This window comes from Lepidochelys olivacea (assembly GCF_965140295.1).
Source record: "Lepidochelys olivacea isolate rLepOli2 genome assembly, chromosome: 1".
Taxonomy (NCBI): domain Eukaryota; kingdom Metazoa; phylum Chordata; order Testudines; family Cheloniidae; genus Lepidochelys; species Lepidochelys olivacea.
In genome coordinates, this window is record NC_140411.1 from 217248528 (window position 1) to 217392706 (window position 144179).

Sequence of the window (144179 nt, forward strand, 5' to 3'; positions counted from 1 at the left end):
AAGACAAATCATGCCTTACAAACCTAATTTATTTCTTTGACAGTGTTACTGTCCTAGTGGATGGGGGGAAGTAATAGATCTGAGATATCTTTATTTTAGTTAGGCTTTTGATATAGTTCCACATGACATTCTCGTAAGCAAACTGGAGAAATGTGCTCTAGATTAAATTACTATAAGGTTAGTGTATAATTGGTTGAAAGACCATAGTCTAAGACCAGTCATCAATGGTTTGCTATCAAACTGGGAATATGTATCTAGTATGGTCCCAAAGGGGTCAGTCCTGGGTATGGTACTATTCAATATTTTCATTAATGATTTGGATAATGGGGTAGAGAATATTTTTATTAGATTTGTAGATGACACCCAGCTGGTAAGGGTTGCAAGCACTTGGAGGACATGATTAGAGTTCAAAATGACCTTGCCAAGTTGGAGAACTGGTTTGAAAACAAGATGAAATTCAATAAAGACAAGTGCAAAGTACTACACTTAGGAACGAAAAATCCAATACACATCTACACAATGGGGAATAACTGCTGAAAAGGATCTAGGGGTAACAGTGAATCACAAATTGAACATGAGTCAATAGTGTTATGCAATTGTAGAAAAGGCTAATATCATTCTGAGGTGTATTAACATGAGTGTGATATGTAAGACATGGAACATAATTGTCCTGCTTAACTTGGCACTGGTGAGGCCTCAGCTGAAGTACTATGTTTAGTTGTGGGTGACATACTTTAGAAAAGATGTGGACAAATTGGAGAGAGTCCAGAGGAGAGCAACAAAACTGATAAAAGGTTCAGAAAACCTGACCTATGAGGAGAAGTTAAACAAAACTAGGTATGTTAAGTCTAGAGAAAAGAAGATGGGGGTGGGGTATGTGATAACAGTCTTCAAATACATTAAGGGCTGTTCTAAAGAGGACCAGGATGAATTGTTCTCCCTGTCCACTGAAGGTAGGACACAAAGTAATGGGCTTACTCTGCAGCAAGGGAGATTTAGGTTAGATATTAGGGAAAACATTATAACTATAAGTGTAGATAAATTCTGGAATAGGCTGCCAAGGGAGATTGGGGAATTCACATCACTGGAGGTTTTTAAGAACAGGTTAGGCAAACATCTGTCTAGGTTTAACTGGTCTTGCCACAGTGCAGGGGGCTGGACTTGATAACCGCATGAGGACTTTTCCAGCCCCACATTTCTATGATTCTTTTCAGCTACTTCACCATTCTCTGCCTCAGTTTCCCATCTGTAAATTGGGGATAATGAGGTACATTCTTCGAGAGCTATTGATGAAAAGCACTAAATAAAAGCTAGTTCTTTTTGTTATTACCTTGTCACAGTAGCATACTAGCTGCAAGCCTAGGTGAGAACTACAACTGTTTATATAAACATTAACTCCTACCAACAAACATTTCTCTTTCCATTTAAAAAAACTGGTAAATTAAATGGCAAAGATCTTTGTTAATGCAGAGTTAAGGTTGCCTGTTGATACCTCATGCGCTTCCAGAACTTTGACTTCAGCAAAACTCAAACTTCTGAGAGCTAGAAAATACAGAGTTCATATAAATGCCCATGCAATGTTAACTCTGCCCTCTTCAAGCAATGCCTCACAAAACCCATAACACACACATTCCCACTTTGCTTTTCAGTGTTATGGACAGGCACTACCAGGTGAATTTGATTTAAATCACTAGTCAGGAAGACTCACAACTCAGAGATAGATGTCTGTTTCATTTTTAGAAGGTACACACGATACATTTTTAAACCTTGATTTATTTTGAAAACTTATCAGATTAGTTTTACAGCTATATCACAAAATGAATGAGTGTTTGGTTATTTCATTTCCCAAAGGTAACTGAAGCAGATATTCATAAAGTCATTGGGAGATGAACTATCTGCAATTCAACAGGTTAATCATTAATATCTGGAGAATTTTCTTGCCAGGCTGTATTAGGAGGAGAACATCACCAGACAGACATTTAAATTGTTTGATTTAACTAAAAAAACAACGTTATGTATTCTGGATTTTTTTTCTTCAATAGCAAACATATAATATTTTAACAAAACAAGCATATATATTTTTTAATTTAGTTAAACGTTCAAGTTTTTTTTAAAATCAGGTTTGTTTTTGTTAAAATTGTTTTTAACGACAATAGTTAAATGAAATATTAAAAAAAATAATAAATAGACTGTGTCAGCCAGTTCAACATGAGAAACTTAAAGTAGCTAACTACAGTCATCTTCACCTTCATTTTCCTGTTTGTTCATAATCTGGAAAAGAAAAACAAGCTTTCCTGCTTTTTCAGGTCCCAAACAATTTCTCAGTTTGGAATGAATTAGTCCAAAGGAAGAAAATATTCTTTCTACTCCGGCAGAAGAAACTACTGCTGTTAAAAGTGAGATTATCACTTCAACAGTCTCTGAATCCAAGTGCTTACTCCAAGTTCACTGGTGTGACTTTCTTGAAAACGTCACCCTTAGCTCTGAAGTTTATTATAGTTGGTATTATGGAGGAATGATTGCTGGATGTCCATGCTGTAGCCAGCTCCTCTTCTTCAGCAGTTAAGGTTTGACCCTGGTACCAAGTATTGAAAATATTTGCAAGAAAATGAGCTGGAAATAGAGCTTGTCCCATTCGTTTTTTTAGTCTTTGTAATTTAACTCTGTCATTGAATATTTCTCTTTTTAAGATCTCACTCAGTTCCTTCCAAATTTCAATAGCATCAGCAATAAAACAGCTATTTCCCTGCATTTTGTTCAAGGCTACAGAAATAGACTTCAGGTTACTCAGCATGTGTTCAACATTTCTCTTAAGCCCAATGTTGAGAACTTTGGCTATGACAGTGCCATCTATTTTTTCACGATTTTGTTCACAAACTGTCATCATATTAGGCCAGTTCTTGATATAGTGCTCAAAACAGTCCAAAACAAAATAGTCCCACACATCTTGTGGGAGAGTTAGCTTGGTTCCTCCCACTTTTTTCAGAGCAGCTGCTGCAAAGTGGTTGTTACGGAAGTATTTTGCAATTTCAACAACATTAGCCTTTATTTCTGGAACACTGAAATCTTTGGCTAGGAGGTGCATCAAATGAGCACTGCAACTGTATGTTATTAGCTTGGGATGCTCTTCACTCTCTTCTAAATTTCTTCTCATCTTGGATACATTTGCAGCATTGTCTGTGACCAAGCTGCGTACTAGACATTTGATTTTTTTTTTCACCTTTTGTCATAACTTTTACTGCTACTTCTTGTAAGTATTCCACTGTTTTTGCATTTCCGGATGTATCAATTGTTTCTGTAAGGAAGACATTCTCTTCTTCTGTCGTCACACAAGCACATACAACAGGATCATTGTGGACATTGATCCACCCATCAAGACTCAGGTTAACAATTTCACCCTCTAGACCGTTTGCACATTGAGCAATTTCTCTTTCATACACTGTATCCAGCAATTTGCCTGTGACATCTGCTCTGTTGGGTGGACTGTGCCCTGGTCTTAATGTTAATGAAGTGTGGGTTCTCAATCATACGGAAAGGAGAGTTTGTTGCATAAACAAACCGGGCAATTTTTTCATCAATTACCTCTTTTTGTAATCTGCTGGTTCTTATCACAAACTTATCTATGGTTGTTTCTGGATAATGGAGATTTTTTTTTTTTTGCTACAAGTGATATACTGTGGCTATGTGACATACATGATGTGACTGAAACACTATCATTGGCAGATAACTCTGAAACTATAGAAAATGATGGTGATCTTGAAGGTGGATAGTCTTCAGAATCCTGTATGTTGAGGATGGATTCTCCTAAACAAAATAAGTCAATGCAGTTATTTAATTATTATTACCACACTGCTCATTTAGTATCACTCATTACATTCACTGACAGACAGTAGAACTTTAAAGGTGAAATTGTAAAAGGAAGATCTGCCTATTTCAGCTATTTATTTTTTATCACAACTGCATCTAAAATGATAGTACCATAGAGTAACAATGATATTTTTTTGCTCAAACATGAGAATTCAACAATAGTCCAGAAGGAAGACAGGCAGTCCTTAAGAAAAAAATATGAAATAAAAAAGTTTACCAACCTGAAGATCCTGCATGTTCAAACATGTTCCTTTCATCATCTTCAATGCAGCTTCCTCCTGAGAAGGAACACTTCTCATGATGTTGTTTCATTTGGGGAACCAGGCCTTGCATTTCTTTGTTGCACTGTTTGGATTTTGCACACATGCCTGTCTTACCGACAGGTAGAGGAACTTCATTAAAATATTCCTAAACTGTGTCTCTTTTACGGCCTCCTGCCATTATAGGTTTTCCCTTCTAGTGAGAGAATGGTATGGTAGATCTCAAATCAATGAGGGCTACACTCAGAAAGACCTCAAGACTTCTGGAATATGCTGCTCAAACAGTTTCAGTTTTGTTTCTACTGCCTGTCCCTCCCTTCTCACATTTATCTCCAGATTTCTTCTCCTTGTCCAGACTTATTCCACCCCCAACAAACTTCTGTTCATTGAACTTTTTGAAACTTTGCACTTTTAGAGAGAGGTAAGGGATTGACTCTGTGTACACAAATTTGCAGAGGGACAATAGGGTTGAGGTCTGTTATTTCCCACCTCTATATATTATTCATTTAAAAACATTTTTGCTGTTAATAAGTATGTTATCTCTGGAGACACAAATCTACAGTTTGAGAACTGCAAAATTAAGGATCTCTGATGGTATCTTCTAGACTGAGCACTGAGTCCCATTGGGTAGATAGAAAAATTAACCTAAATAATCTATACAGAAGCTCCTGGAACCCCATCAGATTGGGTCCCTAATCCATGAACTATTGGAACTCATTTACAAAACTTTTCTTAAGCATTACATGAATATATTGTCTCATACTATAGAATTAGAATGTGTAATCTCTATTCCATGATGAGATATCTTTGAGCTATAATGCATCTTAATTAAAACTATCTTTAGATAGGTTTTTTCCACAAAAAAAACATTTTATCAAAATAATCTAATTTAAATTAAAAAAATCATTGATTTTTATCCATCCTGGGCACTACCTGCACTTGCCCTGTGCTCAAACAGTGAGCCTATGCCCTGAGAGCACACCACACTTGCAAAATTTAACAACCACTTCATACGTTTTATAGCCCCTTAACTCATCAACACAAGATACCACCTAAACATATACTTTCCCCCACCCATCATTAAATCCACAGACAGCTCTCATGTCCCAACTCACTACTGACAATACCCATGGCAAGATGAACCCCGGGCCCTGCTCCTGACACAGCCTACACAAATGATGCCAACTGCAACCTCAAGGTCCATATGCACATCTTTCCTTTGATAACACACATGGGGGCATTCAGGCCCAGATCTCATATCACAGCTCTCAGATGCTCCTCAAACTAATCCCCAGATCTCCTCATATTACAACCACAGCTCTCCCAAGCTGCTCCAGTATATGCCTTCACCATTCAGTACAGCTATACTTAATTCAGTGAATGTAGCTGGTGAGCAGATAAGCCCTAGTGGTTATTGGCAGCTCCAGGGGGATCATTTCCTTTAGTGAAGAGCTGCTTCAGGCTTCAGTAGATGTCAGTGGAACAGTAGCTCCAAGAGTTGTGAACTGCCTCAGTCAATCCAACAGTGCTTAATCTGGGGCTTTCTGATGACAATTAAAAAGCAAATGCTGATGACTATTTCCCTGCCCCAAGTTGTAGCACTGTTTTGAGATTTTGGGTAAAATCAGAATATCAGGGTTGGAAGGGACCTCAGGAGGTCATCTAGTCCAACTCCCTGCTCAAAGCAGGACCAGTGCCAACTAAATCATCCCAGCCAAGGCTTCATCAGAGCAGACTTTCAGTAGAATTAAATGGCAAAAAACCCCATCATTAATAAAGAGTTCAGGTTGCCTGCAAATAGTCTGGGCCTTTCCAGAACATTGAGTTCAGCAAGGGAGGGTCTCCCAAATAAAGGGCACAATCCCCCAAAGCATTGAGAGGAGCCTGTGAGGGCCTGAGCGCCCTCAACTGCCACTGCTAGATTGGGACCAAAATGAGTCAAACACACCAGCTGCACTTCCCCTAGGACTTGGCCCTGCACATGGCCTCGCCAGAAGTGTGCCCTTTCTCCAGTCTTGGCCTCCTCTCTTCAGGACTTTACCTTTTAGGAAGAAGACCCTTCTTTTTCCAATTTCCCCTGCTCATCCTCATACCAACCTGGCAGCATAACCATGGCTCGCCAGTCCGGATCCTAATTCACAAAGCAACAGGCTAAATAGCTGGCTGCAATGGATTGAGCTTTTGTGATGGGGTACAAACCCATACTGGTACGGAAGGGGTGAAAGGACTATACTGGGCCCAGCTAGGCCCACCCCTCCAATTCTGCACAACATGCTCAAAATGGAGACAGAGTGAAAAAGGGAGCAACCCAGCTCAGAAGGGAGAGACTGGGGAGGAGTGCATCTAGCACCAAAAGGAGCTGGAGAAGCCTCCCAGAGGGGACAAAATTGTATGCAGAGCCCAGACGGGGCCAGCAAGTTGGGGTTACCTTCTTTAATTTTTTTTTCATATGTGAATCCAGAAGAAGTGATAGGAAGTGACCCAGGGAAAGTAGCTCAGAGGACCTCGCCACCCCCTAGAGGCCAAATGCTGCTGACCTTTGTAAGGCTCTTGGTTGGGGAAAGTTTACCCCTGTCCCTAATTGGGCAAGACAGCCCTGAAATGTACATTTCCAGTCCTAGGCTGAATGACTCTGGGACAGCAATTGTCCCGGGGGGGTGGGGACATGGGCTGGGGCTGCTCTTGGGCAACCTGGCACCCCGCCCAGGGTAGGTGGAGCGTTCAGGGCCTCCACACTGGCTCAGGCTCCCTGGGTGGCACTTTACAATAACCCAGCTCTAGCTTCCAGCTTGACCAGGGGTCAGGGTCTTGGGAGAAAGAGGAGGAAGCAGCTCCACAGAGTGGGTGGGGCTCCTGAAAATGTCCTGTTTTTGCATTTTGAAAAGGTGGTGCAAAACCATGCTCTGAAATGTTCCTAGTCTCTATTTACCAGCAGCTGGGAATGAGCGACAGGGGAAGGATCACTTGATGATTACCTGTTCTGTTCATTCCCTCTGAATCACCTGGCATTGGCCACTGTCAGAATACAGGATACCGGGCTAGATGGACCTTTGATCTGACCCAGTATGGCTGTCCTTACGTTTTTATGTGATCACCCTAGGTCAGAGCCTGATGGAGTGGGTGGGCTCGGGCTCCCCTACCATTGCCCCAAGAGTGAACAGACATTAACCACTAGGAAGCTTTGCCCTCCAAGGACCCCCATTATGGGTGAGTTCCTCAGTGGGCAGTGCAGATCCTTTGCAAACTCTGTCGTTAGTGGTGATGTTGGGAAAGGCACCTCGCTAGCTGGCCCCGCCCTCATTTTATCTCCTCCATTTAGATTTGTGTCCTGACAAGACCCTGGCCTTGAAAAGAAGGCAACCTTTGTTACCCAAATAAGAAGATCCCAGGAATGTCACTCTGTGAGTCACTCTGAAGCCTAGGATGTGTGCTGAGTCAGCGTGAAATGCTGCGACAAGCTACAAGCCTGGCTGAGAGTTCCTCTGGTTCAAAATATCACTAGGTTCAGTCATCACTGGGATTTGTGGACACTTACCACCCAACTTTTAAGTTATAAGCCACTTCCAACTCTTAGAGTTTCCCTTATTCCAAATTGCGCCATCTCCTGTCACTGTCACTGGGGCTGAAGCCAGTGAGATGCCGCCATCTCCCTACAGTCTGTCGGCATGTGGGAGTGAGGCCGCCCTGAGTAAAGTTGGCTGCCCCACTGTTTTCAAGGAGACTGAAGCCCACAGGGAACATGGCTGTTCCTGTATGGCTCAGGGGGCTGGAGAGGACCCAGGGAGTCTGAGTGGCAGCAGAGTCCCTGTGAAAGGATGATGGGGAGAGTGCGGTGAGCAGGATACTGGGGGCAAGAGGCAGATTTAGGAATTACAGGGGAATGAGGTGTAGGAGGATATGGGGTCCAAACAGGAGGCTGAAGGGGGTGCAGAGCACAGTGATGGGGGTGGGCGAGATATGGAATTAGGTGGCATCTCCCCAACCTGGAAGTGATGGTGGGAGATGGAGGTCCCCTCCAAGCAGCACAAAAAGTCAGTGTTCCAGTGTTTCCAGTTGTTGCAAGCTGATCACATGTCATGGGATTTTGGTAGATTTTGGAAGAGCAGGTGTGATGACACGAGAAGCTCCTCTGATCCTCCAGTTTTCAGGGCTGGACTGAGCTCTGTGCAGGATCCTTGGGACTGAGGACACAGACCTTCCCTGACACTGAGCCCTGCCTTCATGTATGTCCCTAGAGCAGAGAGAGGGTCCCGGGGCAGCAAGAGGCAAGGGAGGATGAAGTTGGGAAAGTGTTCCTGCTGGGAACCAGGCAGAGGACAAGCCGCTGGCTCCAGGAGGCGGGGGAGTGGGGAGTCAGGGAAGTGATGTAGCTGGGTTCTAGGTGGTGTCCCAGGGCAGCAGGAGGCAGGGAAGTCTTGCGATGGGTGAAGAGGGAATGAAGGGCAGTTCCCTCTTCTCAGGGGTGAGAGGAGGGAAAGTGCAGTCTCCAGCTGAGCAGCCAGGGAGAGGGGTGTTTTGTGTGTGCATTACAGGGTTGACTTTCCAACCTGCAATTATCACACACTCACACTGGCAGGGGAATAGAGGGCAGTTAAAAATTCCAAGACAGAGTAGGGTGAAAACATACTTTAGCAATAAATACAGTATTGGTACAGTGATAGACTCAGCATGATTAAAGGCACCTTCATAATAAGTAAGTTTCACATTCAAATAAAACAAGTTGTCAACCATTTGTCTTTCAACATTAATGAAACGTGTGGTTCCAAATTTTGTGAAAACATCGACAAAGTAATTCAAAAAACAACTGGGAGGGAGGTGGGTATATCTGAGTTAGATGATATGAGCAAAAGCTGTCATATACATACACTAGACTTTGACAATGTACATGTTTTGCATTCATATTCTTTCTGGTTCTTTTGCTTAATATTTTCTTCCAGCAATCACTGTTGCTTCACAGGACTTTACAAATTACACCCATGCAATAGCATGAGCTTCCAGCTAGTCTGTAATAATCAGATCCCTAATAATGGGTGGCACAAAGCCAACCCCCACTGCAGGGCAATAACGTAAAAGTAGCCACAACTGCTACAATTCTTTCAAGTATGTTTTAAAATAACACCACCTGGCCCCTACATAGCACTATGCATTTAAGTGCCTGAAAGCACTTTACACTAATGAAGTTAAGCCTCACACCCACTCGCTGAGGTAGCAGTTTATTGTTATCTCCATTTTACAGATGGGAAACTGAGGCACAAGGCATTATTGAATACAGAACCAGACCTGGAAATAAAACCCATGCCTCCTGGTTTATGGTTCTGTGCTCTGATCACTAAACCCTGCCTCTTCCCCTTACAGATGTATCTGAGTGGGGAGGAGAGTGCTCAGCACTGGAGAACATGGATCCCTAGTGGAGGATAAGGGAAATCAGAGCTCTGCTGCGACCCTATCCTTATAGCAGGAGAAAGGTAAATAGAACTATCCCCATTTATTGGAGATACTTGAAATAGAGTAAGGAATATGAGACAGATAATGGGATTCACACCATCTCTTCTTGGTTCCCCCTGGGTGGTAGGAAAGTGGAGCCACCCTTTGCAGCAGACAGGAATCCTTTGGAGCAACTTGGAAACATGTAAAGTTTTCTGGGACATGGGTTCACGTGAGGGATATGTGGATGTGGGAGAAAAGAGACTGAGAGGCCCAGCTGTAGGGTCTATGGTAGTGGTTCATCAGTTTGAATTCTTACCTGACCACAATACGCCAATCATTAGCGTGGGAGCATGTGTCGTTGGGACGGGACATCCTGGGACATTTCTGAAGGAGAGACTCATTCCCCACACAGTGGAACTCTTCCTTCCAGATCAGATCATGTCCTTTTCCAAAGTGAGCTGTTCCCAAGGTGGCTACAGCCTGTCCACACCCTAATTCATTGCAGATAACAGAAGCGGTGTTGAAATCCAAGTGTGAATCACAGACAGTCTCCCATGTATTTCCATGTTTAACTTCAATACGTCCTGATCAGGCAGTGTCCCCTCCAACCAGATCAATGAGACCGAGAGAGTCAATACATCCATCAGAGAGTGTTGGCTGTGCTCCTAACAGTAAAGACTGTTAAATAAGCAGCAGCCCTTTACCCCGTATGCCAGTTCCTGTGTTCCAGTGGTGAGAGAAAGTTTGAATAAAAGGGCAAAGTGTGACACTGCTGGGGCGTGGGGGTGGCCAACAACATAATTCTCAGGAGTGAACAGGTTGACACAAAGCAGAGTGTGTGACTGTGTCTGCAAGTGGGACTGAATAGGACTGATGAGTGTTTACATGGTCTTAGTACATCCTCCGCTGGAATATTGTATTTCTGTCCCTTTAGTATAGGAAGACTATTGAAAAACTGGAGAAAGGTCAAAGAAAGGAAACTATTCAATGATGAGGCCTGGAGGCTTGAACATGAGACTGGGGAGTAAAGGAGAATAAGGGGCAAGGGATGGCAAAGGCAGGTGTCTCCACAGGGGTGAGAACCAGGAGGGTAGGTGCTTATTCATATAATCTGAAAATACAAAAATAATGGCTGAGAGTTCAGAAGGGAAAAGCAAATGGCAGAGAGGAGGAATAATTCCCCAGCAGTGGAAAGAGTAGAGCGTGGGATAGACACAAATGGGAAGTAACCGAGTCACTGTGATTGAAGATAGTCTAGAACAGACCAGATACAATACTAGTGGGAATGAAGCAGGGGAATGTGCTGTACAGTGCCAGAGACCAGAGCTGCTCTGACTGCTTGGAATTAGGATCTCGTGTGTTGGCCTCATGCCAACAGAGCCTGATACCTGGAACACCAGTTCCAGTGTGAAGCCCTTCTCAATTACCCTTATGGCTTGTCTACAGGGGTTGTTACATCACATTAACTGTAATTAGCTCGCCTTAAATTCTTTGTGTCACATGAACCCTGTTCTCAGAGCAATTTATTTGGTGTCTTAGGTTGCCGTAACCATAACTAACCTTCATTGGAGAAGGAATAGCTCCACTTCACAATCAGTTTGCCCACTGTAAGATTCCTGTGAAATAATTCCTAATGCTAATGCTGCTGACAGTCCTCCAGCTAGTGTCCCACCCTGCATTGCTCCATACCTGCATGAATCTGCTTGTGTGTGCTCTACTGCTCTGAGGTCATCTTGACCAGAGATACCCTCTCTGGTTAAATGCTGGCAGGCAGCCAAGAGAGGTCTTCTCATTACCAGGTAGTGGTGAGTTCACATACCCATAGCAAACATGGCCCCTCTGCTTCCACCTGGACCCATGTAGAGGCCCTGGACTTGATTGGCCTGTCTGGAGACAAGCATGTCCAGTTCCCTCTAGATAAGAGTCGCCAGAATGCAGATGTCTACAGGGCACTGTCAGAGAAAATGAAGGTGAGGGGGCGCTGGATTCAGTGCCAAGTCAGCGAAGGCGCTCCAGCAGGTTAGTAACTGCACATGCATGTCTGCAAGCTCTCCCAAGTACAGCTGAGTTTATTACTAAAATTTCTCCTGGCCCTGCCCCAAATTGGTTCTTTCTGAAATGTCTTTTCAAAAATCACATTTCAAATCCTTCATTAGAGGACAAAGAATTTTTTAAATATTTTGTTTCTACAAGAAACAAAAACATGCAGTTCTGGCCCTAAATGAATCAGTTCTTTTTCAGATTTTGTTGGTTTGGCCACTGAACTGAAAAATCAAGTATTCACTGAGCTGTAGTCAGAAAAGCCTGCAGAAGGGCACATGTAGTCACTAACCTGCTCCTGCCACTCCTCCACCCACCCTAGAAAAGAAAAGAGTCATCCATCCACCCTCCTACAGCTCCAAACCAGACAAATTTTAAAAACACTCAGACACCCATAAAACCCACACCAAGGGAATAAAATACAGAGGATCTGTAGCATAGGTGTAAGGAGTTGAGATCTAGGACCCAAGTCTGCAGAACCTGGGTGTGACGGGTTGGATCACAGAAACCCCCTTGGGGCTGCCAACTGATGTGGCAAGACTACTTCTGCCCCTGCCTTCCTTGCCAGCTTGGGACTCCAGCACCTTGCCTGATTGTGCCAGACACACTTGCCGGCCACAAACACAGACCCAGGCCTGAACCATGTCCCACAAACTGCAAGCTTAACTGAAAGCAGCTTAAGAAGTGTTCCTGTCTTTAACACTCAGATGCCCAACTCCCAGTGGGGTCCAAACCCCAAATAAATCCATTTTACCCTGTATAAAGTTTATACAGGGTAAACTCATAAATTGTTGGCCCTCTATAACACTGATAGAGAGATATGCACAGCTGGTTCCCCCCCGCAGATATTAATGCATACTCTGGGTTAAATAATAAGTAAAAAGTGATTTTATTAAATGCAGAAAGTAGGATTTAAGTGGTTCCAAGTAGTAACAGACAGAACAAAGTGAATTACCAAGCAAAATAAAATAGAACATGCAAGTCTATGTCTAATACAGTAAGAAAACTGAATACAGATAAAACCTCACCCTCAGAGGTGTTCCAGTAAGCTTCCTTTTACAGACTAGTCTCCTTCTAGTCTGGGTCTAGCAATCACTCACACCCCCTGTAGTAACGGTCCTTTGTCCCAGTTTCTTTCAGGTATCCTTTGGGGGTGGAGAGGCTATCTCTTGAGCCAGCTGAAGACAAAATGGAGGGGTCTGCCAGGGGGTTAAATAGACTCTCTCTTGTGGGTGGATACCCCTCCCTCCCCCTGTGTAGAATCCCAGCTACAAGATGGAGTTTTGGAGTCACATGGGCAAGTCACATGTCCATGCATGACTCAGAACTTACAGGTAGCAGCCATGGTTCACATGCTACCTTGAATGTCCTCAAGTAGACTTCTTATATGGACTGGAGCCTTCCAAGATCCATTGTCTGTTAAGTGTTTCTTGACTGGGCACTTAATTTGCACATTCCTTTCTCAAGAAGCTGACCAAATGCTTTACTAAGGTTACTTAAAATCAAGAAAGTACACAGCCAATATTCCTAATTTCGAGTACAAAAATGGCATATGCATACAAATAGGATGAATAAATTCAGTAGATCATAACCTTTACAGAGATATGTTACATGGCACATGTAGCATAAAACACATTCCAGTTATGTCATATATACAGTCATAAGCATATTTCCACAAGGCATTATGGGATGCAACATCATACCAGGACAGTTGATATTCCTACAGTACTGTAAGGAGGCCATTCACTGGGATATCCAGGGAGCACTATGGAGAGCAGGCACCATAGGAACTGCAGCCCAAGAGACCAAGAGTAACAGTACCCTGTGGGCCTCTGATTGTCAAAGTCCCCTATTTAATCCCCCAGGGTTTCCTCAGGAAGTTGTCTGGGCAGCCATGCAGACTCCTGCCTGCTGCAGTGCTAGACTCTACTTGATTGCCAGCCCCTGATTCTGACCCTGATTCCTGCCTTTGATTCTAACCTGGTATTGCCTCTGACCGCTGGTCTTTGACCCTGGCTTGACTCTGACTCTTGGTTCTAGAACCTGATTCTTGCAATTCCTTCATTCCTGCCCAGTGACCACCTTTCCCTGCTGGGCAGACCTCAGCCTAGGTGTGACTGGTAGGCAAGACTGCCTATGCCTTGGTCCATTACAATGGGAAAATGAACTGTGTAACATATTACTGTCACAAAGGAAACCACAGAGTGGTAAGAGAAGATGGGAATGACATTCTGAAATTGTGGGAAAAGGAACATTTTATCATTGTTGGCATGGATACTACGAGGAGTGGGACAATAAATTATTTCTTTTTTTTATTTCCCTGCACATGTGTAACTGTGTGAAGAAGGGAGTTTTAGCCTGCCGAGAGGCTGTCAGATCTCAAGCCAAAAAGAAAAGCTAAAGATGATCTGTTTCATGGAGTACACAGTTAATCCCCAGAGAGGGCCCTGAAGGCAGACATGTGGAGGGAAGTTTTCCTGAATGCATAAAAGGTCGAAATGGAGTGAAAGGCCCTTGGGAGGGGCTTTATGCAGACAATGCAGAGACAAACAGCTATGATAAAGCACCTTTTGCTGCAAAAGCACCTGGGAGCCCTTCTTATAGTCCAGGACTCCATTGTGCTAGGCGCTGTATAAACACAGAAGAGAAAGACAGTTACTGCCCCAAGGAACTTACAATCTAAGGGTAGGTCTTCACTACCCACCGGATCAGCAGGTAGTGATCGATCTATCAGGGATCGATTTATTGCATCTCATCTAGACGCGATAAAATTGATCCCTGAACGCACTCCCCGTCGACTCTGGAACTCCAGCTCGCGAGAGGCAGAAGCGGAGTCGATCGGGGACCAGCAGTGGTCAACTTGCTGCCGTCCTCATGGCCAGGTAAGTTGACCTAAGATATGCCGACTTCAGCTATGCATATCTTAGGTCGACCCTCCCCACCCAAGTGTAGACCAGAGCTAAGTAGAAGACAAGAAACAACAGATGGATACAAACAGACAGAGGAGTACATGGTCAGCATGGCAGATTGTGGTCTCAGCACATCAGCAACCTAACCATTGTCAAGTTTTCACCTGGGTCAAATTTCAACTGTTGTCACCTCTGATGACATTTGTCCCAACCCTGACCCTCCCTTCATCCCCACTGTGATGAATTGGGGGTGCAATCCAAACCAGTGAGAGGTTGTGTCTGTTTGCCCTGCAACCCTGGGTGACTTACAATTCTTTGCTGCTGTAGCTCCCAGCCTGGGACTCTCCTGCCAGCCCACAAGCATATAGGTCACATCCTGAGTGTCTGTGCACTTGACAGCCCTGGTTCAGCAGCTCTGACCCTAGCAGTTCTGTGTACAACCCCACCACCCCACTCTAGCTTCCACCAGAATTGGTTACAACCAGCAAGGTGACCCCAACACACTCCCAGGCTCAGATTTCTACAAAACTGTCTCCCCTGAAATGTCCAGCTCTCCCCTGGAACATTCAGAGATGTATAAAGGTTTGTTGCTCCCATAAAGAGTGGAGTCAGCAGTCACTTCAAGTCAAACACAGCACTGAGTTGGTTTATAGTAAAAATAAAGCACATTTATTAACAGGACATAAGTGATGCCAAGTAAAAGGAATAATGTTAGAAAAGGTTACATGCAAATAAATGTGAAAACACACACCTAAAAGTCTAAACCTTAATTTAGCAAGGTACAGGCTTTGTTCAAGATGGTTTCTTGAACTTATATTCAGTTCCCAGAGACTTCAACTACCCCTTGGTTTGAAGGACCCGTCTTTATCAGCTTGCAAGAGCTCTGGCCTCTTGTGTCTCTCTAGTGATGAATGCCAAATATGGCTTCTGCCCTTGCTTATAAGTTCCAAAGTTCAATGACCTTGTTTCCAGAGGCAGGATGACCTTATGCTGTTCTTCCCTTCCTGTGGATTTTCAATCCCTCTGCTGATTTTCATGTAAATGGGGCTTCCATTGTTTTGATCACAACTTGCTTAATTTAATTGGGGACAGGTAGATAGCTGCCTTCCCTCCTGTCTGGAAGAGAGCTGTTTCTCCGTGTGTTTGGACAAACACTTTAAACCATGTTACCAATGAGAATCTACAATTCCTTATAGTGTTAATACAGACATTTCATTATTATATTAATCACCAGCATGTCATAGACTTTCATAAAATATTTCACTCAATACACTTTCAGAATATAGTAATATTGTGTAGACTCAGTTCATTCAATTGCTTATTGCTTGAGATTCAGCTCCCCTATCTTTATAGTCCAGTAAACCTTTTCAATGTACTCTTTGAGAAGTAAAACCCAAACCAAGCTTCTCTCACCTGCTGGGTGTAAATGCCATTCTATCTCCTCCTTCACTTGTTAGATTAATAGTTTTGTTTACCTAATATGTAAATGGACTTTTGTTGTCTCTGCCTCAGGACCTGGCTAGTCAGAGAGGCAAACAAATTCCTTTGTGTGGGGTAGACTCTAACTTTAACTCTCTATTTCATGCCTGGTTTAAACACATTTTAGTCATAATTCCAGCCTATTATGTACACACTTCACACATGCAAGAATATCAATGATCAGTGAATTATTAGTTTTCCAATATTGTGCATACCACCTAGCAGAGAAAGGTTATGACAGCTGTAAATTGGGGTACACTGAACTGGTCAGGGCAGCTGAAACATTACTTGTGAGCCTCCTGCCCTTTGGTATTGGGATTCTCTTAGTGTCACACAACCCTCTCCACCTCCACACCCATCCTCACCACCGCCTCTGTCCCTCTCGTGTCACCACTCCTAGCTACAGCCAGGCCAGTAATTGTTGTTTCGGTTCAGACAACAAACTGAGAAATCAGAAAAAAAAATTGGTTCGGCCCTGAAACTGTTTGAGACTTGTCAGCAAATCAGAAGTGTCCATTGTGGGTCATACAGAAACAGTGTGTGCTCCCCCTTGTAACCGTTAGCCCCGTGATTAGGACACTTGTCTGGGGCATGGGAGATCCTGGTTTGAGTCCCTGCTCAGAAGCAGGGGCTTGAATTCAGGTAATCCATCCCTGTGCCACAGGCAAGTGCACTAATCACCAGACCGTGAACTATTCCAGGTGGGAATGCTCTCAGTGTCTCCTGTTGAAGCTGTTCCACTTTACATGTTCCAATTCTGAAATCATGGAAATGACTAGTGAAGGTACATGCCACTATTGGGTGGGGGGTGGGGGGCAGCAGTTTGTAGGGGGATGGACTGAGTTGACCTGGGGCATGGCTGGGGAAGCGTGGCTGAAGCAGGGGCAGGAGTCCCAACTGGGAGTGGGTAGTGGGAGTGAGGGGCCAAGCTCAGTGTGCAGCTTGAGTTTCATAACCAAGGTACGGTGCAGCCCTCCAGTGATATTTATGCAGCAGCATAGGGTAGGAGACAGCAAGGAGCAACTTCTTACATGCTCGAGTCTGAACATTTCTCCATCTATGATGGCTATGCCCTCCTCAGAGACACTTCAGAAGGAATCCTCCCTTTGCTGTTTGACCTGCAAGTTGGATGACCCCCAATAGCTTCCCCACACCTGTCAGCTCTTGTTTGGAGTCCTAGGGGTACATGTCTCAGCAGGGTCATTCGCTTTACATAGGCAACAATCCTGACTCCCCCCACCCCTATGTAAGTCTCATCTCCCGTGTCCCATTTCTCTACGATAAGAACAGACCTTCATCCTCAAAAAGAAAGAGGTCCTGTCATAAATATAAAGGGAAGGCTAACCATCTTTAAATCCCTCCTGGCCAGAGGAAAAAAAACCCTTTCACCTGTAAAGGGTTAAGAAGCTAGGAGAACTTCACTGGCACCTGACCAAAATGACCAATGAGGAGACAAGATATTTTCAAAAGCTGGGAAGAGGGAGAACATCAAAGGGTGTGTGTCTGTCTGGGTGAGGCTTTTGCCAGGGACAGAACAGGAATGGAGTCTTAGAACTTAGTGATTAATCTAGCTAGATATGCGTTAGATTATGATTTATTTAAATGGCTGAGAAAATAAGTTGTGCTGAATAGAATGAATATTCCTGTCTGTGTGTCTTTTTGTAACCTAAGGTTTTGCCTAGAGGGATTCTCTATGTTTTGAATCTAATTACCCTGTAAGGTATTTACCATCCTGATCTTACAGAGGCAATCCTTTTCTTTTTATTATATCTTCTATTAAAATGTTTCTTTTCAAGAACTGAACGCTTTTTTTCATTGTTCTAAGATCCAAGGGCTTGGGTCTGTGGTCACCTATGCAAATTGGTGAGGATTTTTACCAAACCTTCCCCAAGAAGTAGGGTGAAAGGGTTGCGAGGATTTTGGGGGGGAAAGATGTTTCCAAACAACGCTTTCTCAGGAACCCAGAGAAACGTTTGGTGGTGGCAGTGGAAAACCAAGGGCAAAGGGTAAAATAGTTTGTGCCTTGGGGAAATTTTAACCTAAGCTGGTAAAAGTAAGCTTAGGAGGTTTTCATGCAGGTCCCCACATTTGTACCCTAGAGTTAAAAGTGGGGAAGGAACCTTGACAGGTCCCCTAGGGTCTGTTCAGCTCCTCTAGTTGCCTCGATTTGGCCCTTCAACAGGGCCTTCAGCAGTGTCTTAAAGTGGGGACAGGCCAGCTATAACAGAACTGGATACGGCAATTTACATGCTAGATGTACTGTGATGTGGTCTGTTGGTCCACCTGCTGTCAGACAGACCTTCACAAAGGGATAGCCCTTCACATCCCCATGGAGGCACGTCAGGGGCATGGTGCCTTACAAATGAACCTTTGCCTCCCTCAGCAGGTCTTCTCTCACTAGGGTCTGCTCGCATCCTGAGTCCACCAAGGCTGGCTCCTCCTGGTCATTGATGTGCACCACGGTGGTCAATTTGGGTTGTCTGGCATTTTAATTGAGTCTGGGGAAGGTCAAGCTGCCCCCATAATTACACTTTATGGTCTCACAATCCCTCCTGATATGTTCTTCTTGCCCACATACGAAACAGATCACTCTCACCAGTGGGCCCAGTAATGGTGTATTATTCAGGGTTTTGGCCTTCCCGGATTTTCTTGTCTTGGCCTTCAGAGAATGGGATGGGTAGTAAGTTGGGTCCAATCTCTGGCATGAGGACTTATCTCCTGGAGGTGAGGCTGCCATCCACCCTGTGGCCTCAGAATGACTGTTCCCTCTCTCTCCTACTCTACTTGACTTCGGGGAGGCAAGCTCTGCCCTCCCAGGTCGAATCAGTGGGATGTCAGCTTGAGATAGGTCTTTGCTAGTCTCACTGCTTCTTCCAGCGCCTCTGGATGGTGCTCTGTACCCATTCATGCATGGGCTTGGGCAGGGCGCCGGGGGCAGTGCAGAGGAACTAGGTCAGCTACTTGCCTGCTTGTCCTGGCCTCAGGCCTTAACCACTTGCAGCTGACATCCTTGAGCCTCAGCAACAGGGTGTGAGGCCACATAGACAGGCTTAATCATTCTCGAAATGGTGGTGGTAAGTCTCTTCAATTAATTGCAGTCTGTTGAATATGGCTGCCTTCACCGTTGGCTAGTTCAGGGCAGATGGGTGGTTGAAGGCCCTATAATGGGCTTGCACCTACCCAGTCAAGACAGGCATGAGGTGGATGTCCAGCATTCACTAGCCCGATTGTTGAGTTGTGGCCTGGACCTCCTGCTGTTGCTGCTGGGTGGCTGCTGGCAGCTCATTTTGCTGTTGCTGGGCCTGCAACAGCTGTAGTGTCTAGGCTTATGTCAGGGTTCCCTCCCCACTCTGAACGCTAGGGTACTAACATGGGGACCCGCATGAAAGACCCCCTAAGCTTATTTTTACCAGCTTAGGTTAAAAACTCCCCAGGAACAAATTTTCCCTTGTACCTTGGGTTTAAGTAACGCTGCCATCACCAAGTGATTTAACAAAGAACTATGGAAAAGGACCACTTGGAGTTCCTTTTCCCACAGCAATCCCCCCAAGCCCTTACACCCCCTTTCCTGGGGAGGCTTGAGAATAATATCCTAACCAATTGGTTACAAAATGATCAAAGACCCAAACCCCTGGGTCTTGGAACAATGGAAAAAATCAGTCAGCTTCTTAAAAGAAGGATTTTATTTAAAGGAAAGGTAAAAGAATCACCTCTGTAAAATCAGGATGGTAAATACTTTACAGAGTCATCAGATTCAAAACACAGAGGATTCCCCTCTGGGCAAAACCTTGAAGTTACGGAAAACAGGAATAAACCTCCCTCTTAGCACAGGGAAAATTCACAAGCAAAACAAAAGATAAACTAATCCGCCTTGCCTGGCTTACCTATACTGGTTGCGATATTGGAGACTTGGATGAGAATGGGTTGGAGAAGATGGATTTCTGTCTAGCCCGTCTCAGTCCCAAGAGAGAACACACACACAAATAAAAAGCACAAAAAAACCCTTTCTCCCCCCCCGCCAAGATTTGAAAGTATCTTCTTTCCCCATTGGTCCTGTTGGTCAGGTGCTAACCCGGTTATCTGAGCTACTTAACCCCTTACAGGTAAGGAGGAATTCTAGGCTACCCTTAGCTGTATGTTTATGACAGCTTTTATCTGCTGCAGCTGATCATGGGCAATGGGTTGCTGGTCTAAGACAGTGGCCTGCTGCTGGCCAAGTAACCATACAGCCTCCTCCATCTTGGGCCCTATTGGGTTTCAATATATATGTTTCAGTTCTGTGGGGCTGGGATACAGTGAGAAATCCCACTTCTTATATCACATGTGAGTCGGTGCACCAGTCCAACAGTGCCCCTCCTGGCCAAGCAGGGCATGGCACTAGCTCCCTCAGCTCAGCAGGGCCATCAATCTATTCCTGCTACCCAGAAATCTGAAAAACCCTCTCTGATCTCAGGTCTGTAAGGGGGTTGGTAGGGAAACCCAGACCCACTCACTCCACTGGGTCCCAGCTCAGGACCCTCAAGCTAGACATGCCGGATGTGGATTTGCCGACTCTGACAGTGCCCTGAGCACCTTCCTACCTTCCCCAAGGCCTCTGCAGGCTCATCAGTCTGTTGGTCCTTTTGTCCCTTGCTGGGGTGTTGTCCCTGGGCTGCTCTTTAGCAGTTTGCTGACAGGAATTACTTTCTCCAGTCTGCTCACTCCTCTGGTAGCCTGCCCACCCCTCTGCTTGCCAGCCCTTTTATCCTACCAGCTGCTGTGAGACTGCCTTTTGGTTGCTGGGTGAGTGTGGAGTACATACACCTGATGACAGGCACCTAGGATTCTACTGGAGTCCATTTGGATGTGCCCACTCTTCCAAAGACTGCAAAACGTAACCAGCCCCCATGGGGTTCAGAGAACCTGGTCTCGCTGCTTCTGAACATGAGCTTGAAAAGATGAACTCAGACTGCCCATGGGGCAAACTGAACTGGGCTAAGGGCACCCCAAACTGTGCCCCTGAGGCTCCAGAATTTTCCCTAGACAAGGGAGCCCCAAATGACACCTAAATTTAGCTCATGCCATGTGAACAAGATAGACATGCCTAGGCCCACTGGCCTCTTCATGGATCCAGTGGTAGTCAGGAGCCAAGGCTCCATGGGAATCTCAGCCTCCAGATGGGATCCTGTGTTTACAGCAGATCACATCAGATTGGTCAGAAACCTGATTGAAAGTTGTTGGGACAGGGACTTAGAAAGTGCTCTGACACTTATTGCTCTGCCCAGGATTTCAGCTGAGTTATGGATGTCTGAGCTCTTAGCTCTGCCTTAAAGCTTGTTTATTGCCCATGAAATGTTGGTCATCCCTGATTAGGATGTCACGGTCACTGAGTTTTGTGTCCATTCTCATTACTTGACTCTGGCCTATTAACTGTCCTCTGTTCCTGGTGACTAAAAATCACATTAAAAAGGGAAAGAAAATGTGTTTGGTGAATGTGACACATGTCAGACAAAGAAAAAGTTATTTAATAAATTGATTCAAACAAGAATATTGAATGGGTGGGGAAATGCCATATTTCCTCCCTTGCTCAGAGTCGCTGTGTGCAGTTGATTGTTCCTTCCTAAATGGAGCACTTTGCATTTGTCCTTCTTGAATTCAAATTTTAACAAAAATAACAAAAATAACAAAAATTGAAAACTTTAAAATTTCCCCCTGCCCTATCTTCCTGGACACTTGGGGATCTCTGTGGAAGAAGAGAATGGAGCCATTTCAAGGCAGCACCCTGCACCCCAGCCATAGCATGTAGACCAGCCACAAAACAAATGTCAAGGATGACAGAAGCTGATGGCAGATCTAAGAGAGCCAGCACAGCTAGGAGGAGATCATCAACAAATGAAATCAGATCAGTTTCCGTGCCATGCCCAGGATTTGTCCTGACCAAGACAACTCAGGTACAGCAGGAGACCTCAGGTGACATCAGAGTAGCTTCCTTGCAACCTGCTCAATGAAATTATCAGAACATGGAGAGTAAAGGCAGGGCAATGAGAACTTGAAGTCATGGCTTCTTGTGCATTGACCTAACAATGGATCATTTGAGTGAGGATGGCTCTGTGCTCTTCCATACCAAGGCGTTAATGGTCTCAGCCAGTAGTGGACACAATGACCCCACCCTTGCATAATAGGTTTTGGTCTAACATGGAAGTTGCAGGCTATAGATCCCCATAACAGCCAGTGCCATCATGAGCTGTAGTAATCAAAACCCATGGGGATCTGTGCCATGTCAGGGGCTTTTGCCCCCTGCTGACATGGCATAGATCCCCATGGATTCAGCCAAACAAGTCTGGAGCCCATCAGCCATGTCTCTGAAGTACTAGGTGGATGTTTCTCATTATGAGAACCATCCAAATCTGCTGCTGAGGGCAAATAGTCTGGGTTCACGTGGATCCACCACCCCGAGCAATTCCTCAGGCAAGGATATCTCAGAAATGGTGGTGGAAAAAATTACAGATTTTGTCTCCTTAGTCCCAGCCTTGGCATAACAGGGTATCAAATGCTCCTCACTTCCCTACAGCCACAGAAGACTGTACAACTCTCAGTTGGGAAAGATAAGAGGTTTTCTTCCCACGGCTATGGGGAATGTAGGTCAGTGCCTAATTTGTAGAGTGCAGTCATTGATTAGACATGCTCGTAGGTGCCACACTTGGTTTTGTCTTGCTTGGGGCAACCAAGTCTCCTCCTCAACGCTTAGCCAGACCGTCAGCAGTTGTGATCATTTACCATTTGGAAAAACAAGAGCAAATGATTATCCCAGGAACTACCTCTTCCCACTGGGACGAGACGGAGGCGCAGTAATGCGACCCTTTCCCTGGTCTACCAGTAATGGCTTCATGCTGTGCGACCTGAGCCATTGAGTCTTTCTCGGCGACTTCCTTTGCCTTGGGTAGCGAGGTGCAGCTGCTGCCCTGCATCTTCATCACCTGTGTCAGCCATCATTGGATTTGCCCACCTCGCATAATGCCCAAGGTGATATTTCAGACAAGCCTTCATTGCTGATGGCATAGCTCCAACGAGCAGTCCCTTACTTCAGATTTTACACGCGCTCCACCACAATGAGGTACATGTCAGACTCGGTCTGCTCTAAGATATTAGGTATTTGGGACCAAGCAGGCTGGCTGGGAGTGCTAACAAGCCTTTCTACCAAAGCAGCAGCTGGTGTGCATTGTGGGCAGCATTTCTAACCATCACACGGAAATGTGGTCTGATTCCATTTACAGCAGAAGCTTTGCTCTCTCCACCCAAAATCCACTTGAAGTCTGGAGGGTATGTGTCACTGGCCATTGGGATTGTGCAAATCCTGTTTGGTGGCTACCTTCCTACCATTATCTGTTGTGCAGCAGTGGATTCTATTGCAGCACTGATTGACAAGTGATCTCCTACACACAGGGAGAGGTTACTTGGCTTCAATCTGCTTTTGAAACTGTCTGTTGTTAGCAGGAATGAATTGGAGAGATCTTTGGCTCTAGGGTCAATCACATGGAGAAGGTGCTGATAGGGCTGTGTCGTCACCCACAGATACTTGGTTTATTTGATTTTTCTATCCTTCACACAGTCACGCGTATGCTAAAGTCTGTGTTAGTCTCATTGGTCCTTCAACATACATACCCTGGGACATCTCACTTGCTATAGTGCAGTGCCTATACCTAGACTAGAAGCACGCAATTACCCATGTGCTTACAAAACTGCATCAGGTACATTAAACCACGTGCTTGTGAAGCCTTTGAATATTATTGCAAGTCTGCAGTGATTTGGCTGGATTTCATCTGCAAAGCACAGGATCCAGGTAAAAGCTGATCAGTCAGAGCAGTCTCAGCCATTCTACAGAGACACATGACCTCCACAGCTGCCTTTTTGAAAGTGCCTCCAGTGATGTGGGTCACGTTGGGATATTGTACCTGGCAGGACAGAATAGGAGTGTTTGGGATGAACCCCAGTTACATCCTAGGCACGATGCAGGCCCCTGTCGTGTGTCTGCTGGGCTCCTGCAAACAGAACTCTAGGGTGGGTTCCAAGAATATGTTGTGTCTGTTCATTACCGGTGTCCTCACTGCTGTGTGGGGGAATCTTGGGGTGTTTGTCTGCTAGCGGACTTCGGCCATGTCTTCTCTTTCTGCCCTCCCCACCCCCAACAGATTCTGTGCCAATGCCTCAGACACCCCTGGGGAAATGTGCTTGCAGTTATATGGGGTGACACACAGGCCCCTTGGTGGTTCACATCTCTGTTTTAACAACTCTTGTCAGGTCTGACACACTCACTACACCTGACACACTGTTATAATTTGGATCTGAAGGTGTCATGTAAGATATCATATACAAGCTGGTAACATTCTGGTTCCAAAAATAATTGTGTGATATATGTATGGGCTGCGTATACAGAGTTATGGATATGTGCTAGTGATCTAGTCTTTTGTTCTTAACGTGTTTGGCAAGCAATACATAAGCCCAGTCTGCCCTAGACAAAGGAATGTGTATTTGCTTGTCTGACAAGCCTGGTTGTCAGGCTGAGACAATGGAGGTACATTTCATAGAATATCAGGGTTGGAAGGGACCTCGGGAGGTCATCTAGTCCAACCCCCTGCTCAAAGCAGGACCAATCCCCAACTGAATCATCCCAGCCAGGGCTTTGTCAAGCCTGACCTTAAAAACCTCTAAGGAAGGAGATTCCACCACCTCCCTAGGTAACCTATTCCAGTGCTTCACCACCCTCCTAGTGGAAAAAGTTTTTCCTAATATCCAACCTAAACCTCCCCCACTGCAACTTGAGACCATTACTCCTCGTTCTGTCATCTGCTACCACTGAGAACAGTCTAGATCCATCCTCTTTGGAACCCCCTTTCAGGTAATTGAAAGCAGCTATCAAATCCCCCCTCATTCTTCTCTTCCGTAGACTAAACATCCCCAGTTCCCTCAACCTCTCCTCATAAGTCATGTGTTCCAGTCCCCTAATCATTTTTGTTGCCCTCCGCTGGACTCTCTCCAATTTATCCACATCCTTCTTGTAGTGCGGGGCTCAAAACTGGACACAGTACTGCAGATGAGGCCTCACCAATGTCGAATAGAGGGGAATGATCATGTCCCTTGATCTGCTGGCAATGCCCCTACTTATACATCCCAAAATGCCATTGGCCTTCTTGGCAACAAGGGCACACTGTTGACTCATATCCAGCTTCTTGTCCACTGTAACCCCTAGGTCCTTTTCTGCAGAACTGCTGCCAAGCCATTCGGTCCCTAATCTGTAGTGGTGCATGGGATTCTTCCATCCTAAGTGCAGGACTCTGCACTTGTCCTTGTTGAACCTCATCAGATTTCTTTTGGCCCAATCCTCCAATTTGTCTAGGTCCCTCTGTATCCTATCCCTACCCTCCAGCATATCTACCTCTCCTCCCAGTTTAGTGTCATCTGCAAACTTGCTGAGGGTGCAATCCACACCATCCTCCAGATCATTTATAAGATATTGAACAAAACCGGCCCCAGGACCGACCCTTGGGGCACTCCACTTGATACCGGCTGCCAACTAGACATGGAGCCATTGATCACTACCCGTTGAGCCTGATAATCTAGCTAGCTTTCTATCCACCTTAGAGTCCATTCATCCAGCCCATACTTCTTTAACTTGCTGGCAAGAATACTGTGGGAGACCGTGTCAAAAGCTTTGCTAAAGTCAAGGAACAACACGTCCACTGCTTTCTCTTCATCGACAGAACCAGTTATCTCGTCATAGAAGGCAATTAGATTAGTCAGGCATGACTTGCCCTTGGTGAATCCATCTAAATCCATTTACATGTAAGATAAACAAAGCTAGAAGTAAGGATCAGCATGACTTGAAGTCTGGGCGGTAGGGCTAGCAGGCAACCAACATCCCATGCTCCCACCCAGCAGCAGCAGCTGTAATTGGGCTACTTCCTGTGATCCACAATCTGCAGAGGCTGAACACCACAGGAAATTCCACCTTAAGTGATCTGACTGACGGTGGTTTTAGCAATCCCTTATTAGGGCATTGATCCTATATAAACCCCTGGGATAGAGAATAAGACGGAGAATATCTTATTGCCCTATATAAATCCATGGTACGCCCACATCTTGAATACTGCGTATAGATGTGGTCTCCTCATCGAAAAAAAGATATACTGGCATTAGAAGAGGTTCAGAGATGGGCAACTAAAATGATTAGGGGTTTGGAATAGGTCCCATATGAGGAGAGATTAAAGAGGCGAGGACTTTTCAGCTTGGAAAAGAGGAGACTAAGGGGGGATATGATAGAGGTATATAAAATCATGAGTGGTGTGGAGAAAGGGAATAAGGAAAAGTTATTTACTTGTTCCCATAATATAAGAACTAGGGGCCACCAAATGAAATTAATGGGCAGCAGGTTTAGAACAAATAAAAGGAAGTTCTTCTTCACACAGCGCACAGTCAACCTGTGGAACTCCTTGCCTGAGGAGGTTGTGAAGGCTAGAACTTTAACAGGGTTTAAAAGAGAACTAGATAATTTCATAGAGGTTAAGTCCATTAATGGCTATTAGCCAGGATAGGTAAGGAATGGTGTCCCTAGCATCTGTTTGTCAGAGGATGGAGATGGATGGCAGGAGAGAGATCACTTGATCATTACCTGTTAGGTTCACTCCCTCTGAGGCACCTGGCATTGGCCACTGTCAGCAGACAGAATACTGGGCTGGATGGACCTTTGGTCTGACCCAGTATGGCCATTCTTACGTTCTTGTGTTCTTATGGCATACCAGGAAGTGTCCAGGCAGGAAGGTGGAGATTTAGCTAGCTGTCATAACTTGCTTCTCTGTTCCTCAACCCGTGGAACTGACCTTGACTCTGAATTGGATTCTGACTCCTAATTGACCCATGGGTTCCCAACCTGGGCCCTGATACCTGGTATTGACCCTCAGCATGATTCCTGACTCTGACTCCAGTTTGACTCTTGACACCGATACTGGCTCTGACCCCTGGCTTCAGTTCTGAGATCCCAAGCTCCTGTCATTAGTCCTGTCTATCTTTGCCCAGGATCCTGAGACTATCAAGCTAACCAGTATATCGTCTACAACCAGCAGGGGAAATGAACTCTATTTGGGGATATACTTCAGATGAATACATATCAAAGGCTTATTAGACTATAAAGAGAAGAGGAGAGAACCCCTAAGTTATTCGAGAGTGCTCATCCGAGAGTGCTGAAGGAATTGGCGGCTGTGATTGCAGAGCCACTGGCCATTATCTTTGAAAACTCGTGGCGAACCGGGGAAGTCCCGGATGACTGGAAAAAGGCTAATGTAGTGCCAATCTTTAAAAAAGGGAAGAAGGAAGATCCTGGGAACTACAGGCCAGTCAGCCTCACCTCAGTCCCTGGAAAAATCATGGAGCAGGTCCTCAAAGAATCAATCCTGAAGCACTTGCATGAGAGGAAAGTGATCAGGAACAGCCAGCATGGATTCACCAAGGGAAGGTCATGCCTGACTAATCTAATCACCTTTTATGATGAGATTACTGGTTCTGTGGATGAAGGGAAAGCAGTGGATGTATTGTTTCTTGACTTTAGCAAAGCTTTTGACATGGTCTCCCATAGTATTCTTGTCAGCAAGTTAAGGAAGTATGGGCTGGATGAATGCACTATAAGGTGGGTAGAAAGCTGGCTAGATTGTCGGGCTCAACGGGTAGTGATCAATGGCTCCATGTCTAGTTGGCAGCCGGTATCAAGTGGAGTGCCCCAAGGGTTGGTCCTGGGGCCGGTTTTATTCAATATCTTCATAAATGATCTGGAGGATGGTGTGGATTGCACTCTCAGCAAATTTGCGGATGATACTAAACTGGGAGGAGTGGTAGATACGCTGGAGGGGAGGGATAGGATACAGAAGGACCTAGACCAATTGGAAGATTGGGCCAAAAGGAATCTGATGAGGTTCAATAAGGATAAGTGCAGGGTCCTGCACTTAGGACGGAAGAACCCAATGCACAGCTACAGACTAGGGACCGAATGGCTAGGCAGCAGTTCTGCGGAAAAGGACCTAGGGGTGACAGTGGACGAGAAGCTGGATATGAGTCAGCAGTGTGCCCTTGTTGCCAAGAAGGCCAATGGCATTTTGGGATGTATAAGTAGGGGCATAGCGAGCAGATCGAGGGACGTGATCGTTCCCCTCTATTCGACATTGGTGAGGCCTCATCTGGAGTACTGTGTCCAGTTTTGGGCCCCACACTTCAAGAAGGATGTGGATAAATTGGAGAGAGTCCAGCGAAGGGCAACAAAAATGATTAGGGGACTGGAACACATGAGTTATGAGGAGAGGCTGAGGGAGCTGGGATTGTTTAGCCTGCAGAAGAGAAGAATGAGGGGGGATTTGATAGCTGCTTTCAACTACCTGAAAGGGGGTTCCAAAGAGGATGGCTCTAGACTGTTCTCAATGGTAGCAGATGACAGAATGAGGAGTAATGGTCTCAAGTTGCAGTGGGGGAGTTTTAGATTGGATATTAGGAAAAACTTTTTCACTAAGAGGGTGGTGAAACACTGGAATGCGTTACCTAGGGAGGTGGTAGAATCTCCTTCCTTAGAGGTTTTTAAGGTCAGGCTTGACAAAGCCCTGGCTGGGATGATTTAACTGGGAATTGGTCCTGCTTTGAGCAGGGGGTTGGACTAGATGACCTTCTGGGGTCCCTTCCAACCCTGATATTCTTATGATTCTATGATTCTATGATTCTATTCCTCACCTGAACAGTCAAAGAAACCAAGCACTTTCAGCTCTGTGTGTTGGACCCTGGCTAAAGAATGAGTCAGTCATACTGGAGGAGTGTGGTGAGAAAAACTTCTTTGAACAAGACACTCAAGTTTCTTAAGATAAGTTTTAGTCTTCGAAGTGTCTTTCTACTTTCATTTGCTTGTAACTGTTTCTCTCCTTATTCCTTATACTTGGTATCACTTAAACCTATGTCGTTTTGTTATTTTACTCTGCCCATAAACCATCTCAGTGCTTTGATTGAAGGGGAGAGTTTGTCAAGCCCAGTTAACTTGATAAGCTCTTGTGTACTGTCTCTTTAAAAGGAACAGCAAACCTGACAAGGTTTTGTAGGTGCTCCAGTAAGAGGGGCTGAGCAGTACATAGAGAAAGGTTTTATGGGGAGAACTGGGGGCTGGGAGCATTGTTGAGGTCACCCTGCAAAGAGTAACTGGGTGGAGCAAGGCAGGGTGTGAACTTCAGGCTTGTCTGCTGGCTGTTGGTTTCAGGGCTGTGAGCCAAAGCAGCAAACATTTAAGGAACCCAGAGATGCAAGGCAGGTGTTGATTGAACCCCTTACTGGCCTGGGTGAACCCTGAAGCATCACATATGGCTAAGTTACCCATTTCTCTGTGGCTCAGCTCGTCACCTGTACACTGGGGATAGTGACATTTATGTGACTCACAGGGTTGTTGTGAGGGAAAACTGATGAATGTCTGGGAGGTGCTCAGATATTACAGTGACGGTGGCCATAAGAGTACCTAGATAGTTCAGTTGCTTGATATTTTAAAATGTAGCCAGGATGCTTATTTACTTGTGTATATTTCTGTTGAGGGTGTGTGTACCTTGATGGGTTATCTCACAAGAGAGATTCATATTTGACTTTCAAGGCTTAGAAAGGACGATTATGATCATCTAGTCTGACCTCCTGAATAGCACAGATTTCACCCAGTAATTCTGACATCAAGCCCATCATTTCTGGCCCAGCTAAAGCGTATCTTTTAGAAAGAGAACCAGGAAAGCTAGTTGCATTTTTTTCCAATGGAATGGTTTTTTTTCCCCATCAGAAAATTGAAACACTTTGAAGGAAGTATTGATTTTGTGAACATTTCTGAGAGGAAATTATTAAAATGTTTCATTTTACATTTTTTACTTTTAAATTGCACCACACAACATATCATATCCACAGTCACACATAGACACCCAACACAATCCTTTACCACACATCATCCACATCACACCAAACACATACACAACATACAAACACCTCACCATCAGACACATGCACCATCACATGCAACACCCCACCATCACAGATCCCATACAAAACACATAACACACCACCACCACGCAGATACCAACACACACCACCACGATGTGCCACACCCACAATGCACCATGCAACATAAGAGTGAAAATGGTACAAAGATGCCTTCTTTAAACAAAGGTGAGAAAATCTAACCTTATCTAAAACAAAGCATTTCAAACTTCTCTTAGAATATCACGTCTCAGTCCTTAACTTCAAGGCACTTAGGCCCAGGTCTGCAGAGGTATTTAAGTTCCATTGAAATCAATGGACGTTAGGGCGCCTAAATGCCTCTGAAGATCTGAGCCTTTAGGATTTGGGCCTGTGACAAAGGAAAGAAAGATTGTCCCTCAGGCATAGTGGAGCTGTCTCCTGCCAGAGGAAGCTCATTTGTTCAGGAGACAGTTTTCTCAGTGGTTGATCCGAGACTCTGGACCCAACTCCGACAGGATCACAAAATCACCTGAACCCTCTTTCTGTTCCACGTGAAAATGACCTTCTAAAACCTGCCTTCACTAATGTAAGCTCATAGCAGGTCATAAAATAAAACCACAAATAACCCTCCATAAAAATCCATATGCACATTTTTCCCAGGGGGAGGGATGGAGAACGAACCACATGTGATGGAAGAAAATTATGCCACTTAATGCATCTCTTTAAGACGCTCTGGTGCCACAGTGATGGGTATAGTATCAGAATTTGTAGGGCAGAGAAGAGGTTAGGAGCTCTTTTCACTAATCGTGCGTACTTGTGTGTGTGTGCGCGTGCACGTGCATTAAGGTACCTGTAAATAACCTCCCATTTATCCTCCTGGATTTCAGAGGAAAGTCTGGAGTCTGGATTGGGGGTTAGGGCCCTCTCTGGAGTTAGGAATATTTTGTTGCTGGGTTTCTCACTGTTACCGCACCCCTGACAGAACATTCACTCTCAGTGCAGTGCCCCATCCTAGAGCCCGCGATACCTGAGAAGTGACATTTTAACATTATTACGTTTTGGTGATTCAGTCTCCATCCTCTCTCCCTGCTGGTCCCCATGGAGCCACCCAACAGATCTCACGAGAGAAACATCAGCCCTGGAACAGATCTTCAAAAAGGGTTTAATAAGAAAAAGCAAAAATTCACAATGAAGAAATGTTAGGAACAAAAAAGCAGGGAAGTTCCAGACTGACTGATCAATGGGAAGTTACAGGGGAAATCACAGCCCCTGTCTCAGTCACACTTACATGTCTTGCATCTAAACCAAATGCAATAAAAAAAGCTGATTGAAGTAGTTCCCAGGCAGGGATTTTCTCTGATACCCCCCATGGGTGAATGAACATTTGGGACAGAAAGAGTCTAACCATACAGCATTTACATCCTCACAGGATATTTGATCTGAACTCAGCCATTCTTATATTCATGTCCCAGAGGTGCCAATATCAACGTCATCATAACCCAGGTCATGAGGAGGTGGGGACAGAGCGTCCCTCTCAGCCCCAGAGGCCCCTTCACTTCTTAGCGAGTGCAGACTCCAGCCTGAAAATAGCAAAGAGGTCACATTATAGTCAATGTATCCATTCTCCACCCATGTGCATTCACATAATGGGTGGGCAACGTACAGTATGGGCTGTGAATCAGCCCCTGCCCCCAGTTCCTCTGAGTGGGCCTCTGACAAGTTTAATCCATTATCTCTCTCTCTGTTCTTCAAAGAAAACACGTGGGAACAGATTCTCTCTGTGCTGAGACCTCCCCGGTGCAGGAGAAGTGTGGGGATGGCAGTGAGCTGGTGACAACTCCCTGATAGACCAGTAGGTGCTGCTGTAACTGCTGACAGCTGATATAGTCCCTAAGGGACCACACGCCAGCAGAGACCTCGTGGCTGGAGTAGGTTGGGGGCCCTATCCCAAAGGACATGCCTGGACCTCATAGATCTCATCTTCCCACACAATGCTTGTTTGCATGTTATTGCCATCAAGACCAAATAAATGCACATTTCATCCCTGGGCCCCAGGTCTGATCCTATCCTAAAAGGAATATTTACATATAGAAGAAAGTGATTTCAAACCTGAAGCTGGGCCAGTAACCAACCCCACAGCAGGGCCCTGCTCTTCCCATTTCTATCCAGGGCACTGGTACCTGGTTTGGGGAAAGGAACTTTGGTTGTGATCCTGCCAGTGGTCACATGTAACTCTGCTGATTTGGACAGTCCCACTAAAGTCAGTGAGACTATTCATATGAGTAGAGTAACAGATGGGATCTAGTATTTGTAGGATTAGGGACCTTATCTAGGAAATCTTCTCTCTTTCTTGGTTTAAGTCCATTTAACTCTGCTTAGTAAAGGTCAGGGTGGGGATACACCTGGGAGTTTACCAATAACTGTATTTCAGTGCAGTGACAGTGACCTCTAGTGGCCAGTAGAGGCTCTTCCAGGTGAGTAACCACAACAGAGATCCCAATACACAGGCCCAACAATCCCATCTGGAATTTCTATCTCAAACGTGTCTGCTTACAGAGACAGGGAGAAGAGACTCCTCACAACCATCGCTTTGGCCAGGGTCGCTTCCTTGCTGCATAACACACATTCCCACCTGGAGATTGTTCCTGTGGATCAATCACTGGGAAACATAGACCTTTCCAGCATTGCCAACCCCAAGTGTTCAGAAATGAGTGGTCAGGCCTCAAATATCTTGAGTTTGGCTTACAAATAATGAGATTTAAACAATTTTTTGGTTCGTTTCTCAGTTTTGTCTTGTGGTTTCTGAGTCTTTAAGTTAAACTCTAGAAACTGAAACTTTTAGAAAAACAAACATCATGGGGCTAATGAAAAAAATTGTGACAATTGGCAACATTGCATTTCCCCACTCACCAGTCTGATCATCTCTGTTCCTGTCACTGTCCTCATGGGCCCCAGTGACTTCCTGGGCACTCGGTCCAGAAGCAGGGTCATCTTCAGTGTTAGAAACTTCTCTGGCTTCATCATAACCGTCCCATGGGGCACCTCCAGGCAGGGCAGGGACCTCTAAAATAAAGATGGTAATTAATCATAATGAAAAGGGGCTTTCCACTGAATAGAGAAATAAACTAGATGCGAGGTGTGGAGAACAAGGGATTTATGTATATTATTTCTTATGAATGTAATATACACCTCAGTTTACCTGTTTGATATTATCCTGCCAGACTGCTTAGAGTTAAAAGAGTGCAAGGGACTATTTCATCAGGCCCTGGTGACTGGAAGACATCTAACTTGTCTAAGCAATTTTTTACTTGTACTTTCCCTATTTTAGCCTCTCATCCTACCTCATTTTCACTGGCATTTACTATGTTAGATGTCCATTTGGAACTAAACTTTTTGGTGAAAACTGAAACAAAAAAGTCATTTAGCACTTCAGCCATTTCCACATTTTCTATTATTGTCCCCCCCCCCGCCCCCATTGAGTAATGGGCCTACCCTGTCCTTGGTCTTCCTCTTGTTCCTAATATATTTGTATAACATTGTCTTGTTACCCTTTATGTCTCTAGTTAATTTAATCTCATTTTGTGCCTTGGGCTCTCTAATTTTGCCCCTACATACTTGTGTTATTTGAGGGGAGCTGTTAATTGTGGAATGCCCATCTCTGGCTCCAGCCAGGCTAGTCTGGTTAATTCTTCCCAGCCCTGAGCTCAGGATCAAAGAGCAGACTAGAAAATGAAGGGGGGTGGAGCAGCAGTAGCCATGGAGTAATGTTTTCAGGAGCTGGATTCACTGCTCACCTTGACCGTCTGGAGTCCGGGGAATGTCGCTTAATGCAGGTTCCTCCACATTATCGTAATCCAACTGAGAACCACCAGGGAAAGCTCCCTCTGGAACAGCAAACAGCACACTCAGCATCTCCTGAACACACCCATTTCCCCAGTAGGTTTTTAGTTCCCCATTAAAGACCTCTTGCCTTGGAGTTTGGGCTGTTTATCATGGAGTTTGTAGGAGAAGTCACAGGGTGAGCCAGGGTCAAAGTCATGGACAGTGTATGAAACAGGAATTTTGCCACCTTTAGTTCCTCATAAATAAGAAGGGCCCAGCCCTGTCCTACTGTATCCAATAGCAACTTTGTCATGCGCTTCAATGGGATCCAGATCTGTGCTGGTGAGGCACTAACCCTGGACATATTGGAAGACAGAAGCTGCCACACCAGACACAACAGTTGTGAATCAAACTGAACTCTATAAAGACATGCTTTAAAGTCTCTGCTCCTGGGGTAATTCTGTGCTCCTGCGAGCGTGCAGAAAAACACCCCCACAGATTCTCTTTACTTTCTGCAGAAAATGGTTTCTGTGGGGAAGCAATGAGAAACTGCACCAGTGTTCACTCACTTCTCCGCAGCAGAGCTCAGGCTTGTCTCTTCAGTCAGCTGTCAGAGAGGCAAATCACTTTGGGGGTGGGGGGTGTGTCTGGGGATTCCACGGCCGACCAGGGATGTTAGTCCCAGCTGGGTGGCGGGGAGAGGAGGAGGAGGACGAAGGAGATGGAGTTCTACCTCCCTTTCCCCTACATGGAGCAGCTGGAGCTGGGTCAGATCAACCCCCAGAAACTTCCCCTGGCTGCAGAAAACTCTGCACCGTGGTTGGAGGTGGGACTTGGAGGGGAGGGGTCTAGATGCAGGAGATGAAGCTGGGTGGGGTGGGGGGTCCAGGTGTGGGGGGGAATGAGGTTCAGTGTGTGTGTTGGGGTATTGGTTGCAGGGGGGATGGGCAGATGAGTGGGATGGGAGGACGGGGGAGCAACTCCCTGTATAGTGACCCCTCCCCCCTGCACCCAGAACCCCCCAACCAAGCCCCTGAAAGCAAATCCACACCCCCCAAGCCTCACCCCCTGCATCAAGAGCCCCCCCTCACACAGACCTCCCTTCACCCAGAATCCCCCATTGAGCCCCCTCTGCACCCAAATCCCCACCCCCTCTGAGCCTCATCCCCTGCACTGGGAGCCCATTGCTTCTTGTCCTATCCACACCCGGACCCTCATCCCACTGAGCCCCAACCAGTTGCACCTGGACCCCCCCACCCCACCAAGCCCCACTCCCCCATCACCCAGACCCCCGCTCCACTGAGCCCTAACCATCTTCATTGGGACTCCCCTGCAGAGTCCCATTACCCCTACACCCAGAACCCCACACCAAGCCTCTGTGCATCTAGATCGCACTCAGACCCCCCACCAAGCTGCTTGCATCCAGATTGCGCAACACAGAACCCTGATACTCTTGAGGGAACTATGCACCAAAAAAAAAATTAAAATTGTGTAAAGTTCATATTTTATTTGTCAAAATAACACAGTAACACAATAACAATATAATCACATGCTTTTCAATTACTTTGGTAATTTATTTCGAAATATTTGTCAGCATATAATTTAAATGGTGTGATTATATTGTGTTACTTTGACAAATAAAATATGCAGAATTTTGCAGAATTTTAAAATATTGTGTGCATAATTTTTAATCTTTTGGCGCAGAATTCCCTCAGGAGTAAGTCTCTTACCTTATAAGGGGCAGAATGTGACATGGGCTACATGCTCATGCTGGAGAGGCAGAGGGCTAAGATCATGGGGCACAGATCAGGAACTGTTTAGTGATAGGTGCCAGCTGTTAAATTCAGATTCTTACATGCCAAGTGAATATTTCTCTGTCCTATTCTCTTCAGTTTCTACCCTGGGGGAGGGCACCATGAGCTATGCAGAGAAAGGGTCAGGATTTGATCATACATTTCCATTAAGAGTTTGGACACAAATCTTTGATGTGGAATTTAAATTCCCCACCTAGATGTGGGTGTCTGTCTTTGTATTCACCCCCCTCCCTTGTTACCTTCTTCTGATGCAGAATCTTTTTCCCCCTCACTATCCCCGGTGTAATACTGCAGCTTCGCCACTGAATCATCTGAAAAGGAGACTGGAGAGATGGTAAATGGGATGTTATCACAGTGACAGCAGAGAAATTGGCTGATGGGCAATGCTTCCAGGTCCTGGAGCAGGATTTATGGTCTTGGTATTTTGCTCCTTCTAGAGAAGATGTTGAATTCACAGCAACTGGTGCTGACTTTCCAAGAGAAATATCCATTTTTTTTGTGGGAAATGTGGCTTTGGGGTGGATAAAATCAGACTGGGAAGATGCTGGGAACAGCCATATTGACCTCATGAGGCGAGGGAGGGACTGAGTGAGCGCTTTAACATGGGATCCTCAACTGCTGTGGGTTTCATTTGAATCACTCTCATTAACTGGGGAGCCTGTTTTCATTCACACTCAGGCTGTAAGAATCTGTTTAGAGAGGAATGTTTTTTTCCCTCCTCCTGAATGTTGCTACTTCATGGCCTGGTCCAGCAGAAAATCATGGCTGAGGCTGCTGGTCTTTGGAAGGTCCAGACCTCCACAGCCATGGACGTGACTCCCACTTTGTTAAGCAAGATATTTCCCCTCCCCTGCCTTGCTGCCAGAGTAGACCATGTCCCTCCAAGGGTCAAAGCCTGTGGTCTACTCCCGCTCTTAGTAAATAGAAGAATATGGATCTCAGAAGTAGCCTCAAGGAGACACACTGACCATGCTCAGAGAGCCTGACAATGTGCTAAACTAAGAGCAGAATCTTCCCAATTGATTGATATTGAGTCAAAATGGTGTAAACAGACAGGTTGCTGACCCATAACTAGTTACCCTTCAAGGCTATAGGATGTACAGATGGGACCGACTGTCCTCAGAATGGGGCTAGAAGAGTCTGCTTGGGAGGAAACTCATTCGAGTCCAGTAACTGGCAGATCTCTCCACAGACTCAGTGCCTGCAGCCATCCAGGACTCACAGGGTGGAAGGCTGCAGATATTTATCTCTGAGTCAAGAGTATTAGGATGGAAAGTGCATTGGAGATTTGCTCCCTGTTAGGAATGACACACAGACCTGAGCGACCGAATATCTGCTTCTTTCTCATCAGGTTATAATCAATTTCCTCATACACAGCCTCAGAGAAAGGGTCCAGGGATCTTCTGGAGTCTGAAAACAAAGGGCAGGGTCCACACAGAGTTAGAAACTAGGGATGGGAAACCCTATGAGATCATCCAGCCCCTCCTCCTGGGCCCAGCGCAGGACTGGTCCCTACAGCACATTCCCACTGCTCTGTCCAATCTAGATTTGAACTTCCCAGATGACAGGGACTATGCCCCTTTGATGTTTGTTCCATTGGGTATTTCACTGTCATTAATTTTATTTTGATATTCAGCCTTTATGGTCCCTTGATAAATTTGTCCTGCAACTCCTAGTACCACCCAAAATCATACCTCTTCCATCCTGGTGCTTACACCTATGGGCAAAACAGTACTTACATATTTATGTACTGCCTAGAGACTATCTGGGGAATAATTAGCTACTATTGTGCAGTGCTTTAACAATGCAAAGTGCTATCTACATAAGGGTTCATCCACACTGCAATCTGGAGGTGTGATTGCAGCACTGCATGAGTAAACACACCTGAGCAAGCAGCTTTCACTGCTAATTGTTATGCCACCTAGGTTTCAGGTACTAGCATGACTGGCTACAGAGCTTCCCTTCCAGAGAGATACTCGCTGCTTGTGTACATCATAAGATCTTTTAATACTCTGACAGATATAGCTGATGATAGCTGAAACAACTTATGTTACACACAGTGCCACCTAGTGTTTGAACAGTATAATACAGTTAAATATACCTTTAAGTATTCCACTTTAAGCCCTGGTCTACACTAGAGGGCAGGATCGATCTAAGTTACACAACTTCAGCTATGTGAATAAGGTAGCTGAAGACGACATACTTAGATTGACTTACCGTGGTGTCTTCACCGCGGTGAGTCGACTGCTGCTGCTCCCCCATCGACTCTGCCTGTGCCTCTCGCGGCAGTGGAGTACAGGAGTTAATGGGAGAGCGCTTGGGAGTTGATTTATCACGTCTAGTCTAGACCCGATAAATTGATCCCTACTGGATCAATCGCTGCCCGCCGATCCGGTGGGTAGTGTAGACATACCCTAAGTTCTACATTCCTACCATTTACAAAATTTAAACTGTCATGCTATCATTGTAGGTCAGTATGAATCAGTCTATTAAGTGTCTCTCAATCGTACTTGTTTTCTAATTACCCGACCCAAGCACATAACAGCATGGTCATCCGGCTGTACATTAGTTGCAATAACTGGCTACAGTTGGCTTGGAATCCTTGAATCTTCTTCTTGTTATGCATCCACCATCTGTAGAGTTTGGTTTGTTGATTGTTGTTTCTGAAGAATAAACTGTAGGTATTGATGGTTTCTGTTGAACTCTCCACTGTTGGTCACAATCACATGTGATTTGGGTACCAAATTATTTTTCTTTGAGACAGCTGGAGTTGTCCATTCTTTTCCTCCACCCAATTTGGCATGAACACAGTCACCAGATTCTAGACTCCACAATTCTCTAACATCTGTTTTAAGAGTGTTCCTAAGCTCTTTTTGTCTTTTTATCCAATTTGGCTACTCTCTTCATGGCTGAACACTTTGGAGATAGATTCTTTTCTAAAGTTGGAACTGTAGCTCTGAGTTTTCTTCCCATCATGAGTTGTACTGGACCACATCCAACAGCTGCTATCCCCATATTGACTGGGTAAATGCCACCATAGGCTGGGATGCAGAGACAAAGTTTCTTAACACTTTAAATGACTGCTTCTTGGAGCAGCTAGTCCTGGAACCCACAAGGGGAGGGGCACTTTTTTATTTAGCCCTAAGTGGAGCACTGGTCCAAGAGGTGAATATAGCTGGACTGCTTGGTCCATAGTGACCATAATATAATTAAATTAAATATCCCTATGGTGGAGAAAACATCACAGCAGCCCAGCATGGTAGCATTTATTTTCAGAAAGCGGGATTATACAAAAATGAGGAAGTTAGTTAAGCAGAAATTAAAAGGTACGGCACCAAAAGTGAAATCCCTGCAAGCTGCATGGCAACTTTTTAAAGACACCATAATAGAGGCTCAATTTAAATGCATACCCCAAATTAAGAAACAAAGTAAGAGAACCAAAAAAATGCCACCATGGCTAAACAAAGTAAAAGAAGCAGTGAGAGGCGAAAAGGCATCCTTGAGAAAGTAGAAGTTAAATTCTAGTGAGAAAAATAGAAAGGAGCATAAACTCTGCAAGTGAAATGTAAAAATACAAGTAGGCAGGCCAAAAAAGAATGTGAAGAACAGGTAGCCAAAGACTCAAAAAGTAACAGCAACATTTTTTTAAAGTACATCAGAAGCAGGAAGCCTGCTGAACAACCAGTGGGGGCCACTGAACAATTGAGATGCTAGAGGAACACTCAAGGATGATAAGTCCATTGTGGAGAAACTAAATAAAATCTTTGCGTCGGTCTTCATGGCTGAGGATGTGAGGGAGATTCCCAAACCTGAGCCATTCTTTTTAGGTGACAAATCTGAGGAACTGTCCCAGGTTGAGGTGTCATTAGAGGAGGTTTTGGAACAAATTGATAAACTAAACAGTAATAAATCACCAGGACCAGGTAGTATTCACCCAAGAGTTCTAAAGAAACTCAAATGTGAAATTGTGAACTGTTAACAGGGCTATGTAACCTATCATTTAAATCAGCTTCTGCACCAGATGACTGAAGGATAGCTAATGTGAGACCAATTTTTTTGAAAGGCTCCAGAGGTGATCCTGGCAATTACAGGCCTAACTTCAGTACTGGGCAAACTGGTTGAAATGTTAGTAAAGAACAGAATTATCAGACACAGATGATTTGTTGGGGAAGAGTCAAAATGTTTTTTCTAAAGGGCAATCATGCCTCACGAATCTACTAGAATTCTTTGAGAGCGTCAACAAGCATGTGGACAAGGTGGATTCAGTGGTTATAGTGTACTTAGATTTTCAGAAAGCCTTTGACAAGGTCCCTCACCAAAGGCTCATAAGCAAAGTAAGCTGTCATGACATAAGAGGGAAGGTCCTCTCGTGGATCGGTAACTGGTTAAAAGAAACGAAACAAAAAGGTAGGAATAAATGGTCAGTTTTCAGAATGGAGAGAGGTAAATAGTGCTGTCCCCAGGGGTCTGTACTGGGACTAGTACTATTCAACATATTCATAAATGATTTGGAAAAAGGGGTAAATGGTGAGGTGGCAAAATTTGAGGAGGATACAAAACTATTCAAGATAGTTAAGTCCAAAGAGGACTGCGAAGAGCTCACAAAACTGGGTGACTGGGCAACAAAATGGCAGATGAAATTCAATGTTGATAAATGCAAAGTAAGGCACATTGGAAAACATACTCCCCACTATACGTATACAATGATGGGGTCTAAATTAGCTGATAGCACACAAGAAAGATCTTGGATTCATTGTGGATAGTTCTCTGAAAACATCCACCCAATGTGCAGTGGCAGTCAAAAAAGCAAACAGAATTTTAGGAATTATTAAGAAAGGGGTAGATAATAAGACAGAAAATATCATATTGCCTCTATATAAATCCATGGTATCCCCACATCTTGACTACGGTGTGCAGATGCGGTCACCCCATCTCAAAAAGGATATATTGGAATTGGAAAAGGTACAGAAAAGGGTAACAAAAATTATTATGGCTACGGAACAGCTCCCATATGAAGAGAGATTAATAAGACTGGGACTTTTCAGCTTGGAAAAGAGATAACTAAGTGGGAGATATGATTGAGGTCTATAAAATCATGACTGGTGTGGAGAAAGTAAATAAGGAAGTGTTACTTAGTTCTTCTCATAACTCAAGAACTTGGGGTCATCAAATGAAGTTTATAGGCAGCAGGTTTAAAACAAACAAAGGGAATATTTCTTCACACAACTCACAGTCAACCTGTGGAACTCTTTGCCAGAGGATGTTGTGAAGGCCAAGTCTATAACAGGGTTCCAAAAAGAACTAGATAAATTCCATGGGCAAGGATGGTGTCCCTAGCCTCTGTTTGCCAGAGGCTGGGAGTGCGCATCAGGGGATTGATCACTTGGTTGCCTGTTCCGTTCATTCCCTCTGGGGCACCTAGCATTGGACACTGTTGGAAGACAGGATACTGGACTAGATGGACCTTTGGTTGATCCATTATAGCCATTCTTATGTTCTTATGGCACAAAATTGTCACCAGTTTCTAGACACAGTAGTTCTCTTACTGAGTGACAACTGTTGTAAAAGTGTTGTTAAGCTCTTTTTTTACTTTTTTAATCCAATTGGCTATGCTGTTCACGTCTGGCCACTTTGGAGATAGATTCCTTTCTAAACTTGAAACAGTAGTTCTGAGTTGTCTTCCAATCAGGAGTTGTTCTGGACCAGATCCAGTAGCTGCTATTTATGCTGATCTGTAACTCAGAAGAGCAAGGAATGGCTCTTCCTATTGCAGGATTTTTTGGCTGTCTGTACAGCTCTTTCAGCCTCTGTATTTGCTTGTGGGTAATGTGGACTGCTAGTAATATGATCATACTCATATTTTGTTTAGAATGAATTTTCCTGAAGTGAATTGTGGTCCATTGTTTATCACTAGTTGTTCTGGAATACCGAAATAAACAAAAGTGAATTGTAGTTTTTCGATAACACTGTGAAATGTTTTGTCTTTCAAGTACATTATTTCTATATACTGGGAAAAATAGTCCACTACAATCAAGGAATGATGTCCTTTGAATTTGCATAAACCTGCAGCTAGCTTCTTCCAAGTTCTGTCTGATATTTGTACACTGTATAGTTCAGCATTGTCTCCTGAGTTTATTTCTACTGGATCGCCTTTCAAAAATCCAGTATCAACAAATCCTTTGTGAAGCTCTTCCACCTTTCTCACTAGGCCCATCATGGCTGCCACACTGAGGCGGAGATGGTTGTTGACCTTTGATACTTTGATCACATGCACTCTGAATGCAAAGCTTTTGTATTGGTAAGTTGTTTCTGTGGTAAACTGTCCCATGCAATCAGAATGCCTCCAAGGCTAGTCAGAGCTGTGTCAGGTTACTTCAGCTCTGGGATGGGCTGAAGGTTATTTTAAGTTCCTTCTGAGATGACTGTGGCATTTGCTCTTGAGTCAATTTTAAAGTCAACAGCCTTTCTCTGAATATTCAGTTTCACTCTCCAGACAGGCTCCATATCTTCACACATGATTAGGGCCCTACCAAATTCAAGGTCTATTTTGATAAATTTCATGGCCACAGGGTTTTCAAATTGGTCAATTTCTCATTTTCAGCTGTTTACATCTGAAATTTTATGGTGTTGTAATCATGGGGGACCGAACCCAAAAGATACCTTGAAGTGGGTCTGATCTCCCTTGCTCCCCCCAGCCCCAGAGCTGCCATGCAAGGGAAGGACAAGTCCTGTCCCTCCCCAGCCTAGCATGGACTTGCAGCTAGGAGTCCCCCGATTGGGGCACTCTCAGGAGCAGGGGGATATTGGACCCACCTCTACAAGTCTCCTCCAGCTGCAGGAACCTCCAGAACTGGAGCTTCCTGCAGTAGGAGGAAACACTCCGAGGTGGGTCTGATCTGCCTCTGAGAGAGAGAGAGCGGATGTGCAGGGGAAGGACAAGTCGTCTCCCTCCCAGCCCAGCGAGGGTGCTGGGGTGCTCTCAGCTGCAAGGGGGAGATCAGATTTCATGGGGAAGGGTTTATTTCACGGTCTGTGACACATTTTTCACAGCCGTGAAATTGGTAGGGCCCTACACATTATAGATCTCAGAAACAATGGCTCTTGATTGTAATACGAATCAACTCCCTGACTACTTTGATGCAGCAAACAACAGCAAAATGTGCATGTTTTGTGCATTTATTATACCCTGAGCCTTTGGGTGGACATTCCTCATCTCTTGGGATATGAATTTGTCCTTATCTCATGCATTTGGGCTATAAGGCTTTTGTAATTGCTTAGATTTCAACCTTCTTAGCCTGGGGGTTCTGTCTCCTTACCTAAGCAGTCTTATGGTAATTACTTGCATTTATTAACAGCTTCTAAGCTAGTTTCTTGTTTTTCAAGTTTGGCAAGTTGCTCTGGGTTTTGCTGTCTAATCAGCTCAGACTGCTTTTCTTTTTGAATAGCGGTGTGTAGGGTGAAGTCTGTTTTTAACTGTAGCTGCTGTGAAAGATTTTTATCTGTTAACCCAATAACCACTACTAGCCTGTCTCTGATATTTTCATATTTTGCTGTTCCAAAATCACAGTTTTCAGCCAATGCATGCAGAGCTCTAATAAACCATTCAACATTTTCCCCTAGTCCTTGAATTCTCTGGTGAAAACATGCACTTTCATAAACCACATTTCTCTGAGGTATAAAGTATGCATTAAACTTATCCAAAACCCTTTCATGGTTGTCTTCATGGCTGTCTTGATTAAAATCATAGGATTTAAAGTTATGCTCTGCCTGCTTCCTCATAGCATAAATTAAAGAGTATACTTGTATACCTTCAGTTTCCTTACAGAATTTTGTAGCAATTTGAAATCTTGCAAAATGCTGCTTCTCATCTGTCCACTGTGAAGGTTTATCTAAGCTGAAGTTGTCTGGGGCAATGAAGAGAGGGATATTGATGAGATCCTGCAACCTCTGTTCTTTTTTTTTTTTTCTGTCTGCAACTTTTGTTGCTGTTCCTTCTGCATGTAACTTCTGTTGCTGTTTTCCATCTGTTCTTGTTCTACTCTGGAACTGCTGAACTTTGGACACCATGTCATGTACACCCTTTACAAGTAGGTGGCAGGGCTGCTATTAGCTGGTCAGGCTTCTGTACCACTGATGGACCGGCTATAGAGCTTCCTTCCTAGATAGATTCACGCCAGATGTGTTCTCTATAAGATCCCTTTAATTCTCTTCATGGCATGGCTGAGGTTAGTTTAAATAAATTGCGACACACAGCGCCACCTTGTAGCCGAACAGTATAATACAGTTTAGCCTTCCATTACACTGCCAACGCCCCACCCCCCATAGGCACAGCTCCGCCTGCTATTTCAGAGGCATTTCACACAGTGACACCAAGCAGGACCCACCTCTGCGCTCTGCCCTGGCACTTCGCACCTGCGCCCCCAGGATGATTAAGACCAGGCAGAGCAGGGCCCCCAGGATAATGCAGATGACCACGGGCACCGTGACTCTCCCACTGTTGGTTGGAGGGCGGCGCGGGGGAGCTGGATGGAAATGAACATGCAACAGAGAGAGATTATCATGAGAGTCAGGGGAGGCCCCAGGGAGCTCCCCAGTCACTCATTGCATGGCTCATGAGACCAGGGTAACAGGCTGGGATACAGTCTGTGTGCCATGGGGGCAGCTCACAGACTGCTGTTTAAATCATGGGCTCTGCCCTGTCAGCTAGAGTCCTGCCCAGCACCCGGGTATCATTCACCCATAGATTTCACAGGCCGTGGAAAGGAACTCCTTTCCTCAGGCTGCAGCTTGCAGTTCCTCCTCTGTGACCCAGCACCAGGTAAATTTAACCCTTGATAAGGAAGGGGATAGATGTTTTACCTGTTCTAGTCAGTGAATCTGTCGTCTCTGTCACACCTGTAAAGGAAAAGGGAGGAGAGTTAGAGTCTGGAGTAAGGGGGAGGTGACGTGTTTGTTACCAGGAGAATGGGCCCTCTGAGAGTCCCTGGGGGGTCTCCAGCTGTGACCTGTTCTGATTCCCAGAAACTCCTGCACAGGAGCATAGGGCCTGTATGACAGAGATTTTGGGCCCAACTTAAGTCCCCTGTGCTGAGAACACTAGTAACAAACCAGCACATTGGGACCTATGATGGATACAAGGGCTATGTGGGCTGATGCCTTAGCCAATCTTACCCAACAAAGATTCCACCTCACAGAATCCATGATGCTCCTGCACACAGGAGATGGGAGGGCCTGCCCTGTGACCAAGGCGGGGAGGCAGTTGTATCCATCCCTTCTGCGAAAATTACAGCATGAAGCAGAACCATCTCCTGTCACTCACCTGAACAATTAACAGCAGCATCTTCCTTATGATCACAGTTACTCTCACCCCAGGGCTTGGCAGGACAGTCCCAGAGAGATGACTCTGTCCCTCTGCAATTCAACTTCTCCACCCAGATGGGACCAGTCCCCTCACCGAATGCAGCCTCGCCCAGGGCAGATACAGCAGATCCACAGCCCAGTTGTTCACACACAACTTTAGCATCTGCCATGTCCCAGGAGTCATCACAAACTGTTCCCCAGGAGCCATGGTACCAAACCTCCACTCTCCCTGAGCATCTGTCCTCTCCTCCCACGACGTGTAACTTCTCCTGGTCTGGAAATGCAGAAACCTCACATGTTACTGGGACAGCTGGGAAAGTCCTTCGGGACCAAGAGTGAGACAGTGAGAAGCAGAGATACCTGTGCAGCTTGTAGAGTTCGGGCATTCGCTAAACAGGGTCTGAGGTGATTTTTCTTTTATTCCTATGGATAGAAAATTATGACATGAACAGACTGAGAAGTGTGTGGGATGTAGGAGAGAGTAGGGTTATCGGTATATTAAACCTCTAAATTACAGCAATTTCATAAGCTTAAATCTAAATCCCCAGGAGGAGGTAGTGGGAAAGCTGGTCGACACAGAGAACAAAGAGATAGCAAGAATATTAGGCAAGTGCTTAGGGAAATGCAGCAAAGTACGGAATGACTGCTGACTAGAGGGTCCCTCAGCCAGAGCCCAGAGTAGAGCCGGGGCCCAGATTCCCCAACCAGCCACTGGGGAAGTGGCACCATAGGAAGACTGGCTAAGCCTGTTTGGGAGAAGAGACTCCCCTCGCCCAGAAGTGCAAACCACAATAGTGACCCAGCTGGAGGGCTGAGTCACAAAGAGACCACAGCGGCTCCTGGATCAAGAGAGCAGCTGCAGACAGAGAGACAAGATGGAGGGATGGTTTGCAAGCATGGGGAGAGGCGCTGACCTGGCAAGCAGGACAACCAGGAGGAGGCACCATATTGTGGTGAATAGAGCACCCCCATCATACCTACACACAGACACACTTTTGGGGAATTCTGATCCTGACCCAGATGTCACAGGCAGAGTTTCAGGAATCAGCACCTGAAGCAGAGCAGTCTCCAGGCAGCCTAACAAGTGCAGCTGGCCTGTAGTGGGTTGCCTGATTGGTGGGAAGGGTCTGCAGCGCAGCTCTTGAATCCAGCAGCCACAGTAGCCATTCAGTGACTGCTCAAAGCATTTCCCACAGCTGCAATACCTTGTGCTCCTGCCTTGTTCCCAGCCTTGCTCTTGCTCTCACTGCAGACTTATCCCGGCCTTGCCTTGCTCCAGGTAACCCAGTCCTGACTCTCACCTCTGATTCCTGACTTCTGACTTTGGCTCTGACCCTTGGCTCCGAGTTCCGACTACCAGCTCCTGCTCTACCCATTGTACCTGACTCCTGCTCCAACCACTCACAACAACCGCCTATGTCCTGGTCACTGACACTGGGCCCATCTCTGATTCTTTAGCCCCAAAGGATAACCACAGAGATTACCAAATGATGCTAGCTAATAGGAGGCATTTGTGAGCTCTCACTAGGTGATTACACTGTGTACCACACAGCTTGTATAAATAACTAATTCCTCAGTTTGTTTTCCATGGGCCTCATTCTCATTCCTAGAATGGACAATGAAAATATGTCTGTGTCACTGCTGAGAATGTAAAACTGTCTATTCTGAAAAGTAATCACACACTTTCAATGAATTAAACACGTAGAGGGTGCATGTGTGCGTGCGTGCAGACAGTTTCAAAATTACCACTGCAAGAAATATGGGTCTCTTCTGCTCGGTTATCACAGGAGTGCTGTTTCCACAGGCCTGACGGGCACTGCCAAAGGGACCTGTGCTGCTCACTGCATGAAACATGGTCCAGCCATGTGGGACCAGAACCTGCTCCATATGCCAAGTCTCTTGCAAGCTGCCCTTCATCCCCACAGTTCAGCTGTTTGCAGACAATTGCTGGGGTGACTCTAGACATTTGATTGGAGCAAACACTGCCCCACGTCCCATTGTAGAAAACCTCCAGTCGCCCAGCACAGTCACTGTCGCTCACCAGCCTCAAATCCGTGAATTCTAGAAGGAAATGCACAAAAAGGGAATTTAAATAATCTGTTTCTGAAAAGAACTGGGGTGTAAAGAGTGAAATCCCAGAGATTCCTAACAATCCTGTGCATTATTTTGCAGATTCAAGTGCCAGAAACAATCACTCCAAGAATCAGAAACTCTTCTGGACACCACAAGCCCATTAGAAATAGAAGATCCCCTCTTGAAAGTCACCATTTCCCAGCAGTTACACACACAGATGCCTGCAATACAGCAGTGACTGCCCTCCCACCACTAGAGAAATGTTTTGATATTTCCAATACCCCTGGGTGGGAACCGATGGGAAATGGTGACTTTTTAATCATGATCCCTGTAGGTTGGGAGGAGAGACAGCAAGGGAGAGTCTCAATCATTCTCAGCTCTCTCCTCAAATATCTTCCCCCTCCATTAAATAGCCTGGTAACCAGGTTCACAAGAGCATTCCCAGACCAGACCTGAACAGAGAATTCCCGCATCCTCTTTGTGTCTGCAGTTGTGCTGGCCCCAGCCTCTGGAAGGACATGCCCAGAGATCGGATTCATTCCCAGAGCAGTTCACATCATCCAGCCAGATCTGCCCGGATCCTTCCCCATAATGAGCAGAGACAGTTGCATTGATGGCATGTCCACATCCCAGTTGTTTGCAAATGACATTGGAGTCTGACAGATCCCAGGCATCATCACAGACCGTCCCCCAGCTGCCACTGTAATAAATCTCCACTCTCCCAGCACAGCGACCTGCCCCATTCACCAGTCTGATCCGCCTGCTTCCTGCAAGGATGAATCCCAGTTGTTAACATGCAATATAATAATAGCTGAACAGCTTCCAGTCAAATTAATGATGATAGTGTAATGGCTGAGATACTGAAATACATTTAAAAATCTGTCTTTGCAAGAAACACAGAAAAGAAAAGAAGCCTGTAATGTAAGGAAATGAGGAAGATTTTTACAGAGCAGTTTTGATAAACACCAAGTGAGTGTAAGGGCCTAATTCTGAACTCTTTACTCATCTGAGTAACCCTTATAGGTATTGACTTACCAAATTCAGGGTCTATTTTGGTCAATTACATGGTCATAGGATTTTAAAAATAATAAATTTCATTATTTCAGCTATTTAAATCTGAAATTTCACAGTGCTGTAACTACAGGGGTCCTGACCCAAAAAGGAGTTGGGGCGGAGGGGGGGGTGGTGGTGGTGGTTTGCAAGTACTGCTACCCTTACTTTTGCACTGCTGCTGGCGGCGGCGCTGCCTTCAGAGCTGGGTGGCTGGAGAGCGGCGGCTGCTGGCCGGGAGCCCAGCTCTGAAGGCAGAGCCGCCGCCAGCAGCAGCGCAGAAGTAAGGATGTCATGGTGTGGTTTTGCCACCCTTATTTCTGCGCTGCTGCCTGCAGAGCTGAGCCCTCAGTCAGCAGCCACTCTCCAGCCACCCAGCTTTGAAGGCAGCAGCACAGAAGTAATGGTGGCCTGGTCTGGTATTGCCAGTCTTACTTCTGCACTGCTGCTGGTGGGGTGCTGCCTTCAGAGCTGGGCACACGGCCAACAGCTGCTGCTCTGGGGCTGCCCAGCTCTGACGGCAGCACAGAAATAAGGGGAGCGATACCACCCTCCCCCCCAAAATAACCTTGAGCCCCCCCTGCAACTCCCTTTTGGTTCAGGACCCCCAATTTGAAAAACGCTGGTCTCCCCCATGAAAGCTGTATAGTATTGGGTAAACACACACAAAAAGACCAGATTTTACAGGGGGAGACCAGATTTCACAATCCGTGACACGTTTTTCATAGCTGTGAATTTGGTAGGGCCTATCTTATGGGACTCATCACATGGGTAAGAGGTACTAGTGAAACTAAGGGTATGCAGAATCACCCCTTACTGGAAAGTTTGAATATTTTCAAACTGCTCTTAAAGGATAAGCATCAAGTTGTTCAAGGAATTATTAGGCAATAAATTTAACAAAAAACAAATAGTCTTTTAAATTGTTATAGAATTGGGGAGACACCAGAGGATTAAAAAAAGCAGACATCGTAACAATTTATTTCAGAAATACAGGGAAAGAAAGGCAATTGGATGCATGAGTCTACAATAAAGTCCCCGACACTTAGGGCCCAAATCTACCCTGCTGAAATTAACTGTGAAGTCCCCACTGACACAATTGGAGCAGGAATGGACCCTTAATGTGCCATAGTTACCCTGCAGTTGGAATGGGCATGAAAAATGATTTCAGTGCAGTAACATATAGTACATGATATAGGGATATGTTACTTGAAGGATACCAGGGATACCAGTGGTATGGTCCTATGTTTACTTTTATTGTGGAGTCTTTAAATAATATACCATCAAAAATAATAATAGAATTCTCTTGTACAATTGTCATCTACAACCAAGAACAATGAAAAAATCCCATCACAGATTCCTTTTTTCCCCTTTTAAATGAAGGAAAATTGCACAGTTATAAGATTAGGACTTAACAATGTCACATTATAACAGCAACTTTGATGTACTTCCTAAGTGACAGAGGCTTAGATCCACAAAGGTACATAGATACCTAACTGCCTCTTTATAAATACATAATGTATAAATCGTTACGTATTTATTGAAGCAGGGAATTGAGTCTCCCCCATTCCAGGCAAGTGCCCTGGCCACCAGGCTAGAGTCACTCTCTTGCTTTTTCTCTGATTCAGTGACCAATTATTTGTACAAAGTGGAACATTTCCAACAGGAGAGACCCACCCCAGCATACCCTATAGTCTGTCGTAACTAGAGCACTCACCTGTGTTCATGTCCCTGCTCCAAATCAGGAAGAGCAGGGATTTGAACATGGATTTCCCACATTGAGTGCTTTCCCACCAGTTGAGTGCTTTAACCACTGGGTTATGGATAAAATTGGGAGATGAGAGAGCTGACCTGACTTACATGAGTGAGTTTGTGGTTGAGAGTCCTGAGCAAAGATGGGTGCCTATCTCTGACCTGTATGTCAGGTGCCTAAGGCTTAGATCAATGGCAGTTAGGCATCTAAATAACTCTGTGTATCTAGGCCCTACTCCTTTCCTTGGCATCTCACAGCTGGCAAATTTAGGTGGTTCCCTGTTCAGCTTTCTGGCTTCTGAGGTGTCTAACTCTCCCCATGCTTGTACGGGAAGCTGGGCGCGTGACTCATGGCTGAGGATCTCATTGGGTAGAAAGACACCTAGGAGTCAGGCCTTGCAACGCTCAAGTCCTTTGGGGATCTAGCCCAGAGCTACTATCCATGGCACTCTTGGTCAAAACAGGTTGCATATGACTTCCTTTTCTTACTATTGTTTTCTGATTCAAGACAGCATGTTTTTTTAAGACTTTAACATAAAGAAGCCACTAGATACACTAGAACTGCTTGGGAAATTCATTCTTTATTCCCCACAAAATATTTAGATGACTATGAATATTTTTTTCTTTTCTGCAACTAAATTTAGATTTTTCAAACAAAAATCTGAACATTTTCAATGAAATCAGACATTCTGTGAAAATCAGTAATCTTATTGTGAAGATTTTTCATCAAAATTTTTTTATTAGCTCCAATACATAAAAATATACAACAGAGAGACAGGACTGGGGGAGCTCGCTGCATTTTATTAAACCTATAATGTGGCTATGCTTTTTCTGTATATAATATGATATTTTTACTATAAATCGGCGAAAGTTTGAACCTCAGATCCACATCGCTTCAAGGACTGCTGAGATCACAGCACAGGTGGGGTGGAGGCAGGCCCTGGGGTGCGTTATGTTCCCATTGAACAAGGACAGGATATTTATAAGATTTTCACACTAAGTCACCTGAGCAAACAACACCGACATCCTCAGCAATTCCTGCCTGGGCTGTCTCAGACGTGGAGTTGTCACAGAGAGTCAGACGAGTCTCATTTCCTGCACACTGCACCCTTCTCAGCCCCACGGGGCCCCTTCCTCGCTGAGACTTAGCGGGGTTATAAGCTTTCTCAGCGACTCCGCACTGGAGCTGTCTGCACACCACGCTGGCATCGTCCATGTCCCACTGGTCATCCAACACTCTGCCCCACACACCATGGAGGGAAATCTCAACTCTGCCATCACACCGGCTCTCTCCATTCAACAGCCTGAGCGACTCAGAATGACCTGGGCTCGGAGAGATAGGAAATACACTGAATAAAACTCCCCGCTGGTACTGCATTATAAATAATGCACAGGTGTGTTGTGAAACACAGTTTTCTCTGGCAAGTGGAAGGTAACCCTCACTGCTATGCAGTGATACAGGGAACAACCTATCTCAAGGGCTCCATTTATTTCTCTACTCAGAAATGCAGGGGGTGATGGTGGGAAAGGCTTCCCGAGCTCTGAGGCCATATCCTGTGAGGAGCTGGGCCCCTTCTGTACAATGCAGAGTGCTCTCACTTCTCTCTGGAGTTAATGTGAGTAGAAGGTGCTCAGGAACACCTGGCAGATCAGGTCCCTGGTTATCAAAGTGCCCAGTGCAAAAGGCCCCATGCCCACACAATGCACTGATATCGGCAGCACTGTGAGATAGCTGTGATTTACAACAGGAGTCTGGGTATTGGCCTATGTCACTGCTACAATTCCCAGATCCAGCACTGCCAGGACATGTGGTTCCTTTAAAGAAAGCCCTGCCCTGTTTTCACTGTTCAATGTACATTGGTGAACTGTGATCACTGCATCAACTCCAAACTCATAAGCAGCTGTCAAGGTTCCTTCCCCACTCTGAACTCTATTCTTACCAGCTTAGGTTAAAACGTCCCCAAGGTACAAACTTTCCCTTGTCCTTGAACCGTATGCCGCCACCACCAAGTGTGTTAAACAAAGAATAGGGAAAGAGCCCACTTGGAGACATCTTCCCCCAAAATATCCTCTCAAGCCCTACACCCCCTTTCCTGGGGAAGGCTTGATAAGAATCCTCACCAAATTGTACAGGTGAACACAGATCCAAGCCCTTGGATCTTAAGAACAATGAAAAATCAATCAGGTTCTTAAAAGAAGAATTTTAATTAAAGAAAAGGTAAAAGAATCACCTATGTAAAATCAGAATGGTAAATGCCTTACAGGGTAATCAGATTAAAAACACAGAGAAACCTTCTAGGCAAGACCTTAAGTTACAAAAAGACACAAAAACAGGAATATACATTCCATCCAGCACAGCTTATTTTATCAGCCATTAAACAAAAGGAAATTGAATGCATTTCTAGCTAGATTACTTACTAACTTTACAGGAGTTGGAAGGCTGCATTCCTGATCTGTTCCTGGCAAAAGCATCACACAGACAGCCCAAACCCTTTGTCCCCCCCATCTCCAGATTTGAAAAAATCTTGTCCCCTCATTGGCCATTTTGGGTCAGGTGCCAGCAGGGTTACCTTAGCTTCTTAACCCTTTACATATGAAAGGGTTGTGCCTCTGGCCAGGAGGGATTTTACAGCACTGTATACAGAAAGGTGGTTACCCTTCCCTTTATATTTATGACAGGAGCTAACACAATAAAGGTTTTTCTGCACCCGGCAGGCCAGGTCTGCAACTCTCAACTCTAGCTATTGGCTTGGCTGGAGATGATGCTTGGAGGGGTGAGTGACCTCTGGGCAATGGGGAAAAATGTCCCATTTTTTTCTAAACATATATGTATACATATATATTTCATTTTAAAAGTTTGTTCACTGTGAGCACATAAAGTTGTTGAAGTTCCTTGTGGGAGAAGCCAAAACCCTTTCAGGTGTTTACTGCCATTGGAGATTTTTTTTATACAGTGTATATGGCACCTTGCATTTCAAAGGAGCCAATGTGCTCCCAAAACATGATTTGTAAGCCAGTTAAAACTTCCTAAATAAATATATATATACACACAGGTCAGTAGTGATTCATAGCTCAGGATTGGCTTAAAGTTGCACATAAGACAGGGAGTCAACTACTCTTTTCTATTAAAGTTACATAGAATCATAGAATATTAGGGTTGGAAGAGACCTCAGGAGGTCACCTACTGCAAACCCCTGCTCAAAACAGGACCAACATCAACTAAATCATCCTAGCCAAGGCTTTGTCAAGCCAGGCCTTAAAAACCTCCACCACCTTCCAAGGTTACCCATTCCAGTGCTTCACCACCCTCCTAGTGAAATAGTGTTTCCTAATATCCAACCTAGACCTCCCCCACTGCAACTTGAGACCATTGCTTCTTGTTCTGTCATCTGCCTCCACTGAGAACAGCCGAGCTCCATCCTCTTTGGAACCCCCCTTCAGGTAGTTGAAGGCTGCTATCAAATCCCGTCTCACTCTTCTCTTCTGCAGACTAAATCTTCTCTTCTGCAGTCTAAGTTACGTATGGTCTGATTCTCCCACTAAGGCTCCTTTATATTGAGTAGCTGGGGTTAGTGAGAACTGGACCCAGTGTACTCTCCCCTCACTTACAGCACAGAATCTCTGGGTCAATGTGACCCACATGCTTTGCACTGCAGCATTTGACTTTTTTTCTCCATCAGGAAGGGAGAGACGCATTGGGGAGGGGACATGGATTGTAGCTGGATACTCTGCGCCTCTGTTACATTGTGGGCAATCAACCTGGCAGGTCACACCCTAGTCACCCTCTGAGGGCTGAGCCAATAGAGTGTAGGAGAAGAGTTATAAATAGCGGAATTAAAGGGCTTGTCCTCACTTGAAAGGTTACAGCGGCACAGCTGCAACTATACCTCTGTAGTCCTTCAGTGTAGACACTACCTAGGCCAACAGCAGGGGTTCTCGCATTGTTGTAGTTAATCCACTTTCCCAAGACACAGTAGCTAGCTTTATGGAAGAATTCTTTTGTCAACCTAGTGCTCTCTTTACCAAGGGTTAGGTCGGCTTAACCTATGTAAGATTTTTCACACCCCTGAGAGATGTAGCTTGGTCAACCTCATTTTTTGGTATCAAATGCAGCCCTGTGGACTCAGCAGCTGATAGATGAAGGACTGAGAGATCTGTCTGCTGTGAGAGCTGTTTCCAATCCCTGTACCACATTGAATACAGGCTACAGATTTCTGTTTCACCAGCAACTGAGAGCCAGTGAGCTCTTAACCCAAGGGCTGGAACTCTGCTAGCTGCTGAGATCCCTAGACTGATTGGTTGCTGACCAAGTTCTGAAGTGTTTGAAACGGAGGTGCTGCCATTTGTCAAACTCAGAAGAATGCAGGTGACACATACAACATGTTATGACTGCACTGCGAAGCCTGAGAAATCACCTCTGAGAGAAGATCAGTGAGGAATGTGTTTGGATGTGTGGGCTGAAGTACAGAACATGATGATAAGTTGAAACCTTATACTTGAATGTTTGTAACAGAAACAAAAGGGGGGAAGGCTGTACAAGGAAAACCAGTAGACTTACTGTCTAATAGATTTTTTTTAAAGTTATTCATAGTACTCCAAATACTATTTACAATATTTTCGGTGGGCATTAAATGTTTGGTTTACTAAGGCCATGTCCGTACTACAGGTGCTACAGTGACACAGCTACAACATGCCACCTATGACGCTGTATCACCGCACTGCGGATGCTTCTTGGAGTGACAGAAGGGGTTTTACTATTGCTGTGGGTAATCCGCCTCTCTGAGAGGTGCTAGCTTGGTCAATGGAAGAATTCTTCTATTGCTGTCTACACTGGGGGTTAGGTTGACACAGCTACAATGCTCAGGGATGTGAAGCCTATGGATCCTATTGATTAAGGCTGGTCAGTGCCTAAATCCTTTTAGAAAATGAGAGTTAGGCTCCTAAATCAGTGCAGCAATGCCTAAATACATTTAAAAATCTTGGCCTATGCCACTCTGGGTAGCCCTCAGATAACTTGCCATCTATCAGCCACGGTCGTTCTCCGATGTGTCATGAGGAAGTTTTTGAAGTTGGATGAGGGAAAATCTTTGGAGAAGCCTGCAGGAAAAAGGACCCCTGCAGTATTTGTATTGCATTGTAGAGGAGGATCTTCATCAAAGCACCAGCTGCTCTCATGAAGAGCAGGATCTTTGTGAAAATTCCCAGCTGGTTCAGGAGCCAAGCTCTGGAGCCATCTGAACACTTTCCTGAAAACTGGGATCTTTGGCAAAGAAATGACTATTTCTATGAAGTGTTGTGAGGAATTAAAGATTTATCAATCTACACACCCACTGAGCAAGCTCTGTAGGTGAGGGCTGCAGCTCACCAGCACACAACCGGGGTGGGCAATGGAGGGCATTTTGGCCAGGAACACGAGGGCAAACACCTACTTTCCCAGAGTGAAGTGGGATTGTAATGGCCCCACAGTTTGGATGAGATCTCTGCGTATAAGTTGCTTCTGCAACACCAACCTCAACCTGATGAAGGGCTGAGTCAGCCCGGCTGGGACTGAGGGAATCTGTGAATCACAAACCCCAGGTTTATAGAACAGAGCCATTCTCTTTGGTTCACTCTAGTGTAGAGGTAGGATCCACCTCGCCACCCCTCACTGCACCTGGAGATTCTCTGATCTGGGGAACTTAAACAAAGAGAGCAACACTCCAATACCCCTACTTACCTTGAGTACTGTAGTCAATGGGACTACTCATGATGATCCTAAGCTGGGCAGTACACTGCACTGTAACTGACATATACATGTCTATATTAAACTTACCTGAGCAAATAACACTGGCCGAGTCTCTGGGGGAGCAGGCTGGATTGCCCAGGGCCATGCGAAAACAATCCCACAGACAGGGTTCAGTCCCTTCACAATGAAAAATGTCGCTCCATACGGTTCCGTTCCCTTCCCCGAAATGGGCTCCTCCCAGGATCGACTCGGCGTATCCACAATTCAGCTGATGGCAGAGGACGTTGGCATCTTGCAAATCCCAGTGGGAGGCACAGAGGCTTCCCCATGTGTCTCCATGTCGGATCTCCACTCTCCCGGAGCACTCGGTGCCGTTCACTAACCTGCCACCCGGGCACCCTGAGCACAAGAGAAAGTGAGTGTCGAGGTGGCGCAGTGATCAGTGTTAATGGCAATGGCAGGGCGGGGAGTGGGGAACAGGAAGGGATTCTTACTCTTATTCAATGCTCGCAGTTACCCTGTGGGGGCTGTGGGACTATTCTGCACCTGCATATTCACAAACTGATACTCAATCCACGTCAGTTAGTGCGAAGGGAGGACCAGGGACCAGAATTTGGTTTCTTTGATACATTCCATACTCAAGGCACCACAAGCATTTCACAGAGGGATCAGTTCCAGCAGACTTGGCTGGTGCAGGGACAGGGGGCCAAATTATGGGCCAGGTCCCCACCTGGTGTAAATCGGCATAGCCTCACTGAACCCAATGGAGCTTGGCAGATTGCCACACTGTGAAGATCTGGCTGAGGATGTTCCCCAATCCCCAATTTTTTTCTTTCCCCCTGCAGCTGCTCACCTGAACACACCACATTGGCTTCGCTCCCAGGGGGACACTCAGCTGTGCCCAGTGCAGTAACAGGACAGTCCCTCAGGCGGGATTCATTCCTCTCACAGCCAAACGTGCCGTTCCAGACAGGCCCCTCTCCTGTGCCAAAGAGCTGCCCTGCTGGCATCGACAGGGCAAATCCACAGTCAAGCTGCTGGCAGAGGGCGTGGGCAGCCTGTAAATCCCACTGGGAGTCACAGAGGGTTCCCCAGGCGCCTCCGTGGAGAAGCTCCACTCTCCCCGAACATGCTGTGCTGCCGTTTGTCAGCCTGTACCCACCGTACCCTGAGAAGAAGGAGAAGGGAGATCAGAGGAGAGAGTGCTTTCCTATGGAAATAATAGTAAGTGAGCACATAATTGAAAACTGTATTGTAATCTACACACACATAGGGATTGCCCAGGCCACATTAACTCTGGCATTTCCTAATTTTCAAGTGCTCAACTTGTAACCTAAGTTAATTTCTTTTAACACAGTATTTGGGGGGAGAGGCTGTTTGTAAATAGAATATACAGGACACCAACAAGGGTTAAAAAAAATAAATGTGGATCAAGAAGTCCAGTTAGCCACTGGGTCCCTGTGTGCACCCCTCCAGCTATGATTCTTCCGAAAAGCCTGAGCTTGAGGCTGACCACCATCTTCCTCCTCCCTCCCAGGGCAAGGCAACACATCCTGGCTGCACGGGGTTTGAAAGTGAACTTTCACTGCCCGATCTAACTCTCTGGCTGGTGTCACTTCACTTTTGTTTTTTCTCCAGATCTGCACCATCTAACTTGCCTTCTCTCCCATTGGATGCCCCTTCTCCTGTGTCACCTGACTGAGCTCACAGCCTGGTCTACCTACCCTGGCCCAGTAACTGAACTCACCCTCCTCACTTCAGTCCTTCTCTTGATGTTCCAAAGCCCTGCAGAGCTGCTGCCATCTTCCCCTGACTCCTGCAGCTAAATCCTTCAACACCTTCTGTGACTGTGAAGATCATCCAGCTCCTGCTTTTGCTTAACAGCCACATGAGTGTCTCAGGGCAACAGCTCTGACTGTGTACTGACTGCTACTGTCCCACTCGCCTGACTGTTCACTACGTCTTCACTTTCAATCTAAATAAACAATTTCCATGTTCCCAAACTGAAATGTTTCCTTTCAGTTTGTCAAACTGACCCCAAGTGTTTTGTTTTGAGTCAGTTCAACATTAAACTTCATTTCTCTCTGATGCCTCTGTTTTACCTTATGGGCCAGATTCCCTGACCAGACTAAATCTCCCACCATGCACCTACAGACATGTGGCTATCATGAGGCAATTGTGCCACCAGTTAGAGGGAAGACTGCACTTTATAAGGGGAGATGTTGTCTGGCCAGGGAGCCCAGCCCTTAGAAGAGAACAGGAGCCTGAACTACAACTCCCATAAGGCAATGTGCCACAACAGGGAAATGAAGATTAATGTTGAACTGACTGGAAATGAAACGTTTTGGGTCAGTTCTACAATCTGAAATATTCCTACCAGGGTTGAACCCAGCCCAAATGAAACATTTCATTTCTATTTTCCCAAAACAAAATTGAAAAAAAAAATTAGCAAAATTGAAAGTTTCCCAGGGAAAGTTTTGATTTTGAGGAAACAGCATTTTCAGTTAAACAAAAATTCTGATGAAAAATTCCTGACCATCTCTAGGAATAACTAACTCACTACTAACTAACTCACCTCACATTTCATCTCATTGCTTATTGATTCACTACTACTGATTTAACTGGATTCCATTTATTATTTCACTGTTCACTTGCTCACTAACCATGTTCATCTGTCTCTTGCCCATAGCTCTTATCACACCTTTTTGTGCATCACAGATCTTCCCTCTTCCTCCCCCAACCCTAAACTCCCCCCACTGGCTCCATTTCCCCATTCTATTACCTTCACCCCTCACAGGTCCCACCAGCTCTACCCGCTTCTCTTCCATTCTGATCTCTATCCCCTTCCCAGCTAGATCCCACATCCTCCTCTGCCTCCTCCTCTTGGTTTCTGGTTACAACTTCTCCAAACCTGGACCCCCCCTTCATTCCCATGGTCTCCAACTTCCACGCTCATCCCCATCATCCCCTCTCATGCCATCATTCCTAACCTCATGTCCAGCCCCCCTCCTCCTCTTGCTGTCCCTAGAATGCACACTGCATCACTAAAAAGATCACAGACATCCACAACCTTTTCATCACTCACTCCCTCCAGCTCCTGTCTCTCATGGAGACCTGCATCCCTTCATCTGACATTGTCGCTGCAGCTGCTCTGTCTTACAGAGGCCTCTCCTCCTCTCACAATCCCGGCCCTGAATCATCCCCAAAGGAACAAGCTGAGTGTGTTGGACTTCTCTGCTCTCACATTTTCTCCTCCTTTGAGAAGCACTCCAACCTATTCTTCTCTCCTCTCCCCCTCTATGTTACTGCCAGCTACTGCCAACCCAGCTTCTCCCTGTCAGCCTTCCTCTGTGATTTCAGCTCCTGGATCTCTCTCTTCCTCTTATCACAATCTTCCACACTCATCCCTGGAGACTTTATCACCCATGTTAATGGCCCATCTGACTAGAGCTTGAAGGGAAACAATTTTCCTGTTGTGCACGAATGTTTGAGATTTTGATAAATTTTCCCATACTGAACTGGAATGCAACGCTGATATTTCAAAAAATTTCACAAACTGAAAATCCATAATTTTTTTGGATCAGGTCAATTGAAACATTTTTTGGATCAGTTTTCATAATGTCTAAATGTTTAGTTATGATTTACACATTTTAAATTTAAAAAGGCACTATAAATTCACTTTCAAAACAAAAAATCATTTGACACAAAAACTTGAATTTTCCATTTCAAAAATATCAAAATGGGACATTTCAACAATTTTGAAACTTTTTTCAAAAAATTTGCCAAAACCAACTTTTCCCGCAGTTTGAGTTTTGACAAATTAGTATTTTCCAATGAAAGAAGGATATGTTAAAAAATTTGAAACAAGCTCAATTTCTAACCTCTTAGCTACCCGTCTCCTCGCCCTCCCCTCTGCATTGACCTACAGGCCTGGATCAGCTCTCCCACTCCCCTAATGTGACGTTCACTCGACCTGGTCTTCAACTAGCATAGCTCTCTTTTGCATATTGCTGTTGCTGACTTCCCCTGCTTTGGCCATCACCTGGTCATTTCTAGCATTGCCCATCAGTTTCCTCCCTCTTGCCACATTGTCTGGTCCTTCCTTGATTTCCAGTCCATCAATGTCAATGACCTGCTTAGTTTCTCCTCTCTTTTCTTTCCTGCAGCGACATGGTGGCTGTTTCCTGCACCTTTGACTCTTTAGCCCCACTCTCCCACTGCAAGGTCCGGCCTGCCAACCCCAGCCCAGCCTCACCCCAAACACTCCTAGTCACCTGCAGTAGAGTGTCTCTGGTGGAAATCCTATAGCCAGTCTGACTTCCTTCACTACACATTCATGCTCTGCTCCTTCAAATCTGCCATTTTCTTAGCCAAGCAACTCTCCTTCTCCACTTTGATTAATTCCCCCACCTGCAATCCCAGCAACCTTTTTGCCATCTTTCACTCACTGCTCAAAGCCTTACAGTCCTGTCTGCACAGGAACTTGCTGATTTGCATTTGGTCAATAGTTTCAGGAAAAAGAAAAAGAAAAAGTCCAAATGGTTCATTTCATCCATTTTGAAATGAAAAAAAAAATGACTTCTCACTTCAAAATGACATTTTGCTTAGAAATTTAGCTACATTTGTTTTAAAAACCCACAAAAGGGTGAAAAAATTGAAAAATGAAACTAAACCAAAAACTGAAATAAAATTATTTGGGGACAAACAAAATGTTTCATTTGACCAAAAACAATTTTTTTAAATTTGACTTTGTTTAGTTTTCAGGTGTTTATTTTTGGTCTTTGAACTGAACAAATCAATTATCTGCTTAACTCTACTTATCAAGCTGTTAACTCCCACCATTGCTCTGCCAGTGAAGGCAGCCTTCATTGCTTGCTTCTCCCTTAAACATCTCTGTATGTTCCTCCCTTGCGTAGGAAGAACTCCCAGTCAAAAGCCATAACAGCATCATCTAATCCTCCTTCAAGTCCCTCCTCAAAACTCACCTCTTCCATAAATTCATAGAGCAACAGGCAACCTGACAATGGTAAGGCAGCTGGTGAGTTGTCATCACTGTCCTATAACACGGGCTGCAGAATGCCATTAAAGTGTGTGTGCAGGAAACACAGATTTGCCCGCTTCCCCACCTGACCCTTCTCTTCCACTGTCTAATGCCCCTCACCTATCAGCAGACTGGCCCATGAGCCCCTATACTCACACCCTCCTAATGTGAGTGAATGGCATTGCAACCTGCCACGCAGGGTCACAGCACCACTCAGGTTTGGCCTGGCCAAAAAGTGGTCAGATCATGGCCTGGGTGGTCCCCCTGGCTCCACAGCCTATGAATAATGGTAAAAAATTGTGCACACACTATTTTTATTAGCATCTCCTCCCACTCCTACCTTGACCAGTTTGCTTGTCTCATCCCCCTGTTATGTCTTGGAGTGTGAGCTCTTTGTGCCAGGGATTGTTATTTTCTCTATGTCTTTGTAGTGTCTAGCACAATGGGGCCTCGACCTGGTTGTGGCTTCTAGATATTACTGCAACATAACTAGGGCCCTACCAAACTCACGGTCCATTTTGGTCAATGTCACAGTCACAGGATTTTAAAAATCATAAATGTCATGACTTCAGCTATTTAAATCTGAAGTTTCACAGTGTTGTAATTGTAGGGATCCTGACCCAAAAAGGAGTTGTGTGGGTGGGGTGGGGGGTCGCAAGGTTATTGTAGCAGTACTGCTACCCTTATTTCTGCGCTGCTGCTGGCGGCGGCGCTGCCTTCGGAGCTGGGCGGCTGGAGAGCGGTGGCTGCTGGCTGGGATCTCAGCTCTGAAGGCAGAGCCGCTGCCAGCAGCAGCGCAGAAGTAAGGATGGCCTGGTGTGGTATTGTCACCCTTACTTCTGCGCTGCTTCCTGCAGAGCTGCGCCCTCAGTCAGCAGCCGCCACTCTCCAGCCGCTCAGCTCTGAAGGCAGCAGTGCAGAAGCAAGGTTGGCTTGGTATAGTATTGCCACCCTTACTTCTATGCTACTGCTGGCGGGGTGCTGACTTTAGAGCTGGGCGCCTGGCAAACAGCCACTGCTCTCTGGCCGCCCAGCTCTGAAGGCGGCACAGAAGTAAGGGTGGCTATACCATGACACTCCTCAAATGACCTTGCCACCCCCACTGCAACTCCCTTTTGGGTCAATATAGTATAGTATAGTATAGGTTAAAAGCACACAAAAGACCAGATTTCACAGGGGGAGACCAGATTTTATGGTCTGTGACATGTTTTTCATGGCTGTGAATTTGGTAGGGCCCTAAACCTAACTGTTAAATAACAATAATAATATGGGAATGTTATAGGAGCCAGGTGAGTTTATAAAGCACAAAGGTGTGAGAGAAAGGAACAAGACGCACAATAGATGAGGCAAGATAGCATGGGAAATAATAGCATGTGATCATGTAATTAAAGATTATATGATAAAGCATAAGGGGCCAGAGTTGAGATTGCATGAGCAACCCTACTGTTAGCATTTCCTGCAATTTTGGATGCAAAAATCTTAATTTTTGGTAGACTTTTTGTACACAATTATTCCTAATATTTACATCAGTATCAATCGGTAGTACAGACAGTTACATAGAATATCAGGGTTGGAAGGGAGGTCATCGAGTCCAACCCCCTGCTCAAAGCAGGAGCAATCCCCAATTTTTGCCCCAGATCCCTAAATGGCCCCTTCAAGGATTGAACTCACAAGCCTGGGTTTAGCAGGCCAATGCTCAAACCACTGAGCTATAGCAAATAAAGGTGACTGCAACTAGGAACTCTATCATGCAAGTTCTAAAAATAATAATACTTTGTGCTTCTCTGGCACCTTATGTCCAAGGATTTCAAAGCTCTTTATAAACATTAATGGATTAAAACTTACAATGGGGTAGAGAGGGGGAAGTGTTATTATCCCCATTTTACATATGAGTAAACTGCAACAAAGATTGAGTGACAGAGTCAGTGTCAGAGTGGGAAATAAATCAGGTTTCCCAATTCTTGGTTTTCTGTTTTGACCTTTACACGATACCACTCCCTTTAGAAACATGTCAGAGTAGGGCATGCTTAGCATCCAAGAAGCCCTGAATAACATGCAAATTGTGGCAGGAGGGAGGGGACAGGAAGAGACAGAGTGTGAGTGAGAGTGCTACTGGAGAGCAGAACTGTTCCACTTCAACACAAGGACAAGGGATCGAGACAATAATGCTCTTCTTGATCCTCTCCTGGCAACTAGAGCACTGGGAGAGGAAGAGAGAGTGGAGTCATCTCTCCTAGCAGTCAGGAACCTGTTGAAGTATCACTGTAACCAGTAGTGCAAAGGCTTGTAGGTTCACAGGGGAAAAATGTGGATGAATATGGTGATCTGTGTAGAGAGATGCTGAGCAACCCAGCTGTAAGACACATTATAAATATTTTAAAGTTATCACTTTGAATCCTTACCAGAGCATACAATGCTGGCATCACTTGAGTGTGAACATGTCTCATTAGGATGCAATGTTCTGGGACAGTACACAAGCTGTGATTCATTCCCCAAGCAATGGATCTTCTCAGACCAGATTGACCCATATCCTTCACTGAAGTGTGATCCTCCTGGGGTGGATACAACTGTTCCACAGTCTAATTCATTACAGATAACACTGGCGGCTTGAAGGTCCAAGTGTGAATCACAGACTGTGGTCCATGTGTCTCCATGTCTTATTTCAACACGTCCTGAGCAGGCAGTATTCCCTCCAATCAGCTGGGGCTCAAGGCGTCCTAGACCGTCAGTAAATCCATCAGTGTTAGTTACATTGACATCCCATAATCTCCCTCACACTTGACTAAAATTAAGTTGACTTTCTTGTACCAGCACTAAGATATTTTCAAACAGGCAGGAGACCTTTATCTGCTATGGCAGTTCCTGTTTTTCTGTGAAGGTACAGCTGTATAGGTGGGTAGAGTTCACTGCTGGGGTAGCAGCCATTGGCATTCTTAACAGTGTGTATAACTTGTGCCTCTAGTTATACCCAATGTTGACTAAGCATTTTGCATCCTAAAGCCCTTGTTCTGTTGCTTATAGTGTTGTTAAACTTTTGACCTGAAATTTTCCAGGTCTGTCCTCTGTCAAATGTGAATCTTTAAAAAAAGACGGAGCTAGGTATTTCAACCACTTTTGGGAAAGACAGCAGTGAAATAAGTACATTTTTGAGCGTGTTGAACAGTTCTAGCATCTCAGTGGAATAGGACAAAAACTTGAAATTTGGAGAGAAGATACTTGCTATATAGGGTGATGATCCACTCTGATTTGGCTGAGTTATAAGGCTATGGAAATGTATTTTGCTCATGTGCACTGTCATAAATATAAAGGGAAGGGTAAACCTCTTTAAAATCCCTCCTGGCCAGAGGAAAAATCCTTTTACCTGTAAAGGGTTAAGAAGCTAAAGGTAACCTCGCTGGCACCTGATCAAAATGACCAATGAGGAGACAAGATACTTTCAAAAGCTGGGAGGAGGGAGAAAAACAAAGGGTCTGTGTCTGTCTGGGTGATGCTTTGGCCGGGAACAGAACAGGAATGGAGTCTTAGAACTTAGTAAGTAATCTAACTAGGTATGTGTTAGATTATGATTTCTTTAAATGGCTGAGAAAATAGCTGTGCTGAATAGAATGAATATTCCTGTCTGTGTGTCTTTTTTGTAACTTAAGGTTTTGCCTAGAGGGATTCTCTATGTTTTGAATCTAATTACCCTGTAAGGAATCTACCATCTTGATTTTACAGAGGTGATTCCTTTACTTCTATTAAAAGTCTTCTTGTAAGAAAACTGAATGCTTTTTCATTGTTCTAAGATCCAAGGGTTTGGGTCTGTGGTCACCTATGCAAATTGGTGAGGATTTTTACTAAACCTTCCCCAGGAAGTGGGGTGCAAGGGTTGGGAGGATTTTGGGGGGAAAGACGTGTCCAAACTACGTTTCCCAGTAAACCCAGATAAAGTTTGGTGGTGGCAGTGGAAATCCAAGGGCAAAGGGTAAAATTAATTTGTACCTTGGGGAAGTTTTAACCTAAGCTGGTAAAAGTAAGCTTAGGAGGTTTTCATGCAGGTCCCCACATCTGTACCCTAGAGTTCAGAGTGGGGAAGGAACCTTGACATGCACTAATATTTTAATAATGATAAAGATGTTTTTAATAATCTCCAATATTTTATCATCACTGTATCTGCATATGTAACAACATGGAACTGTACTAATCATTTTTTAAAATCTCCATCTAATTCAATGTATAGATGCATTTGGAATGGGGCAGGGCTCTGAAGGAATCCTTGCTCCATTGACAGAAATTTATTCAAGCAAACTATGTTAAAAGAACTCTTTCATTTCAAGCGTCCTCTGTGGTTGGACCATAAGGGACCAATGGACCTCCCTTCTCCACAGAGATCACATATGCTATCCCGCTGCAGCGGTTGTGGGTTAGCGCTGTCACTCTTGCTCTTCAACCGGGTCAAACCCATTGCCTCTGATGCTGCTACCCTAAAGCTCTTTGGGGAGAAGCAGGGATTAGAATGGAGGGAGCCTCCAGCCTGCCATTACTCTTCCACTTACTGGAGTAGAGGGCCCGGTGTATGGCACCTCCCATGTCCCAGAGCAAAGGGCTGTGTCAGGTGACTGTGTGTGGTTCACACACACAGAGTCCTGTCCCGGATTGGTGGGGACCTGAGACCACCTTCGTCCTGGACCAGACCCCAGCCTACCTGAAGAGAGGGAGCAGGGAATGAGGGAGGTCCTGGCCAGCCTGATGCCCTGGTGGCAATGGCAGGGGCCCACAGTCTCTTTAGAAAGCTCTTGCATACTTGACTCTTTCTACTACCATCACACACAGAGAGCGGTACTGCTTCAGAGGCAGATGAGCCTAGGCTCCTGTATTAGGTTAATCCAGCCCTAGCAAGGAGGGAACCCCTGAGGGGAACAGCAGGGCAGCAAAGGGCAATTGCTCAGTACTTCATCTCTGCCTGTGTGAGCGGCAGCTGAGCTCTTCCTTGATTACTTGCTCACACTGACAGAGGAATGCTTAGCTCTCCCGGATCCAGGCCTCCTATGGAGCCTGCAAATGGACTGTTTTACCTGTGTACACCCAATATGAGTCAAGTGGCTTAAACTTCAGTCAATCAAATGGAAATGTAGGACAAACAGCTTATCCAGATAAAGGAGAATGATTTGACTCCATTCTTCTTTCCCTGCATTTCTACTTTCCTCCTACTTTCTACTTTTTCATCTGTCTTCCACTCTCCCCCTCCCTTGGTACCCTCCTCTTTCATACTTCCTTCCTTCCTGATGTGTCCATTAATCTCACTCCTCGGGGCAGGGAGTAGTCCCATATAATTTCTACAAGGAGTTCTCATCTCTATTCCTCTGTGCTCTGAAGAGAGATGAAGAACATGTGTGGGGTGGGGGAAGAGAAAACAAGACCTTCAGGGCAGGGAGAGCAGTCAGAGGGAGGGACTTGAAGAGACAGAGATATATATCCCATACACAGGAAGAGGAGAAGAGGGAGAACAGAATAGGGAGGCACAAATGAGGACACCTAGGGGAAAGAGTAGAGCTGCTCAAAATTTTTATGATGGAACAGATTTCCATCTGAAAAAGCTGGTTTTGACAAAATCAAAACGTTCTGCAGAAATAGACTAATTTTGTCAAACTTCAGATGAAAAGTTATCAAAAAGATTTTATAAAATCAAAATATTTCATTTCAGCCTTAGAACATTTAACTTAAACTTTTTATTTTATGTATAATACAGAATAGTTGAACATATAAAGTCCAAACAAATATGTTTCCATAAGGTTGAAATTAAATTTCAGCATTCTTGTTACACAGAAATTCTGAAATTCAAAATTCTTGTTCCAAATCAGAATTATTTATTATTTATTATTATTACTACTACTACTTTTGTAATTTCCCTTGCAACAGGAGTTCCAGGTTTTGACATGCTCAAGGAAGGAGAGCAGGGAGGGGAAGTATAGTACCAGGTGGGCATCTGTTGAAGAAGGTAAAGATGGGGATTCCAATGCGAGGGAGAATAAAAGGGGAAGGGAGAGAGGGGGGACACTATTAAGGGGGTAGAGGGAAGTCCTACTTTCTTATATTTTTCCTCCAGTTCCCATCAATGGAGCTTAATGGGAAATAGGGGAAATCTGATCCTGCAGCTATAAATATGTGGGGGTAGGGAGAGGGCCATTAGCTGCCCCTTCACCCCAAGATCATGTGGTTGCCTTTCATCCTGTCCCTGCTCTCAGTTTCTAGGAATCAGTCACAGTGCCCTGTAGAGCAGGCAGCACTGGACCTGACTAAGTGAACTGCATCACAAAGATGTTCAGCCCTGCAGAGCAGAGAAGTTGCCAGACAGATCAGGGTCTTCTCCTTGTGAGGACCCCCAGGTCCATGGTTCAGCCTCCTGCAGCTGGACTAAACACCCCTCTGCCACCATTAAAAGGAAAATGAAAGACATGGTACTGAAACTATGAAGACTGGGATAATGAAAACCCTTCAGAGATAGGAATTCTCATTTGATAGGAATCCCCCAAGGTTTTTATACTATCCAGTAAGATGGATAATAATTACAGAATTTACTCTCGTTTTTATTCATTTCTCATTAGGGTCACAGGCCCATGATGCCTCTGGGTTCAAGCCTTTTTCTCTCAAAGGATTTGCTTGTAGGACTGAATTGGCCAATTCCTTACCTGAACAGGTCACTCCAGCGTCCTCTCCATGCCTGCAGTCATGCTCACCCCAACTGTTGTGTTCACATTCCCAGACAGCAGACTCGGTACCACGACAGACAGTGTTATCCAGCCATATCTGTCCAGATCCTTCTCCAAAATGAGCATAATGATGGGCACTGAGAGCAACTCCACATCCCAACTGCTTACAGACAACCCCAGCAGCTGCCATGTCCCAGTTATCATCACACACCGTCCCCCACTGAGCCTGGTGTTTAACCTCCACTCTCCCGGCACAGGGGCTGCTTCCATTGACCAGCCTCAGCTCATCAGCACCTATGAGAGACAGAACAGAATTACAAAGAGCACTGAGCTCCACCCCCATTGCTATTACCAGCAGAGTCAGTGCCCAGCAGCAGAGGATCTGCATTGAGAGCAAAGACTGGACAGTCTCAAAGTAGCCCAATCACACAACATTATCACGAGTCTCGCAAACCTATGTGCTTTTTTTTTTTTAAAGCTGCTGTGTTCCCAGGAAAATCTGGGGCCCTCTCATGGCTTTTGCTTTTATGAAAAAATGGCCACTATCTCCCATTTTCCTCTGCAGGACAGAAGCTACCAGCTGATCTCAGCCAAAATGCCTTTGCATGTAGACACAAGACTGTTCCCAGTGGGATGGAAGCCAGGCTGCCCACAGTGAGGATGGGAATCCCCTTATCCAGCAGATGTGATCCAAGCAGGAGACGGCTATGGCATGCTGTATGTGGCTAATAGGAAATGCAAGAAATGGTAAGAGGAGGGGGAGTGGCTTGGACAGACACAAAACCAAAGAATTTAGGGACTGTAATAAGGATTGGCTGCCTCCTGAGTGCCCCCTCATGGCCAGAGGTCAGTCTGCTGTACCTTGCCTCTGTTCCCCTCTTCAGATCCCTTTAATAACTCACTCAGTCCAAAGGTAATTAAAACATTTGACTCCTAGGGTCCTTACATACTAGCCCTCTGGGCCTAAACCCCAGTTCAGTCTCTCTCACTACTTAGGTAGGGAGTTCCCAGCCCTTTTCCCCAAAGTTGGGAAAGTGTTTCAGCTCCCTCTATTCCCCCCTCCCCAACTCAAGCAGAAGTTTGGCCTTGCAGGCCCCAAGCCTCATTCACCTTATGATCTGCTTAATGTCGTCTATTGGCAATCTCCCAAAAGAAGAAGGAATCCATCTATGACTTAGACTCTGCACACAGATCAGTTGCAGTCAGGTTGGAAGGCAAGAGTGGTAGAAAGATGGCAATCCCCAATTTACCCAAATACCTTCACAAATCCTTTTCTCTTGACCGCACAGTTGTATTCTCAAACAAGCGGCAAGTCTAAGGCTTCAGGCCTTTCATTTAACCATTATATTAACAAAATAACAGCAGGAACTGGATTAAGAGATTCCTTGAAACAGGGTGGCTTGCCTTTAAGGGCTGGAGGCCTGGGGCCAGCCAATCCTGATTAGTGAGGGAGCCACCCATGCTGCCTTAACAGCCTTAATGGGGCCTGATGGAAGACAGATGATTCCCCAGTAAAGTGCAGCAGGAAGCTGGAGATAGTGGGGGGAAACTCAAGAAGCTGTGGCAGAGACTGAGGAAAGAATCCTGCAGGGAAGACCCTGATATCAGGGGACTTACCTGGCTAGGAGGATTGGGAGTAGCCTGCTAAGGCAGGAGGAGAAGTCAGAACCAGGCTGAATTCCAACCAAGTCAAGCCTGGGAGTAACTGTTGAATTTGGACCTACTGCTTGGAAGGAGGTGCCTTTAGATGGTTATGCTATTCCATATAAAACATAGTATATGAACTGTGCAAATTCAGACAGAGAATGCAAATGGCTGTCAAATCCATCCACCCCTATGTAAATATATTGAGGGAATTAGCGAAGTCTTGTCATTTTTGACACATTTGAATCAGATGTAATTAGAGATTAACTCGCTGGGAAGTGTGCTCGCAAAACATTACAGGGAAAATTCTAGCAACGGTTGAGTTTAAACATAGAAAATAGTAGTGGCAATGGCAGGACTGTCTGAGTCAGTGCCTGCAGAATCTAGAATTCTTTCTCTTGTGTCTTCAGATCAGAGCATTTACACAGTGCAGGCTCACAGCTAACAGTTGTTTTAATAAACAAAATAAATCTTCAGCATATGCACAAAATGCACGGTACATGATAATGGCATTTGTTAGTATCGTGGCCAGTCTATGCATTCACAAGATAAATGTGGGAAAAGGAGTGCTAAATGTACAGACAGTAAAAAAACATAGTGGGACACCATGCTAAAGTTCGCAGAAAGGAATAAAATAAAGAAACTCTTAAGTAAAAGAGTCCCCAGATTGATGTGGGAAAGTGTGAGCTCTCTTATAGCATTGACTCAGAGGCAGAGGAGCTTATTTTATGAGCTCAGATGTAGGAGGGTGTGACAGAATGTACCCGTGTCTGCACCCTACACACTGTTGTAATAATCTCTGTACAAAGTATGTCTTGTATGGTATCATCTGAAAATTCATAATTTGTTGGTCAATATTTCCTGGTAAAATGGGTGTGTCAACATTGTAAGTGAAGTTATAAGATTCCACTGCATGGTGATCTTAATACATGTTCCAAACTGAGGTTGGCAAACATCTGTTTCAAACAAAGGAATATGTGCTTTGCTTAATTTGCATTTAAGCAGTAAACAGGATCATCAAGCAGGAAGGGTGGACAAAGAAACCTCAAATAGGTGAGGAAAAATAGCAGGAAACATCCTTTCCTGGAGACTTTCTGTTTCCTGAATCTCAGCTGGAAATAGAAAAGGAGGACTTGTGGCACCTTAGAGACTAACCAATTTATTAGAGCATAAGCTTTCGGGAGCTACAGCTCACTTCATCGGATGCATTCAGTGGAAAATACAGTGGGGAGATTTATATACACAGAGAACATGAAACAATGGGTGTTACCATACACACTGTAATGAGAGTGATCAGGTAAGGTGAGCTATTACCAGCAGGAGAGCCGGGGGGGGGGGACCTTTTGTAGTGATAATCAAGGTGGGCTATTTCCAGCAGTTGACAAGAACGTCTCAGGAACAGTGGGGGGAGGGGGATGGATAAACATGGGGAAATAGTTTTACTTTGTGTAATGACCCATCCATTCCCAGTCTTTATTCAAGCCTAAGTTAATTGTATCCAGTTTGCAAATTAATTCCAATTCAGCAGTCTCTCGTTGGAGTCTGTTTTTGAAGTTTTTTTGTTGAAGAATTACCACTTTTAGGTCTGTAATCGAGTGACCAAAGAGATTAAAGTGTTCTCCAACTGGTTTTTGAATGATATTATTCTTGACGTCTGATTTGTGTCCATTTATTCTTTTACGTAGAGACTGGAAATGTTTTCCAAGAGGGGGACTGATACTATAAAAATGAGGGACAAGCACTCCATGCCCCCCCTCCTCCTGTCTTACTCTCTCTGCCCACTGATTCACTGCACCAGAAGGAACAAAGGAAGCAGCCATTAAACAGAAGAAAGGGTCCTGGCCTAAGAAGTTTGGCCAGTAAGACTGTTAGAGCCTTTGATGAGAAAAACTTGGCTTTGAATTTAACATAGTTTGTTAAGTTAGGCAGTAGTTGTGTTTTATCTTTATTTGTCTTGTAACCATTTCTGACTGTTCTGCCTCATTACTTGTATTTACTTAAAATCTATCTCTTTGTAATTAATTAACTTGTTTTATTATGTGAATGGAAGTTTGTTTTGGAAACAAGATTTGTGCATATCATTTCTATTAATAAAATTGACTTTATATCAGTTTGTATTGTTCAGGAGAGGGCTGGGCAGTACCGGACATACCTTCAGTCTGGGATCTTCCCCCAGAAATGTATGTTGGAGTCACCCGGCAATATACCCAATGCTGGTGAGAGCCAAGGTATGTCTGACTGGCAGCAGCCCACACACAGACATATAGGGTTGCCAACTTTCTAATCACAAAAACCTGAACACCCTTTCCCCACCCCTTGCCCTGCCTTTTCCCCGAGACAATGCCCCTGCCCCGCTCCTTCTCTGAGGCCATACCACCACTCACTCCATCCCCCCTCCCTCTGTCTCTTGCTCTCCCGCATCCTCACTCACTGTCACCGGGCTGGGGTAGGGGTTGGGGTGCAGGAGGGGCTGAGGCTCTGGTTGGGGATGCGGGCTCTGGGGTGTGGCTGGGGATGAGGGGTTTGTGGTGCAGAAGGCGGTGAGGGGTGCGGGCTCCGGCCAGGCGGTGCTTACCTCGAGCGGCTCCCGGAAGCAACCAACATGTCTGGCTCCTAGGCTCAGGGTTTGGCCAGGCAACTCTGTGCACTGCCCTTGCCTGCAGGCAGCAACCCCGCAGCTCCCCATAGGAAGGGGACAGAATGGGCATGAGAAATGATAATGAAGAGATCAGACTTTGAGAAGACCAAATTTAAGAAAACTTAATAAACTTGTGGTTAGAGAGCATCACTCTGTACTTACAAAAGATAAATAATGTTCCATGCCATGAACCACTGAAACGTTTTTGTTAAACTTGATGCTGGGAAGGCGTCTGGCAAGTTGTGTAATGACCTGACTCCAGGAATCCACCATTTTAATTCACTGTGTTTGTTACAGAGTCTTTAAAATTCATTTTGGACCTTACAGTGCTTCTGAGGCCTATATAAAGGATTCAGTACTGTAGTAGGAAGAAGGCCTGAAACATAAGCCCTTGTATCAGAAGCCTGGTATGAGGCCTGAGGCCAGGGCTAAATTAGTGGTCAAAGCTTTGCTGATATAAAGCAAAGTTAAATTGTGAGCAAGAGGCAAGCCCTGCTCACAGAATCTGTGAAGAACAGGGCTGATATGCAAAATGCAAAAATGCATATTTCTAAGAGGATGATTGTATCTCGATTCAAAATGCCAGGCTTCTGAGACATGTTCCCTCAGGTCCTAGCTGACACCTCAGAAGTGAACCCCTAATTCCAAGGCAAAAGAAGAGAACACAGAGGTGAAAGGAAATTCATTCTGTCACTAATTCTGAAGCTACGTCTCAAGTTCCAGGTACAGAAGAAGATACTCATTTTTGGACTACTGCTAAAAGTGGAAGAGTTGTGAAAAGGTATGTTAGAGTTAATGACACTGTGTAAAAAGGAGGTGGGCCCCACAGCTCACTTGTGTTGGAGCTGCTGAGGGAGACAGACGCTTCTCCCCCACTGCGCTGCCAGAGCAGGATGCCAAAGAGGACCTCTGCCACCCTGAAGACTTGCCTGAGTTTCCAGAGCTGCCAGTCACTCCAGAGACTGAGGAGCTGCTGGGACTACCACTGGCCATATATCCCGGTGAGATGAAGGACAGGATCCAGGGACAGCCTAAGGGGAGGGGAGGAAGAAGCCCAGGGACAACTGACTGTAGTCTGGCTGTGTTGCTGCCTGAAGCCAGGTCAGCATGTTGTGGCTGGATCCCTGCTGCCCCAGTGGTGGATTGATCCACCACTGTTAGGGCCCTGGACTGGGACCCGGTGGAGTAGGGTGGATCCAGGTCTCCCTACCCCACTTCTACCAACCCCACCCCTCGGGTGGCAGCCTCCCCACCTTAGGCTAGGAGGCCTGCATTTATCTGCCATCTGTCAGAGCCAGGATGTCAGAGCCCCTTTGACTATTTGGTGTCCCATCCTGCTTGAGGGCCTGGGTTCCTAGACCCTTTTCTGATCTGCCCCAACCAAAAGGCAGAGCCCCTAAGACTGTTGGGTGCTCTGCCCTACCTGAGGGCCTGGGTTCCTAGACCCTTTGCTGTCCTTCCCTGAACAAAGGCCAGAGCCCTATAGGCTTTTTGCAGCAAAGTTAAAGCTACAAAGCGTCAGTGTAGACGCTGCCCTTCATTATGTCACCATAACTGGCCTATCCCAGTATCCCATAATGCCTGCCCTGACCACTCTTCTCACAGTTTTGAAGTCTGCTGCCCTGCATCTCGCTACGCGGGCATGCACCGCTCCCCTTTCAAAGCTCTGGGAAGCTTTGACATTCCTCAGCATGGAAAGCTGACAGAGCTGCTGAGGATGCTGCTCCTGGCAGTTGAGGAGGCTGTGGGAGAACTCAGAAGGAACCATTAATGTGGAATCCTGCTCTCCCTGGCACTAGGAACACAGCGGCAGGCAGAGAAGACAGGCACAGTGGCCTTCTGTTGCGGGGAGGAAGGGGGAAAGACAGCTGTCCTTTGCAGAGCCCGGGGACTGATGTGTGGCAGGGTGTCCCTCTCCCTCTACCTCAGAATTGGTTGCTCAAGCTGCTGCCTGAACTTAAAGAGACAGTATGCTGACACACTCTCCCCCAACACACACACTCCCCCAACACACACTCTGTCTCTCTCACATATACAATCCCCCTCACACAATCTCTCACAAACTTCCACACACAGACTCTGTCTCTGTCTCCTGCCAAACACTCTCCCCTATTCCCCTGACACACTTCAGTTGAAAAGTGATTGGAAGTCTAGTAGGATGCCCATGGAACAATGGGATTGAGAAACCTGCATCATGTGAGTCTGTATCTGCCCCATGAGGCACTGCAAACCCTTCCCAAAGCACCCTGCAGCTAGTTGCACAGTGGGATAGCTACTCACAGTGCACTGCTCTGTGTCTCTGCAAGAGCTGGTAGTGTGGATTCACTCTGCCAACACAAGGAGCATAGTGTAGATGTAACCCTTCTGCCAGGTGGAGCCAGCAGCAACAAGGGCTGGGTTCAGTATCTAGGGGTTCCTTTTCAATAACACAACACAAAACCGGCTCGAGCCCCGACCCAGTGACCTGGGTCAATTACACACCACCCCCTGGGCACCTCTAAGAGGCAATACTTCCCCTCTTGCCAGCACAGAGTCTGAGTGTAGCAAAAACACTTTAATGAAAGGAGGGAATTAACTCAGCATTAATTTGGGAAAACACTGCAACTAGGGTTCATAAACAAAAAACATAAGCAAAAGACCCACCCCCAAGGAAGTGGGGCAGTGTCCTTTTCCCCTCAAGATCTTAAGTCCAGCAACCCAAAAGTCCCTTTAACGTGCCCGTCCCTTCTGTGTACCACACTCACAGTTGCTGTCCTTGGCCAGTGCAGCCCCAGGGTTCAGAGGTTCATCCTCAGAGTTCACCTCCCACCCTGTGTCTAAGGCAGGGGTGGGGGTAAGGAGGCACCTTACACGCTACACTGCTCGGGTACTCGCTCATTGCCTCAATGGCCAATTGCCATGCCCCTGTGGAGCTCTGCTCTGGCAGTCTCCACCAGCCTCTCTGCCACCCGCCCTGCTAGCCGCTTGCCACACCCCTTGCCACACCAGTTTGCCAAGATGTCTTCATCCCCCTCCCCCCGCAACCTTAACACAGCTCTCAGTGATTTCAGCTGTTAGTGGGGAGCCTCACTGCTGGTGCATGCTGGGCAGTCTCTTGCAATAGAGACACTGTCCGAAAATAGGTCTAATACTTAGACCTAGGTATTTAGAAATACTATGGTACAGTTTGATTCATTAAAGGTTTTCTTCTGTACTACTCTATACTGTCTTTTACATATAGTGCCACTCCCCCACCATCATGATTTACTCTGTCATTTGGGTATGTTTTGTACCCTGGGATTACCGTGTCCCATGATTATCATTGTTCCACCAAGTTTCTGTGATGCCTGTTACATCAATATCCCCATTTAACACCAGGCTCTCAAGTTTACCCATCTTAGTATTCAGACTTCAAGCATTCATATACAAGCACTTATAAAATGTGTCACTTTTTTGCTGTCTGTCATTACGTGATGCAATTGACTGGGACTCTTTTTCATTTGACTGTTTCTCTTCTGTTCCTACCTGTACTGTATCACCTTCTATCTATGGTCATCAGTTTTCCCAGATTACTGAGTGGGGACTTGAGCAGGTTCTGTTCTGTATTATTAAGAGGAACCCGTAGATGTTGCTGCTGACTCGAGGGTTACATATGCATAACATTTTAAATTCAATCCTAATATACAAAATGGGCAATTCCGGTGAAAGTTTAATTTCTCTGCCTAAAGAAAAACTCTGGTGCAACCTTAACTATCATGCTACTGCCATTTCAAATTAATAGGCAGCAGATTTAAAACAAACAAAAGGAAGTATTTCTTCACTCAGTCCACAGTCAACCCGTGAAACTTGTTGAGAAGGCCAAAAGTATAACTGGCTGAGAATTAGCTATATTCAAGGAGGACAGGTCCATCAAAGGCTATTAGCCAAAATGGTCAAAGATGCAATTCCATGCTCTGGGTTTCCTTAAACCTCCAACTGCCAGAAGCTGGATTGAACAACAGGTGATGGATCACTGGAAATTGCCCTGTGCTGTTCATTCCCTCTGAAACATCTGGCTCTGTCCACTATCAGAGACAGGATACTGGGCTACATAGACCATTGATCTGACCCAGTATGGCTGTTCTTATGTTCTAATGGTGTTTATGTAAGAGATGGAGCTAACAGCGTTTACACTGGGGAGAGGAAAGAATGACATTGCCTGAGATAAAAAGAGTAGTGGGAGAATAATCCCGTCCTTCCTCACTCAGGCCCTGCTGAAGGGAGTTTGAGTCTCATATAGTTAAGCTGCTGTTAGGGGAGAGATGGTTGAAAATTTTCTAATGAAAAAAATACGACTCACAATTGCTGGTTTGAATGAAGTGAATTTGAAAGAAATTTCCTTTCTGTGACAAAAATTTCAGATACAAAAATGTTGCTGTCCTTTTTTAATTTTTATTTAAAAATATTGTTGGGTTTTGTTTAATATTTCAATCTTTTTTGGTCTCCCTGTTCCTTCTGTTTGTTGACTGAATTTTGTCCCATGTTGCCAGGTAGTGTTCCATGATTGGTAAAAATTCCTGTACATACCAGGAAAGTGTGGGATCGGCTAAGCTGACCTGCATGTCACACCAGGGTGAACTGTTGCTCTGTGATGAAGATTGGGGCTAGACCAACACACAGTACATGCCTGGCTATCTGTTTTTGGGATTCCAGCAAAGCAGAATCCCTCTCTTCCTACAATCTTTGGGCAGAAGGAAAAAAAAATTGGGCTGGTGATTGTCTCACTGACCATTGCAAGCTGCAACTGCTTGCCTGGACTTTACATTACGTAGGGGTACTGGGCAGGCCTTATTCACTGGGGAGCAGAGCGTCTGATAGCAAGGTTCCTTGCAGGGCTGATGGGCCAGACCCCAACATCCTCTCCTCGTCTTCCTCTCCCTACTCCCCTTTCTTCTCTCCCACTCTTCCTCCTTCCTCCCACTCTTTCACAACCATGGGGGCTATGTTGGTAATATTTGTTTTGTAGGTTTTGTTGTTCTTATGTCTATAAACATATACACGCATTGAGCAAGCTCTGCAGCTGTGGGCTTCAGCCTACTAGCACACAACCCGTGGTGGGCAACGGGCAGGGAGGGGAATGGGGAGAGGCATTTTGGCCAGGAACACCAGGGCAAACACCTACTTTTCCAGAGAGTGAAATGGGATTGTAATGGCCCCACAGCATGGATGAGATCTCTGCGTATAGGTTGCTTCTGCAACACCAACCTCAACCTGATGAAGGGCTGAGTCAGCCCTGCTGAGACTGAGGGAATCTGTGAATCACAAACCCCAGGTTTATAGCACAGAGCCATTCTCTCCGGTTCACTCTAGCGTAGTGCTAGGATCCACCTCACCACCCCTCACGGTGTCTCTGATCTGGGGAACTTAAACCAAGACAGCAACACTCTGATACCCCTACTTACTTTGAGGACTGTAGTCAATGGGAGTACTCATGAAAATCCTAATCTGGGCAGCACACTGCACTGTAACTAACATATTCATGTCTGTACTAAACTTACCTGAGCAAATAACCCTGGCCATTCCTCTTGCGAAGCAGGCTGGGTTGGGCCAGACCCGCACCTGGTGTAAATCAGCATAGCCTCACTGATCCGACAGGATGTTCCCCAATCCCCAATTTTTTTCTTTCCCCCTGCAGCTGCTCACCTGAACACACCACGCTGGCTTCGCTCCCAGGGGGACACTCAGTTGTACCCAGCGCAGTAACAGGACAGTCTCTCAGGCGGGATTCGTTCCTCTCACAGCCAAACGTGCCGTTCCAGACAGGCCCCTCTCCTGTGCCAAAGAGCTGCCCTGCTGGCATCGACAGGGCGAATCCACAGTCAAGCTGCTGGCAGAGGGCGTGGGCAGCCTGTAAATCCCACTGGGAGTCACAGAGGGTTCCCCAGGCGCCTCCGTGGAGAAGCTCCACTCTCCCCAAACACCCTGTGCTGCCATTTGCCAGCCTGTACCCGCCGTACCCTGAGAAGAAGGAGAAGGGAGATAGAAGGACATTTCTCTTGCACAGTTGTATCTAAAGACGTGACGAAGGAGCCCTAGTGACATCAGATAATTAATTAATAATTATTTCCTAGTTTACTGGGCACTTTGTTTAATCAGGATGTTCAGACGTGATGATCAGGCTCTTACAGTGCAGGTGCTATTGCTCATGTCTGCCTTGTGTGAGGGGTCACACAGCACCCACCAAACTCTGCACCAGCATGTGCCGCTCTTGGGTCAGTGTCGTTCCTGGGATGGATTATCACGGGGCAGGGGCAATCTCCTCTCTGGTGGTTTCAAAGGAGACTGCAGGGGCTGGCATTCAAGAAGCGGGTCTTTACATGTCATGGTTGTTGTGTCCTAGGTTATTAGGAGCTCACTGAATCAGAACAGTAGCATTGAGGGATCTGATTGGGAAAAAACTACAGAGTAGTGATATTAAAACCAAGACTTAACTTTAGCCAGAGCTGCCCGGAGCTCTGCACTGGTAAATATTTTCAAAACTGAAGGGAGTGTGCTGCAGGGTAGAAGCTCCTAGCCGCAGCACGCTCTGTGGGACTGAAGCCCCAAGACCCCACCCCGCCCTGGAGCCTCAAATGGAGAGAAATTGGGGGGTCTGGGAAATACTATATGATAATTTAAGCCCTGATTATAGCATAATGACAGCTCTGAAATAGTTACATTTGAGACCAGTTTCTCTTTAAAGCTGAACTGTTCCATAGTTGATTGGATTGCCTTGAAAATTGGCATGTCACCTAGGAGCACAGGGTTGTAGTAGTGATCCAAACTTGGGGCCATTTGCTCAGGGGACTCTTGAGCTAGAGCTCCCAGAAAAAAAAAACACATCCAGTTGCCTTAAAGTTGACAGATGCTGGCAATTTATTTTTGCTCACAGATAGAGATCAAACCAGTGCTCTGAACATTGCACCAGGGTCTCAGACACTCGAGGGTTACCCCCAACAGAGAATATGGCACCCACCAGCCCTTTGGAGGAAATCCAATTAAAATGTTATTTCAAAAAGAGATTGCTTCTCCAGTTAGGTGCTTGTGAAGGCTTGTGCGCCTACATGCACACTTGATGGACTACAATGAGCATGTGCAGTGAAAGAAGCTAGCTATCTGGAAAAGTGCCACTCAGGTATGAGATGTGGGTGGTTTTGAGGGTAAATTGTAGTCCTTACAGTTAGGCACCCCCACCCCTGTCACTGTGAGTGCAACTCCAGCCCAGAAAAGGAAAGTGGTGTTAAAAAAGGAGGTTAATTGCTCCAATTTGCCTGTCTCCAAGGGGGATTTTGTTTTGGGGGAATTATAACCTGAGTGCAGCAGAAAACTCAGAAGATGCTGAAACTGCTTTTGGAAAGAAAACAACTTCCATATGTGAATGCTCAGGGGAGGGATGAATCAGGGGTGCAAGAGTAGGTGGTAACAGGAGAAGATGGGTTTCGGTTTGCAGCCAGGGAAGTGTTTGTTATGGAGAGGAAGACAAATGGGAATGGCTGGTAGTGGAGAGAAGTGTCCGGCGGGCTGAGCCAAGGGGGGGAGAGTGAGGATTGAGAGAGGAGGAGGGGAGAAGACAGGAGGGCTTGGAGACTGAAAGGGGTAGCTGAGGAAATTGGAGGGTTGAGAGTGGGCACATAAACCATGAATTCTCCCCTTCCATGTGTGTGCTGCAATCTAGGGGAAGCCCACCCCTTTGCAGGCCCTGGAAACAACTATACAACAGCCATTATTCCCATGACATTGTAACAAAATGTATAGGATGGGGAGGAGCACTGAGGAATCACATAGCAACCTTGTGGCCTAGTGGAAACACCACTGGACTGGGACTATCCCCAGCTCTGCCACTGGCCTGCTGGCTGACCTTGGGCAAGTCTGAGGTTCTGAGCCCCAGAAGGGGGTCAGAGGCAGACCAGCGGAAAGCCTCTGGGCAAAGATCAAAGTAGGAAAAACAGGGGTGATGTCATGGTAGGGGTCTACTATAGATCACCCAATCAGGGTGGCATTATTAGAACATATAATAGAAATATTCAAAACACAAGACCTGAGAGTAACAGGGCACTTTATCTACCCAGACATCTGTTGGAAAAGTAATATGGCAAAATATCCAATAATTTCTTGGAATGTGTTGGGGATAACTTTTTGTTCCAGAAAGTGGAAGAAGTAACCAAGGGGACCATGAAAAAATAGCTTTTATGATTCTGAGGAGAGAAAGGAGTGAGAGCAGCAGAATGAAGACAATGGACTTAAAAAAAAAAAGCAGACTTTAACAAACATGGGAACTGGTTTGTAAGGTGCCAAGGGAAGAAAATCTTAGGGAAAAAAGGAGATCAGAAGACCTGGCAGTTTCTGGAGTAGACACTATTAAAGACACAACTGCAAACTATGCTGATGCAAAAGAAAGACAGAATCGCAAGAGACTAATATGTGTCCATCAGGAGCTCTTTAACGACCCAAAAATCTAAAAGGAATCCTACAGAAAGTGGAAATGTGAACCGCTTGCTAAGGAAGAGTACAAAACCTCAACACCAGCATGTAGGGACTAAATCAGTGAGGCTAAGGCACAAAATGAGTTACACTCAGAAAGAGACATAAAAGGGAATAAGAAGTTGTTTTATAAATACTTTAGGGAGCAAGAGGAAGACAAAGGAAAGTGCAGGTCCTCTGCTTAGTGCAAAGAAGAGCTAATAGGGATGATATCAAGAAGGCTGAGGTGTTTAATGCCTATTTTGCTTTAGTCTTCACTAAATAGGTTAATGGTGAGCAGATACTCAACACAATTAATAGTAACAACATGGGGGAAGGAACACAAGCCAAAACTAGGGAAGAACATATTAAAGAATATTTAGATAAGTTAGATGTATTTGAGTCCCAGGTCCTGATAAAAAGAAAAGGAATACTTGTGGTACCTTAGAGACTAACAAATTTATAAAAGCATAAGTTTTCGTGAGCTACAGCTCACTCTGAAACCAGGTCCTGATGAAATTCATCTGAGTTGTGATGCTCTCTCGGAGCATCCAGTACCAGAAGCCTCTGTGTTACCCCTCTGACTCAGCTAGAGTGAGCTTTGCTGGAGCTTAAACTGTGTGTCGGCTCCCTGCCCCACCAATCTGTCTGCCTCACCAGCAAACTCCTTGAAATTCTGCCTCTCTACACCATCTTGCCTTGAAGGTAATGGTCAATGAACCCAGAGGTCCCAAGTTCCCCTGAGATGTCTCCCTGTAGTTTCCAATGCCTCTCACTCATCACTCACAGAAATTATTAACTCCACTGTCTCCAAAGAGACAGTACACGCACACATACTAACCTGTTTGCCCAGCAGAGGACACACTCTTTACCTTAACAAACAGCACTGAGCTGAGTAAGAATACATTTATTAATAAAGAACATAGATCATACTAAGCAGTGATAACAGAAGCAGAAAATGCTTACAAACAAAACAAAATATTGCACACTTTCTAGTGTCTAAGGCTTAACTTTAGCAAGCCACAATCTTTGCTTCAACAGCTTTCTCTCTTACATCAAGCTACCAGCATTTCCATATCTTCTAGCAGGAGGATCCAACATTCACAGAATCCTCTTTGCCCCTTAAATGATAGATAACTAAGGAATTTTCTGTCCTTGTTTTTATAGTTCAGTAAATTTTTGAAACATGCTTGTCTAAAGTGCATCCCCAGATAAACTTCTTCTCCCCTGCATTTTGACGCTACCTGTTGACTTCCCATCCCCCTGGTGAATCATATGTAATGTAACTTCCACTCTCTCTGGCATCATCATGCCCAGTTTACATTGGAGACACAGGCAAAATGATATGCTTTTCCCCAGGAAAAACTTGTTTATCAAGTCTGTTCCCAAAACATATTTTAGGAACATATTTCCATCACACAGACATAACTCTTTACTCACAATCTGTATATTCCTTGCACAACAATTTCCATAACCAACATGTCACCAGTGTTTATATGATATCTTACTCCATACACTGTTATAGTACAATAATACTGTAGACAAACTGTTGTTTCCCTGAGCTCAAACACTGAGCCCACCCCATGAGACCACACCACACTTGCAAATTCAACAACCACTTCATACCCTTTTACAGCCCTGTAACTGATCCACACAAGATATCACCTAAACCTACTTTCCCCCATCCATCATTAAATCCACAGACAGCTCTCATGTCCCAGCTCACAATACCCATTGCAAGATGAATCCAGTGCCCTGCTCCTGACACAGCCTACACAAATGATGCCGACTGGAACCTCAAGGTCCATATGCACATCTTCCCTTTGATAACACGCATGGGGGCGTTCAGGCCCAGATCTCCTCGTATCACATTCACAGCTCTCTGATGCTCCTCAAACTAATCCCCAGATCTCCTCATATTACAACCACAGCTCTCCCAAGCTGCTCCAGCGTATTCTTCCACCATTCAGTACAGCTACACCCAATGCAGTGACTGTAGATGGAGAGCAGATAAGCCCTGTGGTTATTGCCATCTCCAGGGGGATCATTTCCCTTGGTGAAGAGCTGCTTGGGGCTTCCATTGATGTAAATGAAACAGTAGCTCTAAGAGTTGTGAACTACCTCAGTCAATCCAACAGTGCTCAATATGCGACTTTCTGATGACAATTAAAAAGCAAATACTGGTGACTATCTCCCTGCCTCAAGCTGTAGCGCTGTTCTGAGATTGTGGGTAGAATTGGGGATTCAAAGCAGATTTTTAGTAGAATTAAATGGTAAAAACTTCATTAATGCAGAGTTAAGGTTGCCTGCGGATAGCCTGGGACATTACAGAACATGGAGTTCAGCAAGGGACAGCCCCTCAAGTACAGGACACAATCCCACAAGGTGCTGAGAGGATCCTGTGAGGGGCTGAGTGCCCTCAGCTGCCACTGCTGGATCAGGACCAAAGTGAGTCAAACACACCATTGAAGGGAAAAAGAAGGGAAGAGCAGATGAAGGTATTGTTATCACTAGAAGCTCACACCAAGAAATGTGTAGGAATGAGCACCATGGGGCTGAGGTCTCTTTCTCTCCTCGCCAACAGTCTTATACTACCTGACTGGTTTGTGAGGGGCCTGGCCAGTTTTTCTATGGCCTTGCCAGTTGCTGGTCCAAAGGTGTTATTGGCTGGGGGTGGGGGAGGGGTTGGTGTTGCACAAACACACCTGGGCATGAAGTGATCTCGGAACCCTAGTTGCAGATATCACGGCTGGGAGCATTCAACGGCCTTTCAGCTGGCACCCTCATCCTGCTCTGCATGTGTGCAGTGTGCCAGGGCAGACACCAGTGAAAGTGAGAGCAGTGCCCTACTCCCAGCCCCGAATCCCACCAAGCCTCCCATAAATTTTCAAGACCTGGGCCCCTCCCCATGGTTTCCCCCAGCCCTGGAACCTTCCCTCTCCCACCCCCACCCCCCAGCCCTGGGACCTGGCCAGCTCACAGGCCAGCCCCACTCCCCTGGGCCCTGGGCCTGCCCATGGACTGCTAGTTTTACAGTGCCTTGGAGGTGGCAACTGCGCCTTACACAGAAGTACGCCCCTTCTCTAATCCTGGCTTCCTCTCTCCAGGACTTCACCTTTCAGGACAAATATCCCCCTGTTTTCCATTTTTACCTGCACATCCCAGTACCATACCTGGCAGTCAGACCATGGCCAGACAGCAAGGACTCCTCATGGATACAGTGACAGGCTAGCCAGATGGCTGCCATGGACTGGGATTTCGGCCAGTGGTGTGTTTCACAGCCAGGTTAGTGGGCAGTGCAGATCCTTTCCAGGCTCTGCTGTTAGCGGTGATGTTGGGAAAGGCACTTGACTAAGTGGCTCCGCTCTTCTTTTAGCTCATCCATTTAGATCTGTGTCCTGACAAGACCCTGGCCCTGACAAGAAGGCGACCTTTGTTACCTATATAAGAAAATCCCAGGAATGTCACTCTGTGAGTCACTTGACATGGAGGATGTGTGCTGAGTCAGTGTGAAATGCTGGGGCAAGCTACAAGCCTGGCTGAGAGCTCCTCTGGTTCAGAATATCACCAGGCTCAGTCATCACTAGGATTCACAGTCACTTGCCATCCAACTTTTAAGTTATAAGCCACTTCCAACTCTCGGAGTTTCCCTTATTCCATATGGCGCCATCTCCTGTAGCTGTCACTGGGGCTGAAGCCAGCGAGATTCCACCATCTCCCTACAGTCTGTCGGCATGTGGGAGTGAGGCCGCCCTGAGTAAAGTTGGCTGCTGCCTCCCACTGTTTTCAATGAAACTGAAGCCCACAGGGAACATGGCTGCTCCTGTATGGCTCAGGGGGCTGGAGAGGATGCAGGGAGTGTGAGTGGCCCCAGAGACCTGATGAAAGGAGGGTGGGGAGAGTGAGGAGAGCAGGACACTGAGGGCAAGAGGCAGATCTAAGGGATTCAGGGGAATGGGGTGTTGGAGGATGTGAGGGCAGAAGAGAGGCTGAGAGGGGCAGGAGGATGTGGCTGAAGCGGAATGTGGGGGCATAAAGGAGGCAGAGGGGGCTGCAGAGGACAGCAATAGGGGTGAGAGATGAAGGGGATCAGATGGCAGCTTTCCAGCCTGGGGTTGGTGGCGGGAAACAGGGTTCCCTCCATGCAGCCAGGGGAAGGCACTGTTGCAGTGTTTCCAGTTGTTGCAAGCTGATCACAAGTCACAGGATTTCAGTTCCTATAGGAGGAGCTGGTGTGAAGATGCGAGAAGCTCCTCTGATACGCCAGTTTTCAGGGCTGGGCCAACCTGTGTGTGAGACCTTTTGGACTGAGGACACAGACCTGCCCTGTCCCTTAGCCCTGCCTTCATGTATGTCCCTAGAGACGAGAGAGGGTCCTGGGGCAGCAAGAGGCAGGGCAGGGTGAAGTTGTGAAAGTTGTGGTGTAGCGGAGTCCCAGACAGAGAAGTCCCAGGGATGCAGGAGGCAAGAGGTGGGTTGCTATGGTGAAGATAGTAAGAGGGAATGAAGGGCAGATCCCCCATCTCAGGGGTGAGGAGAGGGCAAGTGCAGACTCCAGCTGAGCAGCCAGGGAGAGAGGTGCTTTTTGTGTCCATTACAAGGCTGACGTTTCAACCTAAAATTGGCAGGGGAATAGAGGGCGGTGAAAAACTCCATTGACAAACTTTGGTGAAACATGCTTTAGCAATAAATACAGTATTGGTACAATGGTATACTTAGATTGGTGAAATGCACCTTGGTAATAAGTAAGTTTCATGGTCAAGTAATTTACCAAACAACTGGGAGGGAGGTGAGTATATGAGCTAGGTGTTATGCGCCAAAGCTGTCACACGTGCGCACATTTCAGATTGACAGTGTACATGTTTTGCATTCATATTCTTTCTGTTTTTTTGCTTAATATTTGCTTCCAGCAGTCACTGTTTCTTCACATGACTTTATGAATTACACCCATGTGAAACTTTACGAATTACACCCATGCAACAGCACGGGCTTTCAGCTAGTCTCTAATAATTAGATCCCTATGAATGGGTGGCACAAAGCCACCCCCCACTGCAGGGCAATAAGGTAAAAGTGGCCACAACCACTCCAATTCTTCCAGTTAAGTTTTAAAATAACAACACCTGGCCCTACATAGCACTATGCATTCAAGTGCCTGAAAGCACTTTACACTAATGAAGGTAAGCCGCACAACCACTCACTGAGGTAGGTAATTAATTGTTGTTTCCATTTCACAGATGGGCGAACTCAAGCATGGAGCATTAATTAATACAGCAGCAGAGCTGGAAAGAAAACCCAGGTCTTGAGATTTCTGGTTCTGTGCTCTGACCACTAGACCCTGCCCTCTCCCTTGACAGATGTATCTGAGTAGGGAAGAGTCTTCTTAGCAGTGGAGAACATGCAGCCATTACCTCCATCACCACCTGAAATAAGATTTAATGGCTGCCAATTAAACAACATCAAGTCCTTCTGCTACCTAAGTAGTACACTTACCGACGACACCAGCATTGATAAAGAACTTTCAGCATGTTAAAATCAGCTGCCAAATATCCACAAAATGCCAAGTTTACAGAGCTGTTGTGCTCCCTTGTTTTCTATACTCATTAGAGACCTGCCCCTTTATCGTTGCCAAATCCAAAAACTTAACTGCCTGCAACAGCGCCACATATACAGCATAATGGGATTCAAATGGTCTGACAAAATCTGCTGGACTCAACGACCTGGGAGGGTACGGCCCATGACAGGCAAGCCTGACACTCTGCTACAAGGGAACCAGAATGTATAACAAAATATCGTCGCACCACCTTGCCCAACAGTAGGAGGGAACATAGACACCAACTTGCCGTGGCACGTTTCCTGAACCCTACTTGTGGAAACAGACTTCAAGTCACAGTCATACTCGAATATGAGTGACAGTCATTATTATTAGTGGAGGATAAGGGGGATCAGAGCTCTGCTAGGACCCTATCCTTGTAGCTGGAGAAAAAAATTAATAGAACTGTCCCAATCTATTGAAGACACTAAAAATGGAGTTAGGAATGTGAGAGAGATAATGGGGTTTCCCTCCATTCTTGGATCCCTTCTTGGTTCCCTATGGGTAGAGGGAGAGTGGAGCCACCCTTTCTAACAGACAGGAATCCTTTGTAGCAACATGGAAACATATAAAGTCTTCTGGGATGTGGGTTCACAGGTGGAATACATGGATGTGAGAGAAAAGAGACTGAGGGGCCCAGCTATAGGGCCCATGTTAGTGGTTCATCAATATGAGTTCTTACCTGAGCAGAATATGCCAATATCATTAGCGTGAGAGCATGTGTGGTTGGGACGGGACATCCTGGGACATTTCTCAAGGACAGACTCATTCCCCACACACTGGAACTCTTCCTTCCAGATCAGATCATGTCCTTCTTCAAAGTGAGCTGTTCCCAAGGTGGCTACAGCCTGTCCACACTGTAATTCATTGCAGATAATAGAGGCCGCATTGAAACCCAAGTGTGAATCACAGACTGTCTCCCAGGTATTTCCATGTTTTACTTCAACACGTCCTGAGCAGGCAGTGTCCCCTCCAACCAGCTGGACGTCAATGCGACCTAGAGAGTAAATACATCCATCGGAGAGTGTTGGTTATGCTGTTATCTCTCCTCTCAACAGCAACAACATTGTTAAATAAGCAGCAGCCCTTTACCCCGTATGCCAGTTCCTGTGTTCCAGCGATGAGAGAGAGTTTGAATAAAAGGGCAAAGTGTGACACTGCTGGGGCATGGGGGTAGCCAACAACATAATTCTCAGGTGTGAACAGGTTGACACAAAGCAGAGTGTGTGACTGTGTCTGCATGTGGGACTGGATGTAACTGATGAATGTTTGCATGGTCTTAGTACATCCTCCCCTGGAATATTGTATTTCTGTCCCTTCATTATAGGAAGGATATTGAAAAACTGGAGAAAGTTCAAAGAAAGAAAACTATTCAATGATGAGGCCTGGAGGCATGGACATGAGACTGGGGAATAAAGGAGAATAAGGGGCAAGGGACAGCAAGGGCAGGTGCCTCCACAGGGGTGAGATTCAGGAGGGGAGGCACTTATTCATATCATCTGAAAATACTAAAATAATGGCTAAGAGTTTAGAAAGAAAAAGCAGCAGGAAGAGAGAAGGAATAATTCCCCAGCAGTGGAAGGAGTAGAGAGTGGGATAGGCACAACGGGAAGTGACTGAGTCACTGTGATTAAAGTTAGTCTAGAACAAACCAGACACAATACTAGTTGTCACCTCTGATGACATTTGCCCTGACCCTGGCCCTCCTTTTATTCCCACTGTGATGTTCTGGGGGTACAATCCAAACCAGTGAGAGGTTGTGTCACCACTTTCCCTGCAACCCTGGGTGCCTTAAAATGCTTTACTGCTGTAGCTCCCAACCTGGGAGTCTCATAGCCAGACCACAACCTGACACCCCAAGTTTTTGTGCACTTGACAGCCCTGGTTCAGCAGTTCTGACCCTAGAAGCCTGTGTACAACCCCACCGCCCCACTCTGGCTTCCACCAGAATTGGTTACAACGAACGAAGTGACTCCAACATGCTCTCAGGCCCAAATTTCCACAAAGCTGTCTGCCCTGAAATGTTCAACCCTCCCCTGGAACATTCAGAGATATATAAAGGTTCACTGCTCCTGTAAGGAGACAACAGCTTAACACTTAAACTGTTAGTCACTTCAAGTGAAACACAGCACTGAGGCTGTCTATAGTAAAAATAAAACAAATTTATTAACACTACAACATAACTTAAGTGATGCCAAGTAAAAGGAATAAAGTTAGAAAGGGTTGTAAACAAATAAAAGTGAAAACACACATCTAAAAGTCTAAAGCCTAATCTAGTAAGGTACAGGCTTTGTTCAAGATGGTTTCTCGAACTTATGGTCAGTTCCCAGAGACATGGTGGCCAGGTTTGTATAATTTTTGGTGGTGCTGAATGCCCATAGGACAGACTGGGGCAACTGCCCTGGGCCCCGCACTATGGGGGGCCCTGCGCTTCAGGGGGACGCGGGGTCTAGGGTGGCCGAGGGGGTTATCCAGGGGCCTGGTGCTGGCAGCAGCGAGCGACCCGGCACCAGCCCACCCTGCCCCACTGGCTCCTGGCGTCGCTCAGGGGATGGGGCAGAAGCCAGAAAGAGGTGGGGCGGGGGTTTGGGGGAAGGGGTTGAATGGGACCGGGGCAGGAGTGGAGCGGGGCGGGCTGGGGCTGGTTGACTTGCTGCTGCTGGTGTCAGGCCCCGCTTACCCCTCAGGCTGCCCTGGACCCCACATCCCCATGAAGTGTGGTGCTCCCCAAAGTCTGGGGCCTGGGACAGTTGCCCCGATCCATCCTATGGACAGGACTGCTTTGGGTCCAGGGCGGCCTAGGGGGTTAGCAGGGGGCCTGGCATTAGCAGCAGCGAGCGACCTGGACCCAGCCTGCCCCTGCTCCTCCCGCTCCCTGTCCCCATTCCATCCCTTCCCGCAGGCTCCCGCCCCGCCTTTTTCCGGCATCTGCCCCCTTCCCATAGTGACACCGGGAGCTGGCAGGGTGGAGCAGAGCAGGGTGGTCTGGGGCCGGGTTGCTCACTGTTGCCGGCGCCAGGCTCCCCACTAACCCCTCAGGCCGCCCTGCACCCTGCATCCCCCTGAAGCACAGGGCCCCCCAAAGCATGGTAAACCCAAACATTGGTGGGGCCAGGCCCACATTCCTAAATATTGATGGAGCATGGGCACCATGGGCCCATATAACTCGCCATCTAAGCCCAGAGACTTCAACCCTGCCCCCTTGGTTGAAGGACCCATCTTTCTCAGCTTGCAAGAGCTCTGGCCTCTTGCGTCTCTCTAGTGATGGGTGACAAAGATGGCTTCTGCCCTTGTTATTATCTTCCAAGGTTCAATGACCTTGTTTCCAGAGGCAGGATGACCTCATACTGTTCTTCCCTTCCTGTGGATTTTCAATCTCCCTGCTGATTTCCATGTAAATGGGGCTTCCATTGTTTTGATCACACCTTGCTTAATTTAATTGGGGACAGGTAGATAGCTGCCTTCCCTCCTGTCTGGAAGACAGCTGTTTCTCCGTTTGTTTGGACAAACACTTTAAACCATAATATCAATGAGGATCCATAATTGCTTAAATAGTGTTAATACAGACATTAAATGATTATAATAATGATAATAATAATATAGGCTTTTATAAAAGATCTCACTCAATACACTTTCATAATACAGTAATATTGTATAAAATCAGTTGATTTAATTGCTTATCTCTTGAGGTTCAGCTCCCCTGTCTTTATAGCCCAGTAAACCATTGCAATGTATTCTTTGAAAAGTAAAACCCAGACCAAGCTTCTCTCTCCTGCTGGGTGTATACACCATGCTGTCTCCTCTCCCATTTGTTGTCTTGATAGCTTGGTTTATCTAACATGTAACTAGACCGTCCTTATCTCTGCCTGAGGACTGGCTGGTCAGAGAAGCAAACACATTCCTTTGTCTAGGGCAGACTTGTTTACCAACTCCCTGCAACATGCCTAGTTTAAATACATGTTAGTCACGATTCCAGCCTATGCCCATATCTCCTTATAACCACTTAGTGTATGCAGAGTACAAGAATATTAATAATCAGTGAGTTATTAGTTTTCCAATATTTTACATACCACCTATCAGATTAGGACATCAGTGAATTGGGGTTCATTGAACCAGCCAGGCCAGCTGAAACTCATGATCTGATACCAGTGAGCCCCTTGCCCTCTGGCATTGGGATGCTATGAATGTCACACCCACCCATCCACCCTGTCCACCTCCACACCCAATCTCACCACCGCCTCCATCCTTCTCGTGTCACCATTCCTAGCTACAGCTAGGCCAGGAATCAATGTTTTATTTCAGAGAACAAACCAAAACATCAGAAAAAATATTTGGTTCAGCCCTGAAACTGTTTGGAACTCATCAGCAAATCCGAGAAGTCCACTTAGGGTCCTACAGAAACAGCGTGTGCTCCCCCTTATAACCTTTAGCCCCATGATTAGGGCACTTGCCTGGGATATGAGAGACCCTAAGTTAAATTCCCACTCAGAAGCAGGGACCTGAACTCTGATAATTCATCCCTGCCCTACAGGTGAGTGCAGTAACCCAGGCAATTAACTATTCTGGGCTGGAATGCTCTCACTGTCTCCTGGTGAAGCTTCTCCACTTTGAATGTTTCACCTCTGAAACCCAGGAAATGATTGGTGAAGTACGTGTCACTATTGTGTGGGTCTGAGGGAGGCAGTTTGGAGGGAGGTGAACTGGGGCATGGCTGAAGCAGGGGCAGGAGTCCCAGCTGGGGGTGGGTTGTGGGAGTGGGGGGCACAGCTCATTGTGCGGGTCAGGCTCCATAACCAAGGTAGCATGCAGCCCTGCAGAGATTTGCTACTGTGAAATACGTATACAGCTGCACAAGGTAGGAGACAGCAAGGAGCAACCTCTTACATGTTAGTGACCCACCTGCCATTCACTACTGCTTCCCTCCCTCCTCTGCCTGGTCACTGGTCCTCCCCCACCCCCCGCTACAATCTTTAAATGTTTCTTATAGGGAATTTGAGAAAATGTTTTTCTCCCATCTGCATTTACCTGCTGGTCAAAAAGTGTAACTGCAGATTTATCTGTGATGAGTATTTTATGTTCAGTTTTTATACAGCACATTCCCTCTCCAGTAACAGGGGCTGTAACTCCTTCTTAGGGGTCGGGGACATCAGAACCCTCAGAGCAGAGAGCTCCTGGTAGCTGCAATTACAGCTATATATTGATGGGGAGGGGATTTGTTTTCACCATGACATAATATAGAACAGTGCTCCCCCTCCCCAAGGGACAGTGACTATTATGGGGAGTCCAGGAGCTCTGGCTCCACCTCCATGTCTCTCTTCTTGAGGGGATTCATTCTCTGGCACTGAGTCAGAATAAGAACCTTAGTGTCTCTTCTGACACTTCGCCTCTCTGTGGGAACCCACGTGTTGGACTTGAGATAAAAGAGTTTACTTTAGTTTTCTTTTAATTTATTTAAAGCCTTTTTCTGTCTGATGAATTGTATCCCCACATTCTCTCTCCACCCCTCCCCCTTCAATCACACAGGTAGGTATTGTCCCATTTCACAGAAAGGGAACCTGAGGCACTGAGAAATTATGTGAGATGCCCCAAGGTCAGACAGTAATCTGTGTCAGAGTCAAGAATGGACTCTCATTGCCGGATTCCCAGTGCAGGGCTTTCAGCATACAGCCATCTGTAAGTACACAGGGGGCACAGGCTGTGTGCTCATGTATTCCATGGTGTCCTCACAACAGCACTGACTGGGCACTGATTATTATGATTTGTTCTTCGTGCCATTCCCAGTAGGGCATATCTGCTGCAGCATGTTTGCTCTCTGGTTTCAGCAGCCACCATCATATTACACCTGCCCCTTGCTCTTTATGGCCCTGAACCAGCAAAGGCACTTAGTCATGGGGACTAACTCACATGCTTAATATTAAGCCCGTGCTTAAGTGCTTGTTGAAAGGGAGCCCACATTAGCTCGTATAGAGTAATGTGTTGATTTAAAGCTGGCCCTGTTGTTTATAAATCCTTTTGTGCTGTAGTCCCTGGCTGTATTTGAGTCCCCTCCCTCCTTTAACCTCATTTTTATATAAGTCTAGATTGTGTAACACTGGTGGGACTCTTACTCCCAGGATTTGTCTTGCAGACTGCACTGGATTCACTGGGACTGTTCCTGTCACAGAGGGCTCAGCAATGGCAGGAAGAAAGATGGGCAACAATTTCACAAAACCATTTCTGTTCTGCTGCATTTTTTTTCTAAATTTTTGACGAAGAGGAAAACATGTGCCTGCTGAGAGTGTCGGTTTCAGCACTGTGAAACTTTTCGGTGGAACCAGAATCCAGCCCGTACATAGGTGTCCATTTGCAGATTTGTAAAGTGCCCCATTATTGAGGGAGGGTGGTAGAGAACTCAGCAGCCATTCTAAGATGCATTTAAATCAAGCTGATACACTTGCTCAGGGTCTGGTGGGTTATGAAATTTTAACTGGACACAAGTGTGAGGGGAACATTCCTGTTCCACATGGACTCAAATTTAAAGACAAGAAAAGGAAGCTTGTAACCAGCTTCTATTATTAATCTGACCAGACTGTTGACCAGTGGAGTATATGGCTGCCTTCTCTCCCTGCAGAGTGCGAGCTCCACCCATTGTAAGTAATGGGAGTCACTCCACCCTGCTAGGAGAATAGGTCCCCCTGGTTTCACATGACCCAGGCCATAGCAATTTGGTTACCCAGGAATACAAGTGGAATTCTCTGTGGTTTCCCTGTGCTAAAGTTCAGTTTTATCATCAGATCAAACCCCAGCTTCTTCTGTGGGAATTTTTTGGGAAGTTCAGGTAAAACCCCCCACTTCAGAAAATGTCCTTGCTCTGGAATCCTCAGCACCTACCCTCCGAGGCACAGAGACGTTGCAGAGCTATCTGCGATCTCTACATACCAGCTGTGGTACCGCAGTTTGTCTCTAGCTAAATATTTGAGGTTTCTAAAATCTGACTTTCATCTTCAGCTTCACCTGTTCACACTGCAGCTACAGAACAGCAGCGTCTCAGACTGCAGCAACTCACAGAAACAGGCTGCTACTGAACAGTTCAGTGTCCTGACAAGTGCATCATTCAAACCCTGCTGAAGTTGGCCTGGCACATTTGACAAACACAGGACAATTATTCACAGGTTCCATACACAAGCACAGAGCTGGACAGGCGATGAAGCTGGAAGTCATAATACAGAAGCCCATTTTGCTTTTCTTGTGATTAGTTGACAGGAATTTCTAAGCACTGAAGCCATTAGTTCACTAAAAGCAACTCTGGGCTCACAGTGCTACAAGACTGATGTATTTTATAAAGCACACAGACTGTGACAGGGTCAAATCTATGATTATTGCAAATATATAAACCTCCTCTCTCAGAATAACCAATGGGAGAAAATCAGAAACACAAATTTATTTAACCCCAACTGCCTGTTTTCCATTTGCTTCCTTGACTTCTGGAATAAAACACTATTTCTAGTGGATTGAAACTTCCTACTTCTCTTCTGCCCAGCTCATCCAGTGAAATAAAGCAAGCACTTACCCATGGTGTCCTGAAGAAAGAGGAGAAGCCAAAGCAGCTGAGTGGAGAGATGTCCCTTCATTGCCAGACAGACCTGCCGTCCCCTCCTGACACTGCACAGCCAGCACAGAAACACTCTGCCAGGGCTCCTCTGTGTCTGACAAGTGACAACAAAGCAGTGGCAGGGAAATATGTAGATTCAGATGCTGGCATCAGCTGCCAGAAGGAACCAATAGAAACAATATTCACCTTTTTAGACATTATCAGAGAGTTTATCTAAAACTTCATGCAGCTAAAACATCCAATACAATTCTAAAATTCTGGTTGTTACCATATATGAGTGACGAGTCCGCTTCTGATGTCATGTTCGCTTCAGTCTCAGATCATAATGTAACCACCCTCCTTGGCGTAGGGCAGAACTCTGTGAAAAATGATTCTGTCTGATTAGTCAAATAACTGTAGAGCCTAGAATGCTGCTCATTTGACAAACTAATTAAGAAAACAAATGTAGGGAAAAAATAAACCTCTAAAATTGAACCCCACAGAGCTGTCTGTGTCCAGTTGTAGCCAGGCCACTAAAACCACAGAGTTGGGATGTTACCACTGTGGTTAGCTGTGTCCAAAGGAGAAGGGAACAACCCCTGCTCCCTTTCTGGGACCCAGACTGCTCAGGGCTTCCTGAACGGAGTGGGAATGGCAGTGGTACATTAGTGGTAGGAGTGTGTCATGGAGCTTCCTTCTTCAGAGGTGGCCACCAGTGGCAGCAGAGTCGCAGAGGGCTTCCTGTTCACCGTGTTAGAGCTTGTTCTTAACACTGACTGACTAGGTTCTGAGTGACCATCTTGCATACCGTAGTGTAGGTAGCAACCCACTCCAGGACTCTCTGTCCAGGCCAGTGCTAGGACTGCCCTGTGTGGTAACTCCAGGCAGCACAGGCTGCGTTAGTCAGTCTGGGAGCAAGAGAGAATCGCAGGGTCCTGGCCATTTCCATCCGTCTGAATAGAGAATCTCCACAATAGTCCGTGCAGCTGAAACCCGTCTCTTCTCTACAGTGAAGAGCAGCACATCGGCTGTAGGACACGAGCTTCCCAGGAGACAGCAGCAAGTTAACCAGGAAAACAACATAGCTGAAGTCCAGTGGAAAGTGGGTGGGAGAGGTCAATCAAAGGTAAAAACCAGCCTGAAAGAGCCGTGTGTAGGTGTGTGTCAGAACAGGCCTAACAGAGGCATTTAGAATGGAATTTGAAATCAGCCCATCGCAGCACTTGTGGTACCAAACAGAAAGGCGGCCTTGTAGGAAACAGCTCTAACGCAGGCATCTCTGGCACTTTGCCACCCCTACCTCATGAAGGCCAAAATGCCACAGCGTGAGCTCCTTGGCAATGAACAACAAGGTGTTTCCCCAGACAGACGCCATCTTGGTGAGTGGCGAGAACTCAGAATCAGCACAGGAAGTTCTCTCTCATCTGTCCAGAGAGTGGCAAAGACCAGGAACCATGCGGCAGCTACCCCAGCTCTGCCTTAACTACAGTCCTTGTCAGCGGGTCACCATGCCAGGGCCAGTACAGCACAGTGCAGCCCCTGACCCTGAATAACCAGAACACAGGTCAGAGAATTGAAGAACTGACTGATAATGGAAGAAGGTGCTGGCAATGTTACCGGGAGGGGGGGTGAGCTCTCCTTGACACAGCTCTGATTGGTTTTTCTGCCCCAGGAGGTGAACAAGTGGGGCAGGTAGCCAATCAAAGGCTCAAAGTCATTAGCTGGTTGGAGCTTCTCTTGTTATCTGGAGGCTGGGCCCCACCGCACCAAAATCCCATCACCAGGAGCAGTTTGCCAGAGCTGGCAGAGCTGTGACAGCTGCTCCAAGGCCGTCCCCTTCAGAACAGGTGTCCTGGGTGGGTCCTGCAGCTCCCTGGGGGTGACCATGTCACGTGGCTGATCCCACGAGCAAGACAGAAACAGCCAGGCAGGGATTGTTGCCCAGTGAGTGGCGGGGAAGGGGCTGGGAAAGTCCTGGGGCAGATCTTTGCTCAGAGTCTCGTGTCTGGAGTGGGGCCAGCAGAGCTCCCTGCCCAAGGGAAGCTGGAGCAGAAGCCCGAGGAGTGGGGCAGACGAGCCTGTGGCTGGGAGGTGAGAGGACGGGATCAGAAGTCTGGACATGAGGAGTAGCTGTGGAGACCTCAGAAAGGGCCGTGTGGGGTGGTGAGGTCCTGCCCCTGTGTAGCTGGGAGGGGCTTGATGAAGCAGGTGGGAGATCTCTGCTGTGAAGGTGAAGAAGGGGATACATTTAAGTGGTGTAATTGCCCCAAGGCAGGGGACCTTAACTGCCCCCTCTGGGGTGTGAGAACTTAGGGAACTGACAGAGGGGAAACAGAGGCAGGATGGCCACATTTCCACACCACGGGGGCCTGTGCCAGACTGCACCCTGTGACACTACTGATCTGTGGTTAGAAGTCTGGGGAGGAGTCCTGAGACCTCCTAAATCCCACTGCCAGAAAGCACAGAATATCCATAGGGTCCTGCGACTGGGCTTTCATGACTTACACTGAGTTTAGGGTATGACTTAAACCAGGAAGTGTATTGACTTTGCCCCACATAGAGAATGCATGTGTGTATGTTGGGGGTGGAGGGAGTAATAAAAATTTTGCTTCTGTCCCTGTGACTAGGTGCTGTAACCATTTCCTGTTGTTTCAATTTCCTATTTACTCCTGTACTGTGATATATTTTACTACTTGCCTTGATTTGCTCCCCCCTGCCCTCCCCCAGATCGAGAAGAAGCTTTCCCAAAGGCCCTGTTAGTCTCGGTTTATTTCACAGTATGGAAAACACCAAAGGGATCAGTATGGAGTCCCCATGAGAGACAGGCACAGTGTGGGGTCCGTGCTTTGCTCCCAGCCTGCTCAATCTGTGAGGAAGGCAGGGAAACTCCTCCCATTTGAAGGTGCAGACCACAGAAAGGAGAACTGGACCATCTCCCCAACACTCACAGTGCAGGAGGGCCAGGGTGCAGGAGGCTGAGGGAATGCAGTAGCACCACCTTCATTGTGACCCCTGAGACGTTCCTATGCTTGACTCCTCGTTTTTGGTCTCTGCTGCTCATGGGGGAGTAACTGAGGCTGGAGGGGGCAGATCCTCTCCCTGTGTCACCATCACCCCGTAATCCTTCAGTGATTTCACTGCATAAGAAACTCCCACCAGGTGTAGGGCTCAGTACAAGAGCCGAGCTGGAACTTCTGAGTCCATCTCTTATTTGGTAGTTCCAAACTCCTGGCCAGGAATCTGGAGGGGGCTGGTCTCCAGGACTCGCACTTGTCAGCAGGGAGTCAGTCCCAGTTCTCTCAATCATGGCGTAGTGCAGGGAGGGGACATATGGTGCCAGTAGCTCTCAGTTTGGCTCAGGCCTGGCTGTGTTGTGCTCCCCAGCCCAGCTGGGAGGCTGAAGCAGCAGGATCTTTCCTGATGGAATGGAACTATCAACCTCAGTACAGTACAGGGGAACATGATCATGATCCTGTTCTCCCCCTCCGGGAACAGGGGCCATGACGAGAGGGCAATGTAGGAAAGCAGCCTCAGTGGCTTCCTGGGACACACACTCCCGTTGGTGCACTGCCTCTGCTCCTAAAGCCCAGAACAGCCTGACCCGCCTCTGAGTTGAGCATTCAGTATCAATGTGAGGCAATCCCACAGCCAGACCAAGGCTTCTCACTCAGCTGCACTGACTCACCACAGGCCATTTTGTGCAGAGCAGGTTCACTGCTCTATCTGGGCATTTATCTTTCCCCCACTGATCCCTCCACACTTGAGAACAGGGTTGCTCTCAAAACCAGGGGGGCTGACAGTTTGCGGAGGTGTGGGGAGTTTTTCCGGTGCATTTCCCTACAGGAGAGGTCACTGGTGCTCAACCAGCTGATCCTGTCCATGCTCTGGAACAGGCTCAACATCCTTGACCCCGTCCTGGGCACCCTGGCTGGTCTGCAGAAAAAAATCTTGGAGTTCTTCTGGCCAGGGTTGCGCTGGGTCTCTCCACGTGTCTTGAGCCTCTCCCTGGAGAAGGGAAGACTGGGTCTGCTCTTCCTCCACAGTCAGGTCCATTTCTTCCACCTCAGGCCCTGCACAGATTCCCTTCTGGTGCAGGTAGTTCGGCATAGAGCATGCTAGTGCATGCCTTTGTCTGACCCCTCTGAGATCTCCCATACAATTGACAGCTCTTCTATCTCCACCTAAGGGTTCTCCCGCGAGATCTCTGAGCTGTTTGTCTTTTACCAGGACCTCCTCAGGACCTAGAAGCTATTCTTTGCAACCAGGTCCATGGCCGCCGCTGCTACAAAGTCACTACCTAGGTGTGCAGGTGGCAGAGTGCCCCTCAGGACACTAGAGGAGGGTCCCAGCTGGTGCAACCAGGATCCCCTGGACTATGACTGGATGGACTGGGTGGACCCCTAAGGTGCTCCACCACGCATGGGGTTCTCCACCCCACACATTTCTCATTGCATGCTCCATGAGGCGCCGGCAGCCCTACCACCCACCTCTTGTGTTTTCCTTGAGTGGGTCCTGTGGAAGGTTTCTCCATTTCTGCCCCTCACCCATGGCCCTTAGGACCTTACCACTGGCCTCCTGGCCTGCGAGCATCCCAGGCCACCCCCTATGTACCATGTGAGATGGCTGTGAGATATGCAACTAATCTGTCTCTGAGCAGCACCCAGAAGACAACTATGCACTCATGCTCCTCACCCTTCATCTCCTCACCCTTGTGTCCTGCCTTGACACCAAGTGGTGGGTGTGACGGGTTCCCCACAGGGTTCCACCTGGAACTGGAGTATCACTGATCCCTCTGTCCCACCAGCCTGGGCACCCTCTCACACTGTACTTCCATGACAAGGTGCAAAGCCTTCTTGCCTTCACTTTCACAAGCATACATACAGGTGGAGACACACACAGCTACAGTTACATGCAGGCTCTCTGACCAGCCCTGCATAGGAAGGCTACAGCTAAGGCAACTTCAAGCTCCTCACGCGCACACCCTCTCTGGAGTATAAACCCAAAATTATACCTTCTTACCCTGCACTGGGAACTGTATAGCATAAGCTCATAAAATTCGCTCCCTCCCTCAAAGTGGAGAGGAATATGCAAGAGCCTTTGCCCCTGAGTTATGATTCCCAAACACTTCACTCCAACTCACTGGTTTCGATAATGCAAAAACAAATGTATTAACTACAAAAGATAGATTTTAAGTGATTATCAGCAATAGCAAATAAATTAAAGCAGATTACCTAGCAAATAAACAAAAAACACAGACTAAGCTTAATATGCCAAACAGATTGGATATGAATAGCAGATTCCCACCCTAAGAGATTATACAATCAGGCTGCAGTTTCTTAATGGGCAAGCTGCCCTTGCTTTACAGCTTGGAATCCCAGGTGTTTCATTCACAGGGTAAAAATCCCTTTAGCCTGGGTCCAGCACTTTCCACAGTTCAGCCTTTGTTCTTCAGGTGTTACCAGGAGTCTTCTTGTGTGGGGAATGAAGAACACCAGATGATGTCACTCCCTGCCTTATATAGCTTTTGTATATGGCAGGAACCCTGGGTTCCCAAACCAGTCTTGGAAAAATAATGACATCTCAAGATGGAGTCTAGATACTTGTGGTCCTTATAGAGTCATAGCAGCCATTACTTAAGTACAGGCTGTCTGTAGCACTCACAGGAAGGTTCACCAGGTGGGGGATAAGCTTCCCCTAAGGCCTATTGTTTTTTCCTAATGGCCCATCCCTAATCCTTCCCCACCCACTATCTAGATTGAAAGCATCTTGTCAAGTGGGCATTATTAAGGTGTAACTACATTTGAAATACAGATACATAGTCAATATACATGCATACAAATAGGATAATCATATTAGCAAATCATAACTTTTCCAATGACATCTCACATGACCTGTTTTGCATTAAATACATTATAATTATGTCATAATCATCTCCTAGCAATATCACTACAAAAATATGAGGTGGGGTGCAGTGTCACAATGGGTCCTCCTATCACCCAAGGAGGGTGGGGAACCCTGGTGGGTCAGTCTGTATTTCACCCTGGTCCCACAGCGAGGTGGGTATATTAGTTGGTGCCTCCTTCATGGAGCCATGAACACGGGCGAGTACCTGGCGCAGTTTATAACTACCCCCAAAATCTGCTTGTTTTCCCGTGAGGGAGACCCCGATTAACATTTATATTGAGTGTGCCAGTTCACAGCCCCTCTTCTGGCTCCTCCAGAACTTCCTCTTCTGATTCTGGCTGAATTTTCCCCCACACCTTGTTATTTACGCACCCCATTCTTGGCCCAAGAAAATCGTCAGACCTCCTTGTCAATCTCCGCCTGGCGCTGGCCAAGGTGGCCATTCACCAGGAAGCTGGACAGAAGGGGGTGCTCTGCTTCTGTGAGGCCTATTTGCAAACATCCCTCAAGACACGTCTCAGGGCAGAGTTCCTCTGGGAAGTGTCCACTGCTTCCCTGGATGCCTTTGAGGAGCAGTGGGCGCTGTCTGGGGTTCTCTGCTCAGTGTTCCCCTCTGGATCCCTGATCTTATATCTGTGACCCTCACTCCCATCCCTGATTTTCATTTGTTGTCCCCTGAAATTATTCGATGACTGGGTGCAATTATTCAATGTCTAGGCTGAGGGGAGCTGCCTTTAGATGTGGGTAGGCTTACACCCACCCATCCCTAGTGCATCAGTGATCCAGCCCTCAGGCATGCTGCAGCAGCCTATCCCTGAGCAGGCCATGGGTCAGATGATCCCCAGGCCCAAGTATTTCCCTGACCCTGCCAGAGCTGCAAGTTAGTCTGTGAAACAGCCCTACCTGGCCAGGAACCTCCTGATGCCTCATCGTGTCACAGATGGGTCCCTAGGCTTCCAGCCTGCCCTTGATCTGATTCCTGGTCATGTCCCAGCCTTGCCCAAGCATCCTTCCAGCTCACTCCAGCATTGTCTGCGCCTTACTCTGACCTTTTGCTCCAGCCTTGTTACTGACCTGCTCCAGGCCCACTTCTGCCTTCAGACCCTGGGAGTGACTCCAGTCTGGCTTCTGCCCTTGAACTGCATCTGCACTCTGACTCCGACACTGATTTGGCTTGTCTATGGACTCTGACATGGGTTCTGACCCACAGCCTGTCCCCAGACCCTGGTTTCAAAAGCGCTGCCTTTAGCCCGGTGCCAACCCTACATCCAGCTTCGACCACCACTCCACCCAACAGGCCTGACTGCCTGCAACCAGAGTCTGACAATCGACACTAGAGCTTTGCGGGCATTGCAGGCTGTCAAATACCAGTGCCCACCCCAAGCTCTCATTACCAGTTACAGCAATGATCTCACTAGTCTGGAATGGCGTAAAAAAGGAAATATCACATGCCTGTGAGCTCTTGGGGCATAAATGTGGGATGCCCACACTAGGGTCTGAATGGAAACTGGGCACTGTGAGTCAGTGTGTCAGTCCAACAGTGCCCCACCTGGCCAAGCAGGGTGTGGCATCGGCTGCCTCAGCTCAGTGGGGCTGTCAGTCTGTTGCTGCTGCTCAGGAATCTGAAAAACCCTCTCGGATCTCAGGTCTGTCAGGGGGTTGGTAGGGGAACCCAGGCCCACCCACTTTCCTGGGTCCCAGCTCAGGGCCCTCAAGTTAGACCAGCTTGTCCTAGCCTCAGGACTCATCCACTTGCAGCTGATGTCCTTGAGCCTATCCAACAGAGTCTTCAGCCACATAGAAATGTGTTTTGTGTTTTGACTTTATGAAATGCTTGTAAAGTGATGCATGCACTTATAATCGCTGTATCCTATGCAATAAGAAGTTACTCACCTTGTGCAGTAAGGATGGTTCTTCGAGATGTGTCCCTTTGCGTGCTCCACTGTAGGTGTGCTTGCATCTCTGCGCTGCTGATCGGAGAACATCAGCAGCAGTGTCCATTGGGCCCGCACACATGCTGTCTCTCCTCGGCTGCACCATGAGGCTAGTCAGCGCGCGTGGGATAACTGTCCTCAGTTCCTTCTCAACCGCAGAGTCATTAACAAGAACTCTGAAATAGAGGGGAGGAGGGTGGGTTGTGGAGCACCCATAGGGACTGTGGCAGGGTGCTGCTAGAGAGGCCTTAATCAGCTCCTGCCACTCCAGGCCGAATCAGGGTTAATGGATTGGGGCTGGGTAGATAGCTTGATGCTTACCTGGTAACTGACCACACCTGCCAGCCTCGTTATCAAGAGCTATAAGGCTGGGGGGAAGTGAGAGCCGAATGGTCGAGACCAGGAGGGGAAGATCAGCCTCAGACTGAGGTGGGAGTCTCCTAGTCTGTTGCTGGCCAGGCCTGTGATGGGCCAAGCTGTTGTAAAAAGTCTGTATATAGTTGGAAAGAGGTGGTGGGGACATGATCACAAATAAAGATCACGGGTGTTGCACCAGCCTGAAGTGTCCCTGAATTCACGGCTGTCCTTAGGATTTATAAAAAGAAAAGGAGTACTTGTGGCACCTTAGCGACTAACCAATTTATTAGAGCATAAGCTTTCGTGAGCTACAGCTCACTTCCTCAGATGCATCTGAGGAAGTGAGCTGTAGCTCACGAAAGCTTATGCTCTAATAAATTGGTTAGTCGCTAAGGTGCCACAAGTACTCCTTTTCTTTTTGCGAATACAGACTAACACGGCTGTTACTCTGAAACTTAGGATTTATGGGGCCCTATGCAGTATTATTAAACTGGTGTCCCTATGCCCAACGGCAGCCTGGGCTCACAGCCCATGGTGGGGAGGAACGAGGCAGCAAAGGATACCAAGCCACTTGGCCCGCCTCAAAGCAGCAGAGAGTCACAGAGACCCCCGTACCCTCTCCCTCCTGCAGAATGCTGACGCATTCGGCTCTGTGAATACGGTCCCTGTCTAAGGAGACTGCAGTGCGCGCTGCGTGTGTGGGAGCCAACCCGCTCTTTCCTGCTGTCATGGGCAGTGAGTGAAGCTGCCACTTGGGGAGGCTAGCTCCCCAGCCCACCTCTTCTGCCTGTGGCCCCACCAATACTCCACCCCTGCTCTGCTCGAGGCCCTGCCCCGCCATTCCAGCCAGGCCTCACCCTCTCCCCACTGTCTCCCGCCTCTCTTCCCTCTCCCTCCCTGATATACCCTGCAGTTTGTCAGAGATTTATCTGCAAAAACTGTGTAGTAAGAGCAAGTCAGCTGCCCTGCTGAATACAGTATTAAATATTATGGAATACGTGATGCAGCTCTTCTCTGTTTTACATTTTCTTAATCAGTATTTCTAAGCTGATTTTATCATTTAAATGTACTCCTAAGCCTTCATACAGTAACCATTCCAGATTGCTACATATTTAACTCACTGAAACAAAGATATTGTTTTCAATTATTCAGTCAGAGAGGTTTAGTGTGTTCATAACAATGTTCATTGCTTTTAGAAAAAGGGAACACTAATTTACTTTGTGTGATCTCCATAACCATAGACATCTTTATAAAATGTCACCAACTTTAAAAAATATGTTTCCAAAGATTTTAGGCATAACAAAGGATTTTATATCTTACTAAGGTACTGATTTTGCTAGAGGGTTCTCTTAAAACTAGTTCATCAAATAATCAGAAGTAAAGAAAGGGAAACTTGGTTGTTCAGCTATCTGGCAGGAAAGGGGTCTTGTCCCTTTAAGGGCTCTCTTCAACAGGGGGCTGAAGGGAGAAGGGATGGACAGAAAGGACAGGAAGACTTGGGAAGCAGGCTTTTTGTACTACAGTCATTACAATTAAAGTGTATATTTTAGATAAGGGTGGTCTTTTGAAGAATTTATATTAAAAACTCTGTCTGAAGATCCAAGCATTTAAGCCTAAAGATGTATACTCAGACTGTGCATCTAAAAATCTATGCAAGGGTTTTTTTTTATATAGATGTGGTTTTCTCATCTTCAGCAACACACTAATAAAATATTTTTAAAGCAACTTTTAAACTAAGGTCCTGTAGACTAACATGTTCTGAGTAAATATTACAGTAATGCACAGCTGCTTTTGTCAGTAAATTCAGAAACTGACAGTACATACCTGGGGGTTGGCAAATGCCTGTTAAATGGCTTCATTACCACTTGAATGGCTCTTCACCTTTAAGTACTAGATCCCCTCCTGAGGAAGACTCCCCAGGCTGCAGCAGCTGGCTGTGGGATACTGCAGGAAGGGTCAGAACAGCCATAGGAAGAGGTGGAAGGGTGGACACTAAGATCGAAGGGTGCCCCAAATTTTCGGGTGCCCTACTCAGCTGCATATGGTGCATAAGCCTAAGGACAGCCCTGCCTGCGTCTCTGAGAAGAGGGAGAGAAGGGCTGAACTGGAGGGGCACAGCATGCGCCTGTGACACGGGGAGGTTTGTCCGGGATCCAAGGATGGAGTGAACCATGCAGTGACTAGCTAAACAGCAAGAAGTGCTTCAGAAAACCCTGCAGGTCTTCCAGCAGTCCCACCAGGCAGAGCAGCTGGCCTTACTTGTCTGGCAGGCTGAACAACAGAAAACCCTCCAGGACTTCATCAGGGAGCAGGCCAGTGTGCAGCAGCAGCTCCTGCACTGATGGATGAGTCCCCCGGGAGGTGATGTCAGCCGTGCACCAGGCTTGGGACTCTATCAGATGCCTTCCTGTGTACATTTGAGCAGGTGGCAATGGGCGCCAGATGGGACAAGCCAACCTGGGCCCTAAGACTGGCCGCCTATCTGGCTGGTGAGGCGCAGGCTGCCTACATGGCCTTAAGTGATGAACAGGCCAAAGATTAAGACATGGTGAAGGTGGCTGTCCTAGACCGGATGGGAATGTCCACGGAAAAATACAGACAGACGTTTTGGGCGGCCCAGTGAACAGGAGCCTTGTGGCAATGAGATTTTGCCCAGAAACTCATGGATTGGGCCACTCGGTGGTTGAGGCCGGACACCCAGGCGGTGGGAGAAATTATGGACAGGGTGATCCTGGAACAATTTGTGCAGGGCCTCCTGGAAAACATGCGAGTCTGGGTCTGGTGGCACCAGCCAAATACGGTAGAGGCCGCTGTCAAATTCACTGAGGAATACGCAGAGGCAGACATTCCCCGAAAGGAGGGCCAGACAGGCCGTGACCTGGACTGGAGGAAGAATCCCTGAGAACCCCCCTCCCCACTGAGAGAAGCATGGAGAAAAGAAAGGAGGAGAACAAGGGAGCCACAGTCACCCGGGACACTTGGTCTGCTGGTGATGTGGGCGGCCAGGATACAAATGCAGAGATTGCCCAGAAATGGAGTTGGGCTAGCCAAGATTTGCAATTAGATGAATGGTGGAGGGAGGAAGCAGGGACAGGGACTAGCCACCATCCCCATGCGGGTGGGGAGGAAGCCCCAGAGGGACTTGGCCTTTGCCCGCTCCCTCATTCAGCGAGAGCTTGTGAAGCCCCAGTGGTTTATCCCTGGGGTGAGAATGACACTCAAGTGCATCCATGGGGATTGGAGGCCCTGCCCTGTGGCCCAGGTGCCCCTGGAGGTTGGTGGCTGGCTTGCCTGGCAACTGGTGGGGGTGGTAGAGGGGTTGCCATACCCCATGTTACTGGGGACAGATTGGGCCCATCACAAAGTGGAAAGGAGGCTGTGGGAGGGGGCCCCCCAGCAAGAAGGAAGAAAGAAGGAGACCCTGATACGGGAGGGGAGACCACTTTGCCGAGTGGCCCCAGGGATGGGGAGGACCCAGGTCCCCAGAGGACAAGAGAGAAAGACCCTAGACAACAGAGCTAGAGTGAAGACGGGAGAGAAGTAGAGGGCGAGGGACTGAAGGAGTGTCCCGTTATTGAACCCCGGGGAAGGGACCCAAGGCCAAGAGGAGGCAGGGCCCCAAGGAATGCCTGAAGGTGGAGCCTCCAGGCAGGGAGAACCAGAACCCCCTGGGCCGGATAACTGCACCTGTGGCCTCAGGCAGCCGGAGTGAGGTACAGAAGCATACGGCTCCCCTGCCGGCCAAAAACGGGGAGCAGCAGGGAGGGTGACCGCGAGGCTGCGACTGGTGTGAGGACCTGTGGGTAGCAGTAGACCTGTGGGGAGGACTGCCCCCTGATCCAGTGCACCTTTTGTGCCCTGAGGATGGGCTAACCCTGCTTGGAGGACCCTAGGGATCACCCAGTGGGTGGCAGCGGGACTCCCTGGAGCAGCCTCCCAGGAGGGCTAACCCCCCCATTAGTTCCTTAAGGAGGGTGGTGTGTGGCAGGGTGCTACTAGAGAGGCCTTAATCAACTCCTGTCACTCCAGCCCTAATGAGGGAAATTGGATTGGGGCTGGGTAGATAGCCTGATGCTTGCCTGGGAACTGACCACACCTGCCAGCCTCATGACAGAATAAGGAGTTCTGAACAAGGACAGATAGCAGATGACAGAACAAGGAGTAATGGTCTCAAGTTGCAGTGAGGGAGGTTTAGGTTGGATATTAGGAAAAACTTTTTCACTAGGAGGGTGGTGAAACACTGGAATGCGTTACCTAGGGAGGTGGTGGAATCTCCTTCCTTAAAAGTTTTTAAGGTCAGGCTTGACAAAGCCCTGGCTAGGATGATTTAATTGGGGATTGGTCCTGCTTTGAGCAGGGGGTTGGACTAGATGACCTCCTGAGGTCTCTTCCAACCCTGATATTCTATGATTCTATGATTAGCTGGAGCTATAAGGATGGGAGGAAGCGAGAGCAGAAGGGAGGTGGAGACCAGGAGGCTTAGGCTCCGGCTCCGGCTCAGGCTCAGAGGGAGGTGGGAGTCTCCTAGTCTGTTGCTGGCCAGGCCTGTGGTAGGGCAAGCTGTTGTAAAACCCTGTATATAGTTGGAAACTGGTGATGGGGATGTGATCACAAATAAAGAGCACGGGTGTTGCACCAGCCTGAAGTGTCCCTGAGTCTCTAAGAAGATGGGAAGAAGAGCTGAACCGGAGGGGCACGGCGTGCGTCCTGTTACATGGACACACGTCTCAAAGAGACATTGTTACTGCACAAGGTGAGTAACTTCGTCTTCTTCTTTCAATAGTCTCCCTATGAGTGTTTCACTGTAGGTGACTCCCAAACAGTACCCATGTCGGGGGCTGAAACTTCAGAGTCGGGTCAGTTACAGACGATAGTACTGTGAAGCCGAAAATGGCATCCGAGGCAGACACTCCAGCGATCGCATGGAGTTCTGCGAAGGTGTGGATTTGACCAATTGTTGCCACTCTACAGATCTCTAAGATAGGGACATTCTTGAAGAAGGAGAGAGATGAGAAGATAAACCTTGTGGAGTGTGTATGAATAGTATCCAGAGGGATCCTATTGCAAACTTGGTAGTGAATAGGGGACTGCAAACAGGGGAGTTTGAGAGGGAGTTAGTGGGAGGGAGATGTAATGTCATCGTTATGATTAGGAAGGGCCGTATCACCAGTTCTAATGCTGCTCCTATCTCCTCCACCTGCGCCTGTATCCAGACAGACAACCTAACCATGGGAGCTTCTACCCAGATCCTGGGGTGGATTTGCAGAGACTGTGGCCTGCATTTCCCACTCACAGAAAGCCAGGCTGGAGAGACCATCCAGTGTGAAAGGTGCCTGCTGGTGCAATCTCTCAGGAAGCAGGTGGGAGAGCTACAAGAGGAGACGGCTAGGCTGAGGAGCATCCGAGCCCACGAGGATTTCCTTGAGAGTATTCACATGGAAACATCCAAGGCTGAGGAAGCTATCCAGATACAGAGGACTGCTGTCACACCACCGGGGGACAAGGATATGACTCAGTCACAGGGAGGACACTGGCTGCTGATTACTTCTGCCAGCAGGCAGTGCTCCACCCCTACTCCCAACCCACCCACCATGCTGATGGAAAACCAATATGCTGCCCTGGCAACGAGCGATGAGGAATCACCCCCAAAGGTGGAGGAGCAGAAGCCATGTACCCCCAAGGCTGGGAGGATCACAGCCACCACTCCCAGGAGGAAATGTAGGGTAGTGGTGGTTGGTGATTCTCTTCTGAGGGGGCAGCACCCATCTGTTGCCCTGACATGGCATCCCGGGAGGAATGCTGCCTGCCAGGGGCCCATATCCAAGTTGCTATGGAGGGATTGTTGAGGATCATCCAGCCCTCTGACTACTACCCCATGCTACTCATCCATGTGAGCACTAATGATATGACTCTCAGCATATCAGAAGTGACTACAGGGCTCTGGGAGTAAGGGTGAAGGAATTGGGAGTGCAGGTGGTGTTCTCTTCGACATTTCTGGTCAAGGGGAGAGCCCCAGGCACAGACAGATACATCCTGGAGGTGAATGCCTGGCTGCGAGGATGGTGTCGCCAGGAGGGCTTCGGCTTCCTTGACCACAGGACGCTGTTCCAGGAAGAAGGACTGCTAAGCAGAGATGGGGTCCACCTATCGAGGGAGGGGAAGAGCATATTTGAATACAGGCAGGCTAACCTAGTGAGGAGGGCTTTAAATTAGGTTCAAAGAGGGGAGGTGACCAAAACTCACAGATAAGTCAAAAACAAGGACACCTGGGGGAACAGTTGGAATTTAGAGGAAACTTGGGCTGTTATAGCAGGGATAAGGGAGACACAAGACAGAACTCGGGGGGCGGGAGGGGGATCAAATCAGTATCTCAGATGTCTGCATACTATTGTGAGCATTATGAGGAATAGGCAGGAAGAACTCGAATTGCTAGTAAAGTAACACAACTATGACACGCATGGCTGGAATATTGGTGTGGAAGGGTACAGCTGGCTCAGGAAGGACAGAGAGGGGAAAAAGGCAGGAGCTGCTGCTTTATACATTAAAAATGGAAGAAGAGGTTGATGAGGCATTTTTTAAACAACGAACAAAATCATCCAAAGCGCAGGACTTGGTGCTGATGGGGACTTCAACTACTCAGACATGTTGGGAAAAAAACCCAGCAGAGCACAGATTATCCAACAAGTTCTTGCAATGTATTGGAGACAATTCTTTATTTCAGAAGGTGGAGAAAACTACTAGGGGAGAGGCTGTTCTAAATTTGCTTTTGACAAATAGGGAGGACCTGGCTGAGAATTTGAATGTGGAAGGCAGCTTGGGTGAAAGTGATCATGAAATGGTAGAGTTCATGATTCTAAGGAATGGTAGGTGGGAGAACAGCAAAATAAAGACAATGGATTTCAAGAAGGCCAGACTTTAGCAAACTCAGGGAGTTGGTAGGGAAGATACCATGGGAAACATGTCTAAGGGGAAAACAACTGAAGACAGTTGGCAGTATTTCAAAGAGACGTTAGTAAGGGCCCAAGAGCAAACTATCCCACTGCGTAGGAAGGATAGGAAGTAAGGCAAGAGCCCACCATGACTTAACCAGCACATCTTGAATGATCTAAAAATCAAAAAAGAGTCCTACAAAAAGTAGAAATTAGGTCAAATTACAAAGGATGAATGTAACTAAATAACACAAGTATGTAGGGACAAAATTAGAAAGGCCAAGGCACAAAAATGAGATCAAACCTGCTAGAGACATAAAGGGTAACAACAAAACATTCTACAAATACATTAGAAGCAAGAAGATGACCAAGGACAGGGTAGGCCCATTACTCAATGAGGGGGAAAAAACAAACAATCTCAGAAAAAGTGGCAATGGCAGAAGTGCTTAATGACTTCTTTGTTTCAGTTTTCATCAAGGTTGGTAGTGATTGGACATCTAACATAGTGAATGGCAGTGAAAATGAGGTAGGATCAGAGGCTAAAATAGGGAAAGAACAAGTTAAAAATTACTTAGACACATGAGATGTCTTTCAAGTAACCAGGGCCTGATGACATGCATCCTATACTACTCAAGGGGCTGACTGAGGAGATATCTGAGCCATTAGCGATTATCTTCCAAAATATGTGGAAGACAGGAGACATTCCAGAAGACTGGAAAAGGGCAAATAAAGTGCCAATCTATAAAAAGGAAAAAAGGACAACCTGTGGAATTACAGATCAGTCACCTTAACTTCTGTACCCGGAAAGATAATAGAGGAAATAATTAAGCAATCAGTTTGAAAACATCTAGAAGACAGTAAGTTGATAAGTAACAGTCAGTTTGCATTTGTCAAGAATAAAACTTATTAAACCAACCTGATTGCTTTCTTTGACAGAGTAGCAAGCCTTGTGAATAGGGGGGAAATGGTAGATGTGGTATATCTTGACTTTAGTAAAGCTTTTGATACTGTCTAGCATGACCTTCTCATAAACAAACTAGTGAAATGCAACCTAGATGCAGCTACTATAAGGTAGGTGCATAACTTGTTGGAAAAGCATTCCCAGATAGTAGTTATCATTGGTTCACAGTCATGCTGGAAGGGCATAATGAGTGGGGTCCCACAGGGATCAGTTCTGGGTCGGTTTCTGCTCAATATCTTTATCAATTATTTAGATAATAGCATAGAGAGTACACTTATTAATTTTTTGGATGATACCAACCTGGAAGGGGTTGCAAGAGCTTTGGAGGAGAGGATTATAATTCAAAATGATCTCGACAAAGTGGAGAAATGGTCTGAAGTAAATAGGATGAAATTCAATAAGGAGAAATGCAAAGTACTCCACTTAGGAGGGAATAATCCTTTGCACACATACAACATGGGAAATGACTGCTTCGGAAGGAGTACTGTGGAAAGGGATCTGGGTGTCATAGTGGACCACAAGCTAAATATGAGTCAACAGTGTAACACTGTTGCAAAAAAAGCAAACATCATTCTGGGATGTATTAGCAGGAGTGTTGTAAGCAAGACATGAGAAGTAATTCTTCCACTCTACTCCACACTGATTAAGCCTCAACTGGAATACTGTGTCCAATTCTGGGCTCCACATTTCAGGAAAGATGTAGACAAATTGGAGAAAGTCCAGAGAAGAGCAACAAAAATGATGAAAGGTCTAGAAAACATGATCTGAGGGAAGATTGAAAAAATTGGGTTTGTTTAGTCTGGAAAAGAGAAGACTGAGAGGGGACATGATAGTTTTCAAGTTGAGAAAAGGTTGTTACAAGGAGGAGAAACATTGTTCTTCTTAACCTCTGAGGATAGGACAAGAAGCAATGGGCTTAAATTGCAGCAAGGGAGGTTTAGGTTGGACATTAAGGAAAAATTAATTTATTCCAGTTATTAATTCCAAAAAATAATTTATTCCAGAAAAATTAATTTATTCCAGTGCTTACCCACCCTGTCAGGGTGGGTAAGCACTGGAATAAATTGCCTATGGAGGTTGTGGAGTCTCCATCTTTGGAGATTTTTAAGGGCAGGTTAGACAAACACCTGTAGGGATGGTCTAGATAATACTTAGTCCTGCCAAGAGTGCAGGGGACTGGACTAGATGATCTCTTGAGGTCCTTTCTAGTCCTATGAAACTGTGATTGCCAGATACAGTTTGAGACCGACTTGAAAAGTCTTTTGGCCGGTATTTCTGAGCCCTTGGATCTTTCTGAAATGGAGAGGATTTCCTGAAGGCCTTTATTCTGTCTGGGTAGAAGGCATCTATGGTATGTAATATAGCCTCTCTGTTATCTCTGTGAGGTTTGATGTAGAAGGTTGGAAGGTGAATCAATCAGTTCATGTGAAATGGGGACGTTACCTTCTGAATGAATTTTGCATATTGTCTGAGTGTATCCTTATCCTGAAAGAATACCATACAGGGGAGATGTGCCATCAGAGCTGCAGTTTCTCTTATTCTCCTAGCCAAAGTAATCCCTATCAGAAAGCCCGTTTTCACTGAGAGATAAGTCAACAAACAGGGGGGCACAGGTTCAAAGGGAAGACTGGTCAGTCCTTTTAGTGGCCATTTTAAGTCCCATATGGGAGAGGGAAGCCAGGTTTGTGGAAAGAGATTTAAAATATCCTTGAGGAACCGTCTGGTGGTCGGGTGTGAGAGCACTGAGAACATAAGAACGGCCATACTGGGTCAGACCAAAGGTCCATCTAGCCCAGTATCCTATCTTACAAAACATGGCTAATGCCAGGGGCTCCAGAGCAAATGAACAGAACACGGAATCATCAAGTGATCCATCCCCCGACCCTATTCACAGGTTCTGGCAAACAAAGGATTGGGGTACCATCCCTGCCCATCCTGGATAATAGCCATTAATGGACCTATCCACCATGAATTTATCTAGTTCTTTTTTGAACTCTGTTGTAGTCTTGGCCTTCACAACATCCTCTGGCAAAGAGTTCCACAGGTTGACTGTGTGTTGTGTGAAGAAATATTTTCTTTTGTTTGCTTTAAACCTGCTGCCAGTTAATTTCATTTGGTGATACCTCGCTCTTGTGTTATCAGTAGGAGTAAATAACACTTTCTTATTTACTTTCTCCACACAAGTCATGATTTTATAGCCCTCTATCATATCCTCCCTTAGTCATCTCTTTTCCAAGCTGAAAAGTCCCAATCTTAGTAATTTCTCCTCATACGGAAGTTGTTCCATAACCCTAATAATTTTTGCTGCCCTTTTCTGAACTTTTTCCAATTCCAATATATCTTTTTTGAAATGGGGTGAACACATCTGCATGCAGTATTCAAGATGCAGGCATATCATGGATTTATATAGAGTCAAGATGATATTTCTTTATTATCTATCCCTTTCTTATTGAATCCCAACATCCTGTTCACTTTTTTGACTATTGCTGCATGTTGAGTGGGTATTTTTCAGAGAACTATCCACAATGACTCCAAGATCTCTTTCTTGAGTGGTAACAGCCATTTAGACCCCATCATTTTATTTGTATAGTTGGGATTATGTTTTCCAATGTGCATTACTTTGCATTTATAAACATTGAATTTCATCTGCATTTTGTTTTTAAGTCATCCAGTTTTGTGAGATCCCTTTGTAGCTCTTCGCAGTCTGCTTTGGACTTAACAATCTTAAGTAGTTTTGTATCGTCTGCAAACTTTGCCACCTCACTGTTTACCCCTTTTTCCAGTTCATTTCTGAATATTTTGAATAGGACTGGTCCCAGTACTGACCCATGGAGGACAGCACTATTTACCTCCCTTCATTCTGAAAACTGGCCATCTATTCCTACCCTTTGTTTCCTATCTTTTAACCAGTTATCAATCCATGAAAGTACCTTCCCTCTTATCCCATGACAGCTTACTTAGCTTACGAGCCTTTGGTGAGGGACCTTGTCAATGGCTTTCTGAAAATATAAGTACACTATATCCACTAGTTTCAGAATAGCAGCTGTGTTAGTCTGTATTCTCAAAAAGAAAAGGAGTACTTGTGGCACCTTAGAGACTAACAAATTTATTTGAGCATAAGCTTTCGGGAGCTACAGCTCACTTCATCCGATGCATTCAGTGGAAAATTCCCCCTTGTCCACCTGCTTGTTAACCCCCTCAAAGAATTCTAGTAGATTGGTGAGGCACAATTTCCCTTTACAAAAACCATGCTGACTCTTCCCCAACAAATTATGTTCATCTATATGTGTTACAATTCTGTTCTTTACTATAGTTTCAACCAGTTTGTGTGGTACTGAAATCAGGTTTACCGGACTGTAATTGCCGGGATCACCTCTGTTGCCATTTTAAAAAATGGGCATCATATTAGCTATCCTCCAGTCATTCGGTGCAGAAGCATATTTAAATGAGGTTAGAAACCACAGTTAGTAGTTCTGCAATTTTACATTTGAGTACCCCTCTACTAGATGGTGAAAGTCTGTTTCAGTTTCTAAGTGGACAAGACGTTGAGTGAGTGGGAGAGGGAATGGTGGGCACATTGTCCTCTGTGAGAGGTAAGGATACTAGGTCTGTCTGAACCACGTAGGACCAATCAGAATGATGTGTGCTCTGTCTTTTTTTATTTTCAGTGGGATCTTTGATATCCGGGGAAAGGAAAGGATACTGTAAAAGAGGTCCCCATCCCAAAGGAGGAGGAGAGCATTGCCTAGGGAGTGTTCCTTGTGATGGGTTGGATCACAGAACTCCCCTGGGAGCTCCCACCTGATGTGCCAAGACTACTTCTGCCCCTGCTTTCCTGTCCTGTCAGCTTAGGACTCCAGCACCCTGCCTGGTTTGAGCCAGACCCGCTAGCCTGCTGCAAACCCAGACCCAGGTCTGAACCACGTCCCCTAACAGCTGTAGGCTTAACTGACACCAGCTTACAGAAGTGTTCCTGTCCTTGACACTCAGATGCCCAACTCCCAGTGGGGTCCAAACCCTAAATAAATCTGTTTTACCCTGTGTAAAGCTATTACAGGGTAAACTCATAAATTGTTTGCACTCTATAACACTGATAGAGAGATATGCACAGCTGTTTGCCCCCCCCCCCCCCAAGTATTAATACATACTGTGGGTTAATTAATAAGTAAAAAGTGATTTTATTAACTACAGAAGGTAGGATTTAAGTGGTTCCAAGTAGTAACAGACAGAACATAGTGAATTACCAAGCAAAATAAAATAAAACATGTCAGTCTGGGTCTAGTACAGTAATAAAAACTGAATACTGATAAAATCTCACCAGTTCCAGTAAGGTTCCTTTTACAGACTAATCTCTTTCTAGTCCAGGTCCAGCAATCACTCATACCCCCTGTGGTTATTGTCCTTTGTTCCAGTTTCTTTCTTGGGGGTGGAGAGGCTCTCTCTTTAGCCAGCTGAAGACAAAATGGAGGGGTCTCCCAAAGGCTTAAATATACTTTGTCTTGTGGGTGGAGACCCCCTCCTCTCTCCTATGCAAAATCCAGCTCCAAGATGGAGTTCTGGAGTCACGTGGGCAAGTCACATGCCCATGCATGACTCACAGTTTTTACAGGCAGAAGCACTTGCCCAAATGGTATCTTGAGTGTCTCCAGGAAGACTTCTTATGTGGATTGGAGCATTCCAAGATGCATTGTTCCTTAAGTGCTTCTTGATTAGGCACATAATTTTGACAATTCGTTTCTCCAGGAACTGACCAAAAGCTCTACTAAGGTTATTTAGAAATCAAGCCCGTACACGGCCAATATTCATAACTTCGAATACAAAAATGATACATGCATACAAATAGGATTAATAGATTCAGTAGATTGTTAGGGGGCTTATTTCTTCACCCACTTACTTCCCTGGTCCTTCAGGGAACAACAATACCCAAAGTCCAAAGGTGCAAACAATTTGATGTTTATTGGGGTGAACTTCCAGCAAGCATGATTCCAGTTTCCTTCCTTAATGTCCCCCTTCCCAGCTCTGACACCACAGAGCCTTACACCTGTGTCCTTGTTCTCATTCCTGTCCTTAACCAACATGATTCCAATTTCCTTACCCCCATTCCCTGTTCCCATCTCCCCCTTTAGCAAAACATGATTCCAATTTCCTTACCCCCATTCCCTGTTCCCATCTCCCCCACCCGCACACCCATACCAACACCCACCACCTCACTTCCTGATTGACTGCAGACTATACAGTAAAACTTGAATTCTGCTTACCTATACCTTAACCAATCATTTCCCTGAAATTTAACTAACCAATCCTAACATATTGCAACATAATTATGTAACAATTATATCCCACCACCTTAATTAGTTTACACCCAACAAAATTAATTATACAGCAGACAGAAACAATCACAGAACCAGACAGAGATTATACAGACAAACAATAGCAAAGTGGGAACTATAATGACAAAACAATACAGAAGTGAGGATTTCATATCCCAGCTATTGATAAGTGAGTTCTTGCCAGACAGGATGCTATCAAACTAAGTTTCCTTTTACATTTTCTAGGCACTTCCCTTTCTCTTGAGGTGATAGGCACTATCAGGACAGGATTGTATTCCTAACAGCCCAATAGCACCTTCTTTCAATGTGACTAGTTTGGAATGTGAGGCTGTGACCGGTCGCTTCCCAGTTTATGGCTGCCTGTTGCTTAGCCAAAGGCCTTAGCCTAAGAACAGGGCCTCACACTGTCACAGTTAAGAGAAGGCCCTTACACTGGCAGACAGTGATTTTGATTCTTTCTTTTATATCTCTATAACTAGCCAAGTGATAAGAATACACCTAAATTCTTAGCGTATAGGCCTTTACAGACAGACCTGAATATCTATATCCTAACATAGATCATAACCTTTACATAGATATGTTACTAGGCATATGTACCATGGAACATATTCCAGTTATGTCATATATATGCATAAGCATATTTCCATTAAGCCTTATGGGGGGCACCATCACAAAGGAGGAGGAGAGCATTGCCAAGGGAGTGTTCCTATCTCCGCTCTGGAACTGTAGCATGGACATTTCTTGTTCCGGTCAGTGGTGAACAGGTTTCATAAAATCATAGAATATGAGAGTTGGAGGGACCTCAGGAGATCATCTAGTCCAACCCCCTGCTCAAAGCAGGTACAATGCCCAATTTTTTTTTTGCCCCAGATCCCTAAATGGCCCCCTCCAGGATTGAACTCACAACCCTGGGTTTAGCAGCCCAATGCTCAAACCACGGAGCTATCCCTCCCCCCCGTGTGTGGTTGGTGTCCCCCACTGCCTGAGTAGATCATGAAGTACTACTGCGTCTAGTTCTCACTCGTGGTTATGTGGGAATTTGCAACTGAGACTGTCCGCCATCGAGTTCTATGTAGACGGGAGGTAGGCTGCTGACAGTGTAATGTCGTGGGAGATACACCAATTTCATGGTCTCATCACTTCCGCGCAGAGGGAGGGAGACCAGGCTCCCCTTTGTCAATTGATGTAGAACATGAAGAAAACATTGTCTGTTAGGACTTTTCTGTGTGATCCTTTGATCAGATGGAGGAAGTAGGCGCAGGCATTCCTGACTGCCATTAGCTCAAGGAGATTGATGTGGAGGGATATCCCCATGGGTTACCCTTTTCTTTGTGTTGTGAGGTGGTTCAGATGTGCTTTCCATCCTATGAGTGATGTGTCGGAAATGAGGAGCTATGACGGAGGTTTTTGCACAAAGGGGATCTCTTTGCAAACGGTGGCTGGGTCTTTCCACCAGTCATTACACAGAAATAAGGGTTGATTTCTGGGCATTGATCTGCACGCCCTGCTCTCTAAACAGTCACATAGCGGTTTTGGTGACTCAGTGAGCTGCTCGGAGAGACCGAACGCTGAGGAGGCAATCGTCCTTCCTCGAAGATGTTGAGGTACCAGTTCTATGGCTCCTCGCTGGAGGAGACAGTCTACCTCTTGTCATAGTACACTCTTGTAAGAAGGGTCCACGAACAGTGATGGGGAAGGATGTTGGGCCGGGGGGAGGTCAAATGGATAGAGTACCCATGGCAAACAAACAAACAAACTCTAGGACCCATCGGTACGATGTTAGGCATTCCCAGGTGCAGCAGAACACTGCCAGATGGTGGCCAAGTGGGTGAATAGTGATGCTCAGTTGTTGGGAGTGGTTTGCCAGCACCTCAACCATCACAATAAAATTGGTGTTTTTAGGTGGATGGCTGGGATAAGGAAGATTGCTGCCCAGATTGTTTACGTCTTGAGAATTTAGTTTTCTTCTTGGGTAGCTCGTAGTATTTATGACCCGGTTATTGGGAGATGTGTGGCAGGAGCATCTGAGCAGTCACAAAGGGAAAGAGGGAGAGTCCTGTATTTATCCAGGACCCAGACAACAGAGGGGATCATAGGGTAAGGCCTGGAATTGCACACTGCTGTAAAGAAGAAGCCAATACAAACAACAGAGACCTGTGGGTATACTGCCTCTGACCAAGAGAATTAAGTCAGTGAAAAGAAGGTCTGCTATATGCCAATGTAAAGCACATGAAGGTCATGTAGTGAGAAGATCACAGAGCCATGGATACCTGTAATGAGTCCACTTCACTGACAAATCATTCAACTCATGTATCAAAACACAAAAGGAACCGGGCATCAGGCACTGGGAACTGATGGGGTTGAGGAGCAGTGGGGGACTTAGAAGTCACACACATTGAAAACCTCACTGACAGATTGGGAAACCACTTCAATGATGGGAGATAACAGCATCACCTCACATTTTTCAGGCATTTCCCTGAGCTACCAGTATCACCATTCTGAGCCAGCTGGCTCTCAGCTAAGACCACAAAAAATGCTAGAGTATGGGACTGCGGCATTCATGTGAGATGGAAAAGAAACATTCTGATAGTGCCACGGTCCAAGACATCTCCTGCATCACGCTATTCGCCAGAGGCCAAAGAGACTCTGGACATGAGCGGTTACAGAACAGAGCCTCGTAGAAGGGCACAAAAGATCTCCTGCAGGGTCGATGGGCAGTTACACAGCACCAGAGCTGGGAGAAGAACAGGGGCAGAGTGTGATGAACCTTTGTTGGACATTTTTTCCCCTTTTTGTTATGTTGAAATTCAAATTTTTGACAAAAACAACAAAACTGAAAACTTTAACGTTTCTCCTTGCCCTGTCTTCCTTGACCCTCAGGGATCTCTGTGGAAGGAAGGAATGGAGTCATTTTAGGGCAGTATCCTGCACCCCAGCTATGACATGCAGGCAAAGCCACAAAATCAGAGTCAAGAATGTCAAAAGTTGATGGCAGATCTAAGAGAGCCAGCACGGCTAGGAGATCATCAACTCATGAAATCAGAGCAGTTTCCATCCCATGCCCAGGATTTCTCCTGACTAAAATAACTCAGGTACAGCAGGAGACCTCAGGTGACATCAGAGTAGCTTCTCCACAATTTGCTCAGTGAAATTACCCAGAACATGGAGAGTAAAAGCAGGGCAATGAGAGCTTCACGTCATGGCTTCTTGGGCATGGGCCTAACAATGGATCATTTGAGTGAGGATGGCTCTGTGCTCTTCCATAGCAAGGCATTAATGGTCTCAGCCAGTAGTGAGCCACAGCAATATCGCATTTAAGGCAGCCAGCGTTGCAAGGCAGATGTTGTCTGAAGCCCTTACTGGCCTGGGTTATCCCAAAGCATTATCTGTGGCTACATTATTAACCACTCTGTGCCTCAGCTCCCCACCTGTACACTGGGGACAATGACACTTATGTAACTCACCGGGATGATGTGAGGTAAATTGATGAATGTCTGGGAGAGGCTGAGATATTACAATGACGGGGCCGTACGAGTACCTAGATCGTTCAGTTCAGTAGCAAATTTAGCAATGTCACCACTGGTGCCAGGGCGCCGGGTCCATGCTCCGAAGGGGCCCCGGCCAGCCACTGTTCTCCGCCCTACACTCCTACACTCCTGCTCTCTCCTACATGGCAGGCTCTGCCAGCAACCAAGCTCCCCCCTCCCCAGCCTCTTCCCCCAGCTCGCTACTTCCGTCCCTCTCCCTGCCGCCGATCAGCTCTTTGCCAGAGCCAGGGAGGGGGAGGAAGCGGAGAAGAGGCAGGGGTGGGGCCTTGGGGAAGGGGGTGGAATTGGGGCATACCCCCTCCAGCCCCCTGCCATGAGCTGCTCAGCACAGGGGGCTGGGAGCACCCCCACAACCCCAGCCCACACCCCAGCCCCCTGCCCTGACTCCTGCACCCCCCCCACACATACCCTGCCCTGACTCCTGCACCCCCCTCACACACACCCAGTCCCCAGTCCTGACTCCTGCACCCCACACACATCCCCACCCACATGCTGAGCACCAAACTGGAGCTCCTGCACCCTTCCCCCACATACCCATCTGCACCCCTCCCACCAAATGGGAGCTGCCCCAGGTAAGTGCTCCACACCCCAACCTCCTGCCCCAACCCTCAGCCCCCTCCCTCATTCTAGCTCCTGTTCAGACCCTGCAACCCAACCCCCAGCCTGCTCCTTCACACCCAGCCCTGTGCTCAGTGCACCCCCACCCTCAGTTCGCTGCAGAGCGAGACAAAGAGAATGGGCTAGAACCAGGGCCAAAGATCACTCTCTGTGAGCAGGGGTGGGGGGGATCCTGTTTGCCCTGCTGCCCTTGCAGTTTACCCCCAGCCCCTCTCTTGCTCCAAGGACCAATCCTAGCTCCCACCCGGCTGTGATTTTGCCCTCAGCCCCTGCCTTGCTCCAGTCAACAGGGACTAATCCTCCCCACATGCCCCGCTGTGCTCATCTTGCACCCTGGTCCCTGCCTCGCTCCAGCTGGGGACCAATCCTCCCCCCACCCTGCCCAACTGTCAGGGTGGATAAAAATCAATGACTTCTTTTTAAAAAAATCAAATAATCAGATTTTTTTTTATTTTAATTGGATTTTTGAAGAAAAGATAGCTAAAGATAGTTTTAATTAAGGTACATTATATCTCATCATGGAATTGGGATTATAAATTTTAATTCTATTGTATGAGACAATATATTCGTGTAATGTTTAAGAAAAGTTTTGTAAATAAGTTCTAATAGTTCATGGATTAGGGACCCAATCTGATGGGGTTCCACAGGCTTCTGTATAGATTATTTAGGTTAATTTTTCTATCTACCCAATGGGACTCAGTGCTCAGTCTAGAAGATACCATCAGAGATGCTGAGTTTTGCAGTTCTCAGACTGTGGATTTGTGTCTCCAGAGGTAACATGCTTATTTACAGCAAAAATGTTTTAAATAAATACATAAATAATATATAGAGGTGGGAAATAACAGACCTCAACCCTATTGTCCCTCTGCAAATTTGTGTACACAGGGTCAACCCCTTACCTGTCTTTAAAAGTGAAAAGTTTCAAAAAGTTCAATGAATAGAAGATTGTTGGGGGTGGAATAGATCTGGACAAGGAAAAGAAGTCTGGAGAAAAAGGTGAGAAGTGAGGGACATATGCTTTTTTGTTAAACAATTCTGTTTCTTGTTGAAGAAAAATATCCAGAATACTTACTTAACATTGTTGTTTTAGTTAAATAAAACAATTTAAATATCTGTCTGGTGATGTTCTCCTCCTAATACAGCCTGGCAAGAAAATCCTCCAGATATTAATGATTAACCTGTTGAATTGGAGATAGTTCACCTCCCAATAACTTCACAAATATCTGCTTCAGTTACCTTTGGGAAATGAAATAACCAAACACTCATTCATTTTGTGATATAGCTGTAAAACTAATCTGAAAAGTTTTCAAAATAAATCACAGTTTAAAAATGTATACTGTGTACCTTCTAAAAATGAAACCTACATCTATCTCTGAGTTGTGAAGAATATGTATTAAGGTTATAACAAACAACAAGAATACACTTTTATGTGGAAAACCATGATTAAATTGAGTCTTTCTGACTCGTGATTTAAATCAAATCCACCCTGCCAGCTGTGCTCTTGCCCCTGGCCTCTTCATTCCACAGGGGGCCCACAAATATGTTTGGTGCCGGGCCCACAAAAAGTTAATCCGGTCCTGGGTCAGTTGCTAGATATTGTAGAAATCAGCCAGGATGCTTAATTACCTCTGTATGTTTTTGCTTCCAGTACATCCCCTTTCTATTACCTTCAGGGAGTGGACGTGATCATACTGTAACCAAAACCCAGTAGGGCTGTTTTAATCTCCTGCAGACTTCTGCCATTTGCTTGCTCTTTCATTAGTGACACTGCTACAGTTGTCTGAACTATTTTGGTGGAGGGGTGTTGTAGGGTTCCCTGGATCGTTGGAAGTGGGTGGATCTGGCTATGTTATCTCACATCAGGCATTCATATTTGACTTTCACAGCTTAGGAGGGACCATTATGATCAGCTCATCTGACCTCCTGAATAACACACATTTCACACAGGAATTCCTACATCAAGCCCACAGTTTTGGTTGACCTAAAGCGTATCTTTTAGAAAGAGAACCAGGACAAATAGTTGCATTTTTTCCTATTGGAATATTTTTCCATCAGAAAATGCTGATTCCACAAAATCAAAACATTCTGTAGGAAGTATAGATTTCCTGAATATTTCTGAGAGGAAATTATTAAAATGTTTCATTTTGACTTTATCTTTTTGACTTTTAAATTGTATCATAGCACCCCCACATCACATCCACAGTCACATCCACATGCCCAACACAATCCTTTACCACACATCATTCACACCCCACCCAGCACATAAACAACATACAACTCCAACGCATCACTCCCCCACATAATATACACACCATCACATGCAACATCCAACCACCACACACTCTGTAGAAATCACATAACACACCACCACGTGGATACCATCACACACTGCCACCATGTGCCACACCCACAATGCACCATGCAACATAAGAGTCAAAACGGTACAAAGATGCCTTCTTTAAACAAAGGTGAACAAATCTAACCTTATCTAAACAAAGCATTTCAACCTTCGCTTAGAATATCATGTTTCATGGAAGGTCTCAGTCTTTATCTTCAAGCCACTAAGGCCGAGATCTGCAGAGGTATTTAAGCTCCATTGAAATCAATGGACATTAGGGGGGTTTAAATGCCTCTGAGGATCGGAGTCTTCAGCATTTGGGCCTTTGACAAATGAAAGATTCCTTCCCATTCCATGGCCTGCATTGATCAGCATTGTCCCTCAGGCGCAGTGGAGCTGTCTCCTGCCAGGAGAAGCTTTGTTTGTTCAGGAGACAGTTTTCTTGGTGGTTGATCCGAGACTCTGGACCCCAAAGTGTGGGCTATTAATGATGGCTTAGAATCTTGATGGCTCCCATTGACTAGGACAATTGGTTGTAAATGGTTTATTGACCTGCAAGCCTTCCTGTGTTCCTGGGAACCAGCGAAGGAAGAATGGAGGCTGGGGTCTCACAGGACATGTGAGCATGTCACCTGACACTGGAATACATTTTAAACCTGGGGCTTTTCCAATTAGAAGGAGGGGTGGGGACCCAGAGAGAGAAAAGATTCCAGCCTTGTGCCAAAGCTATAAAAGAGGGTGGAACAAAACAAAGGAGGCTGCCAGTCATGAGAACACCCCTGCTTTCCACCTAAGATGTCTGCTGGAACTAACAAGTCTGTACCAGGGGAAAGGATTGAGCCCAGACTAGGAAGGAGCCTAGTTTGTGAAAGAAGCTTATTAGCATATCTCTGAGGGTGAGATTTTACCTGTAATCAGTTTCTTAATGTATTAGGCTGGACTTGTGTGTTTTTGCTTTATTGTGCTTGGTAACTTACTTTGTTCTGTCTGTCATTACTTGAAACCACTGAAATCCTACTTTTTGTTCTTAATAAAATCACTTTTCTTTATTATTGAACCCAGACTAAGTGATTAATACCTGGAGGAACAAACAACTGTGCATATCTCTCTATCAGTGATATAGAGGGTGAACAATTTATGAGTTTACCCTGTATAAGCTTTATACAGAGTAACATGGATTTATTTGGGGTTTGGATCCCATTGGAAGCTGGGTGTCTGGGTGCTGGAGATAGGAGACCTGCTGAGCAGTTTTTGGTTAAAGTCTGCAACTTTGGGGGCGTGGATCAGACCTGAGACTATTGTCGCAGGCAAGTGTGTCTGGCTCAACAAGGCAGGGTTCTGGAGTCCCAAACTGGCAGAGAAAACGGGCTCAGAGGTAGTCTCAGCACGTCAGGTGACAGTCCCAAGGGGGTCTCTGTGACCAAACCCGTCACATCAGTCTCCATTTCTCTCCCTGCTGGTCCACGTGGAACCACCCAACACACCTCATGAGAGAAACATCAGCCCAGGAACAGATCTTCAAAAAGGGTTTAATAAGAAAAAGCAAAAATTCACAATGAAGAAGTGTTAGGGACAAAAAAGCAGGGAAGTTCCAGACTGTCTGATCAATGGGAAATTAGAGGGGAAATCACAGCCCCTGTCTCAGTCAGACTTATTTCTTGCATCTAAACAAAACTGAAATCAAAAAGCTAATTGAAGCAGTTCCCAGGCAGGGATTGTCTCCAATACCCCGTTGGGTCAATGAGCATTTGGGACAGAAAGAGTCTAACCATACAGCATTTACATCCTCACAGGATATTTGATCTGAACCCAGCCATTCTTATATTGATGTCTCAGAGACGCCATCATCAACGTCATCATAACCTGGGTCATGAGAAGATGGGGACAGGGCTTCCCTCTCAGCCCCAGAGGCCCCTTCACTTCTTAGCGAGTGCAGACTCCAGCCTGAAAATAGCAAGCAAGTCACATTACAGTCAATGTATTCATTCTCCACTCATGTGCACTCACATAATGGATGGGCAACATACAGCATGGGCTGTGAATCAGCCCCCATCCACAGTTCCTCTTAGTGGGCCTCTGACATGTTTAAACCATTATCTCTCTCTCTGTTCTTCAAAGAAAACATGTGGGAGCGGATTCTCTCTCTTCTGAGACCTCCCTGGTGCAGGAGAAATGTGGGGATGGCAGTGAGCTGGTGACGACTCCCTGATAGGCCACTGGGAGCTGCTGTAACTCCTGACAGCTGATATAGTCCCTAAGGGACCACACGCCAGCAGACATCTGTTGGCTGGAGCAGGGTGGGGACCCTAGCCCATGGGACTTGCCTGGACATCACAGATCTCACCCACCCACACAATGCTCATTCACACGTTATTCCCATCAAGACCAAAGAAATGCACATTTCATCCCAGTTTCCTTTGAGGTGCAAAGTGGGAGCTCAGTCCTGGGTCCCAGCTCTGATCCTGTGCTAATGGGGACATTTACATATTGAAGAGAGTGATTTCAAAGCCAGGCCGCTAACTAACCCCACCCCAGGGACCTGCTCTTCCCATTACCATCCAGGGCACTGACACCTGGTTTGGGGAAGGGCACTTTGGCCCTGATCCTGCCAATGGGCCCATGTAACTTTGATGATTTGGACAGTCCCACTGAAGTCAGAGAGAGTATTCATGTGAGTAGACTGACAGATCTAGTATTTGTAGGAGCAGGGACCTTATCTAGGAAATCTTCTCTCTGTCTTGATTTCAATCCATTTAACTCTGTTTAGCAGAAGTCAGGGCGGGGACACACCTGAGAGTTCACCAATAACTGTATTTCAGTGCAGTGACAGTGACCTCTAGTGGTCAGTAAAGGCTCTTCCAGGTGAGTTCTCCACACTCCACTCACCTGTCCGTGAATCCCTGTTCTTGACACTTTCCCCATGGGCTCCCGTGACTTCCTGGGCACTCGGTCCAGAACCAGGGTCATCTTCAGGGTCAGAAATTTCTCTGACATCATCATAACCGTCCCCTGGGTCATCTCCAGGCAGGGCAGGGACCTCTGAAATAATGATGGGAATTAATGGTAATGAGACGAGGCTTTCCACTGAATAGAGAAATAAGCTACATGCCAGGTGTGGCAAAGGAGGGACTTGTGTGTATTATTTCTTATGAATGCCACATACACCTCAGTTTAGCTGTTTGATATTATCCTGCCAGACTGCACAGGGCAAAACAAAGGAGGCCATTGGAGGGGAAGCAAACAGGAAACATAAAAATAACAAAGACGTGGCTCCTTAAGGCAACAATGAGGGGAGCTGTTAATTGTGGAATGCCCTTGTCATAAACTTAAAGGGAAGGGTAATCACCTTTCTGTATTCAGTGCTATAAAATCCCTCCTGGACAGAGGCAAAGTCCTTTTACCTGTAAAGGGTTAAGAAGCTCAGGTAACCTGGCTGGCACCTAACCCAAAATGGCCAATGAGGGGACAAGATACTTTCAAATCTGGACCGGGGGGGGAAAGGCTTTTGTCTGTCCGTGTGATACCTTTGCTGGGAACAGATCAAGGATGCAAGCTCTCCAACTCCTGTAAAGTTAGCAAGTAATCTAGCGAGAAAATGCGTTGGGTTTTCTTTGTTTTGGCTTGTGAAATTTGCTGTGCTGGAGGAAATGTGTATTCCTGTTTTTGTGTCTTTTTGTAACTTAAGGTTTTGCCAAAAGGGATTCTCTATGTTTTGAATCTGACTGCCTGTAAGATTATCTTCCACTCTGATCTTACAGAGTTGTTCTATTATCTTTTTTTGTTCTTCTAATAAAGTTCTGGGGTTATTTTTAAGAATCTGATTGGGGTTTGGGGGTCTTAAAAATCCAAGGCTGGTTTGTGCTCATCTTGTTTATTCTCAAGCCTCCCCAGGAAAGGGGGTGTAAGGGCTTGGGGGGATATTTTGGGAAATAGGAACGCCAAGTGCTCCTTTCCCTGGTCTTTGTCTAAATCACTTGGTGGTGGCAGCACACTGTTCAAGGACAAGATGCAATTGGTGCCTTGGGAAAGTTTTTATCCTAAGCTGGTAAAAATAAGCTTTGGGGGTCTTTCATGCGGGTCCCCACATCTGTACCCTAGAGTTCAGAGTCAGGAGGGAACCCTGACAGCCCTTCCCTGGCTCCAGCCAGGCTACTTTGGGTTAATTCTTCCCAGCCCTGAGCTCAGGATCAAAGGGCAGATTAGGAAATGAAGGGGGTGGAGCAGCAGTAGCCAAGGGGTAATGTGGCTTCCAGGAGGCAGATTCATCATTGCTCACCTCGGCTGTCTGGAGTCTGGAGGACGTTTCTCAAGGCAGGCTCCTCCACATTATCGTAATCCAACTGAGACCCCGCTGGGGAAGCTCCCTCTGGAACAGCAAACGTCACGGTCAGCTTCCCCTGAACACACCCATTTCCCCAGCAGGTTTTAGTTCCCCATTAAAGGCCTGTTGTTTTTGAGTTTGGGCTTTTCATCATAGAGTCTGGAGGGGAAGTCACAGGGTGACCCAGGGGAAAAGGGAGAGTCATGGACATTCTCTCAAACAATAATTGTGCCACCTTTATTTCCTCAAAAATAACTAAGGCCCAGCCCTGCCCCACACAGCATCCAATACCAACTTTGTCATGCCCTTCAATGAGATCAGGATCTATGCTGGTATTGAGCTAACCCTGGACCTGTTTCATAGATTCATGGATATTAAGGTCAGAAGGGACCATTATGATCATCTAGTCTGACCTCCTGCACAACGCAGGCCACAGAATCTCACCCACCCACTCCTGCTATAAACCTCTCACCTATGTCTGAGCTACTGAAGTCCTCAAATCATGGTTTAAAGACTTCAAGGAGCACAGAATCCTCCAGCAAGTGACCCATGCCCCGTGCTGCAGAGGAAGGCAAAAAACCTCCAGGGCCTCTTCCAATCTGCCCTGGAGGAAAATTCTTTTCCGACTCCAAATATGGCAATCAGCTGAACCCTGAGCAGTTGGGCAAGATTCACCAGTCAGATACCCAGGAAAGAATTCTCTGTAGTAACTCAGATCCCACCCCATCTAACATCCCATCACAGGCTGCTGGGAGATAGTAGCTGCCACACCAGAGCTGACCATTGTGAATTCAACTGAACTCTATAAAGACATGGTTTAAAGTCCTTACATTATATGGGCTGGATCGTGAATTCGGCTATATGCTCCTGTCGAGGAGGCAGGGGGCTAAGGTCATGGGGCATAGATCAGGGGTTGTACAGTGACAAGTGTCAGCTGTGGAAGTCAGATTCTTTCATACAGTGTGAATATTTCTCTGCCAGGTTCCCTGCAGCTCCTCCCCTGGGAGAGAGCACAGTCAACCAAACACAGAAAGGGTCAGGATTTGTTCACATTTCCATCAAGAGCTGGACAGAAATCTTTTGTGTGTCTCTGTGTCCACCCCCATCCTTGTTACCTTGCTTTGATCCAGGATCATTTTCCCCCTCGCTGTCCCCGGTGTAATACTGCAGCTTTGTCACTGAGTCATCTGAATAGGAAACTGGAGAAAGGGTAAATGGGATGTTATCACAGTGAGAGCAGCGAAACTGGCTGATGGGCAATGCATCTGGGTCCTGGAGCAAGATTTATGGTCTCACTATATTGCTTCTTCAAGAGAAGATGCTGAATTCACAGCGACTGAGTGGTGAGAGGCTGACACAGACTTTCTAAGCTAAATATCAGTTTTTTTGTAGTAAATGAGGCTTTGGGGTGGATAATTCAGACTGGGAAGATGCTGGGAACAGCCATATTGACCTCATGAGGTGAGGCAGGAACTGAGTGAGCCTTTTACCATGGCATCCCCTCCTGTGGGTTTCATTCAAATCCTTCTCAAGAACTGGGGAGCCTGTTTTGAGTCACACTCAGGGTGTAAGAATCTCTTTAGAGAGGAATGTTTATCTTCTCCTCCTGAATGTTGCTGCTTCATGGCCTAATCCAGCAGAAAATTATGGCTAAGGCTGCTGGTCTAGATCTCCTCAGCCACGGACATGACTCCCATTTTGTTGTGCAAGATACTCCCCCTCCCCCGACTTTTTGCCAGATAAGACAACACCCCTCCCATGATCAGAGTCTGTGACCAACCCCCACCATTAGCAGAGAGGAGAATGTGCATCTTCCCCCTGATTGACATTCAGTCAAAATGACGAGAACAGTCACTTTCCTGACCCAAAACTAATTACCCCCTACGGCTGCAGGATGTACAGATGGGCCTGACTGTCCTCAGAATGGGGCTAGCAGAGTCTGCTAACTCATTCATCTCAGTCCAGTAACTGAGTGGTCTCTTCACAGACCCAGCATCTGCAGCCATCCAGGACTCACAGGCTTGAAGGCTTCAGAGATTTAGTTCTAAGTGAGAGCTTTAGAAGGCAGAGTGCATTAGAGATTTTCTCCCTGTTAGGAATGACACACACAGACCTGAGCAATCAAACATTTCCTGCTTCTTTCTCATCAGGTTATAATTGATCTCCTCGTACACGGCCTCAGAGAAAGGGTCCAAGGATCTTCTGGAGCCTGAAAACAAAGGGCAGAGTTTGCACAGGGTCAGAGAAGCTAGGGATGGGAAACCCTATGAGATCATCCAGCCCCTGCCCCCCCGACTCCAGTGCAGGATTGGTTCCTACAGCACATTCCCACTGCTCTCTCCAGTTTAGATTTCAGCATTCCAGGTGACAGGGACCATGTCCCTGTCATATTTGTTCTATTGGCTATTTCACTGTCATTAAGTTTATCTTGATATTCAACCTTAATGGTCCCTTCATAAATGTATCCTATTATTCCTACTACCACCCAAAATCATTCCTCTCCTATCCTGGTGCTCACACCTATGGGAAAAATAGTATATGTACTGCCTAGAGACTGTGTGGGGAATAATTAGCTAATATCTGTGCAGTGCTTTAAAAATGGAAAGTACTATCTACATATCTTTTTAGGTGACGACTTTGAGGAACTGTCCCAGACTGAGGTGTCATGAGAGGAAGTTCTGGAACAAATTGATGAAGTAAACAGTAATAAGTCACCAGGACCAGATGGTTTTCACCCAAGAGCTCTGAAGGAACTCAAATGTGAAATTGTAGAACTACTAACTGTAGTCTGTAACCTATCATTTAAATCACCTTCTGTACCAGAAGACTGGAGGATAGCTAATATGATGCCAATTTTTTAAAAAGGCTCAAGAAGCAATCCCAGCAATTACAGGCCAGTAACCCAAACTACAGAACCAGGCAAATTCGTTTAAACTACAGTAAAAAACAGAATGATCAGACACATAGATGAACATGATTTGTTGGGGAAGAGTCAACGTGGTTGTTGTCAAGGGAAATCGTGCCTCACCAATCCTTTTGGATTCGCTGAGGGGGTCAACAAGCATGTGGACGAGGGGGATCCAGTGGATATAGTGTACTTAGATTTTCAGAAAGCCTTTGACAAGGTCCCTCACCAAAGGCTCTTAAGAAAAGTAATCTGTCATGGGATAAGGGGGAAGGTCCTCTCATGGATCAGTGACTGAATAAAAGATAGGGAAAAAAGGGGAAAAAATAAAGGGTCAGTTTTCAGAACAGAGAGAGGTAAATAGTTGTGACTCCCAGAGGTCTGTACTGGGACTAGTGCTGATCAACATATTCATAAATGCTCTGGAAAAAGGGGTAAACAGGGAGGTGGCAAAATTTGCCGATGATACAAAACTAGTCAAGATAGTTAAGTCCAAAGCAGACTGCGAAAAATACACTGGGGTCTCACAAAATTGCGTGACTGGGCAACACAATGGGAGATGAAATTCAATGTTGATAAATGCAACATCTTGAATACTGCGTGTAAATGTGGTGACCCCATCTCAAAAAAGACGTATTGAAATTGGAAAACGTTCAGAAAAGGGCAACAAAAATGGTTAGGGGTATGGAACAGCTGCCATATGAGGAGAGATTAATAAAACTGGGACTTTTCAGCTTGGAAAAGAGATGATTAAGGGGGGATATTAAACTATAAAATCGTGACTGGTGTGGAGAAAGTGAATAAGGAAGTGTTATTTACTCCTTCTCATAACACAAGAACTCGGGGTCACCAAATGAAATTAATAGGCAGCAGGGTTAAAACAAACAAAAGGAAGTATTTCTTCACACAACACACAGTCAATGCCTGTGGAACTCTTTCCCAGAGGATGTTGTGAAGGACAAGAGTATAACAGGGTTCAAAAAAGAACTAGATAAATTCATGGAGGATAGGTCCAGCAATGGCTATTAGCCAGGACGGGCAGGGATGGTGTCCTTAGCCTCTGTTTGCCAGAAGCTGGGAATGGGCGACAGTGGGTGGATCACTTGATGATTACCTGTTCTGTTCATTCCCTCTGAAGTGCCTGGCATTGGCCACTGCTGGAAGACAGGATACTGGACTAGATGGACTTTTGGTCTGACCCACTATAGCGGTTCTTATATAAGGGTAAATCTACACTGCAATCTGGAGGAGTGATTGCAGCATGCATAAACACATCTGAGCTGGCTTTGATCGAGCTAGCCACGTAGCTGTGTCAGCACACGCAGCAGCACAGGCTAACCTGCCGTGTACAGCCTCGCCTAGGAGCCTGGGTGCACGCTCCAGTGGCTAGCCCACGTCACAGCCATGCTGACGCAACTACACTGCTGTTGTTATGCCAGCTAGCTTTCACCGAGCTAGGTAAAAGCTATCTTGGGTATTTCTACATGTGCTGCGATCACACCTCTCATTGCAGTGTAGATATGCCCTAAATGCCTAGTAGAACTGTCTGATCTCTTTGGCCATAATCACCCAAGCTCTTTTGCAGCATTTCTCCTTCCTCGTACCCTCCCTCCTGCTGTATCTCTCTATTCCGGATCTTTCCCTCACATGGATTTTCTTGTACTTTTCTAATGGAATCTCAACATGTTATTTTTTCTAAGAATACTTGAAGTCTCTTTGTATTATTTTCTCCAGTGAGGCGAAGTACCTCCTTCCCCACTTTAGAGTGAGGGACCACTACACTCCCTCTGGTGGGCGGAGCCAAACCTGCCCTGCCCCCGTCGCTGGAATTACCAGGGCAGGACAGGAAGTATAAAGGGAGGGTCTTGCATCTCATTGGAGTGGGAGCTAGGGAAGGAGACAGAAGTCTCCAGCCTGCTGCAGAATTCTGGAGCTAGACTTGCACCGGACAGCATCCTGTCCCCAAAGGAGACCGACCCTGGAGAGAAATTGCCGGCACTGCCATCGGCCAAGTACCGCAACGAGACCAAGGACCCGGGCACTATGGAACCCCTCACCCAGACGCTGGTAGGAAGTAGACCAAGGAAACTGGACTTTGGTCCCGTTACACTGTCAAAACCCGAGTCAACATGTTTTAGCTGGATCCCTGCTGACCCAGTGGCGGAACAGTTCTCCGCTGTTAGGGCCCCGGGCTGGGACGCAGTGGAGTAGGGTGCGCCAAGGTCCCCTCATCCCCTGCTGCCAACCCCATCCCTGGGGTGGCAGCCTCCCCACATTAGGCCAAGAGGTCTGCTGTCTGCCAGAGCCAGGTCATCAAAACTGTCTGTTTCGTGCTCTGCCCTGCCTGAGTCCCTAGACTGTTTGGTGCTTCCTGCTCTTCCCCACCCAAAGACCCAGACTGTGTCTTTGCTGCCTGCCTTAGCCAAGAGGCTTAGGCAAAGCTTGCTTCCCACTCTGCCCTGCCCAGAGGGCCAGAGCTTCCCTTATCAACCATGAACTGCTGGCTGTCCCAGCCAGGATGCTGTGGACTAAAGACTGTTTATACTCCACCCCGCCTAGAACGCCAGGGTTCTAGATTCTTGATTGGCGGCAGCTCTGACAGGAGGCTGCGAACTCTAGACTTCTTACAGATCAACGCAGCAAGTGGGAACCGAGCCTGAGTGCTGTTGCCTGACACAGTGAGAGGGTGCGGCCTCCCTCTCCACTTGAGAGCAAGGAACCACTGCATTTCCCCTTTGTATTATTTCTCTGTCGTCCCCACTAGTTTCAACTCCTCCCAGTGTAGTGTCATCTGCAAGTGTCACTGCTGTGCTGTTCATTTCCATGGCCAGATCATAGCTGAAGATATTAGATATGACAGGACTTAAGATGGTCCCTGGATCCCGCACAAAGCTCTCCCTGACATGCACACCTTGTGCAGGTTACAGGACTGCTACTAGCAGGCCAGACTTCTGTACCAGACATGCTCTGGCTACAGAGCTTCCGTGCAAGAGGTACACACCAGATGTGTTCACCGTAAGATACCTTAATACTCCAACAGGAATGGCTGAAGTTAGTTTAAACAAGGTATGTTACACACAGTGTCACCTAGTGGCTGAATAGTATAATACAGTTTAGCCTTCCATTACCTCTCCCCCTTTGAGTTCTACATTCCTACCATGTACAACATTTACGTTATCATGGTATCCTTACATTTATATCCTCCTTACGAATATGTATGAACAAAGAATGAAAACACTGTGTGTTGCTTCCAGATGGGGTTTATAGCACAAAGAAATAAGGAAAAGAGTTAAAGTGTTGCTGCGTATGGTGGGAGTTTAATACAGAAGTGTACATTTGAAGATTGCCTCGACCCTTATCTCAAGGCAAGGTCAAGCAACCAGATGGGAGGGGCAAGGGGGGTGGTGGGCAAACATAAGAAACACTAAAAAGCCAGAAAAAAGGTGACCCTGGCTGAAACATAACCTTACTCCTTACCCCAACCATAGGGTACAAAAGAGGTGGTACCAAAGTCCCCATACTACGATCCTCCAAAACGGAACATGACCATAAATTGTAAGGGGTGGGACCAAGGGATATAATTAAACCTGCTAAGAAAAAGAAGATGGGAAAAAGGACAGGGAAAACTCTGTGACATACAGAGCTATGGATATGCTTGCCTGATTAACCCCACTAAACATTGCATTGCCTGCACTCGGAGTATGGTCTTCTGCTTTCTGTTTGTGTGATAAGAACCAAGAGAGGGGTGAGGGAAAAAGCCCTAACATCTCTCAGTGGTACTAGTTTTCTAATTACCCAACCCAAACACGTAACAACTTGGTCATCTGGCTTTCCATCAGTAGCAATGACTGCCTGAGGCCTGTTCGGAATCTCTGAGTTTTCTTCCTCTTGTTCTCCATCTGCCATCTGTAGAATTTGCTCTGTTGATTGTTCTTTCTGAGGTACACTGTATGCTCCAGCATTTTATCTTGAGTTTATTTGTACTGGGTCTCCTTTCAACTATCCATCTTTCTAGTTCTTCCGCTTTTCTCATGAGGCCCATCATGGCTGCCACACTGAGGTGGAGAACGCTGTTGGTCTTTGATCACATGCACTCTGAATGAGAAGTTTTTCTCTTTGAAAGAGATTTCTGTGGTGAACTGTCCCATGCAATTCAGAATGCCTCCAGTGTTAGTCAGAGCTGTGGCAGGTAACTTCATCTCTGGGAGGGGTTGAAGGTGATTGTAAGGCCCCTCTGAGATGACTGTTACATCTCCTCCTAAGTCCATTTTAAAGTCCACAGTGTTTCTCTGAATGATCAGTTTCACTCTCCAGGCAGGCTCTGTATCTTCACACAGGATAGATCCAAGAAACAATAGCTCTTGATTGTCTGGAATATGAATCAATTCCCTGACTGCGTTCATGTGACAAACAACTGCAAAAAGTCCATGTTTCATGCATTTAATATATCCTGAATGTTTGAGTGGAATTTGCTCCTCTTAGCCAGGGAGTTCTCCCTCTTTACCTCACCAATTTCATGGTATTAACTTGTTTCATTCAGGCTGCATTTGTTAACAGCTTCTAAGCTAGTTTCTCGTTTTTCAAGTTTGACAAGTTGCTCTGGGTTTTGCTGTCTCATGAGCTCAGATTGCTTTGCAATTTGAATAGCAGTGTGTAGGGTGAAGTCTGTTTTGAATTGTAGCTCCTGTGAAGGATTTTTATCTGTTAACCAATAACTAGCCTCTCTCTGATGTTTACATGTTTGCTGTACCTGAATCACAGTTTTCAGCCAAGGCATGCAGAGCTCTTATAAACTATTCAGCATTTTCCCCTAGTCCCTAAATTCTCTCGTGAAAACATGCCCTTTCATAAACCACATTTCTCTGAGGGTACAGTAGAATCTCAGAATTACAAACACCTTGGAATGGAGGTTGTTCATAACTCTGAAACATTCATAACTCGGAACAAAATGTTACGGTTGTTCTTTCAAGACTTTACAACTGCACATTGACTTAATACACCTTTGAAACTTTACTATGAAGAAGAAAAATGCTGCTTTTAACCATCTTAATTTAAATGAAACAAACACAGAAACAGTTTCTTTACCTTGTCAAATCTTTTTTCAACCTTTCCCTTTCATTTTTTTAGTCGTTTACATTTAAGACACTACTGTACTGTATTTCCTTTTTTTTCCTTTCTTTCTTTCTTTTTTTGGTGTCTGGAGCTGCCTGGTTGCATACTTCCAGTTCCAAATGAGGTCTGTGGTTCACTGGTCAGTTCTGTAACTTTGAGGTTCCAGTGTATAAAGGACGCATCAAACAAAGCCAGAACCCTTTCATAGTCATCTTTGTGCCAGTCTTCAGGAAAATCAAAGGATTGAAAGAAATGCTCTGCTTGCTTCCAAATAGCACAAAGTAAACACCATACCTGTATAGCTTCAGTTTCCTTATGGAGTTTTGTAGCAATCTGAAATCTTGCAAAATGCTGCTTCTAGTCTGTCAGTTGTGAAGGTTTGTCAAAGCTGAAGTTCTCTGGTCAACGAAGAGGGAGATGTTGATGAAATCCTGCAACCTGTGTTGCTTTTTTTCCCCCTGTCTGCATCCTTCATTGCTCCTCCTTCTGTCTGCAACTTCTGTTGCTCTCTTCCTTCTGTTTTTCTTCTCCTCTGGCACTGCTTAACTTGGGGCACCATGTCACATACACCTTGGACATGGTAGGTGGCAAGGCTGCTATAAGCAGGTCAGGCTTCTGTACCAGACATGGACTGGCTACAGAGCTTCCTTTCCGGAGAGATACTCAACAGATGTGTTCACAATAAGATCCCTTAATGCTCTGCCAGGCATGGCTGAGGTTAGCGAATGTAAGTTGTTACATGCAACACCACTTCGTGGCTGAACAGTATAATACAATTTAACCTTCCACTACACTGCCAACGCCCCACGCCCCTTAGGCACAGCTCCGCCTGCTATTTCAGAGGCATTTCACACAGTGACACCAAGCAGGACCCACCTCTGCGCTCTGCCCTGGCACTTCGCACCTGCGCCCCCAGGATGATTAAGACCAGGCAGAGCAGGGCTCCCAGGATAATGCAGATGACCACGGGCACCGTGATTCTTCCACTGTCAGTTGGAGGGTGGCGCGGGGGAGCTGGAAGGAAATGAACATGGAAGAGGGAGGGATTATCCTGTGAGAGTCCGGGGGGCCCAGGGATCTCCCCAGTCACTCATTGCACGGCAGCAGGGTAAGGGGCTGGGACACAGTCTGTGTGCCATGGGGGCAGCTCACAGGCTGCTGTTTAAATCATGGGCCCTGCCCTGTCAGCTGGAGCCAGCAGACAGGAATTCTCTGGCTCAGCACAGCCTGCAGCTCCCACCCAGGTGTCATTCGCCCCTAGATTTCACAGGCCATGTGTAAGGGGACTGTTGGCCCCTTACTAAAACTCGGTGGGGGTGTTTCGGTTGGCTAGCTCCCAGGACCAGAAGGAAGGGGAAGGGTTGATAGGAAAGCAGGACCCTGAGACTGACAGTCCCCAGGAACAATGGGGAGAGGCCAATGCCCCAAGTCAGCCTGACTGACAGGGCGGGCAGGCTAATCAGGGAGTCAGGAGGACAAGGTGGGTCCTGTCCTCCCTGTGAGCTGGATTGCCTGGGTCAGACAGAGTGGAGCCGAGCTGCGGAGAGAGCAGGGGCCTGACTGAGCTGCGGAGCAGAGCCGCGCCAGATCCAGAGAGAACCAGAGCAGCAGCCCGGGGGGAGCAGGTCAGTGCTGGGAGCAGAGTCACAGGAGACCTGTGCTGGGAGCAGAGCTGCAGCAACCAGATCCGGAGGGGCCGGAAAAAGCAGCCCAGGGAGCTGGAGGCAGAGCAGCAGCAGCGCTGAGGCAGAGGGGAGCAGGAGCAGGAGCTGGGCCTGGGGCTGGAGCAGTCTGAAGCCAGGCGTGGTGAGGAGCTGAGGAGAGCGAGGGGGACCCTGGGCAGCGGGCCCAGAGCAGGGAGACGCCCCCAGCCAAGAGGCCTGGCAGGCCAGACTTGGAGGGGGATCGTAACCCCGACTGGGCGGGGGCGATGCTGGGAAGAAGGGTCCTGCCTCGTTCAGCCTGAAGGCGTGTGACCACCCCCAGAGCAAGTGTCCGACCCGCAGTATCCCTGCAGCACAGCCAGGGCCTGGGCAGGAGGCCTGGGACATGTGAGGAACAGACTCAACTTCCCTTACGGTCCAGAGACGCTGGTTGTGACGTCCCCGTGCCACAGAGCAGGGTGACGTGTTTTCCTTTAACCTTTCCCACTTTTTTCTTATTTTTTAAAATCGATTGCCGTTTAATACACTGTATTTCCTTTGAACTGCATGTAATGATCAGTGGGTCAGGGAAGCATCCAGTGCAGAGAGAGCATCTGGGAGTGGGGACACCTTAGCCCCTGCCCTAAGTGACCACGACAGGGTTGGGGGTCGACCCCCCAGGAATCCTGGGCCCAGCCCTGTCGGGGTTACGAGGACTCTGCCAGACAGGAGCGTGGAAGGGGAGCCCTTGATGTCAGGCAGGCCTCTGGGTAAAGGAAGAGGGAGCGAGGACTCAGATCCCTTCGCTAGCCCATTTCACTGGGGTAGTGTATAAGCCAGGAAAGTTCCCCACAACAGCGGGACCATTCCCCTGCTTACTCATGGCAAGGAGCTCCTGTCCTTAGGCTACAGCTTGCAGCTCATCATCTGTGACCCAGCACCAGGTAAATTTTAACTCTTGATGGGAGCGGGGGATGTTTTACCTGTTCTACTCAGTGATGCTGTCGTCTCTGTCACACCTGCAAGGGGAAAGGGAGGAGAGTTGGAGTCTGGAGCGAGGGGGAGCCGATGTGTTTGTCACTGGGTAGCGTCCCCCTCAGAGCTCCAGACATCACTTCTACAAATTCCCTCAGAGCAGCACAGGGTCTGTCTGTTAGTGATTTAGGGCCCACGTCCCCCTAGGCTGACTAGTAACAAACCAGCACACTGGGGTCTGTGATGGACACAGGGGTTATGTGGGCTGATGTCTGAGCCAATATGGCCCCACAAAGCTTCCACCCCACAGCATCCATGATGCTTCTGCAAACAGGAGATGGGGGGGCCTGGCCTGTGACCAAGGGCGGGCAGGCAATTGGACCCATCCTCCTTCCAGAAAATTACAGCATGTAGCAGACACATCTCCTGTCACTCACCTGAGCAATTCACTGCAACATCTTCCTTGTGACCACAGTTGCTCTCACCCCAGGGCTTGGCAGGACAGTCCCAGAGAGATGACTCTGTCCCTCTGCAATTCAATGTTTCTACCCAGATGGGACCAGTCCCCTCACCAAATACAGCCTCGCCTGGGACTGGTACAGCAGATCCACAGCCCAGTTGTTTACACACAACGTTAGCATCCGCCATATCCCAGGAGTCATCACAAACTGTTCCCCAGAAGCCACGATACCAAACCTCCACTCTCCCCGAGCATCTGTCCTCTCCTCCCACGACACGTAACTTCTCCTGATCTGGAAATGCAGAAACCTCACGTTGCTGGGAAAGTCCTTCGGGACCAAGAGTGAGACAGTGAGAAGCAGAAATACCTGTGCAGCTTGTCGAGTTCGGGCAGTCGGCAAACAGGGCCTGAGGTTTCTATGCAGAGAAAATGATTAACTGAACAGACCGAGAAGGGTGTATGATGTAGGAGAAGGTAGGGCTTATCTGTATATTAAACCCCTAAATTTCAGCAATTTTATAAACTTAAATCTAAATCTATTTTGTTTCATAGCTAATGGATTTGTTCCTCAGTGGATTCTCTGGATGTTGAAATCTTTATTCAGCTTGCTGCTGGTGTGTGCGTGTTTGTGGGTATCTGAGTCTGTTCCATCCACCCTGTGTACAGCTGCTCTTGACCCTGTTTGAAGGTAAACAGATTTGTCAGCTGAAACACAGCCACATTATTGTGAGGATCCAGAGACAAGAAATGGTGGTATTAGAATTGAGGACTGTACCTATTGGGTTATGGGAAGTGGGCAGCTGCTCCAGCCCTGAAGGGGTTGGAAAAGCCCTGCAGGGGGCTGGGGCTGGGGAAGGAAGTAAAACCCCAGCTGACTGGGGAAAGTGGCGCAGCTGGGGGCCATGTCCCAATCAAGGCCCAGCTGGCTCTATAAAGGCTGTAAGCCAGAAGCCAAGAGAGACCATTTTCTCTAGCTCTGAGGGAGGGACTTGGCTGTAGAGACCTGAACAGAGGACCTAGTTTGGAGCAGGACTGGGGAAATGCAAAGGAGCCGGGGAGCTCCAGCCTAGGAGAGCCCCAGGCTGCGGACCTGGTAAGGTCTATTAGGTACGGGGGTTGCAGGGGCAGCCACGGGTGGGCAGAGGCAGCAGGTCCAAACCCAATGTTGCCGGTGATGAGTGGCTCATACTGTAGTCTGCCCCAGGACGCAGGGACTAGCTGGTGACTAGAAGGAGCCTATGACTGAGGTGAGACAGGGATAGTGGGTGGGGGGGTTCCCATGGGAGGGGGAGACCCAGAACTGTGGGGTACTGCCAGGGGGCAGCACCCAGTGAAAGGGGCACCAGGGTCCTGGGAGGGACACGGGAGCCAGCAGCAAGGCGAGACAGGGCTGAAGAGGGTGCTCTGGCGCCTGGAACGCTAAATCCCAAGGACAACCAGCAGCAGGTGCCGCTGGTGAGTCTGCGCCCCGGTTACAAGGACTAAATGGGACTTTAGATCTGAAACAGACTCTCACCTATACGCACAGACCCACTTTTTGGGAATTCTGATCCTGACCCAGATTTCACAGCCTGGGTGTCAGGAAGCAGGGGCTGCAGCAGAGCTAGTCTCCAGGCTACTTAACGAGCGCAGCTGGACTGTATCAGGCTGTCTGACTGGTCAGGCTGCCTGATTGGTCAGCAGTCCAGCTCTTGAGTCCAGCAGCCACACCAGCATTCAGCAACTGCTCAGAGCATTTCCCACAGCTAAGATATCTCATTTTCCTGTCTTGTTCACAGTCGTGCTGTTGCCTTGACCCCAGACTTACCCCTTGCCTTGCTCCAGGTAACCTGGTCCTGACCCTGAGCTCCGATTTCTGCCTTTGGCTCTGACCCTTGGCTCCAATTTCTGGCTACCAGCTCCTGCTCTAACCACTGGATATGACTCCTGCTCCAACCACTCAGCATGACCACTCACGTCCTGTTCACTGACCTTGGGCCCATCTCTGATTGTTCATCCCAAAAGTACAGCCACAGAGATTCCCAAATGATGCTTGCTAATGGGAGGCATTTGCAGTGGTGCTGGAACAATTTTTACAGTTGGGGTGCTGAAAGTCAGTGGTTCCCAAACTTTTTACCTTGCCCCTTCTTACCCTGTCTGTGCTCCCTCTCCCCCGAGTTGGGGCCAGGACTGGGCTGTGGATCGGGGTAAGGTGACTCAGGCTGGGACCACACCTTGCGGGGCTAGCAGCGGGACCCCGTGTCTGGGATCAGCAGTGGAGTGCAGGGCCTGCAGCCGGGACCCCCGCAAACTGATTAACCCCTTGCACCCCAAGTTCCCGTGCCTATGGGCATTTGTAGGCTCTCACTAGGTGATTGCACCGTGTAACACACAGCTTGTATGAATAACTCCCATTTTGTTTTCCAGGAGCTGTATTGAGAATTGACAATGAAAATATGTCTGTCACTACTGTGAATGTAAAACTGTCTGTACTGAAAAGTAAATACATTCAAAATTTCTATCACACCCTTTCAATGAGTAAAAGATGGAGTGGGTGTGTGCACAGACAGTTTCAGAATTACCACGGCAAGAAATATGGGTCTCCTCTGCTCGGTTAGCACAGGACTGCTGTTTCCATATGCCTGATGGGCACTGCCAATGGACCTGTGCTGCTCACTGCATACAACATGGTCCAGCCACGTGGGACCAGAACCTGCTCCATATGCCAAGTCTCTTGCAACCTGCCCTCCATCCCCACAGTTCAGCTGTTTGCAGACAATTGCTGGGGTGACTCCAGACATCTGATTGGAGCAAACACTGCCCCACGTCCCATTGTAGAAAACCTCCAGCCGCCCAGCACAAGCACTGTCGCTCACTAGCCTCAAATCCGTGAATTCTAGAAGGAAGTGCACAAAAAGGGAATTTAAATCATCTGATTCTGAAATGAACTGGTGTGAAGAGTGAAATCCCAGCAATTGCTCATCCCAAAAGTATAGCCACATCATTCTGCAGGAGCAAGTGCAGAGAGAATCATTCTAAAAATGAAACTTTCCTGGACACCATGGGCCTATTAGAAATACAATGGTCACCTCTGAAAAGTCACCAGTTCCCAGCAGTTGCACACACAGACACCTGCAATACAGCAGTGACTGCCCTCCTGTCATAAATATAAAGGGAAGGGTAAACCCTTTTAAAATCCCTCCTGGCCAGAGGAAAAATCCTCTCACCTGTAAAGGGTTAAGAAGCTAAAAGTAACCTCACTGGCACCTGACCAAAATGACCAATGAGACGACAAGATACTTTCAAAAGCTGGGAGGAGGGAGAGAAACAAAGGGTCTGTGTCTGTCTGTATGCTGCTTTTGCCGGGAATAGAACAGGAATGTAGTCTTAGAACTTTTAGTAAGTAATCTAGCTAGGTATGTGTTAGATTATGATTTCTTTAAATGGCTGAGAAAAGAACTGTGCTGAATAGAATGACTATTCCTGTCTGCGTGTCTTTTTTGTAACTTAAGGTTTTGCCTAGAGGGAGTCTCTATGTTTTGAATCTAATTACCCTGTAAGGTATCTACCATCCTGATTTTACAGAGGTGATTCCTTGACTTCTATTAAAAGTCTTCTTGTAAGAAAACTGAATGCTTTTTCATTGTTCTAAGATCCAAGGGTTTGGGTCTGTGGTCACCTATGCAAATTGGTGAGGATTTTTACCAAACCTTCCCCAGGAAGTGGGGTGCAAGGGTTGGGAGGACTTTTGGGGGGAAAGACGTGTCCAAACTACGTTTCCCAGTAAACCCAGATAGTTTGGTGGTGGCAGTGGAAATCCAGGGTCAAAGGATAAAATTAATTTGTACCTTGGGGAAGCTTTAACCTAAGCTGGTAAAAATAAGCTTAGGAGGTTTTTATGCAGGTCCCTACATCTGTACCCTAGAGTTCAGAGTGGGGAAGGAACCTTGACACCTCCCAACACTAGAGAAATGCTGTGATATCCCCAATACTCCTGGGTGGGAACCAATGGGAAATGGTGACTTTCTAATCATGATCCCAGTTGGTTGGTAGAAGAGTAGAGTGACCATATTTTCTCAAAGAGAAAACGGAACACCCCACGGGGGGCCCAGCCCCCAAACCTCCCTTCCTCTCCCCCCTGACACATGGGGCCAGCCTGAACGCTCCCTGCCTCCCATATAGGGACAGCCTGAGGTTCCCCTAGCGCCTCGGCACATAGGCCAGCCTGAGCCCCCCTGCCACCCACGCGTGCGGGGTCAGCACGAGGCCCCATTCTTCCATCCCGCACGCACAGCGGCCCAAGACCCTGCTGTCCTCTCACGTTGGGCTAGCGTTGCCATTGTCCCCCTCCCCCCACATGTTCTTCCGCACTCTGCTAGGGGGCGCATCCCACTTTTTTGGCAAAACTGTGCATGTGTCCAATTTGTTCTTCCCAACTCATGATCCGTTGGCAAGAGGAAACGAGAGAAATGCCCAGTTTTGCCAAAACTGTCAGGACAACCAGGGCAGGCTTGAAAAAGAGACTGTCCTGGCCAAAACGCGCTGTATGGGCACCCTATAGTAAAGACAGTGAGGGAGAGGCTCTATCATCCTCAGCTCTCTCCTCAAATGTCTGCCCCCTCCATTAAATCCCCTGGTAACCAGGCTCACGTGAGCATTCCCGGACCAGACCTGAGCAGAGAACTCCTGCATCCTCTTTGTGTCTGCAGTTGTGCTGGCCCCAGCCCCTGGAAGGACAATCCCAAAGATTGGATTCATTTCCAGAGCAGTTCACATCGTCCAGCCAGATCTGCCCGGATCCTTGCCCGTAATGAGCAGAGACAGTTGCGTTGATGGCGCGTCCACATCCCAGTTGTTTGCAAATGACATTGGAATCTGACAGATCCCAGGAATCATCACAGACTGTCCCCCAGCTGCCATTGTAATAAATCTCCACTCTCCCAGCACAGCGACCTGCCCCATTCACCAGTCTGATCCGCCTGCTCCCTGCAGGGATAGATCCCAGCTGTTAATATGCAATATGATGACAATTAAATACCTTCCATGCAAATCAATGATGATGCTACAATGACTGAGATATTGAAATGCTTTTTAAAATCTGTCTTTAACAAGAAAGACAGAAAAGGAGAAAAGCTGAGTAAGGAAATGAGGAATACTTCTTACAGAGCACTATTGATAAACAGCATGTGAGTGTAAGGGCCTAATTCTGAATTCCTTACTCATCGGAGTAATCCTTAAGGGACTCGTCACATGGGTCAGAACTATTTGTGAGACTAAGGGTTAGCGGAAACAGCCCTTACTCAAAATCTTGAATATTCTCAAACAACTCTTAAAGGATAAGCATCAAGGTGTTCAGGGAATTATTAGGCAATTAATTTACCCAAAACCAAATATTCTTTTCAATTGTTACAGAATGGGGAGGGGGTGACACTGGCTGACCAGGTCATGCTAGAGTGTAGTTAGATACGTTCACTTGTGTAGATTAAAGTAATGGTTAGATGTATACGTGTGTATTCAGATGTTTAAACTTTATGAAAACCAGTGGAATGTTATGGGTATTGTTTTTGCGTGTCTATTCCTGTCATAATGTAATGCCAAACATTTACATGATAAATACACGTGTAGCTAAATAACACATCAAATAAATTTTGTGAAATGCTAAGGATTTAAGGACTTTAACAGAAAATGCTAATTTCAAAGGAAATAGCCATTATGAATAAGGTCTGAGGTCAAAAATCTAAGTGCATTTCTCACTCCCTGTCATCAAAGGAAAAGCCCACATGGGTAGATTGTCAGCTTGTTTTCTTATGTTCTTATGTGAGAAGAAGAAGATATAAATATGGATTCAAAGAAAGATCCTGTATCTCTGGACTGTTTGGATTCTAACAGAGAAGAAAAACTGAATGAGAAGACAGAGATCCCCAGGGTTATTCTGGGTAGCCCTGTGTGATGGGGTGAGCTCCCCACACGAGCGCTGTAGAGCTGGTATGGGCCAGGTGGGCCCAATCAGCTAATTATGCTGCAAACGGTGGAAGTTTAGCTTGGAATCAGCTGGCTAGAGAGAGTCTCACCTGTTCAGGAACACATGGGAACTTTAAAGCCAGGAAGGTGGCTCCGGGTTGGGCTGTTGGGAAAGACTGCAGTAAGGCAGACAGCAGTCATGCCCTGGGAAGAGGGAGGAGTGTTTGGGGGCTGCAGGGAGATAGTCTGTAGTTATTCCCTGGGAGGAGGATTCTTGGGGCTGGCACACCCAGAGTGAGGAGGGGAACCAGAGTATAGGAAGCAGTCATACAATCATAGAAGATTAGGGTTGGAGGCCATCTAGTCCAACGCCCTGCTCAAAGCAGGACCAACCCCAACTAAATCAGTCCAGGGAAGGAGCAGTGTGGGCAGAGAGAGGAAGCCCAGAACTGCTGAGCTGTCCCTGGACTGGATCCCAGAGAAGAGGGCAGGCCTGGGTTCCCCTACCAGCCACTGAGGGAGTGGCACCAGGGCAGTGAATGGGAAGACAGCCTAGGACTGTTGATGGACTGAATCCCATCAGGGGGAACACTGAGTGACCTAGCTGGAGGGCTAAGTGACAAAGAGGATGCTGCAGGTCCTGGAGCAAGAGGCGCTGCAAACCAGAGTGAGAGTGATGGTGTGCAAACTGTGGATGGGCATTGGCCTCGAGAGCTAATCCTCAGAGTGACCAGGAGGAGATGCCAGACCGGCAGTGAGTGGAGTACCTCATGACACCATGTAAAAGACTTTGGGGAAACTGACAGTTTATTACATCACTGCCACCATTTGGAGTTACAAACTGATTTCCCTGTTGTTATATTTTACCTGCTATAGCCTCTCAATAACCCTTCTTCTTAGCTAATAAACCTTTAGTTATTTACTATAGAACTGGCTGCCAGCGTTCTCTTTGGAGGAAATTCTGGGTGACTGACTGGTCCCTTGGGACTGGGAGAAACTTGGTGTGGTGTGATATTAGGATTAAGTGACATTTTATCACAACTTTCAGTTTGTCTGGGTGGCAGGTTAGGCGGTCTGTGACTCCATAGTGAGACTTGTATAGTGATCCAGGAGTTCACGTTTGTGACTGGCTTGGTGAAATCTAATTCTAGAACACACCACCAGTTTGGGGTATCTGCCCTTGTTTTTTGAGTCTGCCCTGAGTTAGTCACTTACAGTGGTGAGCCACTCCAGACAGCATGACAGCACGTACCAGAACATTAGAGAAAAGGAGACTTGGTACCACTTTATTTTACAAATAAAGGGAAAGACAGGCAAATTGTCTCTGTGTGTGTACAATAAAGTCCAAGACACTTAGGGCCTAATTCTACCCTGCTGAAATCAACTGTGAAGCTCCCACTGACACAATGGGAACAGAAATGGGCCCTTAATGTGCTGCAGTTACCCTGCAGTTGGAATGGGCATGAAAAATATCAGTGTAGTAACATACAGTGCATGATATAGGGACATAGTTAAAATATCTGTTACTTGTTTACTTTTACTGTTGGACCTGAATGTAAATATATACCATCAAAAAGAACAATAGAATTATTTTGTACAATAGTCATGTACAACCAAGAACAATGAAAAAATCCCATCACAGATTTTTTTTTTCATTTTTTTTTAACCTTTAAATGATGGAAAATTGCACAGTTATAGGAATAGGACTTCACAA

General features: G+C 46.4%; 1 protein-coding gene, 1 long non-coding RNA gene and 1 pseudogene across 3 annotated transcripts in view; 1 reads left to right on the forward strand and 2 right to left on the reverse strand.

Annotated features, from left to right (window-relative positions):
- Positions 1-31429: 31429 nt before the first annotated feature.
- On the reverse strand, positions 31430-93230 carry LOC311520737 (scavenger receptor cysteine-rich type 1 protein M130-like; the record flags this gene model as incomplete). The annotated part of the gene is made up of 14 exons (XM_084628454.1): positions 31430-31548; positions 32879-33031; positions 33763-33852; positions 35844-35927; positions 36922-37014; positions 43989-44126; positions 46666-47025; positions 47490-47804; positions 50842-51159; positions 55649-55960; positions 56415-56729; positions 63005-63319; positions 67271-67585; positions 93170-93230. 14 exons carry the CDS (start codon positions 93228-93230, stop codon positions 31430-31432), a joined length of 2988 nt encoding a protein of 995 aa, XP_084484580.1.
- A 29390-nt stretch (positions 93231-122620) lies between these two features.
- LOC311526290 (antigen WC1.1-like) overlaps positions 122621-144179 on the reverse strand; it is a 65863-nt pseudogene continuing 44304 nt past the window's right edge. The window contains exons 6-16 of the transcript XR_014714723.1: positions 141176-141490; positions 139073-139400; positions 136893-136941; positions 136503-136817; positions 136074-136109; positions 134324-134461; positions 127544-127639; positions 126546-126629; positions 125386-125475; positions 123996-124148; positions 122621-123053 (exon numbers count right to left, since the gene is read on the reverse strand). The product of XR_014714723.1 is annotated as an antigen WC1.1-like (transcript). The remainder of the gene's footprint in view (positions 123054-123995; positions 124149-125385; positions 125476-126545; positions 126630-127543; positions 127640-134323; positions 134462-136073; positions 136110-136502; positions 136818-136892; positions 136942-139072; positions 139401-141175; positions 141491-144179) is intronic.
- LOC311526926 lies at positions 134876-139023 on the forward strand. The gene is made up of 3 exons (XR_014713193.1): positions 134876-135072; positions 137078-137213; positions 138932-139023. It is a non-coding gene; the product is annotated as an uncharacterized lncRNA (long non-coding RNA).